The following is a 141,681-nucleotide window of genomic DNA, read 5'->3' as shown; positions in this document are numbered from 1 at the left end:
GAATTTTACCTACTCTTACCTGCTCTCCCCTCCCTCTTTATTTTTCAAGGGGAAGGGGGACTGATCCAATCCCACTATGCTATGTTATTTTATTTTATAGAATTCTGATGCTTGTCATTTGGATGGTTTAGAGATTTTCTGAAAGGTTTAAAAAAGAAAAAAACAAATGCAAGCCCAGTAAATATATAAATACATATATGCATATGTAGAAAATAAATAAATTCCTGTCTGCAGAAAGCGGCTCTCGAAGGGAGAGCTGTATGTCTCCCTAATGCTGTTGCCGCAGCTCCTGTGGAGTTTTGCTGCTCATTGCAAAGTCGCAAGAGGAGGGGAGGAGAGAGGGAGTTTGTGCATGGGGAGGGGGACTCTCTGGGCAAATTGGGATCCTGACGTCATGGCTGACAACATTAACCCCTGCTGGCTTGCAGAGGGAACTTTTTCTCACCCCCCCCCAAGAGAGGTTAGAGCAGGAGAGCAGATAGGAAAGGTGGTGGTGCTCTGGCAAGCGGGGGGATGCACCTGAGCAAGAGCGGCTGAGCTGCAAGAGCTGCTCCGTGCTGCAGCTGTCTGAAATAGTGTGATGAGCAAAGTCTGAGCTTTTCAGCCAGAGACAGCTAAAACCCAGGGAGATTTACTCAGTGTCCCTGCATGCCACAAGGTGGAGTGGCCTGGTGGCATCCTTTCAGGGAGCTCAGGCTCCTAAAGCCTCCAGTGGGGCTGAGGCAAACCCTGCATTTCCCAGGCCAGAGAAGCCAGCTCAGCTTTCCCCGGAGGATGCTGTGTTACAGGCACAATACAATTGGAGGCAAAGGGGGTCTAAACTTCCAGAAATGCTGTTTGGGATCAGCTGGAGCTTGTGGCTTTGCCCACTGAAACGATAACAACATCAAACCTGTCTTCACAGTGACAATCTCCTGTATCAGCTACTGACCATCATTTTAAAAATATAAGATAATTGAGGAGCTCTCGATCAGGCATGCAGTAATGAACTTCCATGGAGGACTTTTTCCTGGGAAAAAGAAGAGGTCTGGCCAGGGTTTTGAATGCAGGGCTGCAGTTGTGGCCTGAGCAGGAAGAGCCTGAGCCCTCATGCTGGGAGGGTCCCATCTCCTGCCCCCTCTGTGGACACCTGGCAGCTCCATGCGGAAACCTCCAGCCAGGTGAGTCCCTTTTTCCCTCCTCTCTAGGGTCTCTTACACATAGGCATGCTATCAAGGCCTTGGGGGCTGAGTGAGCAGAGCAGATGCCACATGGCAGCTGGGCTGGGCCCAGACACCTCCATCTCGTCCCAAAGAGGTCCAGGATGAGGCATATAGGTGCTTTGGGGTGGCCACTGTGCAGCAGTGTCATCCAACCCTTCCTGTCAAGAAACCTGCTCCTCCCTGCCCAGTTCTGGCTAAGCAACCCTGCAGCCGCAGCGCTGGGGCCCCTCGGGCATTCGCATCCCTCTGGCTGCAGAGCCCTGCAACCCCTGACCCAATGGCACCTGGGACGTGTGCCAGCAACAAGGATGGAGCATGTGGGAGCAGAGTGAGGTAGCTTCAGGTGGGTGACCCGCAGACAGCGTAGGCCATAAACCCACAGGCTCATCACAGTGGGGCTGGGGAGTCAGCAGTCTGCAGGTGCGGGCAAGAGAGGGGAGCAAGGACCTGGTGGAATATTTTACTTCAGACCTTTCTCAATTTCTCCCTGCCTCAGGGAGCTTGGAGCAGTGATCTCCCGTCAGGTTTTCTCTTGGGCCAAAACACACAAGTTTCTCACGTGCCATCAAATGTGTCTGTGCACCAGGAAGAGCCATGGGCCAGAATACAGCATGCTGCCCATGGGCTCCTACATGAACCACCTGCTGCAGCCTGCTGGGCTGCAGTCGGACATAGGGGCTCGACTGCAATGCCCAGCTATGGCTGGTGCTGCTTCGTTGCATCCCAGCTCAGAGCAGCCCCGCATGTCTGCCGAGACTGTTGAACCCAGGCTGGGCACCCTCATATGTGCCCCAGCTCTAATATGCTCCCCACGTCCTAAGCAAGAGATGCCTTCACAGAATCATACAGAATGGTTGAGGTTGGAAGGGACCTCTGGAGATCATCTAGTGCAACCTCCCTGCTGAATCAGGGTCACCTAGAACATATTAGACAAGATCATGTCCAAGTGGGTTTTGAATATCTCCAGAGAAGAAGACTCCACAACCTCTCTGGGCAACCTGTTCCAGTGCTCTGTCATTCTCACGGTAAAGATGTTCTTCCTTATATTCAGGTGGTACTTTCTGTATTTCAGTTGGTGCCTGTTGCCTCTTGTCCTATTGTTTGGCACCACTGAAAAGAGTCCGCCCCATCTTCTTGACACTGTCCCTCAAGGTATTTGTAGACATTGGTAAGATCCCCTCTCAGTCTGCTCTTCTCCAGGCTAAACAGGCCCAGCTCTCACAACCTTTCCTCGAACCATCTTTGTAGCCCTATGCTGGACTCCCTCCAGTAGTTCCATGTCTCTCCTGTACAGGGGAAATGCCTTGTATGAATGCCCCTAGCAGCAGGGTACAGATGAGCATGGCCTGGGGCTTGCCTTTGCTAACGGATGTGGGGAGAAAGGCTGAAGCCACAGGATTTCCCTGGGTGCCTGTTGCAGAGCAGGTACCAACACAGTGGCTCTGCCTCCTGGCTTGGAAAGTGCTTTCACATGGTAGTTTCTCTCCCGCATGGCTGCTCTACACTCAGCCAGGGTCGCTGGCACTGTGGCGCGGGGCACAGTCAGGCCTGGTGCAGATTTGCAGGGACCATGCAGCACCTCCCCACATGCTCACATACCACTGGGTAGCCCTGAAATGTTAGCTCCCTGCCCTTGCATTTCGCATGGCTATGGGACCAGCATCCTTCACTGCTACTCCCAGGGCACAGTCTCCTGGCAGCAGTTTGGTTTTGAAATGGTTGTTCTGCATTAAGCTGCCAGGTACCGGAGGGGAGCTCCTGGGGAGAAGTGAGAAGCGTCTGCCTCTACTGTGGCTCTGGGCTGCAGAGGCTCCGTGTAACCTCTCCTAGGCCATCCTGCTCCTCCCTTTTCTGGCCTGTTAGCACTGCTCTCTCTCACCAGTTGTGATTGCATGTTAGTGGCTAAAAAGGTAAGTGGAAAGAAAATGTCAGAGGCATACATGAAGAGGAAAAATTATGCTTACAAAGGGTGACATTTGTGCTTGCAAGTTCATCTAGTCAGGAGCAGAAACCATGTCACATGAATTATCTGACCACTCAGCCACAACATGAAAGTTTGGAAAGCCAATTGCTTAGCAATGAATGTATTCAAAGAAACCATTGTGTATTCTTGAGTAATATACCTGACGCAACGTTCACATATAAATGACCGCTTTAGAATTAGTCACCCATCTCTGCTGAGGCTCATTAAGGTTGATGCACATTTGATATATGAAGATGATAGTGGATGTTTTGTTTCTTGCTCTCTGACGATAGGGATTCTCAAGTGCCTCCCAGAATCCCAAAGGCTAGTTCTCTCTCTCTTGCTTTTAGGCCGCTCTTCTGTTCAGGGGATGCCTGCTCCCCAGCAAGAGCAGGACAGGAGGTTTTTCTAAAGTTCATATTCTCATATTCTGAGCCCCAAAACAGCCCCGCTGATGAAGGCTGCTGGAAACGGCACGCCGTGGTTCTATTCGCTCTGAAAAAGCCACAGAGGATTTTGTTCATGTCCATTTGTTATCGTCCACTATCAAATCGTTTATTTTTACTCTCCTCTTTACTCCATTGCAAACCCCATGCCCCAGCCTCTCTTAGTATTTCATGGCCACACCTGGTCCAAGTCACAGTCAGTGTTGTGCCAAAAGCCTGACGCAGATCATGACTTCTGGTCTACAGCCACCATAGGAAGCACAGTCTTTCCTTTCCTCCATGGCATCCAACAGTTCAGCATTTCTTGATGTTCTCATGAATGCTGCCTTTGCCTTTGGGGTCATTGCCTGGGAGAGAGGAATCAGTACAACTGAGGAAGGCAGTGAATTATATTGTGCCTACTTTTCAGGAAAAACATGGAAAAAGAGGGAGACTGAGCATTGCCAATAGCAAGGCATGCTTTAGATTTCTTCTTCACAGCCACACCCAGCTGTCTGTCTTCACACAGACACACCCAGCAAATGGATTCTGGGTAGATATTTCAGTAGGAAGTATCCTACATTAGGAAATGCTATAATTAGAGCTAGCAGTAAGGAGCATCCAAAGCACAACTTGCACCAGGACTGCTTAGCTGTGAAGTGTCACCTCCAACCCCGAGGAGGTGTCGTGTTGCCTTCTTGCAGGGGGAGAGAACAAAGGCTCTTTCCCTTGCCATCATGGTTATCATGTAAGTGCCACTTTTCTCAAGTACCTACATCCAAGGTGGGAAAGCTTCCCTGGTCCTTCTGTCCCACCAGTAGGAGAAGATAGGGCTGGCATTTCTGTCAAGTCAAAAACTTCCAGCAGAAGGTGATTGTTCTTCTGAAAAAATGACAAGAGAAGAGAAAGCAAAACAAACTAGGCAATAAAACAGAAGTGCTTATGTAATGAAAGCCCTGCAGTAAGGGAGAAAATACTCAGCCTCAGAGCTGGCGTTCCTGTGTGGAAGGTGGAAAACCTCCTGAAAATAAATGAGGTGAAAATAGAGAAGGGCAGAGGTGAAGTAAGCTTTCTCCACCTAGTGTAGCACATGGCTTATGTCTTCCCACTCACGCTGAAACTGCATCAGATCTGACCTCACCAAGCCAGAGACCCTTTGCAATTCCAGCTCTCAGGTTCTCTGCAGGAAAGGTTTTCCTCCAAAGCCATCCCACAGGACAAATGTTCCTCCATGTCATTACCTTCCAATAATAGCCCTAGAAGAGAAGACTGCAAGTTGTCACCCCATGTACTGATGCTGTTGACAGCTAGGACTGTCATTTCAGCAAGTCTGTCTGCATGCTGGGCCTGTGGTGCATGCACAATCATCTGCTCCAGCAGTACCTGAAGCTGCCCCAGAAGGATGGTTATATGGCAGATAGGTGAGTCCAGTCTCCAGGACAGTGTAAGGGCTAATATGCAGCTTTAGCAGAGCTGTTGTACCCAGGGAGGTCTGAGTTTGTTTGCATGCTAATGGATGTAGAGCTTAAACCTTTAATCATCTCGTGTATGCATGTATGGCTGGAAGTCATGTATGGCTGTATGTGGCTACTGACTGCTTTGCAGAGATTGGGGCCAGTTCCTTAGCAGGTGAAAGTCTGCCTGGCCCTGCTGACTGCAACGGCATGTCATTGACTTATCCCACTTTCAAGTCTTGGGGCTGTAAATACAAATTCCTGGTCTGTGGCTAAGGCCTGCTAAGGTTTGAACTTAATGCATAAAAGGCCTCAAGTTTATTTTCTCTTCACATTTCTGCAGCTGTGGTTAGGAACAGCAGCAATGCCCTTTGGGACTGGCATTTCCGATCTTGTATTATGACTGGCAGTGTGAAGGGCCCAAGGCAAGGACAAGGCCCTTCAGCCCCTGCAGACACTTACAAAGTGCCAGAAAATGCCTCCCTACTCATTATTGCTTATGGTAGAGATTTGTTCTGACACAGAGTGTGTCTATTGGGCCTGAGGCTCCCACAAGGCACCCCGGTTTTAAAGAGTGTCACACCTCTAACTCCCATAGCTCTTCCTTCCCACTTACACCAGCAGGCAAGCCCCTTTCAGAGCCAGAGCTGCTAGGTTTAGTCATGGAGATCCAGGAAAAGTGCCTAAAGTGGCAGCAAAATAGTCCGGGTCAAACGATGTGCTCCTGTGCTCCACACTCGGGGGTGGAAGGCTTCACTGGTTCTTTCTCTTTCCCAGGCATGTGGAGCTGTGCCCCTATCTGTCCCCACAGATCCAGAGGATGTCCCCATCCTGCTCAGCGGGAGCAGTGATCCAACACTGTCATGGTGGAGGCCAGAGGAGCCAAGCGATATGTAATCCCTGGCCGTGTGCGCCCTGTGGATAGGTAGGTGTTCTCAGAGCAGGTCCTGCATGTACCACCTGGAGATACCTCCTCCCAAGCTCTGCAGTGTCCATTTCCCAATCAAGGGGCAGAAGCAAAAGAGATTGTTCCTGCACACCACAGGAGACCTGGGCTCAGTTGCCCCTTAAGCCTGAGGCAGCTCAAGGCCGCACCTCCCACAGGTACACTGAAATGAGTCCTCATCTCTAATTTGTCCTGTGACAATGCGCAGGTGATCTCCTCCACAGGGCAGTGCCCCAGTGGGTCTTTTGGTCACTGAGATTTTTCCATTTACTGTTAATTTCAGAGATGTTTCAATATGTTGTTCAAATTTTGGATGAAAAGTTGACATTTGCAGTGATCAGATTTAAAAAGTATTTCAGTAAGGAAGGAGAATTAGGTGCCACATCCATGGCGTGAGGAAGGTTTAGTTTCTGGTTTTGCTCTAAGCTACAGAGACAGGGCTTGTGTGGTTCTTTATGTGTTCCCAGTTACCAACCAAGTGTTTTCCCACAGCGTGCTGGCTGTGTGGGATGGGGCAGCCAGTCCCTGACTTCCCCAATTTTCTCTCATTTTTGACTGGACACGTACACTAACTGGCAGACATTTTTCTGTGATGGGATAAGTGTAGTTCTTCTTGAGTCTGGCTTTTAGTGCAGAAATGCAGACACATGAAATATACTTTCTGAAGGCATACACCACTCCATGAGTGTTCCTGCCTATGCCAGGGTGTGTACAGCCCATTCTCACTAGGATTTGCTGTGTGTTCCAAGTTAATTCAGCATTTATGTGGGATAATATTCATATGTGCTTTTGCATGATGTTCAACCACTGCAGTGATTGCAAGGGGCTTTGGCAGACAGCTCTGAAACAGGTGACCAAGAGCTGAGTGACTTTTGCAACCTGGAAAAGGTGATAATTGTGTCAAAATTTGTTCTCAGGAGTGTGATATTTCTTTCATGAAGTGCAATTTATACGTTAGAGGAAGGAAGACAGCAAGACATATGTCTTGCTCCTGAAGTAGATATGACAGTCCATCAACTTGCTGACAACTAGTAAGCTCTGGACGTTCCTCAGTCTCTGAAGTTATTGTAGCATTCACTCTGTAGATGTGAATGCAAAACTCTAAAATGTCCAAAGCCATAAATTAAAGCCTGCAGACAGCCAGTACTGTGCAGATTGAAAGTGGGGGACCTGTTAAATGAATCCCGGGGGAAGATTCACATTGGTGTTTCCTACTGCTCCCAAGCCTTTGGCTTCCAGCCCCACAGCAGGACTGTGGCCAGAGGAGGCACCTGGCTTCAGTCAAAACTTAGTGCAGGGCTTCACAGGAGCACTATCAGCCACAAAACTGTTGCAAATGAGAGCGTAAGGGGGGAAACGGAAGAAAAGAGGTGTTTTCTTCAAATACACCTACCCTGGATGAGAAAAAAAGATCAAGATGAATTCTGTGTTAATCCCAGCCCATTCCCTTTTACACTGTTGACACGCTGGTGGAAACTGCCTAGATCTAAACTGAGTTATTCTAGATTTGCACCAGTGTAACTGAAAACAAATCACTTGCCCCACAGGTTGGCAGAAGTCCTGCTAGCAGTCTTCTATGGCACTGCACTGTGGGCAGGAAGACAGCAAGTGTGGATACTTAGGGGCTATCTCTGGAGGGAGAGGACACAGAAATTACAGCTTGTTTCATCCCCTATGCTGGCTCAGTGTCACTGGGAGAGTTGTTCATGGGGGATAAAAGCCAGAAGAGGAATGGCATTGTGCCCTGCTGACCACCAGCCCCCACATTGTGACCAGATGCATCCAGGTGCCTTGGGAATACCTGTCCAAATGGGGCCAAATCAGACCCCATAGCTTAGCAGGATTCAAGGCTTACTGGCTGCCTCATCTCTGCCTGCCTCATCCTAGTCTCTCCCAGTCTTCACACCACTCTGCCAAGCCTCTGCCTCAAGCCTCAAGACTTTCTGTGAATCTTGATCCCTTAAAACCCGCTTTGCTGGTGACAGACCTGTCACTGTCCATCACCAGATCTGATTTTCCCTACTGAAGATTTGAGAACCTCCTTCCAAGGGGAGCTGCTGGGCTGCAAAGCAGGGAAAACCTGAGCACCAAGGAGGTGATCAGCCAGGCTCAGGTGGCCTTGGAAGCAGAGGTTTTACAAGAGAGCAAGTCTGGTGAATACAGAAGAGCTGTGGCACCAGCAGTGCTCCAGCAAAGCCAGCAGCCAGCAGCAGCCACTGGAGAGCTCTCTGCCTCTCTGATTGCCTAGTCCCTGAGCCTGCAAGGTCCCTCCCTTGAGGAGCAGTAAGGAAAACACTCTGGATATACATTTTATTTAGGAGGTTGGGAGTGAAATCCATGTGATGCGGTGTTGCCTGGCAACAGGCCGGAGTGCTGAAATAGTGCAGGGTAACTCTTTTCCAAGGCTGCAAGTGGAGAGGATCGTTGTAGGATGCGATAACTGCACATATGTGCAGGGATCAGAGAGAAGGAAGGAGTTAGTGCAGCAGCAAAGAGGGACTTGTCTTGGAGCAAAGGCACAGAAATAACAGCAAGAGAAGGACCAAGAGAGAGATGAAAGTCCAAGTGAGGATGGAGAAGAGGGAAGACCAAGGAAGAGGGAAGGAGTAGAGCAGGAGGGCACCTGGGCAGGTTTCACTGCCAGGACTGTGCAGTCACTGCATGGCTGTCACACCACAGGTAAAGCTGCAGTCTCTCATTGGATAATGTGTTGTATCTTCGATCCAAAGGACATCAGGGAAAAGTTCTTCCTGCCTGCATCCAGCTCCTCTGAGACCCACAGCATCTATACCTGCCGGAGATAATCAACATAGCCCTGCTCTCCTCACAACCCCAGATACCTCACACAAGATTCAAACATGCTGATTTGGGCTAACGTACTTCTATTCTGAACAGTGAACATCCACACGAGAGCTTCACCAGGAGTAATATCACCCTTTAGAGGAACGCCTGAAAGGCTGTAGTCTGACGGGGCCATGGGTAGGCTCAAGGAGTCAGACCTGGGCAACACAGAGGGTGTGAATCTAACCTTCATTTCCTTTACTTTAAAGTACTTGAAGATACAAAAGAAAAGGAAACAATATACCTGGAGACAGACAGTCCCATTTGACATCAAATAGAACTAGGGGAAACAGTGTTGGGATAAGCAATTTAAATGCCTGTGGTCTGGTTGCCCCCCCAGCCCACCCCTGAAAGCCACAGGCCACCCTGCACCTCTGTTCTCTTGTTTGCACCCACGAACAGCATTTTGGGGATCCCTTTCACTTCACCCACACATATGGCAGGGGGACTCGCTCCCTGGCCAGCACTGCAGCTCAGGGAGGAAATGGCATGGAGGGTTTATAGCCCAGCCCAGTGTGAGAGTCACCTCTGCACTTTGTGGGACCTGGCCGGATGGTCGCATGGGCTGAGACTGCTGCAGCACTGCACGGAAAGCCCTGGTGGTGCTGGTGTCTCAGGGAGGCTGGAACTGGCCACACACACCCTTGCCCTTCCCATGCTGCTCCTGTCCCACGTTAGGCAGCACCTGCCAACGCTGCGCTGTGTCCTCTCTCACTGGCAAACCTTTGGTAGGTCATGCCATCCACCACCCCTCATTCCTTGTGGGCTGAATCCCCCATAGGATATATAGGGCCAGTAAATGTCCTGCAGGTATGTCCTGGGATGTGAGGTTTCCATGCCTCCCCCAACAGCATTTGAGTCTGCTCTTGGCACCAAACTGGGCAGAAGCTGGAGACCTCAACCCTCCATGTCAGTCCCTGATGTTCTCACAAGCTGAGTATGCTGCAAAGAGGATGTCAGCCATCCCTTCGGACACCCCGCAGCTTTCACTGTTCGTTTTTAGTGTAACCAGACTCTTGCACTGTGTCCTCAGGAGGAGGCATTCATCCATGTAGCCTCTGGGAACGTAAGACACGGTATCCTGTTCACGCTCGCACAGTGAGGGAGTAGTAAGGCTGGAGTACACCGTGGTTTCCCTGTGCTCAGCTCTACCTTCTTAATAATTAAGATAAACCTTTTAGCTCAGTTCTTTCCATCCTGATGCTTTTCCACCCAGCCTGACTGAAAACAGCATTGTAACAGAACTTACATTTCCATCCTGTAGGAAATCCTAAAACTAGTTGTTGATTTATCCTAATTTGGGAAGAAAAGACAAAATACTTTTGCCAATTGCAGCTATTTCTGAGATGTTCAGAGTAAAGTTTTGTTTTTAACTGTAACTCTTTCTAGTCATTTCTAATAAGACATAATACTAAATTTAAACTGATAAGCACTGCAGCACTTATCAGAACAAAATCTACAGCTAATCTTCTATCGTGAGCATAGAGAAAAAAAAAAATCTTTCTCTGCAGAAGAGATGGTACATTTTGTACCGTAAGTGTTTTTTGAGAAAATGAATCTATTGCTATTTCTTTAAAAATTCAAGTTCAGCATTCTTTTGGGGCCGAAGGTGGTGTTCTCAGGATGACACAATTGAGAGACCAGGATATGCACTGATAACACTGAATTTGCCTGTGTTAGCTGTGTTGCTAAACTTGTCTAACCTTGCCATAGCTTGAACTTCATTTAGAAAAAATTTTTTTACAAAGTGATAACCAGAAAACTTAACAGGGAGGAAGGGATGCAACACGTTCCCTGCATGGAGGGAAGAAGAGCGGTGACTCTCTTCCAAACCTTACATGTGCCGGGAAGCTGCCCTTCTCACTCCACTGCGCTTTCCTCAGGTGGAAAAGTCCCTTTCCTAAGGAAGACATATCTATAACTGAAGCAATAGCTGAATCATCTAATTCTTCACTAGCCAACACCTCCTGCGGCAGCTAGCACCCACCTAAAGTGAGTGCAAAGGCATAACGCTTTAGTAACATGTTACATCGACTTTATGATGGTGCCAGTTGCTGCAGAAGGTGGCAGAAAGAGGAAGCTGGCACTTTTGTAAAGCCATTGACTTAATTTAGGCCATGTCTATGTTGCAAATTGAGGCAGGGGCATAGGGGTGCAAGCCTTGTCAGTGCAGCTCCATTTCTTCTTTTCCAAGGTGCTAGTAATTATTTCTAGTCATGTTCCGAACTGACATTTTCTCTGCTCACAAATCTAGACGGGGATATGTTTCTATGCTAAAAATATTCATGGGGAAAAATAACTTTTCTTAGAAACACTGCAGGTAAGCAGGAGTACAAAGCGACTGGAAGGAGCGCTGTAAAGCATTCGTGGAGTGCTGCTCGAGTGCGAACCTCCTCCGGGAGGAGCGCGTTTTCCTTTGTGAATAGGAAATAGAAATGGCCGAGGAGCACAGCCTGCTCGCAGCGGGCGCGGCGGGTGGCTCTCCCAGGGAGGAGAAGCCAGCCAGCCCCAGCGAGCAGGACCGCTGCCTGGCACTCTCCTGGAGCCTGGATGAACCTGGTGTGGCCAGCAAAGGGGCCTGACACCAACTCTCATGGACCTCTGGAGCTTGCAGTGCTGGCAGGGCTCGTTACTGCACTCCTGCGGGTGGCTGTTTGTCACTGAACTCCCAGTTCCTGGAAATTTCATCTTTTTCTTTTCTTTCTTTGAAGTTTCTGACCCTTATCTGGAAACAGAAGTCTAAAGAAACTAGGCTAAAAAATCTTAGCAGGCAATAAGACAGCAGATGCTATTCAGTCACTTATTTTGCTGAGGCCTGTGTCATGACTTTCCAAAGCCAGTAGCCGGCCAGACTGGACTTGCAGGTATCAGAGATGCTCCCCCTTCCCCAAATTGACTCTGATGACAATTTTTCCTCAAGGGTCAGAAGGGAAAGACACCATGGCGTGTGTTGGAGACCAGGCAGGAGAGCCACTGCTTCTCTGTCCACAGTCTCAACCAGCATCCAGAGGGCAGGCAGCATCTCCTGGCAATGGCACTCAGATTTACCGCCACATTCATCTGCAGGCATCTTTGCCCTGGTAGAAAGCAGTAAAGACCATGAAACTTTCTCTCCTTTGTTTCCTGACTAGCTCTGAAGGACATTCCCTGAGGAATCACGCCTCTTTAAACACACTCTGAAAGAAACGGGTGGCTTGGGGTTGAGCAGTCGAGCTCTACCCACAACTGATGCTGCCGAGGAAGAGGAGAGAATAGCGCAGCAATAGCATGAGCAAAGAGAAGCTGCACTGCCTGGCCAGCTCCTTGAGTCCTCTCCATCTCCTGCACACAGGGGCAACCCCTGGCACCCCACAGCAGCAGCGGGAGCAGGAGGCAAAGAGGCCTTGTGGAGAGCAGAAGAGCTGTTTGCTGTGCTGTTTTGAATTTGCAGTGGAAGCACAGGGGTCGGGGAAGGCTGTTTATCACGCCAAGATGTCCTGATTAAGTCAAGCACCAATTATGACATCTTAAAGGGGATGATGAGGAGGCATAAATCATCTCCCAGCACTGGAAGCTCTGGGGAAAAATAAGCAAAAAATGCCCTGATGAGGGGTCAGCATCAGCTGGGCACATGCACATCCCTGGGTGCCACCCACAGCCCCCGGGAGAGCGGAGCATTCCCGCACATGCGGGGATGACAAGGTCTGTTGCCACGGCAACACGAGGATGCTGTGGCAGCGACAGCTAGGCAGGAGTTTGCAATTGGCAGAACGGGGAAATGTTTGATAGATTAAAAAAATGCCAACTGCACGCACTCTCCCTGCCTCCCTCACTCACTCCACCTTGTGCTGCCAAGTTGAATAACGATGTTATTGTGGTGGGAGAAAAACAGCATAATCTGTGCTCAGGCTGTCAAGGAGAGGGGAGAGAAAGGGTTTAGCCATTTTGCTTCTTGATATCTCCTTGCTCTCTTCCCTGCATCTCCCCCGAGGGGACCCTGCTGACCAGTGCATAGGGAACTGGGTGCAAGTGGGAGCTCCACACCAGTTTGCACTATGTGACTTCCCACAAAACTCACCACCACCCTGGACCCTCAAACACAGGGTGGAGAAGGTGATTCTGAGTTAGCTTTTTAGAAATGATTCAAGATCCTGGGCTTGTTAAGCATTAGCTAACTCTGGTTCATTATTAGAAATTGTGCAGAGAACAGTGAGGAGGTAGAGGGGTTAAAAAGGCAGGTCTACCGTCACAGCCAAAAACCTCACTGCTTCCACGTAGGTGCTCCGACATACTTGAAAAGACACCAGGGTATCCTGAGCAAAATGGCAACCACAGCAGTCACTATTGCCACCATGGAAATGACCCTGGTCCCAAACCAACGTGCTTTGTCCCTGCACCCACAGCAGGTGGGCAAGGGGAGGTGCACTACCCTTGCGCATGTAATGCAGGGTGGTGTGACTGTTTCATAGTCATGGCTGAGCCTGGGCCAAATATTCTACTACTTTTTGCCCAGGTGTCTCAAAGCCAGGGATGCTTCAATCTAACTCCCAAGCAGGTGGTCCAGGTTTCTCCCTGGCTGAAACAGGAGGCTGCAGACTGGCTCTGGTTGTGCTGAAGGTCTGTTGGAAAGGTTCATGGAGGTTTTCCCCCAGCTGCTAAGTGGCACCCCACTATCTGGGTGTGGCTCTGAGACTCTCTGTGAGTTTCTTTACACCACTACTTTTCCTGCTGTCCCTCTTCAAACCACAGAACAGAACAATAGCACAAGAGGTGACAAGAGGAAAAGTCACCTGTGGGTACTAAAAATGCCCAGCCCCCAGGACACAGCCATTCCAGAAAGTTTCACCTTACTCTGTTAGAGCTCAGGCCAGGGCCCTGCATGCATAGACGGGCCCTAACTGCCCTGACCAGCCTCACCTGAGACCTCTACCCACATACTCTCTGACCATTGGACTGGGGCTGCATTTAAGCTCAGGCTTAGGCCCTCAGACCTTGTTTAAGCTGTGCTATATTTGCTCCTAGATTTGTTTCTGTCTCCTAGACAGCAACCAGGCTTGTTTTGTAGCCTTGTCTCTAACTGGATTCCCTGAACCTGACTGATCACCTTGCCTTGTGTGGGATTCCTGTTCTGCTAAGGTACAGTGGAGCTGCACTCTGGTTGATGAGGGTACTGCCTATGTCATGCTCCTCTTTGGCTCCCAGCTTGTCCCTGCTCTTGGAACATCTCTGTTCTTGCTGCTTCTCAACACTCAGAGAGAATGGTCCTCTGAGGACCTCCTGTCCTAGCTTATCTTCAAGGAGGAAGGTAAATACCAAATGTCCCCTTAGAAAGGAAGTATTAGTTGAGTGCCCTACTCTGTAATTTCTGTCCTAATAGCTTCAGGTGGGAGCTGGTTCCTGCTCTTACAGGGTTCACAGACTGCTAAGAAAAGAAGATCCCTACCTTGGGAAAGGGAGCAGGGACTAGAAAAGTGGAGGAAACCTACCAAGGTCACCCAGGAGTTCCATGTCAGAGACTATCAACATCTAGCCACTAAAATACTGAGCCACTCGAGGTGACATTTTAGGCCATAATATTTCGTACTCGGTCATGGATTGACACAGTCATAGAATCAATAAGGTTGGAAGGGACCTCTGGAGATCATCTAGTCCAACCTCCCTCTCAGCAGGGTCACCTAGAGCATGTTAGACAGGATAGTTGCATCCAGGCGGGCCTTGAATATCTCTGGAGAAGGAGACTCCACAACCTCTCTGAGCAGCCTGGTCCAGTGCACCGTCACTCTCACAGGGAAGGCCTCGTTGGGCAGGTAGGCAGTTATATTCCTTTTTCACAAATAGGAAGTCTTTGATTGGGGGGGAAGTGAGGAATGGTTGGTGGAAAAGGCAAAGGTTTAGCATCTCCCGGGCTGCCTTGCATGCCCCTGCTGCACACGAGGGACTGTAGCAGCTTTGCAAGAGAAGTTGGTGCCTGGGGTACCCACCTCAGTGGGGGCTTGCAGGCAGCTGAGGGCTACCCTGGGTTGGTGGGTGGCTGGGGAGATGTCTCAAGGCCTACAGGAGGTGAGGATGTGTTGGCTCTCCCCCGGGGCAGCCTATGCACCCCTTCCCCACTGTGCTTCTGGCAAAAAGACCTCCTTTGCAGGCTTGCAGACAGGCTGAGCACAAACCCTGGTGGGTTTCCTTGAAGACAGGTCCTTTAGTTTTGTGCAAGTGCTCCACTCCAGCAGGAAGCATCCCCTGATGGTGAGAAAAGGGGGTCCTGCTCCTCGGGAGGAGTGGAGAGGAATGCCATTTTCCTGTACCTCCACCACATAAGCAGAGAAAAGAAATCTGCTTGGCAGTTTGTCACTGTGCTGGGACCAATAACGGGTGGCTGAGGGAATCCCTTTACTGGGGAAGCACTGCCAGCCAGCTTCTGACAGACAGCTTCCAAAGAGCCCAGTGAGCAGCGTCCTGCTTCCCCAGAGGAGCCTCTGGAGCTTGCACTTTCCTTTCTGCTCTTTTCTGTCTCCCCCAGCACACTTGCCTCCCTCATGCATTTCTTCTGCTTCACTCCACACAGCTCGGTAGCTTTCTCTGCTCAAAATAATTTCTGCTCAGGGAATTCCACTCTCCTCCCTCCCTCCTTGCCTTCCTGCAGTATTTCTCCCTGGCCTTTGCCCTCTGAGATGTATTTGAGCATCAGTCCAAACATCTCACTGGTGATTTGGAGCAGACTAGATGGCTTTAAGCACAATGAAAAAATCCTCCTGCATTTTCTTGCAGAACCAGGGCATTAGAGAGGAAGGCTTTGCTCTCCAGGCAGCCCAGGTGGATGTTTGCTGAGGAATTATTTTAAGCACTGATTAACTTAGCAAAGTGGTATGATCACCCAGGGCACTTCTAGCCATGCAGGAATAAAAATTTCAGGAATGATAGGAAAAATATCTGAGCAGGAGCAAAATTTCAGGCTAGGAGCATCACTCAGCACTGCTGTCAGCATCAATCATGTCTCCAGCCACAGGGAGATGCCAGCTCCCACAAACAACCATGCCCACCTGTGATCCCATAGGGAGCCTCTGTATCCACCCCACAGACTGCAGTAAAATCATCTGCAATTAGTCACCTGCTGATCATAACCTACGTATTTACTGATTGGTAGGGGTTGGGCTTTTTGTGGGAGGTCTCAAACTTTTGGATTTGAGTTTTGACTTGTTTAATCCTTGCAGTGGAGCTAGTGGCATGAAGGAGGCCAGCATGATGGACCTGTGTAAGGGACCTGGTGTTAGATGGAAAACTTGATGCCGTTGGCATTAGGGGCCCAAGGCATTGCAGAGCTCGGCTTTTTTGTGCCAGTGCTCTAATTAGGTGTTTTTAGCTTCCTCTGGCTTTTCATTTCAGACTTCTGCAGTGAGTTGCATTTCAGTTTCTCCGAGTGTTGAGACAATATTTGCCCAGGTCCCCTTGCAGCAAATGTTAGATTTTTTTTTTCTGGCTATTAGCTTTCTGCCTGGACTTAGTTCATGACCAAGTCTTAAAGGAAAAATGTTTGCCAAAGTGCTATGTGCTAGAAAGTGTGTGTCTATGTGTATGTGCAGTAGCTGCTGGGTATAAACTTGGATAGGTAAGAAAAGGCAGCTGCGTGTATAACCTTTCTTTTGAGATACTATAATGGTCTAGCATAAGCTTCAGATGGGGGTGGAACAGCTATTTTTAGCAAAATGCTTCAGGTGAGTCAAGCTTCCCCCTTTCTGTTGTCTTTGTCTTCAAAGCACTTCTCATCTCTGCTCAGCCTGAAGAAAAAAGGCTAATAAGCCTCTGTTGCTTTTCAGTTCTCCTGGCAGTGAGTCTACTGTCTGGTAGCTGCTGCTTAAAATTTGGGCATGGTGTTCCAGCCTGCACTGCTTTGTATTGCAGTGCTAGATAATAAAATGCAGTTGTATAAAATTATCATGGCTATGAGAATGCTGGCAAACACTGTATGTGGCCTTTTCTTGAAAAAAAGGCTGGGATGTGTTAGCAGCTTTTCAGGGTTTCTCTGGAGAGTGACCTAGGTTAGTTTAATGCCCCTCAGAGGAAGGGGATGCTAAAGCTGTTGCTCCCTTGGAGGTATGGACTGTGATAAGGATGAAGGGTGGCTAGGAGAGCAGCAGCCTTCTGCTTTTGGTTGCAATATGCCCTCATTCTGTTAGGATAACCTGGAGAGGGCTGAGGGAGCAACCTAGATGGTGTTCAGCACAGTTTGAAAAAGTGTTGCCAAACCAGAGCATTAGAGGAGGGCTTTGCTGTCCTGGCAGCCCAGGTGCTACACCAGCAACTACCCAGCTGGTGCCTCCAGTGGCTTGAGGAGGAAAGCTACCTTGGTGAAGGGTGACAAATGCACTGGAAAATGTTGAGAATTGTATCCGTTTTCTTTTTGAGAGGTACTTTCCTCCTTGTGGCTGGCAAAACCAGCTCTCCAGCGAGAGTAGTTCTGTTTAACCCATCTTTTATAGCATTCTGTTAATACAATGACCCTCCCTCACTCTCAGCCAGCTTTCTTGACACATTCCTGAACAAGCATGTGCCTTTTCAAAAGGCAATCTTGCTTCCACTTCTGCCTTTATTGGGCTGTTGTCTTAAACCCATCATGGATAAGCAGCTATGTTTCTGGAAGAGATATCTTGCAGTTTGTGTACAGTTATTAAACGTAAATACTGTCTTTAAGGAGAACAGCATGTTCCTATTTTTGGTAGTTAGCTTGTGGCTATGGGAAATGGTTTATAATACTTTATAATTCCTCATAAGGGTTCAGGAGGGTTGAGCTCTTAGAGTTTGAGGCCCAAAGGTGTTATTTGATAAGATATTCTGCTGTCCAGGGTGCCTTTCAGCTAGTTAATGCTCTTCAGTTGAGGAGCCCAATGACTTCAGCTGGACAAAGGCAGTATGTTCAGAGTAATGAGTCTGCTAGAGGGCATTCTTATTTCCAAATCTTTTGCAAGCAAAAGCCTCTCAAAAAGGGGAATGTGATATTTAATTACTCTTACTGTTAGTGCCTTTTTTTCTCAGATTCAAAGAATAATTTTTTTTCTGGTAGAAATGTCACAAGTCCTGTTCTCCCACCCCATCCCCCACTGCTTGGCTAAACTAACTAGGTGACTATAGAAGGATTTGCATTTGGAGCTCAGTTCCTGAAGGTGGCAAGTACCTAGGCTCCCAACATCGGGGCAAGGTGTGGGAGATTCTTAGCTGGGAGAGCAGGTCTGTAACTCATGGGAGTGTTTGTTTGGCATTTAAATTCTTGCTGGTAGCTGATAAGGATGGCCTGTGTTGGACCTGAAGTCCAAGGGATTACAAATGATCTTGTGGAAGTCCTAGGGTGAATGCCAAGTAGCCTCTGTTGTCAGTGTGGGATATTACAAATGCAGCTCATCCTTACTCTAAGGCTGGGGCGGTGTCTGGAGCTCAAGAGGTCAGTTGAGATTAAAGGAGTAGAGAGAATCTGTGGCTAAAAATCCAGCTAAAAGCAGATGCTCATTTTCAAGGCTGCCACAGAATCTGGATGTGATCTGTAGCAATCCTGCGCCTGGTTGTGTTTTTACTCAGCTGAGCTGATCCTTGGGGGGGGGGGAGGGGGAAGGGGAGCTAAAGCTTATGGGGGCTGCAAAGTGAGGCTGGGTGAAACTGGCTATTGCCTAGAATTGCTGTCCCCTTCCCCATGACTGCTGGGTTGTGATGGAAAGGTTTCTTGGATGTGCAAAGCAGCTGCTACAAGGAGCTTTCCTAGACTGAGCATTGGATCCCTCTGAGTGCTAGACCAGCTACTTTATCTTGTTAGCAGTGAATTTGCATTCATTCCAGGCTCTTTAGTCTGCAGTTCTGCCTTGCCATTGCCTAAATGAAATGGTTATATTTGTGAGGTAATGTGCTACCCTTGTGCCAACATTTGGCTTTGAAAGGTCACTTATACAAAATACAGCTTCAACTCCATCTTGTTATGCTGGCTCTTTTTTCTGTCAAATGACATTGGGTTATTGCATGCTTAATCTCTCTTGTCCAGTTTTTCCTGAGTCATCACCTAGGTTATGTTGACTCTTTCTGGACAGTTCAAACCAGAGGGTCTTGAGGTTTAAAGAATGGACTTTAGACCAGTTTAGGCCTAACTGTGCTGTAATTATTAGTGTAAGGCAAGAAGCTTTTCCAGTTCAACAAGTCCTTGCCCTAGGGATAAGGATCCTGGACTGGCAGAGTCATGGAGATCCCTTTTCAGTGCCACTGCTCTTTGGTGCTCTGCTGCAGAAACATGCAAGGGATAGAGCTGAGTGGTCATCCTTTGGAGGGATGGGGAACTCTTGCAGTGCTGCTTGTAGGAGGTGAACATCTTGGAAAACATGTTCTTTTCTGCCTTGCTAGTGATTCTGGGAATGTCAATAAAACCCACCTTGCAGTAGCTTCCCAATTTGTCTGTGCTCTGCTCAGCTGGGTCAGACACCTTACCATAAACAGAAGTTAAGTTGGGAAAACAAGAACGTAATGGAAATGTGGACTTGACTCAGGGCATACCATTTCAGCTCATCTCAGACTGCAATGGGGAATGAGCTTTCCTCTCAGCTAGGATGGGATTTCTGGGCACAGAGCATGTGAAGTAGAGAGGAAATGGATTAATTGCTCACTTACCTGGAAATTAACTCTTGTGGTGTCTTGTGGCCTTTCAACATCTTTCTAAATACCAGCTTTGAACAGAAGGACCATGTCACTTGGCTCTAGCAACTGTGTTGTGTTTGCAGGCAGGATGTTGCTGTCTCTGCTGTCAATGACCATGTGTGTTCACAGGGACATGTCAGTGAGAGATGAGGGCAGGACCTCAGGTAGTACTTCCAGAATAAAGAAGTGGCTTTGTGGAATTTAACATCAATTTAGAATGGGAGGGCTGAGAAACAGGACCAGAGAAATCTTAGAAAAAATTTCTACATGTTTCTTCGTTCCCTCCTGCTTGACTGAGAGAATACTAATGGTGACAGAAATCTGGTTCTTTAGCTTAAAGAACTTGATTTTCTGTTAAACAGAATACTGAATGAATATGGACTCCTTCTACACATTTCTTTGCTCTTGGAGGGGTTTTGGTGGCAAGATCTAGGCCAGAGGCTGTTAAGGGAGGTGTGAATGGCTTCTTGACTCCTTTTTGCAGCTCACCTGCCTCTTCACAACTTCTTTATGTTCCATATCTGTGGAAACTTGTATTATTCAAACTCAGTCAAACTTCAGTTAGAATAAAAAAAGCACCAAGGGCTAATGAGACATTACTCTGACACTTTCCATGGAAATATATAAAATGAAGGCAACTTATGCACCTCTATCATACCTGGTTTTATTTTTGTATATATAAAATGTGTGTGTGTATATACACACACACACATACATACACACATTTAACATGGGAGAAATAGCCCTCAATCCAGGACAATTTGGTGAAGTAAGTACTGCTATCAAATGAAGAGATCAGCTATGCTTGCTGGAGCCAGCAAGTCTCATATTTAACCCAGCAGTTTTCACACCAAGAGAGTAAGTACACTCTTTATATCTCATTTCTGTGCTAGGTGCCATGCTGCACTGCAACTGTGACAGAGGTGACACATTCCCCATTAACACCTTCACAGACTGCTTAGCACGTGTCTGAGGCTCCCAGAGGCCAGGAGAGAGGGAGGCAGCAAAAGCAACTGCAGAGGTTATAGCCTCTGGACTTGGCTTTCTCTTGTCTATAATTAAGCTCTCCTCCCTGGCTAGTTCTCCATGACCTTGTTTCAGGCTGACAGGTAGTAGAGTAGAGCAAAGACTTCAGCCCACTCTTCCACTTTAAGAGTGGATGGGAGAGATCAAGAAAATGGGAAAGAAGAGGTGCAATGTCACCATCCCAATGGTCTGGGGCAGTCCTTCCTCGGGCTTGATTGTGGTGGGGAGCTCCTCTCCTCTCTCTCTCTCTCTCCAAACTGGCTGGCTTGAACCTTGGTGGCTTTGGTAGACCAAATAAGAGCAAGCAGGGTGGGGAACTAAGCCCTGCAATTGCTTTTGCTACCTCCCTCTCACCAGCCCTCCTGGAGTGCTGTGCCCAGTGTGTGGTAAGGCTGGGGACAGTCTTCTGGGAGCACTTGCCTTTCTGCTCTCTGAAAGCAGTCCCTGAGAAGAGCCATGAGGAGTGTAAGAGGGATTTTCCAGACCTGGCCATGGGCTGAGCAATGGAGCAGTGAAAGGAGATGAGTGAAGGCAGAGGGATGCTGGTCCCCTTCTCCTCCCAGAAGAGATCTGTCCCTTCAGGCAGGGCTGAGGCATGCTGTGCTAAAAGCACAGGCAAAGGGGATCTTAAATGTCATGCTGCTCATTATTTTTTCAAAACCCTGGGGGAAGGTGTAGCATCTGAAATCTTCAATTAATGTTAATCAACACCCCATTCTCCTCATGGAAAGAGCAGAAATGGAAGCTGATGGGGGGAGTGCAAACAGGTCCAGAGTGTGAACTGCCTCTGGTGGCTGGCAAGGCTGTACATGGGGATGCTGGCTGGCACTGGAGCAGGGCTGGGCAGACAGCTCTGTGCAGGATGGGGACCCTCACTCCCTGTGTGGTCCCTGACTCTCCAATCCTTGGGGCAAGGCAGAAAGGAAGGCCTGATCATTATAAGACTTTGGCTCAACTATGAACTCATCTTCTATCCTTGGTACAATACAGAATTGCTTAGTAGTGGTTTCCCATGTGGAGGGTCAAGGCTTCCCTATTCCCTTACCTGCCCCCAGCTGCAAAGTGCCCATAGCGTGAGTAGCTCTACTCTTATAGGCTTGCAGGGAGAGCTCAAAATGCTTTACAAGAGGGGCTTATAGTCTTAGCCTCTTTTCCTTAAATGAGGGGCAAGAGCATGGTGGCACAGTGAACATGCTCAATACCTGCTAGCAAGCCACTGGTGGTCAGGAGTCCAGATCTCATGTTCTTTCTCACTCTGGTCAGTTGCTGTAGAGCCCATTGGAGCAGGGCTGGGGTAATGGCTAGGAAATAAATGTCACAGGTGTGGCAATGCCGGTTGGTAAGTGTGTAGGGGAGGTGCATGGCAGCAGGGTTTGGAAATCCCTGTGAATGGGAGGCTGGCCAGATGCATGTTGTGAAGAACAGCATGTGTTCTGGCTGATAGAGAATTGCCATCTTATTTATAAGATTGGGGGCACAGACGGTGGAGATGGGGGGACATTCTTGCAGTTTCATTTTGTCTTGATGAAAATATGATTAACAGTTGTAATTAACTGATGAAATGGTGGCTAGTTCTCTGCTCCTCCTGATGATTTATGTACAGAGACTGTCTGTGTCCTGTCTGGTTTCTGCTTACAGCAGCACTAAGCAGCATCTCAAACTTTCTCCCTCTAACTTGTGTCTGGGCAGGGGGAGGATCTGTGGCTATAGCTACCAAGACTTGTGTGCTGCTCCTCTGCACCTGCTGGGCTTACTCACCCTGGGCTTGCACACTCAAGGGTTTAACATCTATAGAGGATATAGGTGTATCCTCTCTCAGTGCCTGCTTCCATGTGCTGGTATTTGTGTGATAGAGCAGCTACTGGGCAGCAGAACGTGGAGAGAGAAACACAGCCTCAACAGCAGCTCATTGAAGGACTGGGGTTGAGCTGTCCACGCAGCTCTGGTGCTAGTATAGACCTGCTGGTATGACATGAGCCTGCCCTCAAATTGCTTAGGGCTTGGGAGCCTGGCTTGCTCTCCGGAGTGACCCACCCAGGCTCTGCCTTGTCTGTGCAATTGCTGATGGACAATATATAGAGTTTTGAAGTAAAAATACCCACAGAGATGAACTTACCAATTTAAAAATCTAAGTTGTGCAAATGTGAGACTAATGCTAGGGGGAAAACACAACAAAACACTGCACATATGAAGTATTACTGTGTAGGGTAGTTGTGAGCAACAGGGAAGCAACTTTCTCTGGCTTACTCCAGTAGGAGGGTAGTATTTGTCTCTACCATAAAGACACAGATGGCACTTCTGGTACACATGCCCAAGGCAGATCAAACTGGTGCTCTGTGCCCATCTGAACAGCTATTGTTTTTCTTCAAGCCATCGACAGTTAAAGTATGTTTGAGAATGCGGAGGAGGAAGCAGGTGAGCTATTTTTTGTTTTTCTGACTGCATACATGTGATTTAAAAAGTGACTATCCATTTCTCTAAGGGTACCTGATGAGCATTAAAAATACAATTGCAGGAATAATCAGGTCAGACTTCAAACAAACCTAAGAAAGCAGATCTGCTGTAGAAATAGATACCGCTGTTGTGTCGTATTTTCTCTGAATAGTTCTTCAAAGCTAATCTTCTCTGAGAGCTCAAATCAAGTTTTTTTTTTCAGCCCAGGAATTGAATGAACACCATGATCTTTTCCACAAGCTGTGAGTGACCGAGGCATTCCACTAGGGGGAAAAAAAAGTGAAAAGTGGTTTTGTGGGCCTGTCCTGAGACTCCAGCAGCACAGGACTCGGGAGGGATAGGCTTGCAGCAAACCCATGCCTTTACAGCTTATGGTGGGGTGCAGACCCTGGATTAAGGCTACAGCTGGACTCTGAGGCCAGTGAAGTCCTCCCTCATTGGTGGAGCCAGGTCCTGCCACTTGCTTGCAGTCCCTTGTCTGGGAAGAGGTAGTTTTTAGCCCAGGGAAATGCACAAGCATGTTCCAGTGAGCCCATATTGTGTTTTTAATAGCACAACTGGCAAACACTTAGTGCAACTTTCTGGCTGTGCAGAACTGATGGTGGCAGGGATCAAGCAGACTCACACTGGAGCTCTTCCTTTCATCAAACCAGGGTTGCATGCTGTTGGAGGAGTATATCAATGCGAACTTTGATGTCCCTCCTTAAATTACAATTAAGACTATGATTTCTCAGATGTCTAGCCTGGACACTGATAGTCATGTAGGTAGGAAACTTCTGCAGATCTGCAATTGATGGTAAGGGGTTTATAAAGCTAGCAGATGCACTGGCTTTGATCTTTAGCCTGCTGGTTAGGGGTTTCTCACTAAGAAGCAACAACTTGAAAAAGGAACTATCTATAGTTCATCTTTTTTTCTTTTTTTTTTTAAAAAAAAAAAAAAAGCACGTGCACACAGTATAATAGTCAGTTTGTCTGCAGAGGACACTTCCATGCCTCACTGGAATGCAAATGCTTGCATAAGCTTCAGTTTAATATGGTGAAGTTTATCTGGGAAAACAGAGGTCTCCCATGGTGTGTCCACTTACCATAAATCACCAACTGACCTGAGTGGCTGTAGTACATGTCCATAGGTGGCACTATTGTTGCTGGAGTAACTTGCTCACATGCTAAGAAAAACTGTAGAGCAAAGACATTCTGGGAAGCATGTGTTAGAGCTGCCAGGGGTGCTTTGTTTAAAAGGAAACTCACAGGTCAGTGTCTAACTGGAGGGTTTGGGGTTTGCTGGAGTCTAGGCAGTAACTTTTGAACTAGCCTGTCCTGAGGAACCAGATGTTGGTTAGGTGATGATTTCTGGAAAAATCTACTTACTTGCTGTTTGACTGCTTTTCTGCAGGAATAAATAAACAAGCTATATCTTCATATGCTCACATCACTGCCACTTGCTCTCTGCAAAGCTGCTCTGGGAACCTGCTGTCCTTGGAGGTGAAGGGGCTTCTGTCACACAGACCCTTTGGTCTGAAAGGCAAATGAGCATTTCAGCCGATGTGTGCTCCTCTGAACTTTGACCAGAAGGACTGATGCTTCCCTGATAGCTACTTTTGCTGGCTTGACTTGGGTATTTTGACACCTGCCCATGTCCAATTCTTTTTAGCTATTGTTTCTGGCTCTATTTCCCCCCTCTGTTTCTGAGAAACATCCAAGCCTGCTAGGAAGAGTTTCTTGCAGCCCTTCTGCAGCTGCCTGCTGCAGCTGGCAGAGGGCAGCAGAAGCCATGGAACTAGCAGTGGCAGCCTGGTTCTGGGGCAGGAGAGGCAGCCTGGAGGAGGTTGGAGCTGCTTTCTTTGAGCAGGGACATGCTAGAGATGTGGACAAGGGCTACATCTATTGCGCTGAGCCCAGCCTGTTTGCTGAGCTCCTCTCTATTCATTTCTTCTCCCTCCGTGCTTTCTTTAGGCGTGCTTGCAGTGGATGCTGTAGTTGCCATTGTCAGGCTCTTTACACTTCCTGAGAGGGAATGCACTATCTGCAATAAGCTCACCTATCACATAGGTGCAGAAGCCAGCAGGGTCAGGGCTGGAGTCGGTGATTTATGGTAAGTGGACATGCCATGGGAGACCTCTGTTTTCCCAGGTAAACATTTCCATTATGGGTTAAGTTAGCCTCACAGATGTGCTGTTGCTCTGCAAGATAGCAAGCTGGCTGGAGTGGCCTTTGTAGTGTGCCTGATACTGCACCAGCATGTGATATGGCTGAGATCTAGGGACTCGTGGAGAAGAGGTGTGAGAATTTTTTCCCCTGAAAAACAGACTTTGCAGCCCCAAGCTAGTTTGTGCAGTGATGACAAGGAAAAGGTTTACTTCTCTCTTACAGGCAGCCCTGTGGCTTGTTGACCCCAAGCTGCCTTGGCATGGGGACGGAGTCCTGTTCCCGGGTGTGGAGATGGGATGGTGACCAGCAAGGGCTGTGGGTAGAGCCTGAGCATTGGAAGAAGCAATGCAAAAGGAAAGTAAGCAGGGGGGAAACTTAGAGCTGCTCTTGGATCTGTTGCAATCCCCTCAACACACACACACACACACACACACACACACACACACACACACACACACACACACACTCCCCTTCCTGTGCTGCTCCCTCCCTATGTGTTGGCCAGGCCCCTGAGATGCTACCTCTTGGCCCCAGGGGCTAGCAGACAGAGGCTGGCCTGAGTTGCCTGTGGATGGAGCTTTTTCTTTCCAGAGTAGCTAACTTTAGCCTTACATTGATTTCCATTTGAGTCGGATACTTTTCAAAAGCCCCAGAGGGAGCTTGCACAGCAACTGTATCTGCAGTTTCCAGAGAAAGTATCTTGCCAAGTATCTCTGTGCCTCAACAGCTAAGGCTATTCCTCAGTAACCTCCTTTTTACAAATGCTGCTCTAGACCTTCTGAAACAGGGTCCTCTTATGCCATTTGTTTCCAAATGACAGAGGTCCCCCTTCAAGAAAGAGGCTTAATCAGCACAGCATAACGCTGCCTCAGCTGAGGCTTTTCTTCCTTCCCTCTGCGTTTTAGGAAGGCTTTGTTGCTAGCTGTATCCTCCCACTATCTGAGTAACTTTCGGTGGTGTTCAATCCCATTCTGAAACACAGCTTGCAGGAGGCGTGCCTCCTCCAGGCGCTGTCCCTGCGGCCAGAGTCAGGGCTCGAGGCTGCTCCGCGCAGCACAGCCGTCAGTGCACCCCGCTGCCTGGCTTCCAGGACCCTCAGTGTTTTCTGTAAGGGGCTGAGATCCGATTTACTGCCTCTCTAAAGCAGAGTTCTGTCTCACAAGGTTTAAAGATGGACTGATTGATATTAGTAGCTCTGTTTAAAAGTGCACCTTTAGCATCAAATGTTAAGCCTTCCCTCCCCCCCCCCCTTTAGGGGAAATCTTTTTGCACAAGACTTACAGCTAGTTCAAGTGGATGGTTTCTGGGTGAGAAGCCTTGAAGCTTCTCATGCATTTTCACAAGACAAAGCTTTTTGGTTCTGGTTCTATTTTTCTTATTTTGTACTCATATAAGATCCATGTTCATCCCTTTTGGTGACTATGAAGGGTGTCTATAGACCTTACCTATTATTGCATTTTTTTTCCTGCTTACCTGAAAACATGCTCAGTTATTTTGGCATATCTTATTAACCATGCTGCCCTGTGAGAGGGAAGGTATGTTCTGGAGTAACCAGGCTCTTCATTTCCTCTCACTTAAATGACAAGAAAGCAACTGATAGTGAAAAGAACATTTTGATTTTTTTTTTTAATTTTTGAACCTGTTCAATACAGTTTCGTCAAATATTTAAGACTTCAGACAATGAGGTTTTTATAGACATCTCTTCCTTTCCTTTCCCTGACCACTCCCTACTTTTTTTTATGGGTGTAGTTTTTAGAGGAAATGAATTACCTTCTCTTAGAACAACCTTTTCAAGAGGTCACAATTCCCTGTTAACAACAAAGTAGCGAGTAGATTAAGTGTTTTCCTTACTGAATGTTAAGGGGGTTTTTTTTGTGTGTGTTTTGTTTTTGTTTGTTTGTTTTCAAATTTAGTATTCTCTTCCTTAATTCCATTACAATCTTTCTGGTACAACTCTTTCTCTCTTGTTTTCCTAGCTTTGTCTTTAACCTTTTGCTCTTTATCAAGCTTATCTATCTGTGCTTTGCATGCTTGATGTTATTGAAATGTTCAAGCTGTGAAGCTGAATGTTTAAGAGTTTGGAGAGATGAGAATTAAATCTGCCTGTCTTACCTTAAGCATTTGCATCCTCTATACTGTGCATATGTATTGTGGCAGTCCAATTACCTTACCACTCCATATATCTCTTCTCCAAAGCTCTTTTGCCCCATTCAGTGCAAAGGATACCCCATGCTCTCTTTCAGTGTGGCTCTTCAGTAGGATTTTTTTTCCTTTGTGCACATTGTAGGATCTGCTGCTTTGCCTGTTCAGATGCTACACAGTAGTACTCATCACTATTGTATCAGATTGCTTCACACATGGTAATGAACTTCATTTCACAACACCCCTACTGGAAGGCAGGTTATTTTTATCCTTTTTTAACATTTGTGAGAATTGACAGGCAGAGCTTAAAGCAGAAAAGCAGTGAATGCTTTTGGCTGTTGGTCTGAATATATCTATAGTCAATTTTGGAATATTTAACCCCAGAGGACTGTCTGCAGTGCAGCTCCTTCAGCGTAACAGCAGTGGGTGCCTAGTGTGTCCATAAGGCAGACCTAGGATCTTCCTTCTGCCTTTGGAAACTGAAGAGCACAGAAGTGGCTTCCTACAGAAACTAGGGTTTAAGTAGCTTCTTGGTATTCTGTAAGAGCTCAAAAGCAGAGGAAAAGCCTGGTCACATGTTGTGCTCTCACTAGGTGACTATCCCTCATCTTCCTGCAGCTTTCTATCTGTCCCTCACCTGCATCAAAGGAGATCCCCATACATGAGAGCTGCTGATACTTCACTGCACTAATTCATGCCTGAATAGGTGTCTGGCTCACTGAAAGAGCTGGAGATTCTGTAGTGAAATGAATGGGACTGTGTAATTAAACAATACTGCAGTTTGCTTTTATATCAGTATGTTAGGGCTATTCTGAATTCTGATATCCCTGATCTGATTACCTGACTTGACAGCCTTGTAGATATCACCTCTGGAGATGGTTGACAGTAGTCTGTGCAACAACATTTGTGTGACCACAACACTTACGGACTTGATCCCTTCTCTAGGTGCTTCAGCCACGTATACTTAAGTGCTAATGCTCTTGCTTTTTGAAGGGGATTCAGAAGAGCTGCTTGGGGGCTGAGTGCAGCTCTCCAGAACCGCATGGGAAAGGTTCATTTTTTTTTGTTTCTGCTAATCCTGATGTCAGCCAACACTGATGTTAGTGATGATGGGCAAGGCAAAGATACTGACTTTAACCAGTACCATGGAATTTTCTTTGTGGGGCGATGGTTTGCTTTGGCTCAGGAGCACAGCTACACAGTGCATGTATGAGCAAGAAGTGGCAGAGCAATACACAGGGTAGAAGGTAACAATTCCTGCTGGAGTGAGTGAGTAATCACTGCTCTGCCTTGAATCCAGGCGGTCTGAGAAATGCCCAGTCCAGAGGTGACTATGAATGTCATTTTAGTAGCAACTCTGGGGCAGGCCAGCTGAAAAATCACCTTTGGACATGAATATAATATTCAATACAGTAATCTGCATTAAAAAAGTTTGTGTGGCAGGTCTGACATCTATAACAAAGCTGGAAATGTTGCTTCTCTGTCTGGGCAGAGAGTCCTGCTGCATTGCAACCAGACAGAAGAGCATGTTTTTTGCCTGTCCGAACTAAGGTGCTTGTTCAGACTCCCTGAGTGTGGCCCTGTTCTGGGTTGGATGCTGGTGTCACCTGGCTGGCCTGCCTCTCTGCAAACACTTTTCTGCAGAATGCCACCCCCTGATTTTTCCCTCCCTCTATTCTATGAGTCCTCTATGAGGACTATTTCACTAAAATCTTGTCTTTTTTGTAGCTTTGAATCTTTCTTAAGAAAAAAGCAACACTCTTCATGCTTGGGGAGGAACTGTTTTGCAAGCAATTTTGTGCTGGGCTATGTGCAAGGCTGCAGTGCTGCACCTCATTATCCTACAGTGCTGTGAGACGCTAGAATTCATATGACTCTTTGCAAGTTTCCAGAATGGCCCCTTTTCAAAGTAGACAGAAGTTTCTCTTTTGTTTTGGGGACAAAGCTTCCATAACACAGCTTCCTTCTGCTGTTAGTGTTACAACAAGAAACTTGGAAAGAACTGTATTCGTTTACTGGCTTTCCAAAACACTTTCTCCAATGGCAGTTGCCTAGGCTTTGAGTAAGGAAGCTGAGATAAGAAAGGGACTTCTTGGGGTTAAGCAGGCTTGAACATTCTTCTCCCCATCCTTCCTGGATGTCTTTTCCATTGCTGATGGGTGGTTCTGTTTTCTTCTCCCCTGACTTTAATTTCTTCTCATATGATTTTTCTATTCTCCATGTTACTGGCAGCTCATATTTCTGATCCCCTTAGCAATGAATGTGCTGCTCATTCCTTCTTCTAGATCAGTAATTGTGATATTTAAGACCAGGTCTAGTCTTGATATGTGCATTACCCCATTCTCTACACCTTCAGTCCTGGACACTTTCTAGTTTTCAGTTTATATTAATGTAAGCTGTAATATAATTGTAATAGCACATTGGTCCATGAGAGAAGGTGCCAGCCAATCTGATCAGAATGAGTTTCTTTTCCTGAACAAAACTATATTGGACCTGTGTAGACCCCCTGCTTTTGCATTTAAATAGATGACCTGCCATTAAACAGGAGTAGAAAATGCTGTAGCCATGCTGTCCTTTGTGCAGCTCCCAACACCTCAAATGGCTTCAGCTAGGAAACCCACAGGGTGAAGCCAGGTCTGTGGCTCCTGGCAAACCATGCAAGTCTGTGCTCTCTGCATAAACTGATTGTGGGCTTCTGGAATTTAGCAAAGCTGTTTTTCTCTGTTCCTAATTATCATCTCTCCATCTGCAAATTATCAGGTTTTCATCAAAATCTTGGGGTTTTTGTATTTGGAGAAATTTCTGCTTATAAAAGAAAATATTGTATTGAAAATCTCTGGTTGGAGACCTTTCAGATTTGCTCCAGAACATGTGCCCTCTTAAATACTGCCTCCATGTCTTCCCTGCAGACAAGGGAAGCTGTGTGGGGGTGGCATATCTAATGCTTCCCACTGATCACTTACTCTTTTGTATAAGAAATGTAACAAAGCAGCCTGATTAACTGAGATTGAAGGAATTAAGCCTGTGTTTGTGGAGATAATGATCAATGAGGTCTCTCTTAACACACTTGTTACTCTGGGTTTCCTTTGGTTGGCATATCAACAACTACACACTATAAATTACCTTGATGGATTCCCCCATACATCTGAATTTGAGAGATGAAGCACAGGACTATTTTAGTTAATATTCCAGTGTGTGATTTGCCAGGTTCTTTGCAGGCTTCTGTCTCAACTCATAATTTCTGCGCTTTACTTTCCATTCTGAAGCCTGGCCCTGGTTTTGGTGCCCCCTCTCTATGGAAACAGCACTGCAGGCAGTCCTTGAACTTGCCCCCAGCTTTTCTGTAGCTCTGTTTCTTGACCAAGAGTCCTTTCTGCTGGGATCCTCCATTAAATGGTGTGTGCCCATGATGCTTTGAAGAGGAAGCAAGGGCTGAGGGACAGCTGAGATAGATGCAGTTTAATTATTGACATAGTGCTCCTGGCAAGAGCTGGTAGGTTCCCCTGAGCTGGGGCTACCGGCATGGGTCCTGGAGAGCATTAGCTCAAGAGGTGTTCCCAGGTGTATGTGGGTCCACAGCAGAAATTTTGGTGCTTCCCGTTGCAGCCTTAGTGGTTAAGCGAGAGACTGCCTGCCTTGGACTAGAAAGCACTTGAGGATGTCATTTAGTCAGGCAAATTTCCCAGCTGACTGAGTATTCTTATTCCACTAATTACAAATCAAGAAGGTGATGTGCACAGCAGTTTCCAGACAAGAGGTACTTTCCTGCCTAAGGTTGGGCTGTCCAGGCTGAGAGGAGCAGAATGGATCCTGCTAACTTTGTTCCCACTGGATGCATAGGAGAGGGGAGAGGATAACAAAGTAAAGCAAAGCTTGCATGGGTAAATCCTGCATAGTTCACTGCTTGGATGCAGTAGCTGGTCCTTCTAACAGCCTAGATCTAGATCCAGACCTATCTCTAATGTGTATCACAACTGGGGGTGGGGAGTAATTCAGAGCTGGAACTTTGATTCAGACTGTCCTTTCCCTTGAAGTCCTCTGAATAGTCAAGGACTGGGAGGGGTTGGGTGAAATAAATGATTACCCTGAATGTTTGGTAGGGATTTGACCAAGTCAGTGCAGAACTGTTTAGTTCTGATACTTTCAGCTGGTGTGGGAAGGTGAAGGCTTAGGCAAAGGTGCTGTTGTGAAGTGGTGGGCAGCGGAAGGTGGGAGCAGCATCTATGTTTGGGGCATGGGGCTGAGCAGAAGTGGTTATCTTCTGTGGTCTAGTGCCCTCAGGGCTGCTCTAGGCCATGTGGGCTGGCCTGATCTCCAAGTACTACTACTCTGGAGCAGTTACTGCATCCCACTTCTTGTCTTATTTGTGCTTTGATTCCCTGGCTCAGTTTCCCTTGTGGCTTTGGGCCTGTCTGCTCCCTGAGACTCCACAGCCACTACCAGGCAGCCAACAGCAGCAGCATGACATCTGCCTGTTTCATTGCCCTGCAGCTCTTCCTCCTGTGCATAGCCACTCTGCTCTGCCATGCGCCTCCCATCAGCAAATGCACATCTCGCCTTTGTGCTCTCCCCTCTCCCCCACCTCCCCCCACACACAAAAAGAAAACCCCACCTCCTCCTGAAGCAGGCAGGCTCAGGGAGAACATAGCCTATTAGTGATGCAGTTGTACATGGCTTTGGAGCATCCTATTGCAACTACCAGGGAGGATCAGAGTGCTGCCTGCCCTGAGACCTGCAGCTTCAAGGTCAGTCTTTGGGTTTGGCAGGTTTGTAGAGGGGTCATGGTAAAGGGACATGAAGGGAACTGTGACCGACAGGACCCAGTTCTTGGAGCACACCAGGCTTATTTCAGCCTTGGTCAGCCCTATTTTGGTGGTTTTCAACATAGATGTGCACATGTGGCTGAAGGTGTTTCTGAAAATGGGCTTACAATCAATTGCAATGCAGTTAGGGGATGGAGGGTAACTGGTAAACCAGTCCTTAAGGAGATGTCCAGTCCTGACACTGGATGGTGTAAGTGCAGGAGAAGCTGTTTAAGTGACCAGGAGATGATCTTTGAGCATGCTTTGAACTGCCCCTTTTCTGGCCCTCTATCGTGCTCCAGGACAGGGCTTGCAAATGAGCCATTTCCATGCCATGCCTCCTTTCATTAACTGCTCTGCCCTGTGCTTGCCACATAGCTGCCTCCAGGAGCTGGAGACTGGAGTGCCCCATCTCCTACTTCCACTGCTCACCTCAATGTCATGAAGAGCTCTTATTACCTGACTCTCTGCTGTTTTGTTTCAGCTAATGAGACTCACTAAGTGTTAGGCAGTCTGCTGTCCCGCTGCCTCCCCTTGTCCTTGTGAAGTTTACCAAATGTGGCAAGATATCCTTTCAGGGACCATAGCACAGGTGATGTGGTGGCATTTAGAGCCCTTGTGAAAGTAGCATGTTCACTCCTGATTCAGCTGATGTCCTTAGGACACTTCTGCTCTCCTATTGGCAGGCCCTGGTTGCAACCATACTGTGTAGCTGGCTTTTGTGCTTGGAGAGGATCTTAAATTTGCTGTTTCCATGGAAGTACAGCCAGAAAAGCCCCTATGTTCTCCAAATCTGGTAGGTTCCTGAGTATACCAGAGTTCATGCTTTCCTGGGGATTTATTCCCCTGATAGCCTTCACAGTCATAGCTCAGCAGTGTCTTTGGGACAGGTGGCTGGCTGCTGCTTGGTGTCCAGCTACAAACTGAGCTCAGTGTATTGAGCTGTGATGAAACACCAGGTTTTCCTTTCCACTGACTGAAAACAGCATTTGGAGAAGGAGTGTGGTTTGTGTTTTTTATGAATTTGTTCCACTGGTAGCTTGTAGGTTTTTGGAATTCAAGATAGTGAACTAGCCCTGCTCATAAAGAGCTCTGGTATTTCTCTGTAGTTGGAGTTTGCTACTAGAGATGTGGACTGCCATGCTTTGTCACAGAAACAAGACTCCAGCTGTTTGCTCTGCCAAGATGTGCTGGGACACAGGAGCTCAGCAATGTCCTGTAAAAAGACTTTTAGCTCTTAGAGTTGTTTGAGTGCATACATATGCTGTGTGTATATAATTGGGGGATATTTTGCCATCCCAATAGCCACTCCTAGATTTCCTTGGGCATAGCTAAGCTATAGGTGAAACCCCAAATATATTGGAGTCCATTTCAAACAGTATGGATCATGTGATGCTATGTATAAACAGTGTTGAGCCCCAAATATTCCTTGGGATTATTCGTGCAGATCAGTACCTTTCAGGGAATGAAGAAAGGTGAGGAAAAATGATCTTTTGTACTAATGCATACTAGCCTTGAGGTGTGTTTTGTCATGGATTTGCTCTGCAATTTCAGTGAGCCCCTTGCCTCCTGTGCCTTAGCTACTCTCCTTCAACCCAGATCTGCAATCCCCTGATCATTACCAGGTAACGCATCCTTTCTTGCACACTTTTTCAGGCTTCTGCAGTAGTGAGGGTCACCTCTGTGTATCTGAGTTTGTGAAATTTAGCCCCAAATATTAAGAAGTCTTGAAATGTGCAGGGGAGTTCCTGCAATTGGCAGTATGGCTGCTATGGCAAAGCAGTGTGTATTATGGGCTGCAAAGTAAAAGCGCTCTCCATTTCTACCAAGTGTGTGGTTTAGGGCTGGAGAGTTTCAGCAATGAGCATGCATTTTCATGTGTTTGAGAGAAAAAAGCAATGTGTCCCAAAGCCCCTTCCCAGTGCCACCCCCCACACCCAAAACGTGCAAGTTGGTGTCAACCCGTTGGTTTACAGGTGAAGTGGGTCTCCAAAGGACAGTCCTGAGCAGAGAGTACTTTGAAGGGGAGCCTTGTCCTTGCTCTGTGCTAGGGGAAAGGTTGCTCTGAGGCCCCTTCTGGAAGCAAGGGGTTTTAGGTGTGTCTCTGTCCCCTCCCTGCAGGCTCTGAGGTCCTGTGATGGCCTGGGAGGGTTGGTTTGCCCTCGCTGCAGCCAGGGCGATGCTGCCGCCTGTCTCAGCCCCACAATGCGTGTGCTGGCCCTGCTCCGGCACTGACGGGCATCCCGCCGCCCCTGCGCACGGGGGGCCGGGAGCAGCAGGGCCCCTCGCTCCGGGCCAGGGTGGCGGTGCCTGCACCCTGTCTGACGCCAGGCCGCGGCTCCCTGCCCGAAGGAGGAAGAGTGCCGGACGGCGCGGGCAGCTCCACCTCCGCGGGGAAGCCAGCAGGTTTGGGGGCTGTTTCTCCGGGTTGCTGCTAGACTCCCCTGGAGCAGAGGTGGCCCCCGCGCAGGACGGGTCCGGTGGCCACGGGGCCCCTGGTGACAGAGGGTGAGGAGCCGCTCCGGCTCGGGCCGTGGCCGCGGGCAGGCGGCTGATTTATGGCCGCAGCAAGGTGGGGGTCTCTCCAAGTTACGCTGTAGGCGAGTTGCCATGGAGACGGGCTAATAAAGCACCAGGCAGCAGCCGTCTCCGCCGAGCCCCCGCGAGGCCGCCGGAGCAGCGGGCGGGTGGCACAGGCGGCTGGCGCGCTCCCCCCGCAGGGGTTGAGTTGCGTGCGGGAACGGGCCCCCGCTCTGCCCGTGCCGCGGCGGGCGCCTGCGAGCCAGGACCTCTGCCCGGGCGTGCTGCCCTCCCTCCGCTGCAGCCCCGGTGCCCGGGAGCCCCAGGCCCCGCTGGAGCGGGGGCAGCGCCTCGGGGGCCGCGCGGCACTGGGTGCATCGCCCTCGGCATGCTGCTGCTCCTGCCGCCCGGCCGCTTCGGCAGCGTCACGCTGCTGCCTCCCCAGGGTGCCGCGCGGGGTGGCATCAGCAGGGGCTGGCGTGGGCTGCTCTCCAAAGAGCCAGGCATGTCGGAGCAGTGCGGCATCTCCCGGAGCCATCGCTCCGGCTGGCACCTGTGGAAAGGAATATCCTGTCTAAATCTCTTGCTAGATGAGGAATTATTAAATTTACGGTCCCATCCTGTTCAAGGGTACCTGCAGCATGACCCCAAAATGAAGCTTGCTTGTACTCTGGCTGCCTGAGCAGGGTGGTGGGAGGGAGAGGCATAGCTAATTACTAGCAAGACATTCCTGGGCTGCTGTACTTCCATTTTGAGAGATTACCCTTTGGTTGTAGGGTGACAGCCTTAAAGCTAAGCCTTGGTCATCATTAAGAAGTGTTCTGCCTCAAAGCCATCTCCCCCTGGCATGTGCCAGAGTTCAGGTGGGTGTTCCAGTAAGTAAAGGAGGGGGAGGGAGGAAGCAGGATGGGAGGTTACATATTTTAAGAAATAAAAAGCCTTATGCCAGAGGAATGCATTAAAAGATAATTTCTTACAGGTTTCGTGAGATGTTTTTATGCCTCCTAAACTGATGGATGTATCCAAAGGGACTGTCGCACTTGTGGAGGGTTACCTTTCCCTCCAGAGAAGGTAGAGATCAAGACAATTACAGCTAGCTTTTGCTAGCTATCAGTAACACATCCTCCCCTCTGAAAAGGTTGCTCGAAAGCTGGACTTCCTGAGGTAGATAATGCCTCTATCCCTGGCCAGAGTTTCTCTCCACTGACTGCATCCCCTCTTGTTAGCAGCCAGGCTGTACTACTGCTGAATAGTCCTTGTGCTTTTATTGACTGTGTCATGGTAAAGCACCCAGACACCAGGAATATTTGCCTCCCTTAAAAGTCAGTTGGCTTTTTCTGCTCACTAGGGCAAGGGAAGATCTCTCAGACACTGTCCTCCTGGTGCTGGCATAGTACCCAAGTCTCCCTTGCTGCTCTTGCAGTACTATCTGGCAGAGGGAGCCAGACAACCTTCAGTGTTGTGGCCAAACCGAAAGGGGCAGAGCTCAAGTGAAGCTTCAGAGTCTGCTGGGGCAGCCTCTGCAATCTAGGAGGGAAGATGACTGGGATTTGGCTGGCAGGAATTTTGGCTATTACTCTTTGGCTAGCTAGAAGCAGGCCTTGCTATGAGGCACAAGCACCTGCTTTGCCAGAGGTCTGAGTGCTCTGATGTGACCTGGTGGATCCAGTGCATCTGGAGGGGTGGCACAGAGGAAGGAGGCTGCAGTGTGCACATCCACTTACCTCATCTGCATCTAGGGATCTTGGAGGTTTTGCATCTCTGTGCATGGTCATCTTGATGATATCTGATAGAGTGCTACTTCCCACAAGAAAAGCAGTGGACCAAAGCTGGGGGTTTTAGCAGAGTGAGTGACTGCCCTGGGACTCCCTCTGAGCTCTCCACTATTCCTTTCCTACTGCCCTCATGCTCACTAAGTATATATCAGGAAAGGAAGGACAGGTGCCTTCAAAGAAACTTAGAAACAAGCAGAAATTCAGTGTGAATAAATACGGCCAACTTGCAGTGCTTGTCAGGCCTTTTCTGGCTGACCCTGCTTTGAGTAGGAGGTTGGACTAACTATCTCCTGAGATCCTCTTCCAGCCCCTGGATTTTCCTAAGATCATATGATTTTACTACTGCCATCCTCTGGGTGTTTCAGCTTCTTCGGCTAGGGCTGGATGCAGTGGTGAGGGCTGGAGAAACTCATCTCAACCACTTATGGTTTGTGATAGCCAGAAGGCACCTGTAATGAGACTCGAGCCTTGTAACAACATTGGAGATTCTCCCTTCTCTGATCCAAGAGCTTGTTGGATTTGATTATGGTGGCACTGTGTTGGTCCAAGCTTAGTCCTTGCTGGTAATGTTGGTCTTGATCTGTGTGGTGAGACTCATCAGCTCTTGCCTGTGGCCTCTATCTAGTAGAGGAAAGCAGAACTTCCCTGGTGTTTGAACAGCTGCTAACAGGAAGTAATTCTGGATACGTGGATTAGCAAAGGCCATGCTGGGAACATAAACCATTGAAATTTTGCTTTGAAAGAGATCCTGTTTTCTACTGTCCAGGAACAAGTAATGATGAATATTCCTGTCTCATAACAGCTGGGATGATGTAGATCCACAGGGATAAGGTGGGGCAGTCACTACTTTAACCTTCTCCTAGAAGCAAGAACTGGCTCATGTTTCAGATACCAAAAGGGAGAGAACGAATAGTTGGACTAGATTTAACCTTCTTGTCTCTCTCCTTCAGACCCCCTGAAGTGTGCCTGCATGCTATTTTTAAGTACTCAAAAGCAAGGGTGTTTTAGAGGTATTTTTGAGATGGTCAGAGGTGGTTGGAATTATGGTCCTTTTATCCCAGCTCCTCAGTTATGGAGGAACAATATGTAGTGTGGAGTCACAGCTGCGGCTGAGTCTCACAGTGCATGTTTCGCAAGGAGAGCTCTGCAGGGACAGTATATTTTGTGTGCCTTGCTGTCAGCTTTTGTCTTCCCAGCTCACCACCGCTCTGCCTTGGCAAAACCTTCCCAGCCCAGACAGCTCTAGCCAGCACGGCTTGTATTACCTTTCCTTTGGGATCCCCACACTGCCATGCTGAACGGTCCTTATTTTCGCTGCCTATCCCTTGCTATGTGTTAACCTCTCTTCCTCCTCCCTCCTCCTGCATCTTTCTGTGTGCTGTTTTATTGCAACACAGACCTCGGCAATCGCAAGTTACGGGCCAAACTTTGCAGCCCGGTCTTTGGCCAGACCGTGCAGCCCGCTCCGCAGCGAGGTCTCCTGGCTGGCCCGGGGTGCAGCGCTGCTTTTGGAGCAAGGCAGCCCCCGACTGAGCCCCTGCGTCTCGGGGAGCTTCCCCCTGCAACAGGTAGATGTCGGGAGCCGCCGCGGCCGCGTCGTGCTCGGGCCGGCGGCGGCAGCGCCCCGCGCCCGCAGCCCGCGCTGCGGGGAGGCAGCTCCGCACAAGGCGGGCGGTTAAACCCTCCTCCGGAGCGCGGGGCGGGGGGGAGGAGGAGGAGGGAGGAGGAAGGCGGGGGGAAGCTGCTCCCCTCCCTCACTCCGCGCCGCGGCCGGAGGAGCGCGCAGGCGGCGGCTGGCAGCCCGGCCCGGCGGCGGGCTCGGGGCGCGCAGCCCCCGGTGCGGAGCGGAGCGCGCAGCCCCGCGGCCGCCCCCGCTGGGGCAGCGGTGAGTGAGCGCGGGGCGCGGCGGGCGCGGGTTCGAGTCCCTCCTCCCCCCGGGCGCTCCCCGGCTGCGGCGCGGGGAGGGGGAGCGGCGCGAGTTGCGGGAACGGCCCCGGCGGGGTGGGCAATGGGGGCTGCGAGGGGCCGTGCGGACCCCCGGCGGGCATCAGGCTGCCGGGGGCTGCCGCCCTCGGCTCGGCTATTGTCTGCGGGGCGGGGAACAATAGGGGGGCGTGGGGCCACCGCCGCCCGGGCGCGCGCGGGGGCTCTCCCGCTTGCACCCCCAGCGGGCCCCCACCTGCAGGGGCGGCCGCGCTGCCGAGCCCCTGCGCCGGGGCACAGCGGGCTGCCCCAGTGCCAGGGTCCCCCCGCTGGGAAGGGGGCAGCCCCCAGGGCAGGCGCCCGGGCAGCCCTGGAGGTTACCTGGTCTCGCAGCCTGTGCGATGGTGGCAGGAGGCTAAGGAACAGGAAGAGGTGTAAGAGGCTGTGATGGAAAATACCTGGACAAGAGTGATTGCTGACCCCAGTTCCTAGAGCAGGATTACAAATATAGGAGAAAGGTTTAGAGGGGAGAGCAGTGTAGTAAAGCAAAGTCGTATTTCCCCCCTGAATCCTGCAGCCAGGCCTGATACTGAGTTGGGAGGGAACCCCCCATTTCCTTTCCCTCCCAAAGGGCTTTTCCAGAGCTACAAGCTCTGAAGCTGGGAAGAGAGGAAGGAGAAAAGGGCTCCAGATGCTCCCCCTCCCTGGAGTTACTAGGACTATGATATGGATCTTTTAAAAGAAGTAGGATAATGCAATTAAGCATTAGATAGTCCCTACTGCAATATTTATCCATTGTTCCTTGTTCTGTCTTCTGCCAGAGCAGTTCTTGTCTGGACGATAGAAGTATAATTGAACAAATAGTTCATTTCCATGGCCAGTTGCATTCTTAGTCTCTCCTCTGAATCTGCTGGCTGGCTGCAAATGCAGCAGCATCCTCAGGCAGAAACAGGGACCCTCTGGTGAGACTTCTGTTCTCATGGGCCAGCTGGCAGGAGCAGCTCTGAGTCACTGCTCTCCTCAGTCATCTTTATAGTGGCGAAAGAGCAGGCTTGTTCCCTAACCTCTGGGTCATCTTATTTCCATATGGGGAGTATGAAGAAGAAATATAACAGGTGGTAAGGCAGATCCAGCCCACAACTAGATGCTAGGTGTGGTTCAGGCTAGTTCTCTCTGTTATTCTCCAGGGTAAAGACAAAGTTAAGGGACGAATAATGGATCTTGGACTGTTTTGAGGTGATGCAGCTATTGTGGCAGAGTTTGTTTGCTTGCCTGCCCTTCCAGCTGTCCCTGTGGTGTTTGGGTCCCTTCAACATGCATGCACAGCCATGCATAGAGGCAGGAGAGTGCGAGCCCTACACCCCTGCTTTTTTCCAAGAGAAATTGGAGCAGCTGGAGGGATAGTGACTGCACCTGGGTCCTGCCACATATGCTTCCCTGGAGGCTGCATCCTTTCCCCAGAATCTGTTCTGGGTTCGTAGTGCACAAGGAGCTCGGTGCGTGGGTATGCACAGATGCATTCTCTGCACTGCTGTGAGACCAGCTCAGTGCTGGGAGATTGCTGCCTTTGTTTCTGGAGGGTGGTGGGGTTTTTTGTAAGTCTGCATCATGCAGCTTTCCTCTTTCTGTTCCTTCTCTTTTTTTCCTCTTTTTTCTGTAGGTTGCCACCTGTCCCATTTCCCATTCACCTTCTCCTTCCTCTTTTCCTGCTTAATCCGTTCTTTTTCTCCAGTTTCTTGTTCTCTAAGAGGACCTTATCCTCCTCAGTTTTCTCTCTCTCAGCACTAGAGAAGCCCAGCCCCTCGCATCTCAGTAGGAGTATTCCTGCCAACTGTTTACAAAAAGTAGCACAATACCCAGGCTGAATGCTAACGTAATTACATACCCAGCCGGAGAGTGTAGTAAATAATACTGCCTTTCAAGCTTTTGCCCAGTGGTGAGTCTTTTGCCTTCTCCTTCGCCCCTGGGCTAAATGTATTATACTTGGCTTGCATTTGCTTACGTTCAGGAAACACTAAGTTAGCACAGTCAGTGCACATATACATGGTATCAAAGTGAACATACATATGGTGTCATTCTTCAGTGTATGTACTGTGCATACATGCATTGCACGTCTGAATACGCATCGTACATTACTGTTCTTGTTCTGGCTTTAATAATAGTGCTTTGGAAACACAAGGTCTGGGAAGGAATTACTGTTGAATTGTAGATATTGTTCCGTCAGCAAAGGAAACATAGCTATGGGGGTGAAGGTCAAGAGCATCAAAAAAATGTGCAGGGCTGGCTAGCTGAATTCGCATGGTCAGGGTGCTAGATAGATTTCCAGGGCTTTGCGTATGCCCAAATTGTGATTGCAGACTGTGAGTATTGCCAGCACTGTTGTATTTCCAGTTGTGCTTGTGAGCTTGAGTCTGTCTGCAGTTGCTTTGATTGTGAGTCAGTCTGTCTGCAGTTGCCGTAGCTGTGAATCAGTGTCTGCCTGTAATTATGTGGGTGAATCAGTGTTGGCTTGTTACACTTGTGAGTGCAAACGGTTTCCTGTAGCAGGTGTGGGTGTGAATCACTCTCCACAGTCCCTCTGGATGTGTTTTCAAGTAGAGAGATGCAATACTGGGACTAGTTTTGTTTTGATGAGAGAAACTGTCAAGAAGCTTCTCACTTTGAAAAATTAAGCTTGTTTTGAGTTGGGCACAGAGCTTGTTTAACTCTATCACCAGCCTCCTGCAGAAGAGATCTAGTTTAAGCTTGCTTACAAGGTATCTATGTTGCTTTGGATCTTTAGTTTATTTTGTTTGTACCTTCAGTTTTGAGTGTCCTCTTCTCCTGGCATCTCTTACAGAGCTGCAGACAAGGCATTCGGTAGCGGTCACATGGGCCTTGTACCTTATTTGTGTGGCAGATCATTGGGACGGTTGTTTATGGCTTGTGCAGTGTGTTTTGGGGGAGTAGTCAATGTGCCTCTTGGATAGGAAAGCACAAATGTTTTTGTGATAGTGAGTTGAAAAGAAGACTCTGGTTCTTCTGCCATGTGCCCTGTGCTGTGAGCTGGTGCTGCTTCTGTATGCAGACAGTAAACAGCAAGTTTGATCCTGGTAGATAGAGGTACTGCCGCCTGATTCTCATCCTCCAATTCTCATAAATTCAGTTGTAGCTTGGACCTGCAAAGATGCATCTATGCAGCACAAGGCAGTGCTAAACAGAGAGCCCAGTCTGAGACAGCAGAGCGTCTCGGATGGTGGAAGCAGAGCGCTCCCCTCAGCTCAGGCAGCAAACCAAGCTTTCCCCCTGCACTCGCTGGTACTGGCAGTGTTGCTACGCTAGTGTGGTTGGATCATAGCCAGTGCACACTCCAGCCCGTGTGTCTCTGCACTGTGTCATGCAGTGTACGTGTGCATCCCAGGGAATCTTAGAGCAAAGGGCAGGGAAGAACAAGCAGGATGAGGGCCCTGTGAAACACCCGAAGTGCCTTATTCTGCCGTTCCCAGGCTTCCAGACAAACCAGGTCTGCTCATTGCTCACCTCTTCCCCTAAATAAAAGGATAGCTTTGGTCCAAGTGACAGCCCTTGCTAGCTGAAATTGAGAACTGAAGCAAAACCTTCCCAAAGGGGAGAGAATGCAGCATGTCCATCTTCTGTGTTTATTGCTGCTGCAGCATTGAGCGCTTGCTGACTGCCCATCTCTGCAGAGAGCTTGGAGCTTTACCCAGAAAGGGGGCTGGAAGAGGCATAGCTGTGATCACTGCAAGGCTAGTGTTTCCGCAGAGGATCGTGGTGATGAGCACAGTATCCTATAAAGGTGTTGCAGGTTGGATGATTTTGGAGTCCTTGTGAGATATTGGAGAACCTATCTTAAAGCCTGGGACTTTTTTTTTTGCAGAGGCTCCAGTGCAATGAGGAAGGGCTTTAAGGGGCTGTTTGTGCTGCACAAATGCACCTGACCTACAGGATGAGTATGCAGGTGCTGTGAAGTCACCCAGCGAGCTCTGCTTGGATGTGCCAGCACAAAGGTGGGTGGATGTGCCTCTGGATCTGCCTCCCTTCCCTATGTGGAAGTGCTTGTATCTGGGGCTCTGTCTGAGCTGTATCTGAGGCTGCCTGTATTCCAAGTCTGTTTCCAGCTAGCATCCCAGCATCTAATTTTTCTCTGGACAGCCCTCCCCAGAGATACCTGATTCAGCAATGACGCAGAGCACCTGCGGGCCCAGGGCCTGTGATGTTATGGGAGCTGTAGGTACTTGGCACTCCTACAGCTGAGGCTGCTTCCATTGGTGCTTGGCACCTGGGCACACTGGCCTGATCGTGCTGCATATACACAGCATTGCTGGTGCAGTAACAGGGGCAGATGTGTCCTCTGGGCTGTTGCTTCATGAATGCCACCTGCACGATGGGGCCATAACAGAGTGAATCAGATTGTTCCCTTGGCCACATATTTTTTCAAAGGGGCAATAGCTAGGGAGACACGCAAACGTAACTCCCTCACAAATGCCCACATATGCCCAAGTGTCTCTGTGGACCTCTATCTCTTTGTTCCCTTTCCATTGCTTGCAGTCTCTATTTCTCTGGGCTGATCTCCCAGGTTTTTGCAAGCTGTACCTTTCAGTCTCCACCTCCAGAGCTCTATCTGTCTTTCCCTTGTCAGCAGTGAGCCTGGGCTAATCACTCTTTCCTAGGAAGGCATTTCAGAATATTTAATAGCTTCTGGAATAAGGGTTTCTGGAAAGATCAAGCCCACTATACAAAATGAGGATATACCCAATGTTCATATAGTGAATAGGGGACCTTGCTGGTCTAAAAGGTACAAGCACCTTTACAGTTCCCAAGCCTTCATAGGAACAGGGATTGGAGTGCATTTCTGCCTGGGGGAGGGGAGAAAGAGGCTTTTCCAGTTTTCATTCCAAAGCTGCATCTCAAGCTGGAAAGCTGTATCTCTTGGAAGTGTTGCTTTGCTCTGATGCTTCAGAGATTAGACAGATTGCATGTGCTGGAGAGGAGTGGGTATGTTTATGATGCCTTTAGGTATCTGATTATAAAGAGACTTGCCAAAATCCAGACTGCACTGAATTGTAAACTTCAACTATTGCTGAATTCCAGCTGCAAAGTGTTAGCAGGGCTCCTTAGAAAAATTGCATCTGATTCAGCTGTGGAGTTTACCAGAAACTGCAGAATTAGTGATGAATGCATGTGCTAACTGTGCCGTTAAGAAACGAGCAACGGGCAGATGGAGGAATTGTGGAGCTGCTCAGAATGCATGTTTCTTGCATAGGCATAGAAGGGACCCAGAAGTTATAGGGTGATGCTCTTCAACTTGTGTGAAAGAGGAGTCAGTCTAGGGAACTGTACTAATGTTATCTGGTACAGAAATCTTAATCCTTGCATTCTGCTTTTTTCTTCACAGTTTCCTTTCAGTCAGGGCCTAATAAGATATTTGAGGGTCTTTTCCTTTCTTGGGATGGTTACCATCAATTAACACTCCTAAACTCTTGCACTGTTACATGCAGTTATAAATACACATTCCTTGCATCTTTCTTTCCCTCAGAGGATCAGGGATCCCTGCAGGTCTTTCAGATAAAGATATTGACTGTTTTGGAGCCTTCCTGTATGGACAACTGATGGCCAAATAGCATTTTGCTTAAGCATCTCTTGCCAGGGCAGTGCCAGTTCAGGCTGGAGAGGCCCCAGCATTGCTTTTCCCACAGGCAGACTTCTAGGTGTTTGTTTCCTGCCCGTGCTGGAGAGGTCCTGGCTGAGTGCTGAGGGACTCGTGACTGCCTTGTCCACCTCCAGTGGTGGCTGCTTTGAGGCAGGGCCTCTCTGAGAGTGACTCTTGTGCTGAAATCTGGGGAGCACAGTTACTAGTCTGCTGAAACCAGACCAGACATTAACACACAGCCAGTCCAGAAGCCTTGCCACTACTGAGGCTGTGCAGGCAGTAACTATTAGGCTTAGAGCATTTGAACCAGCTGAGGTTTTGTGTGGCCTTGCTGTTGGCAGAGGGAGCCCCAGAAATGGGGAGAGGGGGTGGTGGGAGCTGTTATGCCGTGGCGATCATACGAGCCTTTGGCTAAGCTGCTCATGCATGGGGAGATTTGAAAGTTTCCCCTGAACCATTTGAAAGATAAACACCTTATCTGCCAACACTTCCTTGTGCCCTCCAGAGTGTGCTCTAGGTGACCTTGCTTGAGCAGCAGGGTTGGACTAGATCTCCAGAGGTCCCTTCCAACCTCAACCATTCTACGAATCTGTGATTTTTGTATCTGGGTGCGAGGGTGTTCTGCGGCTGCACTGGAAGGGTGGCTGGTCCTATGAAGACTGCTCCAGGCAGCAGACTGGCTGCAGCTCTTCCAGCACTGCCAGGCTAGATCCTGCTCACGGTCACAAGACTGCCAGTCTTCACTGCTTTAGCAGTTATTAAAGCCCCTGCATTAATCATAAATGTCAACTGTGATCCTCAGGACTGGGTCTGCTTCTCGGTCCGTCTCCGCCTTTAAGTGTAAGAGAACAGAAGAGCGAGGAAGATTAATGCAGCACAACCTCTTCTCTCTGGTTCCTCTGGTAAAAAATACAAAACAAGAACCACAGGAAGGAGGCACAAAACAGTGCTGGGCTGTGGGCTGTTTTTTTTTTTTTTTTTTTTTTAATGCCATGCAGTTCTTCCTGAGTCTGCAAGAACAGCTTTCTCCTAATGAACCATCCACCCACGTAGTCTCGTGCCCTACCTTGCTGGCATCCTCTGTGCCAGAAAATGGAGCTGTGGCTGGCAAACTAGCCCCTGATGGCAGCCACTTTTTTCCCAGGGCAGGTGTACAGAACTGGTTCTGATGTTTGACATGACTTATACACTTATTTAATTTTACTCAGGCAGCCCTGTTATCCTTGGCTTGCACCTTTCTCAGCAAGACTGTGCAAATGCCAGATCAACCGTTCTCTCTGTAATAATGAATGAAGGCAGCACGAATGAGGTTTGGTGAGACCATGATTGCTGTGAGTTTCTCAGTACAAACAGGCAGGTGAAACCAGGGAAGTGGCAAGCAACTCCTGTGTATGTTACTGTTCCTAGCTCTAACTTGGAATTAGCCTGCTGCCTCGTTTTCTGGTCTTCCTTTTGTGTTAGCTCCTCAGTCCCACTGTTGTCTCAGTCTTAAATCTGTGAAAGAGGATCAAAGACATCCCAGAGGACAGAAGAGCTTCTGCAGAGCCAGGAAGCACCTGCTGCGGAATGGGAGGGTCCTGGTTTGTGTGCGTATCGCCAGTCAAAAACTGCTCTCGGCTCAGATTCTGCCCAAACAAATTTTTGAAATCAACAGTTGAATGGGAAAGTTGATTGCAATGAAACTTTTCAATGGGGAGAAGGAGAGGAAAGACAGCAGTGTTTTTTGCTTTTGACTAGTGCTTGAAATTGCATTAGAAAAAAATATTTTAATTAAATCATATTGTACATTATGCAAGTTAAAGTGAATTGAAAGGATAAAGTTGAAAGGAAATCTGTTGAGGGAGCTGCTAATTGAAGGCGTTTTGAATTTGCCTTGCAAGACATCAACATTTTAGTTCTCCTTGCTCTGATTTGGAATGAGTCTCCCCTAACTGTTGGAGTTTCCCACTGAGCAGATGTTCAGTTCCTAATTTGTGCCTTATCAGCAAATACTTTGGTTTTGAAGACTGTTTCCCTCCTCAGCTGGAGGAGCTAGCAAAGCCTTGGTGAGTCAGGGCTTGCCTCTCCCCGCAGTGTAGATATACACATGCCCAGATGCTTCTGCAGCCGCTGTTAGGAGTTTTCTCCTTTGGTGGTGCGAGGACTGCGCTTCCTTAGGTAACATCCTGATTAAATAAGCCCCCAAATCCCCCAATAAATGCTCACACACATTCAATTAATCCAGGCACTGATATTTGCTGAGGCTTTAAGTGAGTAATAGAGAGGAAAATAAAGGCAACGTACACCTCTGAAATATGTTCTATGCAAAGGCAACACTAGGGTGCAACACAGTTTTTCCTGTGCCTGCCGCTAGTGAATAACTTGCCAGAAAAAAAAGCCTGGGTTGAGTGAGAAAGAGCTTGCGGTGTCTGGATTTTATTTTCTGCCTGCATGGCAGCTGACATATGTCCTCTTAGAGCCGTACTGAGCTGACAGCAGGGATTATGCACCACATCCAGGAGAACTGTAGGGCCAGAGCATTGCAGGGCGACCGTGGGGCAGCTAAATGCAGAATTGCAATGTAACACTCAGGATTTGGGTGATGCAGGAAAGCTGGTCAATGGATGATCAGGTTTAGGAGACTGGGAAGATGCTTCTGGTTCCCTTTGCTGTGGCCAGCATGAGTAATGCATTAAGTGTCTGCTGGCACTGTGGGTTCGGCGTGGATCGCTGTTTAGCCCAGAATGCATCTGAGGCGCAGAGCTGCCCGGCTGGTGAGACGGCTCTGTGTCCCTGCGAGGGCTGTAGTCTGGGTAGCGGCATGTTCAGCACGGTGGCCTCCAGACCCTGCCGAGCTGCTGCTTCCTGCAGGCAGAAGGCTTTATTCTCACTTACCTGTAGTTGGCATGTTTGTACTGCAGCTCCATGTACCTCAGCGCACTGAAGGGAGGGGGATTTTTTTTTTTTTGGCTGCTCCTTTTCAGCCTTCTGCAGTCATCAGCTGAGGGCTTGTGCCCATTAGGTGTGCCTGGCCTCCATGGTTTTGAGCCTCTCTCGGGCTGCGTTGCCCAGGTGTGCCTGATGTGAGGTGTTGTGGGGGAGATGTGTCATGACATGCTGCGTTTGTGCCTGCTGTTGCTCTCCAGCACTGTTCCAAGGTGCATCAATGTAATGAGATACATAAAAGAGAAAAGGCAGTTAAGTGTGCAATAACATCACAATAAAAGTAAAACTGAGCATTATTGAAAAATCTGAACACACTATAAATGCGGTGCAGTCAAACACTCCCACTACCTTGGGCCTCAGCGTGCAAACTTTATTTCTGGCAGTGTCATCACTAGGATGAAGTAGGGGACTAACTGTTTGGAAAAAGACACTTGGTAAATGTGGCTTTCCTGAAGTCTCAAATCCACTGCTGTGTGGGTGTCCCCAAGCCAGCCTGGGTAGGGAGCAGGGCAGAGGGTAATGGCCCTGCGTGGCTGGGGGTCCCTGTGAGGCGAGGGCAGGCTGGGATGATGGCAGTCCCTTTGGAAGTGGATTTTTGTCATTGTTGGAAGGTGCTGAAGACCCTTGGGAGCTGCTGGATGTGATTGAATGTGAGTGTGCATGTGTGTGTACATGCCTGTGCCATGCAAACCTTCCTGGCTCAATTTGTGGCTGTGCCGGGCTGTTCCTGCTGCAGCAGAGTGGCCGGAAGCCCTGTTTGCTGCATCCGCATAAGACTTAGCGAGTTACAGGCTTGCAGCTGGGTGGGAAGGACCAGACTGGTGCCCGTAAGAGGGAGTAAAAGGTGGTTTATGTTGGATGCTTGGCTTTGCCCCTGCATTGCAAGCTCTGGGACCGGTGGTGAGCAGGGGATGTTGCTGCTGTTGGTCACTTTGGAGTCTTTGGGACATTAACACTGGACCTCGGAAATGCTGACTCCTGGCTACCTGAACAACACTGTTTGGGTGACCTGCTAGGGAAAAAGTGGAATAAGTTGGTTGCTCTCCTCCTAGTAAATAAAACCTCTTTTCTCTTCTGCCCCTGGCAGGTGCTGGAGACGCTGCCACCCCGTCGAGGCCATGGCGCTGCAGCTCCCAGGACCAGCACTGCTCTCGCTCGTCAGCCTGGCCCTCCTGCTCCTGGTTGCTGCTCTCCCTGCCGAGGCTGGGTAAGCTGGCAAGAGCCTGCACCCTTCACTGAGGCCGGGAGTCCCCTGCTGAGCCAGGAGAGCCTTGGCGGGAGCCCGCCAGGCTCTGGCTTGGTCTGCTCGCAGCAGTCCAGGGCATAAATGCAGTCTCATCCCCATTCCCTCTGAGACCTGCTGCTATTTTGCCTCAGCTGGCCTTTCCTGGGGATGTGTGAGTCGTAGCTGCATCTCCCTGCTGGTGGGGCTCCTGCATCTGTGGTGGCCACGAAACATGACATGTGGCCCTTCTTCCTGTCCCCGCGCCCCTCGCCTGGGATCGGTGCGCTCCCTTGCCATGGAGCTCACTGATGCACTTTAGCATTATTCGAGGTGCTGTGCAGGCAGGTGCTATATGCCGAGGGAGGCATGCAAATAATACATGACTTCTATTAAAAAAAAAAAAAAAAAAAAGAAAAAGAAAAAAAAGAAAAAAAACTTTGAGCATGCTGAGTGCAGATGCAGAAACTATCTGCTGAGTATACATCTGGTAGCAATCAAGGATTTTAGTGTATGGAAAAGTCTGTGCTGCCCCTCTCCCTTAACCCTGCACCCTTCTGCATGGGCTCACCCATCCAGGTATGTCCTCAGCTGAGTCTTGCCAGCCCCCTTTCCTCTGCTTGCACCTATTTGTGCACGAGCAACCGTTTTGCGTGAGCAGATGCATCCTGCATGTACCTATATGTGGCTCCAGTCTTGTGCCTTCCCTGCCACCCCTGCAGCAGCACAGGCCTGGGGACCGCTGCCCAGGCTTTGTACTAGGGTCCAGTTTCCACCATACCAGTGGCAGGGGTTGAACCACTTGTGGGCGTGCGTCCCGTCCTGGGTGCCATGCTGTCTGCTGGGCAGCCCGCTGCTCCCATCAGCCCTGCCACGGCTCTGCTGGCTTGTCTCTCCCTCTGCTCTGATCTCTTGTCACGCAGGAAAAGCTCTGGTTGCCTCTGGGGTTTGTTTCCTTAATTGAATTTGAGGAGGCTTTTGCTCTGAGGTTAACGCACCGCTGTGGGAGCCAGCTCCCTGAAGAGCATGTGTGCAGGGGGTGGATGGAGAGGTAATGACCTCTGCCTGAGCCTCTTCTAATTAAATTTACTGTAAACCTCTTTGTTATTTGAAATTAAAAGCCTAAAGGCCTTTGACTTCTTCGCTGGGGGTAAACGAGACCTGTTTCCCCCCTCACTAATGGGCAGCTTTAGCTTTATGTTAAGATGAACCCCTCCAGGGTTCGGCTGGACCAAGGAAGTGCCATGAAGCGGTGCAGGTGAAGATGCTGCTGGACCTTTCCTGTTGTAGCCATTTTCTCTCCCTGACTGTACTGCTCTTCCTGGTCCCTTCTGAGCAAATCCCATGGCGCCCATGCTCCATGAAGCTGAAATCTCAATGCGGGCCTAAGTAAAAGAGCTTTGAAATTTGTAAACTTGTTTTCCACACTGCTGCTGAGCCTCCACCAGGAATTCCGTCATAAAAATCTGTCCTCTTGCTCTTTACGTTACAGGAAATTTCTAAAGATGGCTTATAAAACATTAATAGGTGAGCTTTCACGAGCAAGCTAGCTATTCATAAGTTATAGACTGTTGCATACCCATCAGCAGACACTGGTACAGATCACTTTTAACCATGGTGGCGTTGAATGCTGGAACTGTGCAAACTTCACCAGCTCCAGTCAGCATTCGTTGGGATTCTTCAAAATTGTACTTCTCAAGGTTGAGATATTCAGTTTGTTTTGTACTCAATGCCAGAGGGAAAGCCAAAAATCACTGTTTCATTCTGAATGGGTAGTCTCAAATGCTGTGATACCGTTCATAATACTGAAGTGTTTTGATGTTTCAGAGCTGACATACGGCCTCGGAGCTGGAGGTTGGTGTTTTCTTCACCATGCCTTTTGGGAGCTGTGGTTTGAGTACTTCATGCCTTCATTCGACTTTTGTCGGCTGAGCTTCCCAGCCTGACCACTTCTGCTGTGATAGCAGAGGTTGTCTGGCTAAAAATTGGAGAAGCCTAATAAGAAGTGGGATCTGATCCCTGCAGAAATGGACCTCAAGCACTTGAAATGCAGTATTAAGTGTTTGATCACCAATACAGACAGAAATTAATGCTAAATGTGGATTAATTAAATATTTTAATTAGGTTCATCATGCTGAATAGTTTTGACTCAGTCTGACACTAAAAATACCCACATCCTTCCCCTCTTCTGATTTTTTTTTTCTGGTAGAAAATGTATGTATTTTTTTTCTTTTAGAGGTGGATTTTTCTGTTGGGAAAATGTGGATAGAAATCTCTGAACCAGCTCTGCTACTTCTCACCATTACTAACCCTTCGCAGAGTGTTTACAAACAGGCCTGTAATGCCAAGGGTAACTAGTCTGACTAGAGGGGATACTGCGGGATTAAGTGTTGACCTGCTTAACAAATATTCCCCCTTCCTTTTCTCTCCACCCAGTTGCTTCCTGGTTTCAGCTTTTTCCTGCTCGGAAACGTCAAAATATGACATAGCAAAGGCTTTTTTAAATATATGTAATCAGATGAATGTCTCTTGAGAGAGTGTTTCACATGAAATTTTTAAATCGCGGCTCCCACAGCTGTAATTTGTGGCGACTTGGAGGTTCGGAGAGACCTTCGCTTTCTGGCAACGCGCCTCAATCCTCATGAGCTTGTGTAGTCACCCTAAGCTGTGGCAGTGGGGATTTCACTGGGCGAGAAGTCATCACCCCAAGCCAGTGGCTTGTCCAACATACTTAGCAGAGCTGTTGGAGGGAGCGCAGCCCCGCGCCAGGAGCACGGCGCTCCCTGGGGCTACCAGCACCCCCCGAGCAGGCACACCACTGGGGAGCGAGCCGAACGGGTGCCCGGGCTCAGCACGGCGTCAGCCCCCCAGCCCTGCTGCCTCTAACCCAAGAAGGTCCCTGAGCCGCTGCAGGCAAGCCGTCAGCCTCGGCAGCCTTTCATCCTACCTGGCTCGGTTTCTGCAGCTGTCGTGCTGACTGTCTGTGCTGCTTCATTTTTTTTTGCCTTTGTTGAAGTCTCTTCCCTCCCCCCCCCCCATCTTTCTTGTGGTGTCTCTAGATTTTTCTTCTGGTTTTCTCCCTTACTTAATCTTTCCATTTGGTTGGGTACTAACAGCTATTTCTGCTGGGGAAAGCTGTGCTTGGAGCCACAGGACTTTCCAAAAGGCTTTATAACTGTGCAGCATGGGTACTCTGGGCTGTCCAAATTCTCCAGCTTCTTCTTAGAGACACACGGTTTCCACAGGATTTCTAGGATCCTGTCTTGTTGATTGAAAGGAAGATGCAAAATGCAAATGCGTTATTTGAACCTCTTAGGCTTGCAGAATTGCACTGGAGATCTTGTTTGGTGAGATGAGTTTTGTTTGAGAAATTTGTTACTTACTTTGTTCCACCTGGGACAGAAAATACTCTGAGGAAATCATCTTATTTGGGGGCTTCCAGGCTTTTTGCATTCAACCAAGATAGGAACATGAAAACTCATTTGATTTTTATAAACAGGGAAGGTTCACCAAACTACAGAAATGGTTCACAGTAAGTTTTAACAATGGATTCGAGCTTCCAACCTGCTTTACTTATATCCTGTTTTTCTACCTGCCTACCCTGCCCTTGGGAGTACAGTACTTGAGAATTACTTGGTATGGTAGATAACTGGCCTGGTAAATGACTGACATCCTTTATACCATTTTTCCTACAAGGAGAAATGGGCACTGCAAGAACTGAGATTTGCAAAGCCTCTGGCTCCTAAAATTTCCTTTCAAGGTGCTGGCTGAAGGATGCTGAGGCAGGGGAAGAATATCTTTAAAAATAGGCTCAGAGACCTGTGGTGCTGCTCTTGCTTAGCACGTGAGCTCAGGGAGGGGAGCTGTGGGACCCTTCCACCTTCTCACTGGTGGCCGAGGTGGGAATGGGAGTAGATTTGGGGCTCCCTGCAGCAAGTCTCATGCACGTGTCACCCTGCTGTGGGCACACTGCATCCTGTAGTCCAAGGCCACACCGCAGCAGCAGGCCATGGCGTGAACAGCCATCCTTTCATTTTCTGTTAAGTGCTCAGAGCATGTAAACAATAGGTTTCTCTAACTATATTTTTTTTCTCTCTTTTTCCCCCCCTATGTGCCAGACTTTCGCAGAAGCATGTTTCAGACGTTGTTGATGACAGTAAAGATAACATCACCATTTTCACCCGCATCCTGGACAGGCTGTTGGATGGATATGACAACCGCCTGAGGCCTGGACTCGGAGGTCAGTTAAGTGGAGGGGATGATGTTTTCTACTGCATAGCCTTAGAAATTAATATGTATGTAGAAGAGACTTGGAGGCATTTTCAATGAGCCTGATCCTGCAGGGAGAAGTGGCTGTTTCAGTGCCATAGCTGGCTTGTTGCTGACTTCCCCATTTTCAGCCCATACTGTCTCGTGCTTTGATATTTTGTGAGAGGAGAGTTGCGAGTCTCTACAACTGTTGTGGCTTTCTGTGATATTACATTGATAGGCTTGTAGATGGAGCAAATATTTATTTCCACTACTTTTATGGGATTTAGCATTTCATAAATTATGACACTTCCAGTTTGCTCATGTTGGCGTTGCCCTTACTGAAGGGCATCAGTGGGGTTTGCTGCAGAGCTTTTCTCTTAATGTTTTTTATTTCCTATTTAGCAGTTACCTGTGGAATTATTCTCCGCATGTGGGTGTGGGTACCGGCCAGTCAGACTGACTGGTGTGTCCTGAGGTGGCTTTAATGTCCCCATCACTATTGCTACTGCTGCTAAGTTTCTCTGCAAGCGTCCATAGTAAGGTGCTTTAGAAAGGCAAGCAAAACCATACTAGTCACCTTACTTTCCTTATTTCCACTCTTCAGCTGTGCACATAGTATGAGATAAGGAGGTGGAAGCAACAGGGGGATGTGTGGCAAAAATGAACGTGAGTTTGCTTTATGAGATGAGTGAATTAGTGAAGCTTGGACATGCTCAATTATCTTGGTGGATTTTTTTCCCTGGGGCATTGCCCTAAGATGCCCTTCCATCTTCCCAGCTCCTTGCCCACTCATGTGCTTTGGCCCACTGCCTCTCGCCTGTCTAGGTGTCCTTTAACCCCAAGAAGACACCGTGCAAAATCTATGCAAGGAGGGTTTCTCCAGTGAGCATCCCTACCCCTGACAGCCTGCCAAGCTGCAGGGCCTGGGAGGGAGGGGGTTACTGTATCTGCATAGGCCATCCATCAGGTTTATTGCTTGTGTCGCTTCTTTCTTTCCCCCAGAATTAACTGCGGTCCTACTAATAGCTTTGCTTCCTTAAGTCTCCCCAATAGCTGTATTGATCTCACTGAAACGAGTGCTGAAAGGGTACTGAGGGGCATTTATGTTCCTTCTAGGCTCAGTTGCAGACAACCCCTCCTCCCCCCATGCAAAGTATTAACAGGAGGCCTCCCAGGAGCCCCCTTGCTGGGGAAGTTAAAACCTTCCCCAGAACATCTCTGCTCTGGTGCTTTAGATCCTTTAATGGCGTGCTTAACGTAATAAATTGCCTTTGCCTGCACCAGACCTCCTGCGTTCAGTCAAAGACTGCTTTCACCTCTTCTCTCCCCTTGTGGAGGACTCTTGTAGCAGCACCAAGTGGGAGGTTTGGACAGAGGCTGGGGGAACTCTGGGCTAGCACTGAGCTGCCCTCAGTATGCGAGTATGTATGGGGGAGCTTGGGTAGCCAGGCTTCCTCCACCCTTAGCTGGATCTGCTTCCTTCCTGGGCTCTCGTTCCTTAGAGGTCTGTCAGGGACCACAGCCAACACTGCCAAGACAGGCAGCAGAGAGACCTCTCACCTTGCCTCTTGTGGCCTGAGAGGCAGAAATGATCTTACTGCAGACTACAGAGAGACTTAGCAGTTAATCAAATATTTTGCGGCAATGGTCAGAAAAGATGGGCTCCTGTTGTCCCAGGTTAGCTGAGCACTATGAAAGGGAATTGATTTGCTTCTCTTTAAATTAGTAACTGCATTACTGGGTGATTTAGTGACTTGCAAGGTACTTTGGTTTACTGGTGAGATAGCAATGCCCAGTCCCTGCAGACCTGCCATTGCTCTCCCCATATTCCCTCACAAATATCTTCCCCTTGCTTTTCTTTCTCAGATGCAAGGAGAAAGTGTTCGTTGATGTTTGTGGAAAGAGCAGATGCCATGGTGTTACTGTGCCCATGCACAGGCTGATTGGAAGATGGTCTGACCAAAATAGTGGGCAATTGGGAAGCAGAGTGTACAGGGTCACTCCATAGGCTCAGCTTCCCAGTTTTGTAAATGGAAGAAAATGGTGCATGTCCCCTACGTCATGGTGATGTTCAATTGCTGTGTTGAGAATTAAAAATCCTCCCCAAAGAGTCAATAAAGTAGTACAGAGTAGTAATTATTCATTATCATTGGAAACATAAATGGACAGGTGGGCAAATCTCCAAATTTTGGCATCTGAAAAGCTTTTGAATGTAAGCAGTGGCCCATTAATAAAAACTGAAATCTCATTACAGTGCCCATGCACAAGGGGATAAGTCAACCTTTTAAAATAGGCCTTTGCAGCCCTGAGCTCACAACCTGACCACATGGCACGGTGCAGCAGCAACCCTGCTGTTGCAGGGTCACTGCCTGGAGGGACCAGGGCAGGAGGGCTGGCCCAGCACCTGGGAGCATGAGGATGGCTGTGTGGAGGACTCAGCCCAGGACTGCCAGAGCGATGGGTGGATAGCAAAAGCAGTAGGAAGGTAGTGTGCAGTCTGCCTGTGGCTCCTGCAGAGCAGGAGCTGGAGGAGTGAAAGGGAAGGAAGTGAGAGCAAGGCAGCAGTGCCACTGAGTTTTAGCATTGTGTGAAATGTTTGCAAACTCCCTGCACAGATGTAGAGGTCCATTCGGAAAACGTTTGGTCACAATATGAAGCAGTGAGCATGATGCAAGGCCACAGGTCACCTCTCCCTGAGGCACAGTGCCTGTTTGCCTGGGCTGCCCCTCTCCCACGTTTGGCAGAGCCTTTTGCTTGCATGCCTAGAACTGAGCAGTGTTTGTTTAGGCTTTGGGGAAAGAGACTGTGTAAACAACAGAGTGTTGATGTGGTGACTTCTCCCCTCAAGATAGCCTCTTTGTATTTATTTCTTTATCCCCTCTGTTTTTGCCATCTGCTGCCACCCACTCTGATAGCTCCCATGCCAGAGCTCCTCTTTCTACTGGGACGCTGCTGCAGACAGCTGAAGCAAAGCGGTGCTGAGGTTGCTCGCAAGTGCCCAGCGTTGCAGTGCCAGCCCTGGGGTGGCAGCTCTGTGCTGAGCTGCTGCTTCCGTCCGCAGACGTGGCTCTGGCATTCCTCTCAAGTGTGCAGCCCGTGATTGCGTCTTTGCAGTCTCGATGGCATGTGGAGGTGTGGGAGTGCTCTCCGTGCTGGGTTACAGAAAGGAAAGGCTGTTTTTTGGCAGAGAGCTGGAAAGTGTTTGCCAACCCCCTTCTGCAGGACTGGAGAGGATGGAGCTGCATGGCCCACAGCAGCCAGCTTGGCACTGGGAGCGCCACCTAAGCACCAGCAGCTGCCCTTCCTGTGGAGGGCAGGTCCTGACCATGCAAGCCTGTCTGAGCTGGAGCTAGCATGGCAGAAAAATCACATCAGGAAACCTTGTCTCCTCCTTGGATCCCTTGCTGCCCAAGCCCAGGGGCCTTGCTGACTGTTTTTGCCTGATGGGACCCAATGATGAGGGAATGGCCAAATTGTGGGGCTGTGGAAGAACCTCCCATGGAAGAATGAGGCCTGAGTATGTGAAAATGTTGCTATATTGGCTGAGGTGAGCCATTCCTGTAGGGAGCTGTGCAGTGCACGCTTCAGATTCTAGATCATGCACTCATTATAAAGTGCCCTCTCCGTGGTGTCCAGTGCAGAGGGTGCTCTGTGACAGTGGATGGCATAACTCTTTGTCACTAAGGAGAAGTTTTCAGTGGTTGGTATGAAGCTTTCCCTCTGTCATCACCTCTTCAGGTGTCTCTCCTATCTTTGCCAAGTCAGGAAGGGAGCTGGCTAGCTCTAAGGGACAAAGTTGGATCTTCTGCTGTAGTGGAAGGGCCCCATGACCACCTAAATGCATTTTGGGCTTGGAAAGAGGTAGCTGAATAAATACATGAGACTCGGAGTGGGAAGGAGAGGAAGGAACTGTCAGTGGATAACCTGTGTTTCCCTTGGGAAAGCGCAGTGCAGATTTTTTTTTTTTTTTTTTTTTTTTTTTTAAGTCAGAAGAGGAACAGAAATGGACCCTGAGGGAATGGAGACATCTGTCGTAAAGGCCAACCTTGCGAATAAAAAAATGTCTCCTACTGAGAGCATTTCTATGGGCAATCCTGGCCTCTTCTCCTAGTCTGGAACTGTGAGATCATGCAGATCTGCCCTGCCCCATGGCAGTGTGACCTGAAGGGCCTGTGATGAGGGGGGGAATCTATTTATAGATCACAAATCACCTTTGCTGCTGGGGCTCCTTGCAGATCTAGCATGAACCTGAAGATTGCCTGGCTTGCAAGAATCAGGAGATGTGGCTAGAGAATGAGTTAAAACTGGCTGAGAAGGGGAGGGGGCATCGTGTACCCAGAAGGAAAGGATGATCAGGAAGTGGGACATGAGCATTGAGACTTGGAGTGGCCCTCAGAGAATGACTGACACAACCTCCCATATAGTCTTGTGCTGCTTACTATAAAGAGTAACTGGAGGTTTTACAGCCCTTACACAGCTGGTGTGATGCCATGCCATTATCTTGAGAGGAGATGAAGTGCCAGTGACTGGATTGTTGGGGGTTCACTGTTGGTCCTCATGCACTTTTCCCTCTTGAGCCTTATTTCTTAGATGGAGAGACTTTCTTAGAAGTTTGGGTCTATTGTGCTGCAACCTGCACACAACTAGCTTGTACGTGTTTAGGAAGGGGTGCAAGCGAAGATTTGTCAGACTTGTCTTAGCCTTCCATATGGTCTTAATTCTTGTAACACACCATGGAGATGCAAAGCTATTGAGTGTTTTAATGTTGTTTCTTTCCTTTGCCTTCTCCCAGGTAAGTTCACTAATTGCATGCAGAGTCTTTCTATATCTCTTCTTTTCAAAAAAGGATAGGGATTTCTTCCATTTCAGCCTGCTGTCTGTTTCAAGGTGCTCTGAGATGCCATTTGGTATGAGGGTGAGATATTCAGAGAACACCTGGAGCTGTCCTCGACTAAGTCTCTGCACCAGCTTCCCTTCCAAGGCTGCCAAGGGGGAAAAAAGTTTATTGCTAGAAAAAGGAAAGAGAAGGCTGTTAGCAGTTATTTAGAAGATGGACTTTAAATATTCTGAATGAGCTGATTTCTCTTAATTGCAATGTAAAAGTAATTTGTACCGTGTTAAGCAGATAGGCCGCTATTGATTGTTGTGCTCCCTCTGGATGTAGCGTTGCTTACAAGGTAACTCATAGTATTTTCTTGAAGTGTCCTTCTGCATCTCTAGAGTTTTTGAATGGCTAACTCTGCCCCAACTGGTGGAGTCACTGGGCAAGTGTCCTGCACTTTAGTGTCCACTTGATATGCTTCCTTCTGGACAGATGAGGGTTAGGAGCATACTGATGTCTTCAAAGCAGGGGTTTACTGGGTCTAACAAATGCAGACAGATGGTGAGTTAAAGCAATGCAATTGCTAAGCAGAGCATGGCACTTGGCCCTTCAGCCTCTTCCCCTTTAGGGACAGGCATGGCACCCCTTTCTCCTCCTCAGGATGGGCACCAACAGGCTTCTCTGAGGCAGAGGGGAGGCCGTGGTTTGTACTTGAACAGCTGGGGGTTATCTGGAGCATGGAAGCTACCAGGGCTCACGATTGCCTCTTCTTCCTCACCCGCACATGTTGATCTTCATGTCTTGGTGCCAGCATCTTGCTGCCTCATCCCTCTTTGCAGACTTGCCTTGTCTGGGGTGCACTGCAGTGCTGCCAGCTGGTGCTGCCTCTTGTGGACCACAGTTCAGACATTGCAGCAATAGGGCTTAAATCCAGGATGCTCAACACAGGCCTATGGGGCCTTTTATTTGGTCTTGCTATGTCAGCTCTGCCCAGCTAATGACTTTGGTCTATAGCCACTTGTTAATATTTATCCTGCTGATGTATTCCCTTTATTCTTTAAGTGAAGTGCACCTCACTGAAGCTTTTCTTGTCTCTTCTTTCCAAGGTGCAGTGTTTCTTCCATTTTTTTTTCCTAAGCAAGTAAGAAACTCTATATTCCCGCCTTCCCATTTTTATATTTCACTGATTCAGTGCCAGTGTCCAAAGTCTGGGTTTTGGTCTTGGGTTCACAGTGGGTTTCAGTTGAGATGTTCCCCTGTGATGCTTGGTGTTCAGGGTGTCACACCTTGGTTAATCTGTTGTCTTGTTCCATCTCCTGCAGGTAAGGGCTTGTCAGTTATTTTGTGGCCATCAGGGCTGAAGAGTTGAAATAGAATAATACAATTATGGGGCTGTCAAATGTGTTGAAACTGAAAACATTAGTGAGGCCCTCTCTGCCTGGCAAGATCCAAGAGGAAAACATTTGTTTACAGTGGGAGTAGCCTTGGCTATGACAGCAGTAGAAGCTGCTAAGTTCTGAGAGCTGGACCTGTTTAGCCTGGAGAAGAGAAGACTGAGAGGGGAATCTTATAAATGTGTATAAGTATCTGAAGGAAGGGTGTCAAGGGGATGGGGCAGGACTCTTCTCAGTTATCCCATGAGAGGGGAAAAGACAAGAGGCAACGGGCACAAACTTAAACACAGGAAGTTCCGCCTGAAAATGAGGAATTTCTTTACTGTGAGGGTGACAGAGCACTGGAACAGGTTGCCCAGAGAGGTTGTGGAGTCTCCTTCTCTGGAGATTCAAAACCTGCCTGGATGCAATCCTGTCTAACATGTTCTAGGTGATCCTGCTTGAGCAGGGGGGTTGGACTAAATGATCTCCAGAGGTCCCTTCCAACCTTACCCATTCTCTAATTCTGTGATTCTGTAAGTTGTTGAAATTGAAATTTGGGGAATTCTTCTTTCCTAAATTCTGGATAGAATGTCAAAACTTTCTTCTGCTATGGATGGGGTACAAAATCCTGGAGATGCCTGTGGGACAGGTGCTTGCAAGCAGTCTGTATAAGCTGTAGGCAGTGGAGCACATCAGGCCACCTTTGTGGTGTCCATGGTGGGCCAAGGTCTTGAGTAGGTCAGCTGCTCATCCTGCAGCAGAAGCAGCAGGTGCTTTCCACTTCAGTTTGCTGCGGGGATGTGCAAGTGGCCTCACAAAAATGCTGTTTATTCACCTGTGCATTGTGAAGCTACTCATGGTCTGTATCATAAGCATGTCCTGAATGTACTATATGTGCACTAGAAAGAGTGGATGACAAACCCAGTTGTCCCTTGTGTTTTGTTATCACTTCCTAGATTTCATGACTGTGTGTTTTATTCGTTTTTCTGGCTTAATGTTCCACCTTTCCTAACTTCTCATCTTTTCTTTCTGATCTGACTTCATTCCTTATATTGATTACTTCAGGGAGGAATTTGCCTCTTTCTTAGAAAAAAATCTATGTCTTATCTCAGATTTTTGTCTTTTTATTGGATTCCTTGATGAATTTTAATTTGAAGCAGAAGCATTGTCTGAACAGCATTTTTTTTTCCTATTTACTTTTCAGGGCAATAGGGTCTGCTCTGTCATGTCAAAATGCTGAAGTTAAAATGTATGAACGAATAGAAAAAGATTGTCTTCCTCTGGGGTATAGCTCTCTGGTGTCTTCTTTGCCATGGCATCGCACAGACCCTCGTGCTCCCCTCTCTTATATGAAAATCCCGGTTGTGCTTCTGCATAAATCCACATTGTATGGGACAAGGGAGTTTTGTGTGAAAAGTCATGTACACATCAGAAGGCATGTGAGCAGTGCAAGCTTGACAGCTATGCCTAAGGGTGAAAGTCTTCTCTTATTTAAGTTATGAATTTGCTTAGGGCAACAAGCTTGTATGAAAGCTTTGAGGATATCACAAGGACTCCAGAGGGATCAGAAACCTGTTATAGAAGAAATTCATCATTTTTGGTGTGATGCAGCACCTGGGACTCAGGTCCTTCAAATATCCCTTGGGAGCAGTGGTACAACCAAGCAAGCTTGTGTCCTGACAGGTAGGTAGCAGCACCAGCAGGGCTGTGGGCACTGCAGCAGCTCTGAGCCCTGCAACCCCCTCCAGGAGGCAGTTGCACAGCCCAAGCAGGTCACTAAAGATAAAGTTGTCCTTGGACTCTGCTCTTCTGGGACCTTCAGAGGGGCTATGTCCAAGCCTCCAGGGCTGCGGGGATTGGGAAGGGGAAGGTGTTTCTTGTACTCCTTTGGATGCTTTTCTTTAGATAATACCTAAATTACTGTGTGTGTTTCTAGTGAACCACTCTGAGGATCCTGTTCCAAGCCTCTAACCCCTCCTTATATCTCTGCATATAGATAAGAAGTAAGATTTTCCCAAAGGATGAGAAATTGTTCAAGGAGAGTGGAGATTTGGAGGAATTTTTGCATCAGTAATTTGTAGCATCTCAGAGCTTTAATCCTGAAACAGATGCCTGTGCTGGACCAGTGCAAGCATTGTGTGACCCATGTCTGCTCCAAGGGGAATACAATCGGTATGGGCTAGAGACGGGATAACAGCATTTGTTTATAATGAGTTTGGAAAGGGTGAGCTGATGTTTAAGCATGTTGAACATGTGTTAGGTGGTTATAAGAACACTAGTAGATGGTGTCCTAGATGGCTATAAACTGCTTGCAAGTATGTCTTTATCTATTGGACTATGGCAGCTATCCATTTATTAGTTTCCTTTCATTTAGTCTCACGTAAAGGATTTAGGATGTGTCTTTAATACAGACTGTGAAAGACTTTTTTCCCCCCAAGTTTTACTAGATATCACTGAGTTTTATAACAGCTTTAGTTCATTCTGGGAAGCTAGTAGAGAAACAACTGGTCAAATAATAGGAAACAGCAGTTATTTTATCTATTGAGCAAGAACATGAAACCTTTATTAGCAGTTCGTGGACCTGTACAGATGCACTGACCATGTCTGTTAAGGCAAAGTCATTGACTGTGTTGGTGAATTTTAGACTTCTTCCGTCTGGAAGGAGAGATCAAATCACATCTACCTGGGTCCTCGTTGCAGGGAGATTAATGCTACCGATCCAGACCTGTTAGAGGGTTAATGTCGTTTTGTTCAGTTAAAGCTTACTGTTAGATTAAATAAAAACATTGGAATTTTAGTGAGTCTCTGGAAGGTGCCAGAAAGAGGGAACTGCCGCAGAACTCTGCAGGCTGAACCCTACAGGATCTCGTAAAGAAATACTGCTGAAAGTAGGAGTGAAATTACCACCCTGTTGAGGTCAATGGCAAAACTCTCGCAGAGTTTGGGGCCAAGAATTTGCTCTAATGATTTATTTGTTTGTGTATACTAACCTGTTATCAACTTTAAAAAACATACCCTTTGAAGGACACACAGCTAATGTTTACAAAAAAAAAAAGGGGGGGCGGGGGGGTGTTTTTGTGGAATACTGGGAAAAGCAAGCACAGAGCATAGCCCAGAGTTTTTAATGTGCAATTTGCATTGTGAAAAAAGGACCCCCCTGTTCATTTTACCTTCTGAGAGAACATATATTCAAACCAAAATGCTGAGAACACATGAAAAATCCTTGAAAAAGGCTTTTTTGGATTTTTTTTTTTTTTTTTTTGGTTTTGTTTTCCCCTAACCTGCTGGAAACTCCTGTTGATGAAAAAGTTCAGACTGAATTGTTATTGGAGCAAAGTAAATTGTGTCTAAGAATTAAGAGACGCTATTTCAGCCCTGTAAGAGTCATTTCAGATACCTCCTTGTTGGAAGGATCAGTTGCAATTTTGATACAAGAAACCATCAAGGAAAGGATCTGATGACCATAAAAATAAAACCTTGGCAATTTGTGGTGGGAAAAGTGGCGAAGGCTCTGCACAAGGCTTTGTTACCTGAACCCTTGTAGAGGAAGTTGTTAGTATCCATACAGAACGGATCAGATTTTTGCAGTTGTGTACTCCTGTTTACTCATCAAAGGTATGTCTCATGTACAGCTGTGAATGTCACTTCAGCCAATGAAGCCCACTGCTCTGTATTTTAAAAAGTGCAAGCTTTTTTCACATGAGTCATCCTGTTCTCTGCAAAGGGACTGTGCACGTGTGCGAGCATTCATATTTGAAAGATCGTAGCAGTCTCCTTTGAGGAGCTGCGCCTAATCTCAGTATTGAGAATTTGGAGAAACCTTTTCCTAGATAAAGATCCTGTCTTTCAAATGTGGAAGGGTTAAAGAACAAAAGCATGAAACCTTATCTCTTTTTTTCCCTCATCAATCTCCTTGACATTATGAGAGCTTTCTGATCGGTTCTTTTTGTCATGTAATGTTAATACCATTAAGTCTACTTTGGCAAGAAAAGTTACACATAATTAATCTGGAAATCAGAAAAGTTGATGTGATTTTTATGCAAAAGTATTTTTAGCTAAAAAAGGTAATGCTCTGGTGTGGCAGCACTGCAGATAGGACTTCCTCACCTCTGGGTGGACAGGAGCAGAAGAAGGATGTCCTCCTCTGGTTTATTCCTTCCAGTGGTGCTAGAGGTCCCTTGCCAGTACCAGTTACCCCCTGCACTGACCACAGAGCAAAGTGTATGTCCTAAGTGCTGCCAGCCAGAAGTGGGGCTGAATATAACCAGCAAGAAATGGGGGACAAGGTGGAATAAGGTTAGGAGTAGGCAAGTGCCTCTTAATACATGCAAAGCAAGTTGGTTGAGCCAGGTGAAAATATTTTTAAACCTCCACCTCCATCCACTGTTCTTTTTTAAAACCTTACCTCCATTAGAGTTGTTATTATTTTGATGCAAAATGCATTAAAAAGAAAAAAAAGCCCAAACCTTATCCTGACTGATTTGTTCCCAGAAAGATGTTTAATTTTGTATGTATAATTGAAAGGAGCTAAATATAGCTGTATTAATATTAATGAGCCTTCTGTTGGAGTCAATGCAAGAGTTGCTGTTCAAGGCAATTAAGCTTTACCTTTTCACATCTAGGATTTCAGTGTTTAGAGATGACATTAGTTGTGTGATCTGCATCTAAGAGAGAATAAACTAAAAGCATGCCATTATCTGTCCAGTATGATACTCTATATATTTAATGCTGTTTGCTGACAGGCAGTTTGTCTCCAGCAAGGGTGATCTCTCAGAAGTGGGATTGCAGTTTTATTAAATGAAAAATCAGATCCAAGCAGGAAAGTGTAGAGTATTTGTGCACAATGCATGCGCGTTCTTGCATAACTTCTATGTGTGTATGTCAGAGAAAGAAAATGCATTTGCTCCATGGAGCTGTTATTTGTAGCTGTGTAAGCCCCCAAACCAAAATGAATAATTTCAGTAGAGTGAAGTTCTGCAGCCAATTGTAGGAGGACTGTCCCAACAACAGATGCCTGTTCTGTGTCTTTGGAGGAACCAGGTGACTAGAGTATCTTCTTGCTGCGTTCAGAAGGTGGGCATCTCCCATTCTGCATCATTAGCTGCTGAGGACAAAGGGAAGTGATTATGGTGGCCCTTCATGTGCACTGTTCTTCACACCATCTCCCTCCTGGAGTTGAACACGAGAAACATGACTGTCATTAGTTTGTGTGAAGAGGCACATGGGGCAGAGTGCTCTTTGCACCATTTTCCTGGGCCCACCCTTTCATCTGAGGCACTAGTCACAACCTTCATGCCATTAAAGCACTGCAAAGCACAGGGAAAGCAAATCCTGTCCAGAGATCTGAGCTGCTGTAGAGAGCGTATGCATGGGGATTTAGGTCGAGGCTTTAAAGATGAAAACAAGTCAGTTTGTATTAATAACAAAGGCAAAATGATGATGCACTTGATTTCTAAAGCACTCCCTTTCAAGAGAAGGGTATCACTAGGATAACATGACAGGAGTGCTGGCAGTGGTTAAGTTGCCCTGCATTGCTGCTTTTTGGAAGTAGCAGATCCTCACTGTTCCACTTAACAAAGAAGCTGTTAGATACTATAAAATCTCTCCCTGATAAGGACTGTTTGAATCCTGCCTTTCTACTAAATTTGATCATTGTGTCAGATTTTACTTTCTTCCATCTGGACACTAATAACTGTCTTTGAGAAGGAGCACTTGCGTAAGGAGCTGCAATCACTGGTCCTTGGCACCTTCTAGGAGCAAGGATTAACCTGGGCTGCTGTTATCCCTCCCCTAGGGCAGGGGGTCAACGCCAGCGCTGCAAAAAGCAGCTCCCAAACCTTAGAGGGAGCTTGACTCTGCTGGGGTGAGCTTGGGCTTGCTTGTTTTCCTAGGACGGAAGAGTCCCATAAATTTTGAAGCTTTGAGTAGGTCTTTCTCTAACACATTAGATGCTTTGGTTACTGGAAGCCCTTTACTCCCCTGGAGTAAGCATCCAAGGAAGGAGGGAAGAATTTTCAGTGGCTTTCATTTGTTTTTTGCTGTTGAACCTCAACATCATCTTAAACAGGGAAGGATAAGATGAAATCAAATGTCAATCCCTGCAGTGGTAGAGATGGTGGCCATACTCCCAAAGGATGTAAATGAGTTTTGAACTCCAAATGGTCCTTCTGAAGTCAGCCTTGGCTCTGTGGATTTACGCCAGGTGACCCTGACCCCAGCAAACTCATATTTCCTATTATAGATGACAACATCCTTGGAAAAAAGCTGTTGACTTGACAGCAAAGGATTGTTCCCTGGTATACTTGAGGGCTAGCCAACACTGGGCTGAGTCCCACCTAGTCTGTATTCATTGAACAAGGGCAAGCCAAGCTATATATTAAGGAACAAGGAAATTGCACAAGTTAAATTCAAAAAAACTCATTTAGCTAAAGCAGCATAAGCCCCCATGAATATTTATCTGATGTTATGGAGGCATGTTGGACTCCCACCTACTTTATTAAATTGATTTTCAATAAAAATGCCTGTGGAAGACATTTGATTAATGGCTGGTGGGATGCTATAATTAACATGAAGTCTAGAGTCAGCAAGAACTGTCCGCTGAGCTCGCGTGTTCCTGCTGGAGACTGGGCTAGGAAAGTGTTTAAAAACTTTCTCTGAGGTATGGCAGCAATGTTCATTCACTTGGTTTCCCTGGTGAGGTGAACATGAACTGCTCCCTTGTCATTTTTTGGTTGGTGTGTGGTTTTATCAAAGCCGAGAAGAAGGCCTGGCATGGCTTTGGGGCTGGTGTGACTTTTGGTACCAGGATTTTCTGTCTTTTCTGTGCTTTCACACGTGTCTGGAAGGCTACACCTGGGAACTGAGCAAAACACACAGCTTTAATGATGGTGCAGGGTTTGTCTGAGGCTCCCTGGGTCTTTGCATTTAAATGCACCTGGGATGAGCTCCATCAGCCTCTGGATTCACTCGGTTCCCAGCAATTTGCCTGGTTGGATTTATCTCCTAAAGGGAAGGCACTTTGAAGCTCTAGTCTCACAGCTCCATTAAAAAGCTCTAGTGTGATTTCGCGTCAGGCCAGGGCTGTGTCCCTGCAGTGAGCAGCCTGGAAGCTCTTGCAAGAGCTGAGTGCAGCGCAGCCGAGGCTCACGTGAGCCACGGTACCCAGGGCCCTGCTGTGTACGACTGAGCCTGGGGAGCATGGGAGCACCTCGCATGCGGGGGGCAAACCCCGCTGAGCATTTCCCAGCAAGATCAGGGCTGCCTGTGAGTCTAGCTGGCAGGGAACAACCCCAGGCATGTTAGCAGATGTGCCTTTGCGTGCATCTGTCTCCATAAGGTCAGAGAGGTAGTGGAAGGTGAGGAGCACTGCCCCGGGTGTTCTCTTGGCACTGGTGATACCCCCCACCTCGAGCAAAGTCTTTTCCCAGTCCTGGAGCCCTGGCACCCCATCAGTCGCTGCACTTGTGCCTGGAGGAGGCAGCAGCCAGGTTGTGGGGCAACTGCCGGGCTTGTCCAGGTCCCCTCGCATGGGGCCTGGAGCTGATGTATCTGTGCTGGCAGGGAGCGCGCTGAGTCAGACGGTTCTTCTCTCGCTGCAGTCACACTGCCAGGGAGCTGGGCTGAGACTGGACATGGTATGGGGAGTGATAGGAACGTATATGTGAAGGGAAAAGATCAGATGCTGGCCAATATTAATGTGGTAGAAGAAAATAGAGAGGTCTAGTTGAAAACAGAAGCTGAGAAAAGGCAGCTTGGCAGCCAGCATATTTCTGGAGACAGCTTTCTCCTCAGCAGGCTGTGGATTGGTTAGGAAACCTGTCAATAAAGCATGCTTCCATTCACTTTCTCTAATAAAATATATATTTAAGAGAGATATTTCTTGAAAACTTCTGCTAGGAGATGTCTATTTCTGAAGAGATGGGATGGAAAATGACATCCCAAATGGAAGCAGAGAGTTGCTATGGGAACTGGAACGCTTTGAATGCATGTCTCTAAAACAAGAAAACATCCCCAGCAGAGGAAATTAAAAATTGCATCTGGAGGTATCTGCCTTCTGCGCCTCTCTGATGGGAGATCAGAGCATTATGCAGCATATCATAATTCATGTAGTGGGCAGAACTGAAAATCTGGTATTTATTGCCCTGCATTACAGTGATAAACAAAGAGCCTCGCTGTCCGCAGGACAGATGATGCTATTGTCTGAGAAGTGCTGTGGAGTGCAAGATTTAGAGTCAAACTGGAGTTCCCTCTAAAAGGGTTTTTGCTCGCTTGGGATAAAACAACAGCCCAAGCACACAAATAAGCTTGTCTCGCAGCGTTTGGATTACCTGGCTATTCCTAACAGATGCAGGTGTCCTGCCCTGTTTGCTAGTGAAGGGCTTCCCTAGGAGGGACAGGGAAGCCAGAGGAGGGAGGAGTGCGACACAAGGGTCTAGCACGTGTCTGGGGTTTTACCTTGCATTTTAGAGAGTCTCTGTTCATTCCTGCAGCTCCAGGACAGAAATCAAAGGATGAGTTATCCCAGTGCGAGGGAAGGGGAGGATGTCGAAGTCTGGACCAGGCAGGCGCTCTCTAGCATATTCCCTGGGGCAGGGGCACATGGGCAAGGCAGACAGAGATGACTCTAGGAGCTGGGTTGGTCCAGGCTGGTCAGGGCTGCAAAGAGTGTGCGAGAACCTGCCATGCTGCCCAGCGAGTCTCCAGCATCAGACAAAGTGCGAAACTGGCCATTGCAAGGCCATGCGAGTTGGAGGAATTTATTTGTATGATGTGTTGGCACTGCTGAAATCTGAATGAGCAGTGACCATGCAGACCAATGACCTGTGTATCGCAGGGGAAAGAGTTCACTATAGACCTTGGCTCTGTGCACAGCTCAGCAGTCAAAAAGGCAAAGAAAACCCTGGGGTTCATGAGGAAGGGAAAACATCTGTTTGCCATTGCCCATGGAAGGGATGAAGGATGCCAGAAGTGTCACCAGTGGCACAGAGTTTCCAGAGCTGATTAAGTTCCCCTGCTGAAGGAAATGCCAGCCAGGAGCTAAAGGAGGTGATAAGGGAACTACAGTGCTCCCAGCAATGGTTTTCTTGTATCTTCGTCTCAGTACTTGGCATTGGTCTCAGGGGACAGGCTTATGAATTAGACAGGCTCCTGCTCTCAGCTCAACAGCAAGCTGTGTGAGAATTTTTTTTCTAGTTTGAGTGGGTTTTTTTATTTGTTTTTGTTTTGTTCTGTTTTTCACACTACAGTCCACCATGCAGTTTGGCAATCCCCAGCCTGCGGAGCAGCTTGGAACAAGAACCATGCCCAAGATGCATGGGAAGGCAGGGCTGAGGCCGAAAGGCCTATGGGGAAACTGAGGCATGACAGAACTGCCTTGCACATGCAGTGCAGATCAGCACTGATGGTGAGGCTGGAGCCCGGAGCTCAGCCTGCAATCCGCACGCCCTAGTGCTTTTGTTTGTCTCTCTCCCCTATGATGAGACATGCAATGCAGTATGTCTCTCTACCTGACTTGTGTTCCTTGCTTCCTCTCTAGCTTTCCTGTCGTTTCTTATGTATCAGTAATTCTTAGGTTAGAAATACAAGTTCTGTATTGGCTCTTGTTATCTTCCTGGGGATCTGCATTAAGTTCTGATGAATTGCAGAGCATGATAAATGCTTTACAAATGCTGAAGGTTTTACTGGCAGTGATCTGAAGCTTTTTGCAGCTCCTATTCAACCAGGTAAGTGGCCTATCGAGACTTCAGAGGTGATGTTTTGTGCAACAGAAAAACTTGCTGAGAATGAGTTAAGAAAGCTTCAGTGTTTTTAGGAAAGGGATTGTGTAATAACCTGCTGGGACCAGTGTTCCTGCTCCTTGATGGAGGTGCTTCAGAAATGCATGATGTTTATGCAGGTTTTGAGTAAGCATGGTCTAATGATTGAGTCTTTCGCAGCTGAGGTGTATATAATGTGAATGGAAACAGTAAAGTCTGATTTGTTCTGATGTCTTACCTCTATTCTGTATTTGTGACTCCAGTCAAAGTGCTGGGGCATGTTCTTCCTTGAGGGTGTTCTTCACCAAGATCCTGTGATGGGGTCACTAGGAATATCACCACTGACTCTTACTGAAGGAAATAAAATTAACATGGGGTTATAGAAGGAGCCCCAAACTAAAACACAAGATGTTTTGCAAGAAATATGGAAAATTTCAGGTGCAGTTTGCCTAAAGCTAAATTATCAGTCTGGCTTCTTTGCCCACACCTCATTACTTCCGTTGTACATGTAGGCACTCTGCAGGACTGTGCTCAGCAAAAATGTCCTGGCTTCGTTAGCGCCCGCAGCCGTTTGTACAAATTGGTAATGCAGTGTTGTCCGTACACTCTTCCCCAGTCCACTGGGATTGGCAGGGATTCCCTTCCCCAAATGTCTCTAGCTTAACAATCAAGGACAGACTTTAATACTGAATATTTTAAATTGTGTGTGCTAATTTATATTCACACATTTTCTCATTGTATTTATAATATATAATAAACATGTTTATGTAACATCTCTTTTCCATTACCACAAGGTCTCAAAGCCCTGCAGACGCTCAGAAAGCATGCTCATACATACATATTCCTCTTCTGTCTTCATAGCATCTGAGGATGTCCTAAGTCCTTAAAATAGTAACTACAGTAGCTTTGTTCATTCTTCCTTTTCTGTCAGCAGCAAAAATAGCTCAGCTAATTTGTAGTCTCTGTAGACTGTGATTGTGAGAATGAGAGGTGTGTGTAATGCCTACATGACTGCGCATCCTCTCACACTTGCTTCTTTTGCCTCTCTCTTCTGTTCCATCTAAACTTTGTTTATTGATGATCTGCACCATATCCTGATTTTAACCTCTGGGTATGTATTGAATGTCACTCATTTCCCTTAACACGGTAATAAGAACATATGCATGTCTGCACAGAGCAAAGAGGGAAAGCTAAGTTAAACTACTTGAGCTATATAAGTCTTGTGGTAGCTTTTTTGCCTGTGCTCCTGAAGGAGTGAGGCTTATCATGTCTGTCTTTCTGCCTTTGCTCTTCTCAAAGATTTTAAGTTCCTGCAAGATCTGTGAAATTATGCAGCTGAGTAAGAAAAGACCCAAAGTAGAGCGAGGTTGCTGTATGGTTCAGTTTTACATATCAGAACCACCACGTAAGAGGTACCAATTTACAGGAAAGTCAGCTTTGCTGGCTCTGCTGTGATGGAGCAACAGCTCTCCTAGGCTGTGTTCCACAGACTAGAGCCTCTGTCTTGCCAGCATCCCCCACTTTTGGTAAACCTTGATAAAAACCCTTTCTCACGTATGGGAGGGTGTGAAATCCCCATAGCACATTCTATAGAAGCATATGGACCTGCAAACAGGACCTGGTAAGTCTGGACTCCCCTGACGCTTACTTGTGAAGACAAAGGGGCGGTGTAGTGCACTTCGTGTGGCTGTACAGAGAGTTCAGACCAGGAATCCAAGCTACCCTACGGTATTATTTGTGTGAAACACCTAGGATGGAGGCACTGTTTCTCACGCAAAATGGATAAGCAGGTGCCCTGCGCCCCTATTAATGCTGTACTGGAACTCTGGCTCACTGCTCATATGAATGTAAGTCATCATTTGACTCATCTACATTTGTCAGTAGTTAAGCTTTGATCCAAACTCTGCAGCAAGCATAACTTTGGCATGGAGAGATCTGTGACCTGGGTCAGAGCCATGAACCCATGTATAGTGCATTTGAAGTCTGCTTAGTGATTTCCTATCCAAGAGCAGAGCAGAGCAGATCTTTCCTTACTTAACTCGAGGAACTTGTTCCCCAGGTGGCAGAAGGGACCACCTGGGAATTAGACATCCATCCAGGAGCTATATTGTCCTGTAAATCCAAGCACTAGTTAGGTTACTTCTTGGTCCTACATCTAGTTCTGGTGGAGGACACTGGATAGAACTCAGTTAGAAAACTTTGTATGCTGCATTCTGTATATGACAGGGAATAAATCTCTTCATTGCATCAGCTCTCCCGTGGCCCTGCTAAGCAAGAGAGCCAGGGCAGCAGGCTTTCTCTTTGACGGATTTGACAGATACTATTTCACTTCATCTGGGCTGAAAAATTAATGGCACGTAATTGTAGAACATGCTGATATCTCTCATAGCGTGTAACTGATTTCATTGTCGGTCATCTCTTGAGACACCTCCTGAAATTCTTTTTAACTTCTTGCTCCTCTTCTGCTGAAATCTCCAAATTGTGAGGAGAAAGGAGAGAGAGCACAGCTTAAAGTTGTAACACATGCATATCTGTGTTTACAGACTTGATCATTCTCTCCAGTCTGGCTGGAGGACATACAATTCTAGACACTGACGTGCCATCACACCAGAGAGAAGGTAGTGATTAATCATTGCAGCTCACAGTGCAGCTTCTTGGGAGCTGGCTGTACTGTAATAATGTTGGCAGTCCAAGGGGATTCTTCCAACAGCCGTGGGTGATAAGCTAACCTCTGTGAGAAGATGTCTGGGCACGCCAGGGTTGGAGGGACAGGCCTGATTTTTTTTTCCCCTAAGAGCAGCAGATAGCCTTGTTTCCTGTGTAAATGTGATGCCTTTTTGATCGTAAGTCCTCAGAAGTCACTGGAAGCATTAACTGGGGGAAGGGGTCAGATCCATTATACAAGCTGATTTATTTCAGCTCTATTAGTGACGTAGGTGACTTCTTCTAGAAACTAGCAAATAGCCACCAAGCAATACTGCATCAGACAAATAGTTCATGATACATAGGCAGAGTTACCAAAGGCCTCATTTGTGATCCCCTGGAGGCTTTTATTCTCCCTTACTTTTGCTGAGACAAGACATTTATTTCAAACGCTTATATTGTTTCCTTCCTTGCTGCGTGATCAATTCTGCAGGGTACAAATTTCCCAGTGTACAGCCCTCAGCTGACCCCACTTTGCAGTGTATGTGCATCCTGTCATCTTTAACCCTAGTGTCCTGCTTGCCCTTAACAGTTGGGAGCTGGGAAGCTAAGGCCAGCTCTCATCCTTGGGACCCTGGTCACCCTCCACTCCCTCTGCACTCAGCAGAGAGAGTGGGATATGACCAGAGAGAAACTGAGTTCTGGAGCCCTGGAGTCTTCTCCCTCCACAGGCAACATGGGGGCCTGAGGTGCCTCTGTTGTGTCTCTCAGTCCTTCTACCCATGTAATGCTTGCTGAAGGCCTGTTGGTGTCACGCAGGTCAGAGAATTGAGCCTCACTGCCATTTGCTCTGTGTGGCCAATGATGAACTGGGCCAGCTGCCACACACTGGCTATGTGAACTGCCTGAAGGCATGGAGCTCTGCAGGTTAGCTGGGTGGTGTGCAACCAGAAGCCTTCGCTGTGTGCTGTTTCAACTGGTTCCATTCTACATAACATCTCCTACAATGGTGAGCTGGTGAGTAGACCTGCCCTGCCTACCTCTCTGTATCCTTCTGCTCCTCTGGTCCTTTCATGGTATGGCCTTTCATGGCAGACCACCATGTGGCACCACAGACAAAGGCATGCTGCCACTTCTATGGCATGATTAGTCACAAAGTACTGCCATGTCTGTGTTTTTTGTGCAGGCACTTATAACTGGTTCCCAGGCAGGGGACTTTGAAGGCTGCTGGCTTGACCAAAACAATCCATGTATACTCTAGATTATTTTTCTGGCATACCTGTTCACACTGCAGTCCATTTGGGGGAAATAAATGCAGGCTGAACTTGTCAAAGCTGGGTGACTCTCTGTGATGTGAGACTGTTTTTTGCTTCTAAACAAGTAGTTTCACATTCAGGGATGTTGAGGCTCTAAAGCAGCCTATTGATATCTGAAAATGCTTTCTTTGCCTCTAACTTCAGGGCTGGGAGTTTGAAGATGTTGACTGTGACCTTTGTGTGTGTTGGTTTCTCATCTGGGGTATAGGGACGTGTGCCCTCTTGGGAAAGTGGTTGGAGGGATTGCAACGGAAGGACCTGTTAAACAATTATTTGTTTTAATTAGTGGGCTGCGTTCATGGATCTCTGTCCTGCCACTGTCTGTGTGAGGTCACTGACTGGCAAGCAATGGTTGCAGATCAGGACGGACACGCAGCTGTGCCTGTCTGAAGTGGCTTGTGATGTTGTTCCGTCCTTGAGCCTACAGACTGCCCTGCAATGTGGTATTGCATCCAGAGTGTCTTCCTGCTCTGCTGCTTGTGTGGGTTAGGAAGCAGTTCAATTACCCTGCGTTTCCCTGCTAAATGCAGAAGGCAAGTAGGGTGAATTGAAACCCATGATCCCCTGCTAACATACACTAAGGAAATGGCCCACAGATTCCCATGAATTGTGGTGCTGAATTAATTCCCAGACAGATTTCCTCGCAGGGTCCTGTGACTGATCTGAATGCTTTTCCCCTTGTCCCTGCCTGCTTGCTAAGCTACGTCCTTCTCTCGCAGCATGAGCTAGAAAGGAGCTCTGGAACATGCTGTGGTTGTTACACATGGGCACGCAGGGCAAGAGCAGAAAAGATTCCCCAAATTAAAACTGATTGAGGGGAGGGAAGGTTCAGCCTTGAGAGCTGAGCTCTCTGAGCTTCAGCTCTGCTTTCACTTTTGTAGATGCTGGCTTGATGTTAGAGGAAATACCATTTGTTTGCTTTTATTTTTCCTCTCTGTTTCTCACCCTTTCTCTCCAAGATGTGTGCACTACCTCTGTTAGCAGGATGCTTGGTGAAAAAGTTACTCCCTGGTGCAGTTGGGATGCTCCTGGAGTTATCAGTAGTTCATGCCAGTTCGTGGGCTTAGATGGCTGGAGCTACATGAGTCCTTGTCCTCTAGGGTCAGCTTTATCCTCTAGTCTGGACAAACCTGGGAGGCATTAGCAGCATTGTAATAGTATTTGCTGAAATGATTCCTTCTGTGCTGCTATTCCTTAGCTCTCTGGCAAAAAATACAAGAAAAAACATACATGGGAGAGTCTCACTGGCCCCTCCGTGGGAGGACAGCAGTGAAGGCAACATACCGGATTTATTGTGTGCAGCAATGGTGTAGGAAATGGCGTATCTCCCTTCCTGAAGCTCTCGTACAGGGCAAGGGAGGGTCTGGGGGAAGGCAAGGCTCCCGTCGCCTCTGTGCACCCATCCTCTCTGACTGTGCTGCCCATCCTCTCCCCACACTGCAGTGGCAGGCCCAGGGCCAAAATGACTTTGAGTGCCCTATGCCAAATCATCTGGAGACAGGTCCTCCCTTCTCCAATGCCTTTGGTAGTGGTGGATTGCTTTCTTATTATTGAAAGGAGATTTGCAGATCTGGCCTTTGGACGGTGGTTGGTCTGTGTGACTTGACTGGCCGGGCTGTTGGTCACAGCTTCCTGGTGCCGTGGTAAACTACTGCCTGAAAGGAAAGGAAAGGTGAAAGGAAAAGTAGGAGATGGCAAAAGCAGCAGCACTGGTGAAATGGAATTGACTTGTCAGAGCGAGAGAGGAGGGATCTGAGGGTGGAGTTTCTTGGCTGGGGTCTGTAGTGCCTCCTGTGAAGGAAGAGCACTGCCTCATGTTTCCCGTGTGCTGTGTAGTGCCATCTCGGCTCCAGGAAAGCTCTGACACGCTCGTCGGAGATTGCTCTCCTGAGGCTGCAGCAAAGGTCGCAGAAGGAAGAGATGTTTCTATTCTTCTTTTGTTCCAGAGGCTAAAATTGGAAGGAAATTAAATCCACACAGTGAGGGGCTGAGAAAATGAAGAACGAGACACTCAGAAAGCTTCTTTGTGCAGCCGCAAAAATTACCTTCTGCTGCTTATTAATTAGCATGGCAAGGGCTTGGAAGAAAGCAGGAGCTGGAAGTTGGTAATACAAACTCCTCTTCCTGTGTTTCTCCTCCTGGGGATGCTGAGTTAGTTGTAAAGCACCATCCTGTGCCATGTGCTTGCTCTGGGTTATATGACACAGCAACAGCCCAATGGCTGTTTGCAGGGGTGCTGTGTCAGGCTGTTACCCACGTGGCATGGCTCTCCTCCAGCACCACTAGTAAGAGAGCCCAGGTCAGGGTCCTTCCTGGGGGATGCTCATGTGCTTAGGGGAAGATCAGACAGATACTTGGAAGAGGGTCACTGGGAGCAGAAGGATCTCATTAAGCTGAGAAACTCTTGAGCTGAGACTAATCCCAGCCTGGAGAATGCTAAGGGGTGAAATCAGCCTGTTCTGCATTTTAGGTTGTGGCTGTGATTGGAGACATGATATTGGGCAAGTTGAAGCCCTTCTGTGAACCAGTAAAACTGTGCTTATCTCCAGAGACTAGCCCTGACACAGACTTTGGGTTCGTACTGAAGTGCAACAGAACCTGAACAGCACTGTCCTGCTTTCTAGTTTCTTCTGGGCCTTTATCTCGGGAACTCCAGTACAGTCAGGCTTGTCACCCTCTGTGAGACAACCACAGTCTCACCTGGCTCTTCCCTCCATAAGTTGCTTCAGCTCACGCTGGCCATCTCACACAGTACCCAGGCTTGAGGACAGCCTTGGCCTGATGCCTTTCTCATGGGTTTGCCTCCACCCAGTTCTGCCTGAGCCCCTCAAGAGCATGGCCTCAGCCGCTCTTTGGTGCAGGGTGGGGGCCTCTGCCAGCCCTGCCAGGACCCAGGGGTGCTAGCATGGGGACAAGGCAGGCCAAGATCTCATAGGTCCCAGCTCAGGAGAGGGCTGAGTGGGACCACCGCTGCTCAAAGCACACACTCAGAGAGATTTCTGTCCCCCAGCGTATCGAACTTATCTGTGAGATAAGACTAGGTAGCCTCTCCAACGTCAGCATGGTTGCCAGGAATCCCCTGGTTTTGCCCCTTTTAATAGCATGCATCATTTGGGAACCTCCAGTGCTTAGATGCAGACACATCATTTCTGCTCAGTTACGGCATAGCCTCTGGGAACCCCATCTGGGAAACGTGACTGTGCTCAGTACATCCACAAACCTCAAGAGCTGAAACACAACCGGCTGCGTAGATTATATTATGGCTAAGATTCTTAAATAAACAGCACTTGATGAGTGCAGCGGGATGTTTAATAAGAGCCTTCTCATCCTCCCGTGCCCCCCGCCTCCTGTAATCACTTGCAGAGGCAGCCCTGCAATCGGCAGCCAGAGTGAGGAGAGAGGCAGGGTAATTTGTATTCCAGCTCTGCTACTGCTCCTAGTGCTTCCAAGAAGCAAGTAAAAATAGCACTCAGTCATTTTGTAAATAATAGCTATTTCCTAGCTGGCCCAGGGAGTCATGAGCACTTAAAACGGAGATTGCAGGAACCGGAGGGATGTCTGCCTCTCTGTTGTGCAAAGGGCTGCAGGCAGCCAGCACCCAGGAGGAAGGGGCACTGGGACGTGGAGGAGCCGCTCGCAGCAGCGGAGGCAAGGGGAGAGAGAGCAAGTCTGCAGCCTTCTCTGTGAGGCATATCCCCAGATGCTGTGAGATGGAAACCCCAAAGCAGCCTGGCAGCTGCTGCTGCTTTACACCTTCTGCGAGTGAAACAGAGGCAACTGGTCTGCTTGCACTGGAGTCAGGGCAGCAGGATTTGGCCCTCCACACAGCACTAATAGGGACATTTATTGCCTGTACAAGCAGCCAGATCTGGCGTAGCAAATTCTTGGAGAGGAAGGGTAGCTTTTAAAGAGCAGGCAGGTGTAGAGAGTGCCATGGTAACACTGGGGAATGGATGTTACAGCCTTTATTTTACATTTGCATTGCAGATCTACCCAGCTGTGGGGAATTTCTGCACACAGGAGTGAAGCAGCATTGCCTGGCTAGCATGAACAGGCTGGCAAAGAGCTCTGTGTGCCATGTGGGAGAAGGGGCAACGTTGTTTAACCCACAGCACTTTGCCCCTGCTCACAGGCTTGCTATAGATGATGTTAGAGGCTTGAGTACACTGAGGCTTGAGAACGTAATAATAAGTGGGATGGGACTCACCCTTGCACAAACGGTCTAGGATCATAACACAATATTTAGGTGTTTAAATTCTGTCTGTGTTTAAATGTTGATCCTGAAAATCCCTTGCTCTTACAGGTTCACGGTCTTTTCTCTTTCCTGGTTCCCAGCAGCTGGGGGCATGGTGAGTCTCCACAGCCCAGCTGGAGGTGCTTTTGCAATATTCCAAGAGCAATATCGGATCCTCCAACAGACATCTGTGAACCAACATAGGTTGTTGCTCTAGAGCTGGGCTCCGGTCCTTGCTCTGCATTAGCCTCCTACCTTAAGCAAGTCTCTCCTATCTCATTTCCCACCTGTAAAACAGGACTAGAAGCATCCACTTGCCCCCCAGGAAGCTGGTTCAGTTCACTTACGCATGTAAAAATCTGAGATACAGGGAAGAAAGGTGCTTGGGATGAAGAAGTGCTATTTAATGTACTATAACAGGTCTATGGAAAATGCCTAACCCTCCACATACAAACCTCAGCTATTAATTCTTTGGTGAGAACTGGGCAAGATGGCCAAGGTGCAGCACACAGATGTTCAGATCTGCAGATGAGGAAGGGGATAAGGACTTCTCTACCATATCTCCTGGGCTTATGCAGGAAAGGCTCCTCTGCTGGTTTTCTTGTGTTGCAAAAATAGGTGCAGCTTCTTCATGTTTGGGTGAAGTGTGGGTACATATGACGGCAAGAAGCGGGGAAGTTGCTTGAATAGCCCATGACTTCTCTGATGAGGAACATTTCACTGTCACAGAGCTGATGGGCTCCTGTGGTGCCAAGAACAACGTGGAAGCTTGGGCTCATGTAATGCTGCTACAGGATCACATGGGAAGCCTATTTCTAAGGCTGTAGCTTACTCTGTTCTGCTTGTTTTACTGGTTAATGCATTTCCCTGCTCTACTGGAATCTCTGCTTGCACAGCAATGATTTAAATTCAGAAATCCCTCCAGATCCTGCCCTGCCTTGGAAGCACGAAGTAACTGGGAAAGTTCAGTCTCACTTTTGGCATTAAGGGTGCAAAAAGTCTGTCTGCTTAAGTGCTGTGCCCTGAAGTAGGAGTAGAAAAAATGGCCTGGGAGAGGACCTGAGCCAGCCTTCTAGTGCTCATTCACAGCTGGAGCTGCCCTTCTATGCATGAAGGATCCTGCTGATTTCAGTGGGTCAGTGTGGCCTGGCCTGAGTGGCACATATGTCCACTGGAGAGCGGCAGCCTGGAGTCTGGAAATGAGAGACTTTCCAGATCTGTGTTATTCTCCTCAGGCCAGTGCTGTTAGGATGAAGAGATGAGAAATAGGATGGGATTTATTCTATGATCCGGGAAGAGCAAATCTGACTTCTGTTTCCTTTGCTTCCAAGAAGGACAGTAGCTAGAGGAGGATGTTCCTACTGAGCTTGTTCTCTGTGGCTGGTTGGGCATAGGAAATGCTGTTTTGTGGTCTCGCATGCTGATAGACAAGCACGGGGTACCATGACAGATTAAAGGGGATTTTGATAGAGATGTCTTAGGGAAACAGACTGTATAACTGGTATGGCCCTGTACTCTGCCAACTACTCTCTATTAAAACCTTTCCTAAGAGTTAGGGGCAACTAAAGATATTTTGAAAGTAGCTTTGGTAGCCAGACTGATGTTCCAGCCACTGAGGACCTTGCAGGTGGGCTATACTAGATTTAACTCTATCATCTAAATCCTGTGATAGCACAAAACATAGCTCAGCCCCAACCAAGAATTTTGCGCAGTGCTTTACCTAGTGCATTTGAATGATGTTGCCCAGACCGAATTAAATGGGTGCCTTCCTCTGGTCCCTGCATTACGTTGGTGGATAGCAACAGCTGCATATTGTGATAGTTGATTCTGTTTCTGTTATTATTTGCTTTGCCATCACTGGCACAGTGAAAGTATTGGTCACCCCAAGTACTATTAATACATGTTATTTGTGTGAACAGATGGAAAGGACAAGAAATACCTTTTGGTCCTGAGATTGCAAAGTTGGAAATGAAGTGTTTCTAAGTGGTCTTGGTCTCTTCTTTGCTGGGCTCCTGAAAGGCTCCCACTGGCAGGGGACCTCATTCCTTTTCTATGCTGTGCAGGAGCACATTCATGAGCAAATCATTGAGAGCAGTGCATTGGCCTTCATCAGAGCAATGTGGCAGGCACTGGATGTGTGACTCCATCCTGAACTGCAGGTCTCCACGAGCAATTTAACATAACAGGGATTTAACATAACAGGAGAAGCTATGCCAAGTTTTTTTAACACAGGACCTTGATAAATGCTATAGTTTTGATCAGATTTGCCAGTAGGTTGTGGGGAGGAACAGGTCTCTGGAGCTCCGTGACTGGTAGTTTAAAATACGCTGAACATATGGACAGAAGACAGGATGAGATCAGATGCACCTAGGATTAAATCATAACCAGCTAACTTTCCCTCAGTTTTTTCCGTTCTGTTTCATAAGAATACAGTGACAATATCATTCCCTGGTGCCATCGCTTTTCTAAGAAGTGTCAGCAAAAAACAACCCCCCTTTTTTAAAAATTAAACTTGTGTACTCTCCATTTTCTTGGGTTTATGCCAAATGCTAGCTAACAAATAAAAAGAGCAGCATCCTATACAAGGGTGTGCAAAATTAGTTCTGCCTTTTCACCTGGTCATCACTTCCTGAATCACTTGGATCCTGCAGGTCACATTGTATAGCACAGGTCCTTTTATGGACCCCTCTATCCCTCTTTCCAGCTCAGTTCCTCTTGGATTCACAAGGTAATTTATTCTGCCTGTCTGACTTCACTGGTCATGGGTGACTGTGTATCCTGATCTGGTATCTATTGCTGTGTATTATTTATGTTGGACAATCTAAACAGTCAAAAAAGGAGAGGAGAGGGGAGTGGAGAGAGAGTTCCTTTTTTCCTCTAACACTTAATTGAAGAACCTCACTTCACTAGAATTGCCTTCTATGCTGTATATCTCATTTGGGGACTTGCTTGGAGGGACACAGAGAGAATACTGTGAGTTTGTCTTACAGAAGTATCTCATTTTGTTTAAAAAGTTGCCTCACTGACTGCTGTGTGTTTCAGAAAGTGTACTGCCTACATATTTCTCTTTAACCTTCTTTTTATCGCATCAAGACAAGATCAAGGGTTACTTATATAGCACAATAATATCAGCCACAGGCTGTGTCAGTAGCTCTCCAACCATAATAACTGAAGACATGTATATGTATGTTTTAGCCATTAAGGAGAAAACTCTGCCAGAATGCATTATCTTTTTTTTCCTTTCTTTTCTTTTTTTTTTTTTTTTTTTTTTTTTTTTTTTTTTTTGGAATACCAAACTTTGTTGAAGCATAAGATTAAGCTTCATGATATTAAAAAATAACTGTCAGAGAACACAAGAATTTCCATAACTGAATTGAGCAATGAATTGAGCTGTCCAGGCTAATAATATAGCTGCTGCAGAGGCCAAAATGGGATGCTACTGATAAAACACAAACTCTTTTTGAAGCTTTAAACAGGTTCTTTCATTGGGAATGCAGCTGAGACAATTAACAATGTACAAAAGGAGCACAATCATATGATCTATCCCTAAAGTAATGCAGATTTATAGTAATGTAGTGCTAAACTCAAGGCACCTCATTCAAGTCTTTTAGTATATTCTAGTGGACAGAGTACTATCTGCCAGGTGACCACAGCAAGCCACCCCATCCTCCTGTGCCTCAATTTCCTTGCAAAACAGGACCATGACAGAGACCTCTTTGAGGAGGCATGCTGAGATGATAATGATGGAAATCATAATGAGAACTGCATGTGCTGTTCAGCATGGATAGTGTCAGCTGATAGCCACATTCTGGAAAGCACTTCAGTTTATCTTTACCTGGACTCATAGAATTAAAATTGCCCATGAGTTTTAGTGGCTGGAGCAAGAATCGAGGTCTCCTGATTTTGTTGAGGCAGAGTCTGGAAGGAGACTGCTTTTCAGCATCTGCAAGGAGAACATAGTCTGGCTGTAGATGACTATAGGAGGCATATAAATACTACCTCCACAAGAGCTGCTGTCCTTCAGTTGAGACTCTTAGGAAAGCAGCAAACATGATAGGAGTAAAAGGCAAACAGAATATTGATTCTTCTATGTACAGATAAGTCTGAAGCTGTAACAAAAACTGAGTTTTCTAAAACTGGTGGAACATTTCTAGGATATTTATCAGGCTGGGAGACACAAAAGGGTATCAGATTAAAGAGAATTTCATAATTTGGGGACTTACCTCTGTACTGAAGATATGGGGATCTGTACAACAGTATGTATTGCGTAACTGCATATAATTTGTAAATACACATAGTCTAACTACGTTAGGACATATTCATCTGTGGTTTAAGTGTGGAAAGCAGTATAGCTATATCAAAGATGAATTTGCCCAACTATGAATGATAAAATCAGCTATGGTTTAGGGTACACTACTGAGCAAAATACCAGCTTGTTGAGGGCTTCACCAGGGAGGCACCTGACATGAAAAAAACAACACACAGAAAAATGCTAAAGCTTTTCCTGTACAAAAGCATTCTTTTCTCTAATTTTTTTTTCCTCTTTTTATGTCCCAGACAGCGTAACTGAAGTCAAGACAGACATTTACGTGACGAGTTTCGGCCCTGTCTCGGACACAGATATGGTAGGTGCTATTGGCCAGGCAGGTGTGCCTCCAAGGGAGTGGGTGGTGTGTCTGGCAATGGTGGCAGCAGTGTCCCACTCTCAGCCCTGACCAGTCTGGGCAAAAACAGGACGTTCCTAAAGGCAGGAACATGACCAAGCATCCTTCCTGTATGGGCAGGAACGTGCCTAGTCATCTTCTCTTGGTGGAGGCAATAGAAGCGAACTGTTTCTTGGATGTATTTTAACTTTTGGAAACCAAATGATAATGCAAAACGCAAAATTAGAGAGTCAACACCTCTGCATCATTTGAGCAGTCTGGAGGCTTTAGAATCTTTTTGTTTCCTGTAAGAGCAACCTGAGGCAATGAAATGGGAAGCAGGCCCAGGAGACCAAAACCAGTATGTAGCTCCCTCATGTGCCTTGAGAAGCACCTTCATTGTAGCCAATCTTCCTCAGTCAGACTGCATGGAAGTACAAAGATGCTTCATGGGAAGTGTCCAAATGTGGCCTGTTTTGATGACAGTGCCAAGAGAGAGCAGTTCCCACTCACAAATTGTCCTAAGCCCTTGAACCAGAAAGGAGGCAAAAGAGAGGAAAGAAAAAGACTGAACTGATCGGAATATTTTGACATGTTCAGGGAAAATTATTAATGAAAAGGCCTGAGGTCTGAATCTAGGCTTGTATTCCCACAACAGTTTGTCTTCTAATTAAAATAGGACTGTGGAGCATAATTAATAGTGAGCTTTCTCAAAAGCATTTCTTGCAGTTTGTATTCCACATGCAGACTTACACAAGAGAGTTGACTGGTTGTGGTGGCTTTACATTTCAAGGCTGCCACATGAGGCCAGTCACGCATTAGGGACTGAGGCTCTCCTGCTTGCCTAGTTCTGGAGGTTACGTGGTGCTGCAGTACCCTCGGGTACCCAAGGAGAATTTGGAGCTGGAAGGAGCCCATCTGAGGCAGGGAGCAGGCGCTGCTCTTGCAGGCAGGAGCAATGTCCTGAGGCCTCCTCCAGCCCCTCGGAGGCTGGAACAGTTTCATTTACTGTGCTCACTTGGCCATGAATGTCTCTCTGATCACCCTACTGACAGTCCTAAGCTAGCGAACGAAGGAGCTGGAAGAGAAATAAATGCATTTCATGCCAGCGCTTGCCCCATCACACAATCCCATATTGCTTTGGAAAGACCACTGCCTCCAGGGTTAAAAGTTAACTTACTGTCCCTGTAGCCATGAGCGTTAATCTCATCTGAGTTCTCTCTCTAGCTCACTTTCTTTCATACCACAGCAGAGAGACATAATATATTCAGCAATCTCAGCCCTTGGGGAGTATCTGATAATTACTTCCAAGGTGGAGCATATTTGATTAAGGGAGTGTGTATAATGAACTGTGAAGAAGAAATATGAGGTATTGAAAAGAGGAAGATATTCTCTGCAATGTGATTTGACAAAATGAATTTAAAATTAGGAAGACAGTTGAGGAATAATAAATTATTTCCCGCCTCTTGTGCTTTAGTTCCATGTATTTTACAAATGCATAGCAAATGTGTTTTAGCATGCACTTCTGGTGTTAAATGCAGTCAGAAATGTGTGTGAGAGAGAAACCTTATCTCCTTGGGAAGCAAGGGGAGAGCCCGCTGTTCTGGTGTGGTTCCTTTTATCTCAGGAAGTGGGAAAGTCCCTCCTTTTACTCTTGCATCTGCCTGATGATCTTGCTCCTGTCCCTCCCACAGCCATTACTCATTGCCATGGAAAGCCTTTCTTGTGCAACTTGATGCAGACAGAGGCTGTAATTACGATGATGGAGGAGAAGCAGGTAAAGTTGCTGCAAATAACAGAGGAGAGTAGCTGGTTACTAACTGTGGAGAAGAACATGTGGACCTTTTCCCCAAGATGCTCAAAGGGACTTCTAATCTCCCTTTCCATTTGGCTTATAAAATTGAGCCTTATTGGACCTGACATATGCCCAAAACTTGAGTAGTAAGTAGTAGTAAGCTTTTCAGCTGTGCCTTAGTTGCTGAGTGGGGAAAAGTCAAGGGAATTTTATGCTTTGGAGGGCAAACTCAGAAGGAGGACTGAGTCTTGATGGCTTTGGTTACTTCCATAGAGGGAAGAAGAACATGACCTAGAGCTAGGCATGTTCCTTGGAAGCTGGGACTTGGAATTGATGCTCTCCTGGAAAGAAGGCTGGAGAAGAGGGTTAGGATCACAACATGATTTCTCTTTCCTTCAGGAGTGATTCTTTAACATAAAAGAAGAAAAACAGGACATAGAAAGGTGTTATAAAATGTTTTCTGTTTGTTTTGTTGGTTGATTTTTAATAAGAGCAGAAAGCTGTGAATAAGATAGCTCTTCTCCTGATAAAGGCTTTTCCCAAAGCTGCCTCCTGTGGCTGCACACAGGCTCAGTCTTTTGTTTTGGTTTCTTTACTGAGCTTAAAACCCCAAAGGGAGGTTGATCTTCCATGAGGGAGCAGAGTATCTTGTACAGGGGCGATAAGATCTTCTCTTTCCTTTCCCCAAGCCATAATCCAGAAACCTCACATTTGGGCAGGAACGCCTGTGTGGCTGGGGAGCAGGGATGAATTTCTTTACATAGATGCTTTCATTTAGGTAGCATCTGCTGCAAAATCTTGCAGAAATTTCTGTGACCTATAGGAAACCGATGTGCTGCAGCTCTTAAATGCTGCTGAGAAGAGCTGCAGGAAAGAAATCATTCACATAGATAAGTTTAGTTACTCCTGCAGCCTCCGGATACCCATAAATAACAACTATGAATCCACAGCAGCATTGCAACAAGAACCAGAACAGATTTTCCAAAGCCCCCATCTCTCTCTGCCAGCCTCGTGAGCTAATGAGCCCTGCTTCGTTAGCGAGCTGAGGTATGTGTAGCTCAGGCGAGCGGCTCCAGGCTGCCTTCCTGCCCAGGCAGTGGTGAAGTAGATGCTAACTAGCTCATGCAGTTCCCACAAGTGGTGCCAGTCCTGAGTGGGCATGGGCTGGTTTGAGTTAGTGGGAATGGTGGTCCCATATGCCAATATTAATTTAGTTTTTGCCCTGATATGGCTGTGATGCCTTCATCGCGGCTTTCCTGCAGACAGAGGTTGGCGAAAGAATAGAGGAATAAGCAGCTCAGTGGGACATTGTAACCCAACAGCACTCAGCTCTTAATCGTGGAAGAATCTACAGAGCCTGTGGTGTTGGTGCTCCAGTATCCTGCCCCTGCCTCAAGGCCAGGGCTGCGCTGCTGCCATGGCACAGAAGGAAGAGCTGGGGGTCAATAGGTGAACGGGTGTCCCAACAGTAGGAGAGGGGCAAAGGTGGGGAGCAATGTGCTGAAGAACAGCCGTTTTGCCCACGCTTGGCCCATGGTGTTATATTGTTCCCATAGGTTCCAGTGTGCTTTTTGCTCCTTTTTAAACTCTTCTGCTAAGATGGCAAAAATCAAATTTGCCAAGACTACTGGCAGTTGGCCCTGGCTATGAGATTGTAAAGAGGTGACCTCTGATCACCCCAGCTGGAGTTTGGGCTCGTAAATAGGTTTTTTTTTTTGCTTATGCTCACTAAAAAATGAAAGTCACAATGTTTTAATGACAAGTTCATGAAGGCCTTGATTCAGTGCTTTGCTTGAAAGGCACTGATGCAGAGGTGACTGAGGGAAGCACATCATTAGAACAGTGTCCTGAAGTTCTGTTTTAGGTGTAAGGGTAGAGTTATCAGTATCCTTCCCAATTTTCATCTTGGATAACTTGATTTTTGCCTATTCAAATTCTTGTGCAGTTGCATAGCATGGTTCCTTCTCCCTACGAGGTCTGTATAAAGACGCTGGTGCAGCACAGAGAAGCAGGCTACCCCAGAAATGGCTGCTTTCCACTGTAGGCTGTATTGCAGCATGTCTGCAGTCTGTCAGAAACACTGAGATGCAAATGTTGTGTTAAAGTCATTATACAAAAGACTGCAAATGTCTTTTATCCTCCACAATTTTCTCTGTTGTTGTTAATCCCGAGTTATTGTTGCATCATGCTTCGCTGCCAACCAGAGAGTGCTGAATACAGTATACTCAACAACTGAAGACATTTATCATTTCTTCAACCACCTTGCTTGCAATGAAGAACTAAGTAAAACAAGAGTTATCTTTCTCTCCTCTCTCTGCAAAGGAATACACCATTGATGTCTTTTTCCGGCAGTCCTGGAGAGATGAGAGGCTGAAGTTTGATGGGCCCATGAAGATACTTCCCCTGAACAATCTGCTGGCCAGTAAGATCTGGACTCCTGATACCTTCTTCCACAATGGCAAGAAGTCTGTAGCCCATAACATGACAACACCCAACAAGCTACTGCGCCTGGTGGACAATGGCACCCTCTTGTACACCATGAGGTAAGGGTGTTTCTCCTGGGCTAGGGTCTTCCAGGTCCCTGCACACACGCACCAGTCAGATGTTCCTATATGCCTGAAAGCTATCCATCCATGTAAATAATGTTTGCCACTTTTGGTTGATATACTAATTTACCTTCCAAGGTAAGCAGACTTATAAATGAAGCAACAAGCTACTTCTAGATGCAAGAGAAAGATATTGAGGGTTTTTTAGGGGGGTGTAAATCTTTGTTTTTGAAATTATTTTCTCTGCATCCATCTCTGAGCAGATCCTAACTAATAACACACTTCATTGAGGATTCTGTGTACTAAGTTGCTGCACAGTCACCTACTTTTAAGGACCAGACAGAATTTCCACTCTTCATAGGAGAGTTGGCTGTGAATCTGCATCATGTCAGCAAGTTTCACAAGCTACCATTGATAAACAACACTGCATTTGTGCAGCAGTTCTCTGATGTAAGTTAGTCCTGCCAGCACCCTGGGGGCCTAGGTCTCTGAACATCAGTGATCTCACGTTACAGATAAGGGCACTGAGGCATACAGGGTACATGAAGGGGGAAATCCATTTTAGCTGAAAGGCTCAATACTGCTTCTGGCTGTCTGGCCTGCATGTGGGTGACTAAAACTCTCCACCATCTGTATCATCCTCTAATGGTAAAATTTTATAGGAGCTGTTAGCGTGAGGCAGCAAAAACAGTTTTTTATGTCGTTTCACTTGTTTGTTATTCAACAAAAAACCATTAGCTTCAGCAAATGTTACCTGGCTGGGAAAGTATTGGATTTGCTCTTGATCTTAGGGCTGGGCAGTAACGCTGGAAGGGGTTGGGGTGGCAGCATCACAAGACTGTTAGGAATGAAAAACCCTGTGACTTCACTTCCTTCACGAGGTTCAATCAATTCAGTAAAACCCTTCAGTGTAGCCCCTTGCTAAGGAATGGATGGAGGAAGGAGAGTCTGGGCCTGTGTCTGCTGTTGCCCCCCTTAAATACAAGATGACCTGGGGAGTAACTTTTCCATAGCTACCTCTAAGGCTTTGCAAGTGGCTAAGATCCCACACAGAGATCCCCAAAGCTGCAGATGTGATTAGTCCTCACTAGACAGAAAAGTACAACCCACTGCACTGGACAGTGTGTCAGGGACAATACAGGGCTCCACGAGGTTTCCTATCTAAGATATCCAGAACGGACATATCTGATGGTTGCTCTTCTCCATGCTGTTAAGGGAAATGCCTGCCCTGGGCAACACAATTTTTTGGCAGCTTTTGTCGGTGGGGGTCCAGAAGGAAGAAGATGCAAGGAGATGGGCTGCATGATCCATGGCTGTGTATCAGACTGAAACTCAGAGACCAGGGTCCCATCTCACTTTGCCACTGGTTTGGCACACAGTCCTGCTGATTAGGGAGGTTAGAGGGAAGTTTGGACCTCTGTCAGATTTTCCCTGGGCTGATAGGACCATGTGCTGCTCCTTTTCCAGGCTGTGCCTTGCAGGTTCAGTCCAGACTGGTATGTTGCCATGCAGTTTGACTCCTGATATACCTCCCAATCCTTCACCTTTTACTGGGCAATACCCTTGAGGGATCAGCTCTGCTGATGAGCAATTAGAGGCACACCTCTTGCTATCTATCTTGCTGTGAAAGCCAACTTCTCTTAGTCAAGGCTTGCATTTATAGATGAAGTTGCTCAGGTGAAACAGCAACTATGGCATAGGCGTCCAGCAAAATTACACCTGTGTAACAATATTTATAGCTCTTGGAGAGAGCCTCTTTATCACTGACCTGAGCTTCAAGAAGTTACAAGCCAGCTGTAGCTGACTGTCCAAGGATTTCTTTTTGTCACAACACAACCTTCTTGTGGATTGGTGCAACATCACACTACAAACTTCTGATCACTGACTCAGGCCTTGGCACCTGGATGATGAGATGACCTTTATGACTGCAGCAGAAAATTGTATTTCTCTATTCCATTCTCTCCAGCTGCTTAGTAATGGACAGGATTACTGTTCCTTCTGCCTCTTCCCTGCTACTCTGCATGCCTTAGAGGGTCAGAGGAAGAACACAGTTTTATTATGTAGTCCTGCCTCTGCAGTCTTGTTTTTGGAGCTCCTGCAAGATCTGAGCAGTTCACGGAAGTCCAGGTAGGGCCTCGATGCTCTGGTGTCAGAGCTGAGTGCAATGAACTGGTAATTGCTGGCAGATTTACTTAAGGTACAGACAAAAACTCAGCTGCTACACAATCTCTGGATGAAATCTCTGGCTCAAATTGTGTGAAGCACACAGATAATCTTCTGGTTCTTCCTGGCCTTGAAACACATGAGAACAGTGAAAGCTTGATTCTGTACTAATGGGATTCAGCTTTGTGAATTTAGGCTTTAAAGAGCTCTTCTGCTCTTCAAAGCAACTGTCAGAGTGGCATGTTAAGGCATCGCGGTTATTGTCAGAGCGGTTCCCAGACAATATGTGCTCAAGGTATGCACTCAAAGGATGTTTTTTCCAACTACCAAGCTGACACATTCAACTGCATACCCAAAGACTTTGCCTTAAGAACCTGTGTTGCTAAAAACAAAGTGAAGACCTTAGCAGCAGTGCGTGAGGACTTGAAAAGGACAGTCGGTGAACCCTTTACTGAGGTGGAGCCAGAACAGCAGAGAAGGCTCAGCACAAAGGTGCCCAGGCTCTGCCCAGAATAACAGCATCACCTGGGCAGCCCCACTGGTGCAGTTTCGCCCCTGGCAGTAAGTCCCGTACCTGCTGCAGCGTGCTCAGGAGTTTGTCGTTTCCAGGCTCCTCTTTAAAAATCCCAGGGCCTCGTAGGGTCTCTGCTACCAAAGGATCTGGGTTGCCTTTACTACCTGGTAAATTGCATTGTCAGCATGCAAAACCCATCCACAGGATGGAGGGGACAGTAAACTTGAGGTGCAACCGTAATTCAGCTTCTGTAAGAATACCAGCTCAAACATCCCTGCACCAGCTCCCCAGTAATGTGGGTGGGCAGCTAGTTTGGCTTGAGCCCACACTGGGGTTGGTTCTAGACAACAGTGTAAATGGACCTGAGCAGACCAAAGCCAGCAAGCTAACCACATGAACATTTGAATATATGAGATCTGCACAGCCAATTTGAAGCTTTTTTCTGCCGTACAGTTTCCAGAGTGGGTCTAGAGGCAGAAATGACCTATTTTCTAGGTTTGGTTTTGTGCAGGCAAACTCTTACAGAGAAGCCATCCCAAGAGGCAGAAATCTTCAGCGATCACCTTATCTCCCTGCATTTTTGCCATCATGGGCTGAAATCTGCTGAGACGGGGAAGATATAATGAGAACTCAGTGCTGTCAGATCCAGTGCAGGGATCCTAGAAACAATTTGGCTTCAAACTTAAACCTGAGCAATTAAACCTAACCTAGATCTGTACACAGCCTAAACCATAAATACTACCTATTTGGCCTGACTGTGGTTATTAACAAACCTCCTAAAGGATAAATCAGGACAAGGCTCATGCAATATCCCTGGCATAAACAAAGTCAGTTCTGCTGCGCAGGGCACTGTCATGTTTTTGTACCACATATACACCAAGAGATTATTTCATTTGTGTCCCAGAAATTGGACTGAGACTCTAGCTCATCCTGCAGCACAGCGCAGGTAACGACAGGGGCTCTAATGACACATCAAAGGCTTTGCTAAGCTCCTGGTAACCATGAGAACGAAGCTGAAGAGGTTTGTTGTACAGTCAGCCCTGGGAGAGGTATGTTTAGCCTGATTCACGCTTCTTGCCATTGTGTTGAGCAGTTCAAAGGACTTCCTATGACTTTAAAGAGAAAAGCATGGGTTCTTTCCTGGATGTTCCACTTCTGGTGCAATTGTGCCAGCAAAGCAATGAAAGAGCACAAAGACCTTGCAGTCTGATATCAAGACAGTTCTGAATTAGTTAATGCTAGTGACCGGGACAGATGAGCTCAAGGATAGAACAGCTGGATTATGCGATTGCTGGCAGCATGGCCATTTTTCACATGCTGTTTAGACTTTAAAATGACATTTCATGGCTCAGATGTCTGGACTGGAACAGCACATCAGAGCAATGAAGCAAACCTCTGAGGCTACGTGGCCATAAGCTCCCTTGTATAGGGTCAGGGGTAAAGAAGAACATTTCTGCAACACGCTCTTTTACCCATATGCTGCAGAAGCTGTGGTAATTGCCTGGGAAGTGAGACACATTCCCCTTAGTTTGACATTTTGACATTTCGTTAGGCAAAGTATTTGGTGCTGAGGACTTCTTCACCAGAAACAGGCCAGGACAGGATAGGCTGTCTGGAGATAAAGCAGAAGCGGGGTGATGTGTACGCTCCTGAGCAGTGATTGCTTCCACAACCCACATAAAAATCTCTGCTAATTACTGCTCTGAAAGCTGGGTGTGTGCGAGAAGGACCGGAGGAGAAGGACCTGGGGAGGGGCAGTAGATTGCCAAGGAGTGTCAGGGGCTGTGGGCTGCAGAGGAGTGAGCAGCAGCGCACAGCAGCAGAGCCCTGGGAAAGACATCTCGGAGAGCCAGCGCACCCTGCGCCCGTAGGGCTGCGGCAAAGGGAGCACAGGCAAGGGAGAACATCCAAGAGAGGGAACGCCTGTATGCCTTTCCCCTTCAGCAAGAAAACACGCTCTGTTCACAAGTTATCTGTAGATGTGCTGACTTCTGTCCGGCCAAAATTGCTGAACAGACACATCATGCTGGAGTGGTTCGGCTGTTCCTTTTATTTAATTTCAGGAGACTCAAAAACTCCTTCAGCTGTGAGCGGAGAAGGTGGCAGATTAGGTTACTTCTTCAGTGGTTTGTTGATGGATTTATTGTGTATTTTGTCATTTACTGGTTCAGCTAACAAAACATACTTTAGTTTTAAAATTGAGACTGCAACTTTGCCACACAACCCCAGAGTCCTCCAGCATCACTGTAAAGTTGTCCCTTTTCCTAAACAGCACTCACTCTTGTCGGCTGTGGCCCAGAGCACGCGGGAGGGCATGACCAGGGCCGGCTTGTGCCCAGCTGATTTCTGCTGCTGTTCTGGCCCTAGTGAGGGCAGAGCCAGGCTAAAGGCATCGATGGCATTTCTGGCAGCACTAAATGGTACTCTAGCACTGGCCCTGCAGCCTGGTGCCTTGGAGCTGTCCGTGTTCAGCCTTTTTCAGTGGCCGTTAATTACAGACAAAATTTGCGACTAGTCCAGTGAATGAAAATGACCTTTCTGATTTTGGGGAATTCAGAACATGTCAGAAGAAAAGCACTGATCTGGAGGAGAGGCCCTTTGGAAAGGCTGACTTTGGGGACACCCAGCTAAGGTCCTTTTGAAACAAGAAGGCAATCATTGAAGCTGAGGAAGGAAAAGGAAGGTTAAAAGGAAAAGGCTTGCATGACCTGAGGGAGGCAGGGGGAATGCTGAATTTTGTGTGCAAAGGCACCAAAGTTATCTTTATGCCAATGACAGTGAAAAATACTAGAAGCAAAAAAAATCCATTGCACTTGGAAAGGAAGCAGAAAGAATTGAACAGTGAGATCGTGAGGACATACTCAAAGTGCTTACAAACGATAAAGTTCCTCAAGTAAGTTTCTAGCTGACGGAAAAAACATCACAAAAGGAACAGAACAGAAGGAGCAAAGCTGCCTAGTCTGCTGCTTGCTGCCAGGTTTTTCTACCTGCTTCTTGAAATCCTTATCTTCAGCCAGATTACAAGAGAGGGGCATCAAATGGAAGGAGCAGTTGGTTGGTGCATTTGAGTCCCCAGGAGAAAACAATTTCAGTAGTGTGATTGTAGGCTTGTGGAAATCACTGTCAGTCTTCCCATTGGCTTCAGTGGGTTTTGGATGAGATCCTGAAGTGGTCAGCTCTGCTTCTCTGTCAGGCAAAACAGGTACAATCGGTCCAGTGGTGAAGAGTAGCACAAGTCAGAGGGAGTAATTTGTTTCTGAAGAAGTTACATTAGACCACGTGCTGGGTCTCTGGCAGGCTGAGGAAGCTGAGCTGGGGCAGACCGTAATGCAGGCAGGAATTCATTGTCAGCTCTTGGTTGGTAGAAAAATTCCCAGAGGACAGGGTGGTTACTAGCCATACGCTAGTAATCGTTTAGAAAGGATCTGTCAGACTCAGAGAAGGGAAGGCCCTTGGTCTCTAGAGCATGCAATAGCCTGGGTGCAGCCTTGAATCGCAGAAACCGTAAGCCACTGGGTACTCAGAGTGGAGAGCAAGGAACAGATTGCTCTGAATGCACCTGGATCTTGTACTCCTCTATAAGCAGCCGCTGATCTCTATCAGAGGTGGAGACTACCTGTGTAGACCTGTTAAACCTGCTCTAATTACTCTGGCCAGGGTATGAAGAACTGCTTCAGTCGTGGTAGGTTGGTTGAGAGCCCTTGGGACCCAAACGTGAGTGGTGATTCAACAGCCAGCCCCTTGGGGCTCCAGTGTAGCTAGTCCCTGGGGGAACTATAGGACCATGTCTTGCTGCTGCTGAATAGTTAAGAGCTGTTTTCCAGAACTGAGCCAGTCCTGGTTGAAGAGTTATTTTTTTTTTTCTAGCTCTTCCCTGTGTGGGGTAGCTCCCGATGCGTGGCGATGCCTGTTCTCCCTGTGGGGTGGATGTACCCAGGGGAGACAGGGCAGCGGCATCTGGCTCTGAAAGGAACAGAAATGAACGTTTACTTCTGTTGCAGCGAGAGACAGTGAGGTAACACCGAAGCACAGTGGGGAAGGGTTCAGAAGGTTTATGGGAAATTGTACTTTCTCTTTCCTTTGCCAAGCTTGTACAAGAATAGGTCTTAGATTGCCCCACAGTGTAATCTGCTGCGCTATACCCCTGTGACCACTGCAATTGTTCCACTCCCTGACATTGCAAAGGGCAAATTCACTGAGGCACAATCTGGATTTTAAACTCCTGCTGTGGGTGCTCCTGGTCATGCAGGAGTGTTTGGCCCCACTGAAGTTATGGCAGCTTCTGTCTTTGCCTCTCTGCTTCTTGATGCAATGTCTCTGCAACTCCCTTTCGGGGAGGTCTGGTCAGGGATGCCAGCTCTCAGATCTTTTACAAGAAGCACATACGTCTTCAAGTCTTACAGATTTGATAGAGTGAAAGGGAGACATGGAGGACTAGAGAAAGGAGTTTCTCTGGTGGTGTATCCTGGGTTGTGCACTATGCTGGGATCCACCAAAAAGCAGCTAAGGGAAGTGCAGGGGCAGGAATGCTCTGAAGCTCTTACCAGGAGCTTTTCTTAGCCCTGCGGGAAGATAAGGATTCTTAGGGGTTAAAGCTACCATGATCTTCAGGGTTGAGTGTAGGTTGAGTGTGGGTCAGTATCCAGCTCTGAAATCGCAAGATTCGCATCCTCACCTGCCACAGCAAACTCCCTAGCTGGCAGAGAGTTTCCACCGCAGTCTCTTCAGTGCACTCACAGCCAGTAGCAAGCGGTTGTGCGGCTGTTTTTCTCATGCCTTGCACAGAGCGTGGGTCCTGCTTGTCACAGCACCATCTGCCGCCCTGCAACAACCATCACTGCAGCGCCTGTCCTCGCAGGGCCCGAGCTGGGCAGGTTGGCTGTGCACGAGAGAGCCATCAGGTGCCCAGGCTGTGTGGCTGCTGAGGCCCCCGGAGCTCCCGAACCACATCATTTCTATTTTGTTTTCCCAAAAAGATACTTAGAGTGATTTGGGAAGTGCTTGTTTTTGTCCAACAAAACTCTTCAATACCAGCTTTAAAAAACAACTTCTTTTCCAAAATCTTTTAAGGTTATTTCACATGAAAGAAACCCAAATTTTATTTTTTATTTGTTTTGTATTCACCTAAGCCTGAGTTTTTCTCTGTAAAGAATAACTTTCCTGAAGCTTTTCAGTTTGTTAAAATGTTATTTGCTAGTTAAAGGAAAATATCTCAAGAGAAGCTTTCCCCTATTCCTTTTGACCTGACTTTTCCACAAGCCACCTTCAGCCTTAGTTCTATTCACTTGCCCTTTGCATCTGTCTGTTGCTCCTGCCATGTTTTATTTGTTATTTTGCCGAGCCATCAGAAGTGGTTTCCTTTACTGACCAAACAAATCCTTTAGAGGAGATGATATTTGACATGTCTTGTTCTCCTTCAAAAGCTGCTGGTTTTACATTATTCCAAGAAAGAGCATGAGTTTAGACCTACTCTTTATTAGAACATTTGCAAGAGATCCTTTTACGTCTGGCTGTATGTTCTCTAGCTCGCTCTTATAATTGTGCCTCCCTCAAGAAACCACTTCATGACAAGGTATCCCACAGAGAAAGATTTGATGGATGTGTAACATGCACAAGGTGTCCTACCCCCCCCCCCAGGACACATGGTTGTGCATTTTCCTGCGTACATCCTCTGCAGTGCCATGGGTGAAAGGGAAGAGCCGTGAAGGTTAAGCTGCTCCTCTCCCCCTAACCCCCATGCTCAGAGGTGCACCTTGCACCTTGGTACAACAGCTGTGACTTCATAACTCTGTTTTGCTCCAGTGACTAACTTTTTTTCAACAAGCCCAGCAACAGTGCAGTTTCCTGACTAAATAATCTATCAGCCCTCAGCTCCTTCCAACCATCTGGAAGAAAAGGCCATGTTCTGTGTCACTGGAAGTCCTTTCCCTTTGCTTTCCAGCATGGTCCATGAATTGTCCCCTGGCACAGGTTGCACCAAGCATTAATGAGCTCTTTGTGCACAGTGCATAAGCAAACAGAAATCCTGGGCTTTGGCAGATTTTCCGATTGCACTGAGTGAATAAAGATGAACTCTGTCAATAGGGTTGAGTTTATAAAATGGGAAAGGTGGCCAGATCTGCATGCCTGCTGTTCTCTCTACAGCTGATGGCGTGTTGCCCAGAGACCTACAGTTAGTGACCACATTGAAGCTTTTGTCACCTCTGACAGATGCAGGGCAAAGATGCCGTGACAGAAGGGCCAGGTGGGAGCTTCCATGGCCATGTGTTTTTGATCATGCCTGTTCTTTGTGTTGTAGGCTAACGATTCACGCAGAGTGCCCCATGCACCTGGAAGACTTCCCAATGGACGTGCATGCTTGCCCGCTGAAATTTGGGAGCTGTAAGTACCCTGATCAGCCCCTGTGAGGAGGTGTGTACAGAGCTAAAGAACAGTCCTTTGTGTGGCTAGTGTGTTCGGGTATTTTATTAACAGTGTTATTAATTATGGCATTATTGCTAGTGATAACATGACCAAAGTATTTCACACATGCATTTTCTGACATCATCAGGAACGAAGAGAGAGCGTACCTATGGGTGGTTCAGACTTGCAGGATGAGTTATGCACCTGTGATTTTCTGTAAATTTGCTAGATAAGTAAGTGAGAAGAGCAGTTTCTCATTGCCTTCCCTGCGTTCAGTAGGTGATGCTGCCTCTTCAGCACTGCCTTAGCAGGACCTGCCTTGGTGGAGAACTCAGAGATGCTTTCCATTCATCACCAGGTGATTCTTGGGGCATGGGACTCAAATCTGGGAAGACAGCAGTGACGTCTGCTGCCAGTGTCATGTCCAGCTTCCTTGCACCACTCCTGCCAATCTGCTGGGAGTCTGAAAGCTCTGGTTTCTCCAGCTACAGACTCCTGTGGATCTGGCAAGCTCCAGTCTGTAAGGCAGGCCACATGCAAGCAAAAGGTCCTGGACCTAAAAACAAGGGTTCTGGTTTAGGGAGGATTTGCAGGCTTATGCCAAACTGAAAAAAGCTTCCAGCTTTCCAGATTTGCTGCTACTGTCTGGGCTTCTCCATATCTTGCCTGGGAACAAGGTTCCCTCCTCTCCCTTGTGCGCAAATTACATTTTTTTTTCTTTTGTTTTTGATCCAAAGGGAGTGAGAACCAAATTCCAAACCACTGAAGTTCACCATAATTTGGAAATAATTTCCCGGTTCAGCTCTGCAGGTCCTACAAACTAAGTGCTGCTGTCAACCTACACCTGTGTTAAATGGAAGAGTTGTCTGCTTCCAGCTAAATAAGCTGAATGAGCCCCCACCAATGATCTCCCTTCAAATTCTGAGAAAACAGACAAAGCACAGCCTTTCTAAACTGATACTTCCTATCCTATAACCATTTAGGATTTGCAGTTAACTAAGGAGAAAACTGGAAAGTTTGATTGACACCAAAAGAGATCATGTTTATCATGTGCATCTGCTCTCTGCCTCATGACACGAGGCATCCATGAAACTGGATTATTCAAAACTGCTAAAAGGAAGTAATTTCTTATGCAGCATCTAATTAAATATGGAACTTATTGCCACAGGACATCACCAAGGCCAGTAAATTAGCAAGCCTTAGAGAAGGATGAATTATTAATGTTAATTGACCTTGTGAGAAGGATTGTTAAACCTCATACCTCAGGCCTAAACTCTGGGATTATTATAAGACTTTCATGAAGGCAGATTACTGCACATCTACTTGCTTATAATGTTTCTTGGTGAAGAAAAGAGATTAATACATGTATTTCTACTGGAACATCCCTTGCGGTTCTTCTGTTTTTCTATTATTATTATTATTATTATTTTACTGATTCAGCCTCTGAATGATGGAATTTTTGAGAAAAGCATCTCAAAGAACTGCTCTTGATTAATATTTGTATGGGTATTTCTAAAGAGTCCATCAGAATAGCATCTGAGCGCACTTCTGGTATAATAGAGTAGGATTAAAACTGTACATACTGAAAAGCTCTCTACAACTAGGAGCTGCTCATTTGCAAGAAGTTTGTGGTGGGTTAAATTTGTACATAGAACGGCAGTGCTGTTGTGCCTCTACTTCACTGCATGTGTTCTTTAAAAGATAGCTGAATTTGCCTCAGTGACCACTTTCTAGCGATCCCAGGAAGCTGAATGTCTCCTCAGTGACCTCCTGGCCCTGAGCCACGGTGGTAGCCACACAGAGAGGGAAGGCAGAGAGCTCACTGGAGAAATGGAGGGCTAGGCGCATAAAACAGCTTCAGCTGCCCACCTACAGGCCTTGTGCTCACACTGTTCCTTGGACCGGAGTGCAGTGGACATGATAGCTTTATCGACCTCTGTACTCCCTAGGAGGCGGATGTACACAGCAGAGAACCACTCTTTCTGAGCCAGTTGTAGACGTTTGTATGGCAACTGTCTGACACTGGGGTAGCAGAAGATGTTACTGGAATTATCTCTACTAAATGTCAAGGAACTGTCCCTGTTCGGACTGTACTAGACTGCACTGCAAGCTTTGACATTAAGCAGAACCAAGTAGCTTTGGATTCAAGTTCCTATGCCTTGGCTACGTGACACCAGAGGCCCTCTATCCCAGAGGACCAGATTAATAGACTACAGTATCTTCAGGCATGATGGCAAAGTGGCCAGCAGTGAAACCGTGGGCACATTTCCTCTGTTGACTGAGGCTGGCCATGGGTGAATCTCGACTCACATGGCAGAGAATGCTACCCATCAGTGGAAGTGCATTGGCAGAGCTGTACGAAGCAAAGCCTGAAGGAAAACAGATTTCTGCAGGAACATCTAAAGAGCTGGAAGGAGAGGCTGGAAAACAGTGTTGCACATCAAGCTAGAGCTGCTGGCCTTATCAAAAGTGCTTAGATAGCACTGTGGCATGCTCAGAAACATTGGCTGATCATCAAAATCACTCACTCTGCTTCTTACAGTACCTACTTAGCTTTTGACAGGTTTGCTAAACCTACAGAGCAGAGATAACAATGATTGTTTTAAAAATTTCAGAGAAATCTGTTTATCCTCAGAAACAATCTTCCACAAAGCAGGATCTGAGAGATTCCCTGAGCTGAACTGACCTGTTGCTGAACCAAACAGATAGTATCTTAGTGTCTTAATAGGAGAAGCTAATGGAATCAGCTCTGATGAATCAAAAGCTTCTTCAGCCTTGAATGGTGAACTTTGTTCCTGCATAAAAGGTTGCACAGAGTGGACATAAGGCTTGGATTTGTTGGGGAGACCATAGCATTTCTGAAAATTTCTGAAAAGCATAGGGTATAGGGCTGACAGTACAGAGTGTGCAGGTGGTATTGGGAAAGGGAGCAGATAAAGGGACAAGCAGGGGTCTGGCCACAAATGCTTGTGCATGTGGTTATAAATGTGTATTTTAGAGGCATTTGTGTATGGCAAGCTGGGGAAGTGGGGTAGAGGGGGGAACTTGCAAGTCCCTAGAGGGGTGCCTCGGCTCTGGGCCCAGCGCCACCTCGCAGTGGCTCAGCAGCTCGTGTGCTGTCTCTGTGGCAATGTGCAGGCAGGCTTATCTCAGCACTGCATTCCCTCACTGCCTGGCAGAGTGGCCTGCAGGCTGGCAAGTGGGGGCATGCAAAAAGGGGGCAAAGCAGCACAGGGAGCAGGCACCTATTGGTGCTGAATGCAGGCTACCTCCCTGGGGAAGAAAGTTCAAGAGCAGGAGAAAGATAGTTTCTTTGCGAGGATTAGAGTGATGCTTCTGGTTTTAATTCAGTGAGCACAACTTTCCAGAGAACAAAGGGAGCCTGAGCCTGTGGTCTCCAGAAAACAGGTTGCTAACCCTCAGGCCTCTTCTTTGGGCAAACTCAGGGATCTCAGCTACCTGGGCTGGCGTTCTGCATGTGACATTGCACCTGAACCCTAAAGGAGGATGTCAGAGCTGAGGGAGGCCTATCACCACGGGTGTTCAAGTGCATACAAAAAGCAGCATGGAGGGAGCTGAAGTTGGAGGAAGAGTCCCACTGGCCCAGGGGAGCAGGAGAGCTTCAAGACAGCCAAGCTTCTGCTGGGAGGAGCTAACTATGAGGAGCATCCTTTACCCCTACTCTGATGTTCCTCTTGCCAGCAGCTGCTACCATGGGTCTCCAGGGCTCTGGCCGGGCAGGGCTGTGGCTGTCTTGCTCCCTCACAGCTTGCTGGCCTGGGCAGCTTCCTGTTTTACCTCTGCTTGGAGCCAGCCCTTGCAGTGTTAACCTGTCCAGGCGTTGCTCTGTACGACATAGCTCTGCCCCTCTCTGCCTTCCAGTTCCCTTCCAGAAACTCTAGCTCTCTCTTACTCATTTGATTAACATTTTCTAAACTGGCTTTGTCTCTAGCCATGCTTGGCAGTGCTCATCTATGTGGCTCTGAGGAATACAGAGTAGGGATTAATTTGGCTGCAGGCTAATTTTGGTATATTTTAGATCATTCAGAAGCATGAACCTCATGAACCTCTTTCTTCTTTCTGCTCTGCAGATGCCTACACGAAGACAGAGGTAATCTACACCTGGACACTCGGGAAGGATAAATCAGTAGAAGTAGCAAAGGGGGGATCACGACTGAACCAGTACGACCTGCTGGGCCATGTTGTTGGCACAGAGATGGTTCGATCCAGCACAGGTACAGTGGTCCTTGTAGGACCAGGAAGGGATGCCTGGACTGAGTGCTCTGTCAGGTGTGGTGAACCCAAGGGCTTTTAATACCACAATTTGTAGAGGCAGTGCCTGTAGGCAATGAAACACTGCCGTACTTCCCAAGCCACATGCTCTTGGAGAATGTAGTTGGGGATGTCTGGGGTAATCACCAAGAAGCAGTAAAGTGCTTAGGTTTCTGTAGCTTCCACTGGGGAGAGCCTTATTGCCTATACCCTGTGGAAAATTGTGGTTTCAGTCATCAAAAAATGATTTGTGGTGTGGAAAATTTGCCCCATCTTGCCCAGTTGGTCCTTAGTACCATGGATTCATTTGTCTTGGATCTCTTTTCAGTCCCTCAGGAGAGTATTGCAGCAGGGGAGGTGAATGTAACATGATGTTCAATATGATTTTCACTGCATCTTCTTGGACAAATATTGTCATAACTATTAGAAGATTCTCCCAAACAAATGTTTCCTCTGATTAATGACCATTATTAATCATCTTTCTCTCCCATCTGCTGCTCCTCCCTTTTCCTCTGAATCCAGGTAGCTTCTGTTATCTTGTGTATTTCTCTCTCTTGTTTTGTTTGTTTGGTTGGTTTTTTACTTTCTCTCCCCCCCCCCCTCCTCGGCTTCTGTATGCACCAGTAACTACTTTTGCAGTAGTTTGCTCATTTGAGGATATTTCCTCTCTGGTTCACTTGATTTTAATAGTGTCTGTCTGTAACAACTCCTATCATCTCCCTTGGGGAAATGTGAGGAGTCTAGGGAACTAACCATCATAATATCAGGCCCATCTCTGACTTAAGTTGTAGCAAAATGTACAGATGAATAACCTGAAATGGCAAGAAAGCTGCTAAAGGCTCCTATGCATAATGACTTAGCAGAGCCATGCTCACAACAAAAAGGCAGAATAATAACAAAATATCCAAAGCTTCAGTGCCTCATTTTGAGTGGAGGGATAGGGCAATGAAGGAAAACAGAGACAGCTGGTCCTGTGGTTTGCAGCTCAAACTTTTAATACAGAACCTGTCCTGATTTTTGAGATGGTAAAGTGAGGAAAGGTGGAATATTTGCAGGATTGTCATAGAAAACAAAATCCTTTGCCCTGAAAGCCTATTCACACAATGTTAAGGTCTCTCTAGTTTTAAGGGCCTTACCCACAATGGCTCAGGTGGCCACCTGGGCTGGGGAGAACAGGGAGGGGAAGCTGTGTCAGGAGCAAATCCAAGGTGCGTCTCATACCGGGGTGGAAAAGGGAAAGCTATGCCTCTGTTCATTGGCATTGACCTGCCTGTGTTCCGCCCCCACTGGCAGCAAATTAAAGAAGTCCTCAGAAAAGCGCTTTGAAAGAACTAGTGCGCTGCCCTCCCAGCTGGTGGAAGCCACCGTGGGCTTAAGCCCAGGCTAGCACCTGGCCCAGCACAACCCTTGTGCGCGTGGCGTGTGCAGTTTAGCCGGTGACGTGCTGCAGCATGTATCCCTCTCCTGTACGGCTGTGAGGGCAGCTAGCAGTGCCATGAGGTCATGGCACACCTCGCCAGCGCTAATGTGACACACAAGCTGCACTTTCATCTCACATGGACCCAGAGGGTTTGAGAGTTTGCCCAAGACAGACCTTAGCACTGCGGAGATAGGCTGGTGTTCAGCTGGCCCCATTCTGGGAAATAAACACTGTCCTGCTGCTGTGACCCACTGTCTTGCAGGGGAATATGTGGTCATGACTACGCACTTCCACCTCAAGAGAAAGATCGGGTACTTTGTGATCCAGACGTACCTGCCCTGCATCATGACGGTCATCCTGTCACAGGTGTCCTTCTGGCTTAACAGGGAGTCTGTTCCTGCCCGGACCGTTTTTGGTGAGTCTGTGAGTACGGTCGTATCCTGTCAGGTAGGGGAATAGAGGCAACACAAACCACAATAAAATGTTGTTTCACCTCAAACTGTAGCACTGAGCAATTTGGTGTATGAAGTGGGCTCTGCTTCCTGGTCCGATCCATGCCTCCACCACGGCACCTGGGCACTCGCCGGCAGGTGCCGGCACGCAAGGGCAGCCAGCAGGGTGCACCCTGCGGTGAGGAGGGGCAAGGAGCTGATGTGTTGCACCTTGCAGCGACTTCGCTGGCTTGCGCTCCTGGGGGCTGTTCATCCTTCCATGAATGTAGCTGGCAGCAAAGCCAAATGTTCAAGAGCCCTGACCTCTGGCTAGACACATCCTGCTTGGAGCAGGGCTGGAAAGTGGAAGAGCTGTGAGGAGAACAGAAAGGCTGAGGAAAGAGACTGGCTCCAGGGAGCGGCTATGAGATGAGGAATGGACACCAGAGCTGGTAGTCTCTAGGCCTTGGCTGGCATCAGCGAACCTGCCAGCCACTTCCCAAAATAGCTCCCCATGTCCTCCTCATGCTCCTGCTTTCCCTAAACTGCTGCAGAAACACACCTGTACATGTTCCTGCTACAAGCCCAGCCATAAATATTAATAATAATCAAGATGTCAGTCTTCTGATTGTATGCATTTCGCCATGTCTGCTTATCTCTCTTGGCTTTTGAGCTAGGAAGAGGGCAGGTGTGTGGGGAAGCATTTAAGGATCTCCCTTTGAAACCACAGATATGCCTCTGGTCAGACCTCTTCATAACAGATTCCTGGGTTGAGGCAGTACAACTGCATCTTGAATATATTGTTGTTGTTTTCTTTGGCTGGTTTTAGATCCCACTCTGAGGTAAAATGTTAGGCTGGCATTGCACATATATTAACAGCTGTAGTAGATGTTTGATAACAGAATTCCTCTGCACTCACCTGCCAAGGCCCTGAGTTCAGGATCTTTGCCTGCAACACTCCTCTGCCGCAGGAGCAGGTGGAGCCTGCGCACAAGATTGGTATAGGTAAAAAGGAGAGTGCACACCAGCACATCCGAAATGCCAAGGCCGATGGAGCCAGTTTATTCTCCTCTCCTATCCACGGCAGATTCATATTCACAGCAGATGACTGCAAGTTCTGGCTGTGGCCTTGTTTCTCCATCCCAATACTGTGCTCTGCTGAAGCCAGGCAGGAACGTGTTTCCTGGAAGCAGTAGTGCTGTGGAGATACCACTTAACAGAGAATATATTGGGCAAAAGTTATCAGGCAGAAAGGAGATATATGTGGCCACCTGGTGATGTTTCTAAATAAGGCCAAAAAGTGTAAAAGATCCTAAAACGTTTTATCTGCGGCAAGAGTCATAACAGAAGTAGTCTCTCAAAACCCAACAAAGCTGATGTCCTTCCTGCTTGACCCCATAACGCAGCTCCTCTACGCAGGCCTGGGCCTTGTCCCTAGGACACAGGGAGGGTCACAGGTTGTTTTGCAGCCTCCTAAATTGACTAAAATGGAATCATGACAATTTCCATGTTTACTGGTGCTGTGCAGCTTAGGTAGTGAACAAGCTTTAAATTTTGCGGTGCGCCGTGGTTTTGCCATGCCGGCATTGGGCTGCCCTCCCTTCACCAGTCAGGGGAATCTGACAGCGATTCCCAGGGCCAAGTGCAGCTGCAGAGTAGAGTGGCCCATATGGCCAAAAGCGGTTTGCCCCTGAGAACTGCATTGAACAGCGTTAACAGTGAAGAATAGGTGGGTACAGCTCCCTTAGCACCTATGTTTTGTTGTTTTCATCCAGCAGAAGGAAAAAAAGTTGCTCAGAGAGAAGTTATATGGGAAATAGGACTAGGTCAGTCTTATGGAGACTCATCCATGAACTTTCTCCGCTCATGTCTCCATGCATCCTTTGCAATATCACCCCACGCAGCTCGCACCCCAGCCCTGCTGTCTGTCCAGGCCCCACAGGCTCCTGTGGCTACATCAGTTCTGGATGTCCATGCACTCCTGATGCCTGGAGCAAGCCTTTCGTCAAGCATATTTGACTGCCTCTTGTTTTATCCTGGTATTTTTAGTTAGGCAGGTTTCCTCAAGCAGCAGCTAAGCTCAGGGTCAGCAGGAAAGAGCTGACTGAAAAATTAAAACCTACCTTTCGTAGGATATTGTGAAAAATGTCTAGGCTCTCAAATTGCCTTGCTTTGGAGTTCTCATTTTTTTTAATGGCAATTGCTTATTCCATCTTTTTTCTCCACAGAAAGTATTATAAACAGTGTTGCTGAAACTGTTCAATTACCGGGAGTGTGGTTTGAAGGAAGTGAAAATAAGTCAATATTTTTATAATATTTTTAATGCATTTTTAATTGAAAAGTATATTATTAGAGAAAATGGACAGCGATGGTTGTTTGCTTTAACAAAAAAGCTTTAAAAGGCATTTTTCGACAAGTCATTTTTTAGAGAATCGTTGTGACACTCATTCTGGCAGCTTGAGCCACTCACTCGCACCTGGTCATGCTGGCAGGACCGAGGTCCTGCCATCCATCTATGTAGTTCACAAAACATGATTTTCAAAATGTTCTGAGAACTATGTTGTGTGACGGCCTAGTTTCTGCTCCTCTGTGAAGATCACAAACTCCTCTTCAGCCATTATTTTATTAGTGTTATTTTACCATAGTAGAAAGCAGAAGCTTCTCCATGACAGACTCCATGGGAGGGAGCTGGATCGATCTAGCTTTAGGGAACTTTCACTACTAGCAGACAAGGCATTAAACTCCCCTGAGTAAACGCATGTGTCGACTTGGGAGCCACAACTCCTTTACAGTGAGCTGAGATATAGTAGATGAGAGTTTAGGGCTGGTTCATCTCATCCTAATGTAGGTGTTAGTCATTGGTCATATAAATAGGAGTTATTCAAAATGCTGCCAGACAAGGCCCTGATTTGAGCCAGGGCTGGGCTAGTTCCCATCTGGTGTGGGAATCACAAACTATTTTGTGATTCTATGAACTGCATCATGGACTCGTGTTGAGTAGGGCTCCCTTAATGACAGTAGGAACATTGATCACGTAACTTAGGGGACAGCATCCCTAGTTAGATGACAGAAATGCCAACCAAGTGGTCTGAGGAGAAACTGAGACACAAAGATGTGAGGTGACCTGCCAAAGGCTATCTTGCATGTCAGTGACAGAGAAGGGAACAGAATTCAATTTTTTATCCTGGCCTGTGTCCTGCCCTCTTAACCTTGGCAATTATTGTCTCATGTGTCGCTGCCATGGACATATCATCTCTGATATAGGTGAGGGCCATATGCATTGAAGCCCCTGTGACAGAGGCCGGACCATACTCCTTGCGTGTATGGTGGCATCTCCTGCTCTGGGGGGCGGGGCACAGCTGTGGGCCAGGCCAGTGTGACCCATGACAAATTTGCTTGCTGGTTCTGCCTTGGTAATAGGATAGACATGCTGAGGGGTATGATGTGTGTGAGATTTGTCAGCATCCCTGTTTCCTACTCTTTCCACAGGTGTCACCACTGTCCTCACCATGACCACCCTAAGCATCAGCGCAAGAAACTCCTTACCTAAGGTGGCGTACGCGACGGCCATGGACTGGTTCATAGCCGTCTGTTACGCCTTTGTGTTTTCTGCGCTGATCGAATTTGCCACAGTCAACTACTTCACCAAGCGCAGCTGGGCTTGGGATGGCAAGAAGGTGCTGGAGGCCCAAGAGATGAAGGTGAGCACCATGGCCAAGGCCAGGGAGGGAGGGGGCAGTGAAGAAACGCCACACGAGAGAGCTGTGCTGGGACCAGGAGTGGGTAGCATGCAGCCCTGCAGCACTCCAAGAGGCTGGATGCTACTCACTGGGGTCCTCAGCTCAGGTCTCAACTGCAGCGGTTCTTGAGGGCCAAGGGAGGGAGGGCTTGGATGGCAGGTTGCTGCAGTTAGTTGGAGGAAAGAAAAACAGTCCTGACTGCTCATTTTTTCCTCTGTCCCTCTGCATGACCATTAGCCAGTGGAAATGTGCATGCAGCTCTGGCTATTTTGGTTTGCTCCATCAGTGGTCTTCTCTCTCCTTTCTTCTTCCTCTAACCTGTAAATGCTCCACTCCACATTGCTAGCACGCTGCATGAACCCAGATATGCCACGGGATGCCAGGCTTGCTGATGAAAAAGGTCCCGCTCTGCTGTGCCCCTGGGGACAGGCAGCCTCCACCGTTGGTCTCCCCAGGCATGGGGCAGCAAGGGGTGGGGGGAGGCACTGATGCAGTGTTACCCACAGCTGCCAGCAGCTGCTGCTTTGTGCACTCAGGCAAAGAGGGTGGGTAGGAAGCGAGCAATCGGAAGCAGCAACTGGCAATAAATTAGTGCCTGGCATCACCTACATTTTCCCTTCTGGCTTCGGATCAGCCTTTCTGGCAGCTTCCTTCCTGACAGCCACTACTACCCCATGCTCATGCCCCCTCCCGCCGAGCTGATTTAATCTAGGCTGTATGGAGAAATCACTTACTGTAGCATGCTGCTCCTTGTTTATATTTATTGAATCAAATTGAAAAGTTTTGTCCTTGTTCTTGGTTCTGGAACCTTTATATTTCTCCCTTGCATATTAATGCGCTGTTTAAAATTGTTGTGGGGCTGTATGCAAATATCTGGCAGAATTGCAGTAACTTTTGGGAGGACAACGCCCAGTCACCTCGCTGGAATGGAGGTCACAGCAGGCGAGCGGAGGCCTAGTGGAGAACCACAGCCATGATTGTGTGTTGAATGCCTCTGTCTTGTTTCTTGGACTCTCTCTACCAATTTGCTTTTGCAGTTGTGATCTGAGCACCAGGTTCACGGCAGAAGGACTCCAGAGGAGGCCGGCTGATGGTCTTCCACCTCCATCGAGAACAATAGCACTAACCTGGCCCCTAGAGAGATCAGAGGACTGTTTTCCAGGTCATTGGCATGAGCGAAGGATCAGAGCTGGTCCTTCAAAGCAACTATGTCCTTTTCAGGGATTGGCAAATCAGTACAAATTCAGGATTCACATAGTTTTGGACAGTTATGTGAACAGAACCCAGCTGAAAAAATATCAGAGGCTCAAGTTTCAGTTTATCATCAAGCCCCCCTACACACACACACACACCTTCATTTAGTTCTTGTCCAAGTACTGCAAAACTGAAATTACTGAAACAATAGGGTAAGACCATGCAGAAAGCTGGCACTCATGGTAATTGAACAAGACAAAGTGGGAACAGAAATGGAAATGGGAGCACTCCATGTGAGAGTATGCTGGAATTGGAGTCAGGCTGGAGAACCAGCCAGGACTCCAAATTTCTGGATACTTTTTCAAGCCAATGCCGATCTTTATCAGGCCCAAACTTAGAAGACTAACCCACCTTTGATGTCTCTGCAGCTTGGGAATTCTGATTCTTCCCCATCCTCTCCATCACCTGTTTTATATTCGCTGCTAATATTCCTGCCCGGAAGCACCCACTCAAGGAGAAATCCTCAAAGAGTGATGGGCTTTCAGGGAGTTTGCAAATACGATGCATCGCCATATTTGCTCTTCATCTTTATTCCATTGAATATTTCCAGGCAGAGCATTTGCTACACAATGAAGGTATTTCACTGGCTGTGTTTCAGCCTCTAATTAGCTCTTCTTGAAACCACTGACAAGCCAGGTGGTTGAAGCCACAAAAAAAGAGGAGGCAGAAGAATAACTATTGGCATTTTTAAGTATACATGCCAGCAGTAAAACTACTAGTGACAAGCCCAGGTTGAGCTGCGGTCTTTGGAGAGCTATCCTCCTAGCCAAAAAAAGAGCACTCCTTATCGACACGATGGCAAGGATACTTACTTCAGATTTGATTGCTTGCTTGCGTGAACAAGAAAAAAATCAGCAGGTGTCCTCTTACCTCAAATGTAGACAGCAGCAATGCTTCCTATCACATTTAAAAGAAATGGCTGCCCTGGAAAAACTGCTGGTCACTGAAAGGCGTTCCTGCAGTGTTTGTTCTATCAGGGCTTGCTCCATCCTTTCCTTCTCTTCATCCTTCTCTCCATTTAGACAGGGGATTCTGCGGGGCAGAGCTGTTTTCAGGGTAGGTTTTCATCAGGGTGGATCACAGATCTCTGCATCATAATTGATAGTCCTGGCTACAGGCAGTTGATCTATTGGGATTTGTCTGGGAGTTACTGTATCCTTTTTCTGCAGTTCTTTAATGAAAGCCAGGCAGACCTCACCATAGATGTTACTAGGAAGTTCTTGTAGCCCTCACTCTAAGGTTTGTCTAATGCTTCTTGGAGAATTTCTAAGTCTTTCTTGCCTGCCATCACTAAGTGTGGATAAAAAATTTTCCTCTCTTTTTGTGAGGCAGAGTGGTTGTGACCAACTTAGAGGTACAGACCAAACTTAAAAGAAGTATCTAGGTGCAATGCAGAAAATTTGTTAGTAAAGATGATTTTAAAAAACATCACTGGGCAGCAGGTGGGAGATGGTAGTAGTGAGTGAGAGGCCAAAATAAAACAAAGATGACTGATTTAAGTAGCCAACAAATCTCCGTATGTCCAGTATCCTCAAAGGATCCCATTAAAAGGATCCTCTCAGCTGACATCTGAAGGGACCGTTCAGCTAAGGAAGCCACTGGGAAGCTGCCAGCTTACCTCTCAGGAGAGCTTCACTCCCAGATGCAGAGCTTTTGGACAGAGGGACTGTGTCCAAACAGAGAGAGGCCCTGTTGAATCCCATCCATCCCATGCATAGGGATGGCCATCTATGGAGCCAATAAGGTAATATCCCAGATGGTTTACAGCTGTGATCCAGAGAGATGGCCCTTAGCAGTGTCTTTCCCACTGGAAACTCATGAAATTTGCAGGGTTGACATTTACCATGGAAATTTCCCTGCAAAAAAATCACGTCTATTCGTCTGGATGAAGCATCTTTGGAAGATGCCAACCTAAACCCATTTTCTGCAGTGTCATGGTTGTACATAAAACGTGAGTTAGCTCTGTATCTGTGCTTGTATGACATTGCCATAAAATTTTGGGAGATGTAAGATCCAACCCCCTCAAAAAGTAGAAATAGCTGCAAACAAACATATGAGAACAAGGAAGAACACACTTTGGATGGAGGAATAGTCATGGATCTTTACCTTTCCCATCTTCAAGACAACAGTTCTGTAGAACATGGTGAGAAAGTTAGGTCCAGGCTTTTTATATACTTTTCGTATGTGTTTTCACCAAGTGAAAGTCACCAAAAAGCATCCTCCAGACCTCTCAGCTGATAAAATCATCTTAGTTTGCTTTCTTGTGTTTTGGAAATGATAGACATGCTCATCATTTACACTGTGTACCTTTTCTGCTGACTGTGTTAAGCCAAGCTTTCTGTGCCACCTACTTGTTAGTAATTCTGAAGTTTGCCTCCTGATCCAGGTGACTTGGGAATCATTCTTTTTTCTCATTTGTTTCTTTCCTTTTATGACATTATTGTTTCACTCCCCTCCAGGGAGGGGAAGAGGAACCAGAAACAACCATTACAGGCCATCATTTTCAGCCATTTTTAAGTGTTACAGACTCAGAATGATTCAGACCCATCTCTTTTTCTGTTTGTTGAGACTTTCCCTTGCCGAGAGTGCTCTACAGGCCTATGTCTCCTTGTCCTACTGTACTTGATATTACCTGTGCCTCCTCATAGCACTGTAAGTGATCTATATTCTTAGCATCCTCACGAGACCCCTTGTATCATTCTTTGCACCATTTCATCCTCTTTATTTCAGCCCTTGCTATATGGTACTTTGGGCTTATGGACTCCTTTCAGCCTCTGAATCGTCATTTGGAGATCCAGGAAGTATGAGATCATCGGGCTGAGTCTCACATAGTCAGTAAGAAGAAAAGATGGGAGGGATGAGGGATGCCAAAGGTCATAGTAGCAGTGACAGTAATCTGGCATCAGTGTAGCCAGCTTGTTAATGCAAGATTGCATTGTTCTGAGCCCTTGGCTCTGCTCCAGGTACATGCATCTCTGTGTAAAACACTTTGATAGGACTGAGCCTGCTGCAGAGGGGAACTTTGGTTGGCATGAGGAAGAAATGACATGTTTGTCGCAACAGCAACTGCACTTATTGAGTTTTGAATTATAGGACAAAAGTTTGTCAGAGAATAGAGCTGCTTAGAGGACATCAAGGTGACTTTAAAGAATGGCAAGTGGCAGATACCTTGCATTTCTCAGTACAACCCAGGACCCCTAGAAGTTAGCGATGGTGACCTTCAGAATTCACGTCAGAGGGAAAGTGCTTCCAACCCTCTTTTCTGACCAAGGAGCAGGCGCAGAGAGAGAAATCTCCAATAGATCATAAGCCAAACCAGTAGCTCCAATAGCTTTAGATGGTTGAGCTTTAGCTGCTTGACAATAGAGCTTGAAGACAAAAAGATTTAACAAAAATACTGTTGTACTGGGTGTGTTGTGGAAGGACTTCTGTCAGACCTACATCATCCAGGGAACATATATATCTCTAGACCAGCTTTAACAGCTTTCCCCCTTGGAGAGCAGCACAGGAAGAAGCTTTGCACAGTAGCTTGGTCTCCCTGGGCCCAAAGTGGGCCATAAACACAGGATGTGCTATTCAACATAACCATGTTTAAATGGAACAAGTTTATGAAAGCAAATGTGAGATTTCCTCCTGATTTTCTACTCTTTCCTTCTGTTTCAGTAGGAAATGGAGCTCCTCCCAGGTAAACTTGCTGAGGGAAGGCTGAGGGCTACTTCATAGCTGATGGAAATAAACATATTTTCCCTTGATTGTCGAAATCTTGCCTGAAACATTTAATTTATAAAGCACAACCCAATAAAAATCAGGCTGAACCATTTCTTCTGATATTTCAGGAGCATGTTTCCTTGAACATGTGCCTTGGTGGGTTGGGGGTCCTCTGGATGCTTTCCAAAAGCTACCCAGGCTCCCAGCTCTGAATAGAGCAGAAAACATCCATAGGCAGCTGGAAAGAGTCTTTGGCTGTAGCCTCCCATACCTGTACACCGCTTCCAGAGAAGCCCGAGCTGCTGCACAGTCTCTGAATTACACTAATAGGTGCAATAACTTGCTGTAGCCACATACAGCATTTACATTTGCCTGACTTTCACCCATTTCTATCTTCTGTTTTTAAATGCCTTTGGCCCAGCAGGACAGATTCATATTCTAAGCTCTGGGGCAGAAAAGCTAGTCAGGTCGAAAATGTCGTGTCAGTTGTAGCCATCTTATTCTTGTAATGTGGCTGATTAATACTAAAGTTATTGTAGTACACTTCGAATTACATTCTGCAAACAGCAAACAATCTGTTTTTCATTTCATTACCGATTATTAATTATTTTATTACCTCCTGTAGCTACGTTAATAAGTAATCATACTTAAGCATACTTAAATAGTTTAGAAGGTGAAACATTTTTAGTCCTTTATTTGCTTCTTGTTAGCTATTTGGCAGGAAAAGTTCACCTTCTGCGTAGGGGATACAAGTTAACACGGCTCTAATGATTGCAGAAATCAGTCACTCAGTTAATCATTAAAGATCATGACAACCCTTCCTGCCTTGCCCGTAAAAGACTGTGAATATGGTCTGATCAACGGTTTAGTCTGATCTGGAGTTTAAAGACATTTCAACCTCCTCCTAACAGCAGGTTAATTTCTGTAATTACTGGAATTATAATGAGACTGCAGGCCTAGCAATGAGGCTATTGGACAGGGTTTTAAAGATTGCACACAAGTTGTTTTTAGTGCCCCACTGAAAATCATTGTGGAAAATTCATTTCCTAAGGCAACCAGAAATATCCATGGTGATTGCAGACACATTTGAAATCGAAGTGCAGCATGAAAATTAAAGCCCTGAAGTAACTTTGCCGGGCAGGCTGGATGAATTGGGCTCTCGAGCTCCCAGAGTTACCCAGAGATGCTTCCTGCAACTAATTCCCGGGTGAGGGTGTGGGATGGCCAGATCCTGCTGGCTGCCCACTCTCCCCTTCTCCAGGCTGAAGCATCACTTTGCACGTGGTTCCCTCTGCACATGCCCTGGGATTTACTTCATCTTGCAAACTTCGACCAGGCCCCAGCCAGCAGCATGGCTCACTCAGAGGTTGCCCTGAGCTGCCACTGCTGTCAGAGTGCCAGGCTCCTGCAGCACCCAGTAATGATTAGGCTGGGTCAGACATCTCCAGCGAGCTGGCAGTGCTCTTACCCTGTACATTCATATACGTGCAAAACCATGTAAAACAGCCCTGGGAGATGCCTGGCTGAATCTTGTCTTGTGCTTCAGTTGCTTTTGAATAGAAAATAGATCTAAAGTTAACCTTTTCCTGAGTTTAGGTTTTAGTTTCCCACCATGAATCATCGCCAAGTTTAGCTTTGGCTCTTGGTAAGGTAATTGCAGTGGACACAGCTTGGGTGCAGGGATGTGCAAGGTGCCTGTTGTCTGCATATAGATATTATTTGATGGGCTTCTCTCAGTAGACCTGTACTGCTGTATACTACAGTATAGCAGCTGGTCTCAAGTTCCTGACAACATCAGAAAGATCGCCAAAGTGGAAGCAACATCTATTATGACTTCCTAGTTCCTGTCTTCCTGTCCACTCATCTTCATTAACACCTGCATCATCTGTCTTAAGCATCCTCTGTCTTCCATCCATACATCATGTCTAATGCATAACTAGTACATCTTTTCCATTTGCTGTACAACCTCTTCTCCCTTTACCATGGACAGTATGGTTGTCCCCAGAGCCCTGTGGGAAGTGTGCATTACCTCCCTTTATTTGAAGCAACCGTTAAATACAAAGGATGAAGGCCTTCCCTCTTTCCTAAAATGCCATGTTGAACAATCCTGAAGTCCAGAGCTAGTGGAAGTGTCCTCAGTCTGTTCTGTATCTTACCTAGCTAGGTCACGAGATGCTCAAAAGAAACCCAGTGGCATTTTGGTTGTTGTGATGTTGTACTGTGTATGACTATATGAGGTACTTAGGGCACTGAGGGTGAGATATTGCCTCATAATATCATGGCCCAAAAATACTGTGATGTTGTTACCCACATTCTTAAGGCTATTGTCTTTCTCCTGCAAAAAAAAAATATATATATATATGTATATATAATCCTCTGTGATGTCTCTCCCTCTCATGCAACCCAGACTGGCTAAGCAGAAAATCAAGTTCTTCCTCCAGGCTGACCACGCTATGTCTCATTCTTCTTTAAAGCCTATATGCCTGCATCACCTCCCCATGTCTGAATCTTACATGCAACAGAACACTTTGTCCAGTTGAGGGAGAGACCAGGAAGCGTGTATATCTCAAGCCTACTTTCACTTACACTGGCCTGGCAATATACTAGCAGATGATATGCATACACTCTGCCAGTCAAGGAATCACCCATTCTGGGCAGCTACTGCTCAAATACAGCAATACACACCTTTTTATACCGCTGGTCTGATCTAAGGGGTAACAATGAGGCTTCAAATCAGGCTGATTGGCTTCAGTTACTTCACCTGTGGCTAGCTTCTACTTGCTGGGCCAGGACCTCTTTATGCTACATGCTGCCTACCAGGCTTGCATAGATTAGCTGGTGTAATTAAGGATACCACCACATCCCTCTGCTCCTGCAGCCGACATGTGGCAGCAATGTCACAGGTTTTGGCTATCTTCTCACCTCATCTTCCTTCCCTTCCACAATGGCTTCTTGAGCTTTTGCTTCTTGCACTCTTCTCCACCTTTTCATCCAGGCGGTCAGGTAAACTCAGAAGATTAAATGTTTTCAGCGCAGTTCTGCAGTTACCTCATCTCTTATGTTTTTTCTTCCACCTTCCATAGAAAAAAGAGCCAGTGGCATTAGCAAAGAAAACCAATAACACCTACAACATCGTTGGCACCACATATGCCCTCAACATTGCTAAAGACCCTGGTCTGCCTACCATCTCCAAGAGCGCTGCTGCCACTGCTACTGCCACCAACGTACCCCCCAAGATGCCCCGCATAGAGGAGAAGCTCCTGGAGAGTAAGAAGACATACAACAGCGTCAGCAAGGTAGACAAGATGTCTCGCATCGTCTTTCCAGTCCTCTTTGCCATTTTCAACTTAGTCTACTGGGCCACATATGTAAACCGGGAGTCAGCAATCAAGGGAATGATCCCCAAACAATAAAACCGTTCACAGAAACCTTCCATCAGTGAGCACCATCCAGGCAGGAATTCTCCAGGGCTTTCTTCTCTCCTGTTTTGTTTTATTATTATTGTTCATTTGATACTATTATTACTATTAGATTGTTCTTTTTTAATGTAAACAAAACTGTGATTTTAATTTGATCTCGTATACATTTAGTTTCGTTTTATTTTGTCTCTGATGATGAAAGGAAAACAAGGATCATAACAAGTTGTGCCTCTAACGTCATGAGTCTGATGTCCCCCATCCGTCCAGGTCACCCTTTGCTTCCATCTCTCCTCCTCCACCTCGTACCATACAACCTGCCTGCATGCCACCCATTCCCATTCCACGCTACACTCTGCTGAGACCTGCTGGTGTGACTTGCCTCCCTCGTCCTCTTCTGCAATGGACTGCCCTAGTATGGTGGCTGCTTCTGGTGACTCAAGCTCAAGGATGTGGAGGCCTCCAAAGTCGGCATGTTGGCTGGGTTGGTCTTCAGCATCTGGCACTTTAGGCCAGGTTTTACTCCTGGGGCAGCAGTGGTTGCAGGTGAGCTGGGCTGTGTTCAGGGAGCTGGGCTGCACATGCCAGCATGTAGCTGAGTGCGCACTGCAGGCAATTCAGCAACTCTCAGGTGTTGTGGAGTCCTTAAAAGGGTGGAGCATAGTGGCAGTGTCTTGTAGGCATCTACAGGGCTTCCTCCTCTCTGTCTTCACCAAACCTAGCTCCAGGTTTCCTCCATCTTGTTGTTCCAAACAAGAACAGGTAAGGAAGGTTGTGTCTGTCTGCCATTCTGGACTCTTGGGGCAATTATGTCAGAAGATATAGTGATTTCTACCAGAGATGTATTTTTTTCAGGATCAGTCAGTGACAGAAGTCAAGATGGGAGCTTTCCAATGCCTAGGAGAGAACATAAACTGTGAGGGTGCATGCATTGAATGTCAGGGCGGGAAGACATAGAGCTCATGTTCTTATGGGTAGTTGTTTGCTTTCTTTTGGCTGTATCTGCTTGTCCTTCTTGGCATCTCTTCTCTGTTGTAATCCCCTCTTTAACCTTCACATTCATCTTCCTTTCTTTGGCAGCTCAGCAGTCCTTGGTACTAATCTCACTGGTTGCAGGTGGGCAGTGAAGTACCTGACCTCTGAGATTAGCCACAATGGCAGGGAGGAGTGCAGCCCCAGCGATGTTCAGCTCACAGAGCGTTTTTCTCTGGATCCCTGGAGCAGCAGTGATGTTAGTGCAGGCTAGGAAAGACAGGTTTTTTCCAGCCTAGGGGCAGGGGCAACATAGGGGCCACTCTGCTGCTAGTAAGAGATGAGAGAGGGATGGGCAGTCCCCAAAGACTTGCCTGCGCCTAGTGAACCTGATGCAGATGAGCATTCTCTGTGCTGTGTCATGACAGGAGAAGGGGCTCTTTTAACCAGGAGGGTGATTCTGCTGTCCCTAAGAGCTATGTAAGGCAGGTGCCACCCCATAAAGCCACTGAGATGAGACCCAGGTCTAAACCCACAAACTCTTCCCAGAAAAGCCCTCCAGTGCCTTGGAGAGAGGCTTTTTCTCCCTTCACAGCCACCACATCGCTGGGACTTGAACTAGCCGTGCCCCTTCCAGGTGCAGCACTGGGATGGGGAGATCCAGGCTGTCTGGCCTCCTTCCTCCCTCCCTCACTGGTGCCTGGACCCAGGGACACGGTGTCCTGCTATAGTGAATTACGTGCTGCATCTGATGAGCACTTCACCCCATTTTCCCATTGCCTCCCCTCACATCAGCACCCCAAACCGCCCATGACATTTCTGCAGTGCCTTTCACTGGTGGCTCCTGCAGGGGCTCACCAACCCCCTGTGCATGGCAGGGGAGACCGGGGAGCTCTGCCTTGCGCGCTGCAGCACAGGCAACAGAGGTCCAAAAAGCAGAGGGAGGATGTGTGGTCCCCAACAGCAAGCCTGCAAGCAGCCACTTGGGGTCACACTGTTGCTTTTTCACCCTGGGGTGCCAGGACCCCCCAGGCACTGGCCTCTGCTGCTGCTGCAGCCACCCTTGCTGCTGTCCATCGAAACCAGCACGGCTCCCCAGTGCCGAGGCCGTGCATATGTTGAGTCCGTGCACCAGCACCCCGTTCCCCTCCAGCAGCAAAGGCTGCCACCGTCTGGCTTCGAGGGCTCTCCAGGCAGTAACCGCTGCACTTACTGGGCACGAGGCAGTTCGTTTTGGAAACTACTGGGATGTCATTTTCTTAAATAACCTAGATGAAGTGTATCTCATAAAACATTCATGTCACTATAATACTCAGGCCTAAGTGAATGAAATAGAAACCCTATAAAAGCAAAACAAACACAATAAAATGGTAACAAAGAGTACATTGTGTTTACTAACAGAATTATATCAGATGCAGGTTTAAAGATGCGATCCTTACACAGGCCTCGGGGCAGAGGCAGTCTCCTCTGCTAGCCTGGCCATTCCTCAAAATCCCCTCTGACTTGAGGCCAAGTCCTGCCATGCGTCGCCTCGCCACGTGTATGCCTGCCGCCACGAGCGGTACCTGCTGCTGGTGTCTTTTGATGCCTGCTCGACGGAGCTCCCCCGAATTAGCAGGTCTACCCAGCTGCTCCCCAGCAGCCCAGGCAAGCCCCGCTCCCAGCACTGCTCTGCTGCCCAGCCAGGGACAGAGCAGGGCTGGTGCTAGGTGCCTCTTGGTGGAGATGCTGGGAGAGCCCTGGGGCTGGGTCTTTCTGCAAGGTGTCAGGACATATTCCCAGGACAGCTTTCGAGCGGTCTCCCTAACTATATGTGATCTTTGCTGTTTCACTCAGAGCTATCAGAGTGAATTTCCTGTCTCTTACATTCATCCTTTTCTCCTGGTGTTTTCAAGCTCCAGGACAGTTGTTCCTTTCCATAGCACACCACCTACCTGGCTTACTGGTGATACGCATCTGCTGTCTCTTCTTTGCTCTCCCTGACTCTGACGATGTTGCTCTCTGCCTGATAAAAGGCTCACTTCCTGGATCTGTGCTAGCACTATTTGAAAGCCAAGTCTATTCCAACCAAAGCCTGGCACAGGCTCTGAGCCTTTTTGCCAGCTGGAAGCAGAAATACTGGCATCCTTTGGTTAGAAGCAACAAACCAAAGAGTATTTGTAGTGTGGCTTCCAAACAGGGAAGCATTTTGGGAAGATAGTTATAAATAAATGGTTTAACATCTCCTGCCAGTAGAAAGAAATCACAGAGAAGATAATGTTCTTTTTTTCTTTTTTTTTCTTTTTCTTTTTTTTTTTAATCTGACAGAGGCTCAGATTGTGACATTTCCTTCCCAGACAACACTAGGCTGTTGATGGGCTTTTTTTTCTAAGGGAACTCTAGGTCAGAGCTAACCTAGCATAAGTTACTGCTGCTTATGCCTTGTTATAGTATTTAAGGGCTCAATTTTTGTTATTGGTACTACATATGAATAGATCTAGGTGTTGAGAAGAGTTGATAGTCTAAGGCAGAGAGAGCCAGCTGTGCAAAGAGTGGGCATTTCATTTCCCCGTGAACCTTGATACTCCAGTGTTTGTTTTTCTTCTGACAAGGCCCAAAGCCTCCCTGACTTTGTGAGATTCTCCTGGAAAAGAATTAGAAGTCTTTGAGGGTGATCAGAATGATCTATTCAGTCTGCACTCCTATCTTTTAACTTCTACTGCCTGAGACAGCACAGTCCAAAAGCAAAGTTGCATTGTAATTCTCTGGAACAGAAGACAGTGCTGAATGGAAAAGTTGGACTGTTTCCTTCTGAAAATGTCAAATGGCTATACTGGCGTTGGCAACCTGCCTCTTCTCTCCTTTGAAACAGGCGACTGGCAAGAGCAGTGGCATGGAGGGCTTTATTTTTGGGAGCTCTGTGCTCCCGGGGAGGTGGACGACAGTTCAGCTGAAACTTTCCTAGCAGGCAGGGAAGACAGCATGTGGTGGCTGCAAGAAACGTGTTGGTGTTGTGGTATTTCTTAGGGGTGATAGGAGAGAAGCAGTGCCTTAGTGCCACCCCTTCTTCTAAAGCATTCGTTAAGTTATCCCTCCCTACCCCCACGCAACATCTCTGAAAAGGCTTCTTGAGTATCACAGAGCAGGGCTTCATCATCCCAGGCAGAGTTTTCCAGTTCTCCTCCACACACCACATTCAACATGAGCAAAGCCAGCTTTGCCACTACCAAGCTTTTTAAAGAAATATCATGGCCAGAACATCTCACTCCAGTCATGATCCCCAGCAGCTTTGTGGCACTGGTGAGAGTCCCCTTCTGTTTGCTGTAGGATCTTCCTCCGTGAGAGCAGACCCCACACCCGCTGTTCACAGACATAAGTCAGGCATGCAGACAAAGGCTCGAACCGGTCTGTTCCTGCAAGCAGCACATCCTATGAATGCATGAGACATTCATTTCTCATCTACTGTCTTGACTGCGTTGTCTACACCTGAGATTCTTTTTGGCTGTCCCCTGAGGAGGATTATAAGGCTGCATCAGATATCAGGAAGCTGTTTCTCTTGCTCCAGATCATCTTAAGTGGGAAGACCCTCCATTCTGCTAAGAACCTCTTCTGAATTCTTCAGAAACCTGGAGCTTTGCCCCCTAGAGCAGCCCAGGCCAAGGTGAGAGAGCTGAGGAGAGGAAGGACTGATAAAGGCACTTTCCAGGGGATATGCACCTCCTTTCTGAACAGGTAGAAAGCCAGAACTATGCAAAGGGTGGCAGAGCTGTAAAAACAGCGTCTTTGCAATACTAGGTGTGCATAAGGCAGCTGATGGAATAGACTAGTTTAATCAATTAATATGCAGCACTGTTTAAGGAAGGAATGTGTTCAAAGGAGAGTGGCTGCTTAAGACGGCAGTGGCATTTGGCCAGCTTGCTGGGTGATGTCATTAGCGGGAGAGGTGAGGGGAGAGGGTGGCTCTCAGAGGCCTGGCTCAGAGCAGGGCTGGCAGGTGCTTGCTAGCCGTCCGCCTCTGTGTGTGGGGCCCCATGGGGAGTGGGGGAGAGGCCACTGTGGGCTGTGGGACCAGACTGCCAAGGCACACAGCAGCAAATTCTGCAAATTTTATGTGTGCCTGCGGCCACACTTTATCCCCTTCCCCAAATATCTGTGTGTATTTTGCAGGCTGGAGAGGAGGGAAGCAGCAGCAGTCCTTTGTGGTCGCTGGGGGTGGGGAGAGCTCAGCCAAGGCGAGAGACTTATTCATGCAAATGTAAATGCTCTATTAATGCCAACGTAGGAGAAAACAACTGAAACAGCAACAATTCACCAGTCCTCTCTCCATATCAAGCTCAACTGCTCCTGAAGGCATTTTTGGCAAGAGGCCATTGCACAGATGAGTTTGATGGCTTCAAGGGATAAATATTTACTATTTGACCTTGTCATTGTTCAGTCAGCCAAGGGTTTTTTTAATATATGTGTGTGTGTGTGTGTGTGTGTGTGTGTGTGTTTATGCTCACAAAACCTTTTATATCTGAAAAGTCAAGCTGTTTTCTCTTAAGAAGAGAAAATGGTCACTTTTAATTGTTCTACTTGCCTTTCATTCTCCTTGCTAAATCTTCTGGAAAGAGGTGTCTCCTTCTCAGCTGCTGCTCTCCCTCTGAGCTGGCCTTCAAACTGCTTTGGGGGCCATTGGCAGCGAAGGAGCAAGGGAGAAGAGGTATGGTGGTACCTGACGGTGGCTTGCTACCCAGGACTAAAGTCACTGCTGGCAGTGCTACCAAGCAGTTCTTAGGAAATGTAGTGGCACATATCATAGCTTCTCCTGACACTGCCCGTTTGTCCCCACCCTGGACACTAGGATGTTCCCTGGGAGGCAGTATGACTTTTGAATGCCATGAATGCCATAAGCAGCTAGCCCTTGTGTGCAGCTGAGCATTGCAAAGGACTTTTTGCCCGCAATGGCAGGCTGAGTCTCCACCCTCTGTCCTTTATAGGAGGGAATGGAGCACCTCACTAGATCTGTTTCAGCTTCCATGTTGCTGGAGAAGCACCACAGCTAGGGCCAGGGCTCACACTTGGGCTCTTCTGCGCACAGAGAGCAGCAAAAGGGAAATGCTGGCACCATTTCTTTGGCCACAGTTCCTCCTGGTATGGCTCATCCAGATGTGACGTGATGGTGGTAGCTATGCTTACAAGCCGGTGCGTTTCCTCTGTACATGGCTTCACGGCCAGTCAGTCACTGGAGTGCCTGGGCAGCACCTGGATCCTGTGGAGAGGGGCTGCTCCCAACCCAGCAGCACACTTTTCCTCCCATGTACACCGGGAGCAGCATGTAATACTACAATTGCTGACTGCAAAGTTGTCCAGGAATGGGCAACACCCAGATCAGGCAGACAGCAAGACAGGAGCAGCCCAAGCAGCTGTGTGGCAGCAGCCTGCCGACCCCCCGGCACCCCAAAGCAATCGCTCTCGCACTGCGGCTGGGCCAGCTCTGAACCGCATCTCTGATCTGTGGGTTCGTGGGCTGTTTCTGCTGGTCTAGCTGCAAGGGCTGGTGATTTCTAAAATCTGCTCTGCTCCAAGAACAGTATGCTTTGTCCCCACAGCCTCTTTCAAACCCTAGGTCTTCTCTCCTTCGTCCTTTTCTGTTCCTCAGTTTAACTCCTATTTGTTCCTGCACCCATTCTCTCCCTCTCCATTTAGCATGCATTTGTTACATCCAGATTCACCCACTTATTTGTTCATTGTTTCTCTTCTTCAATAACAGCCCACACCACCCCTTGAAAGACCCTGACCTCACTCCAGATAGCGGTCTGTGACACCACTTCTTGAGGCCCTCAAGACGAGTGAACCTTGAAACCCCCAGGGTTTGAGGAAGGAGAGAGGTAGGATGGGAGGTTGCTATGGAAAAGGATGGGGGACCTTGAAGGACCTCTTCCAGCATTGTTCTGGATGAGTTGATGGTACCTTTACAGCTGCATGGACCCAAGGACCTCTGGCTGCTCCATGAGGAGGCAGAAGGGGTTTTGCAGGCTGTGTGGAGGATCAGGATAAGTGCAGGAAACAACTCTCTTGGCCCAGTGGTGCCTCTGTGCCACTGAATGGCACACTGATGCCAGCTGTGCACAGCTGTGCACTGGTCATCCCTCTAATCTGTGCCAGCTCTTGGTTACAGAAATAAATCAGATACAAACTGATGCACTAATTATGAGAAGGGTCAATAAAAGCATAGGCTTTTGCTGACATCTCCTGGACCTGATCTCATTTCAGTGCAAGCAGTGCCAAAGCTAGATGTCTGCACCTGCACAGCCACGCTGAGTAGTCTATGATGTGAGCCACGGTCAGTCAGCAGTATGCAGTCCCCTACCAATGGCACCCAGCTCTGCTCCCATAGCCTCCGCTTTGTCTTCCCCCATCTTAGGGGAAATGGTTGGACAGTGGCACTGCACCTGCACTCATAGCTTCTGTGTTCCCACATTTTCTGCTGGAGGAAGGCTGTTGTATTTGACAGCAATCACCTCCTGTGCCTCACGGTGTCCCACACATGAGAGCAAAGAACATCACCAGCCACAAGTGAGTGAGGCGGACTCTCTTCGAGCTCTGCATGTGCCTCTGCCCACCATAAGAGTCTGTGCTGCTTCACAAAGCAGAGATCTTTAGGCTTAGATTGGTTGTGACATTTGACCTGTAAGCTTTATCACCACAACCTGGGTTATGCTGTTTTTTTATTCAGGTGGCTCTAGGCCAAAATACATTTTTTCCGAACGCACTTTTCTGTGCCCCACTGTCCCAGCCCCAACCCGTGCAGATCTCTTCTGTGCACAGCTTTAAGTATCCCATCTGCCTAGAGAGGGAATCCTGGTCCCAGCTTTGCTGAAGTGAGCCAGGATGCTCCCACTGTCTTCAAAGGCTCTTGGCTCTTTGTTGCTTCTTGAAGGTCCTGTCAACTTGAAGAGTCCATTGGCTCATTCTATGCTGCTGGCAGCACTCTGTTTCCTCTTAAGTGTCTGTCAGTTCCTCCTCTCTGTTTGCAGGGGACCCAGCAACTGTAAAGGCAATCTTTCAGGCAACTGATGGTTATATATTGCATAATTTGGTTTTGTAACCACTGAAAAGTAGTAATAGAGTTCTGAAACCTGAGTCATTGCCACATCCCCTTAGCCAGGTTCTGAGTTGAAGGATTCCTCTCTGCAGGCACAAGAGAGAGTCTGAACCCTCCAAATCTCATCCAGGCCATCTCATAGAGTGGCCCACATATTCTTACAGCAATTAGACTCTCCCAGTTGACTGGCTCTAGGATATCTGCAGGCAAATATCTAATCTGAAGATGATGGCGCCAGCCATTTCTTTAGCTGCAGCCGTGGTGTCCCATGCTGGGAAAGTTGCTTGAACAAACCCTAGGGCAGGCCATCGTGGAGAACACACTGCAACAAAATGCCACAGAACATGCTCATTCCACTGCCTCAGGCTGAATCTCCGCCCGTGTTATCTGTTTTCTTCTCCATCTTGTGGGATTCTCTTCACTCCGCTATGAGAAAGATCTAGCCGGCAGCAGTTTAATGCATGACAATCCTGTTACTACACCTGTAAATAATTAACAACTAGAGAAAACTGCATTTTCTAATTTTTGTTGACTTTATCTTATCTATTGACTAGCTGTTAGCCACTTTCTTAAGGATTTCTCATGGAAACTGTGACCTTTCTCTCTATTTCTCTTTTTTTCCTCCCTCTCTCTCTCTGAGGTTAGTGTTTCAAATGCTTTTTGGTGCAATGTTCAATGCCTGTTTGTATTTTTGAATCGTATTTTTCAACTTCTGCTGGAAAAAAATGCCCATTCTAATTGGCAGGATTTTAAGTCCTGCAATTTTTTTCAGCTTTTAGCATTTTCAGTAAGTTAAAGCAAGAAAAAAGTCTCAAAAATTACAGTGAAGTTTTGAAGAGAGATTAGAAAACATCAGAACCAAGAATTATATGAATGAGCTGAACAAGCTGAGTGGACAAGGAGGACTTTTCTGACCACCTGTTAACCTCCTGGTCTAACACATAAGGCGGGATTAGACTTCTTCACTGAACTAAATCACTCCGCTTTTCCACTCTACCCACTCTCTTGAACTCTGATCAAAACAAATAAAAATTCATATTTTAAAAAAACTCTGCGCCATTATTTTTTCCAGGGTCTTATATTCAAAGCCAAAGGACATTGTTACACAGAGCGATGGGGATCCAGGAGAACCAGTCCTCTGGGCTTCAGGCTACCTGTGCAACTGGAGTTTGTCCCACTGATGAGCAAACAAGCTACCTGTGGAAAAGAAAAAATATTCCAGGAGAAAATAAGAGAGCTTGAAACTATTCCATTACTTACATCATATCATGTTTAAAATGCTTTCCCCCCCCCCCAAAAAAAAAAATGACAGGGGAGGGGAGGGCACAAGGCAGCTGGTCTAGGGAGTTTGGGACCAGCTCTGAGATAGGAAGGTGTTGGTTGGACAGGTGGTCATGGAAGCTTATCTTAAAGGACAGCAAGCCTGATGGGTCCACTCTTCCTCAGCATGTGGCCCATGGTTAGACTTTGCTCTTCAGTGTTTATTCACATACATGAACTTTCTGCTTTCTGAGCTTTCTGCTATTCTAGGGGCAATGAGAACAGGCTTTGACTGAAGGTGCTGGGTTGTCCAAGCCCTATGCCTATTGTGCTAGGTACAAAGGGGAAGGTGCCTGGTTCTTCTTACGTTCACATTTGCTTTTAGAAAGACCTGCTTTTCATGCAATGATCAGACTTTGGGATCTGGAGACTGGCAACTGGGACCACTTTATAGAAATTCTTCTCCATGGATCTTACCCCTACTCTCAGGCCATCTCGCAGGTCAGACCACCAAATGCACTTTTCCAGCTGAATCACACTCAGCCTTAAAGAGATGTTGGGTGGGGAGAAGGGTGTTTGGGCCCATAGCCCAAATGTCTTTGACTATGTGGTAAATCAAACTAAGGAAAGGCTGTGGGCAGTTATACCCACCCTGCTGTATTGTCCAGCTGTTACAGTGACCTCTAGCATCACTTTGGTCCACTAAAATTAACACCTTCCTAAACAGCTTCCAGGCATGATCTAGGCCCAGAGGTCATAGTGGTAGGTAGTTTTGACTGTGGCTATCCTGGTTTGGCAGATTTAATGGCATGTAACTGGCCATGCTGTGTTGCTCAGCCAGTAGCAATGTATGTCCAGGTAATTGCGGTGTCTGCTAGCATAGAAGTTCGAGGGGCTGGGGCTTCTTTTGGACCCTTCAGTTGCATCTCCCTGTTAGCACTGATATGAAGAACTTTTTTTTCCTACTTGGATAGAAGGATCTGGAGTGGAGTAAATCTCTGCAAATGCAAAAGCAGAAGAAAAATCATTTGTAAGAAATGATGCAGTTCTTCCTATTTCAGAAAGTTTGAAACTGCCCATGTCCCACTCTATGATGTATTTCTATACTTTTTGGCTATTATTTCCTATAAATGTTTATGATTTACCTAAATTCCACCTTTTCAATAGGGATTTTTTTTTTTTTTTCAATTACCTTTGGGAAATAGCAGGAGAAAGAAATAATTCCAGGGCATCAGCAGTTGTTTTTCACTCCGGAAGAAGGAGTAAAACTCCCTCCCTCCTTCCTGGGATTCCATGAACACCATCTGGATGCTGCACTAGGGACTGGCTGGCAGGACAATATCTCCAAACATATTGCAACCTTGAACAGAAAAGTTACACATTTGAATTTGCTGTATTCAGCTGAATCCTCATTCTTACTCAGAGATTCGGATGACAGAAGAGGCTTGGGAGTGCTGGGGCTCACAGCTGCTGTGGCAGATGGATAGTTATTGCAGGTCTTAGAGTTACAGGCTGCATACTTACGTCTTTTTGAGAAAGAAGCAGGGTTTGTGACCTCAGCAAGAGCACCCAAGAGAGGAACCTACCATGTTTTATACGATAAAAGTCAGAACCAGAAGTTTTCACTCCTTTCCCCCTATTCCAAAGCCTTCCTCCATCAAAACCATGCAGGACTGAGCCTATCCTGAGAAGCTCTTCCTGACTCAGAATACAAAAATAAATAGCAAGGTATAAAGCTTCCCTGCGTTATCACTACTCTGTTTGAACCTGGAACAAGGGCCCTGAAGAGGAACGGAGTGTAATTGCAGTGTCCACAGGAAAGAAATGCTAATGAAAACAGGCAGAGCCAGGAGAACTCATGAAGAGGAAGCATAGCACAGCTAGCATGTATTACCCTGGCACTTAGCACTCAGCCTGACAGGTATCTCAGGAAAGCAATAACCAGGTTTTATTAATAAGTGCTTATACTGCAGCAGTGCTCCGAGGGGGAATCACTGGTGCACAGCTCTCAGGGTGCACGGGGTTTGGGAGCAGGTGGATGTGCCCCTGTGCCGGGTGCCATGTGGGCTCGGGGCTAGCACAGCCCCACAAGCCAAAGCAGGAGCTCAGGGACCTGGGGCACTGGTATTGTCTGCTGCCCCTGCCCCAGGCCAGGCCTCTTTGGTGCCCTTGGGCATGTGTCCACATGGGTGACAAAGCTAAGATTCCATGCTGTAAGGGACAGGGTGGAGAGGAGAGGTCACTCCAGAGCATTTAAGTGAAATATCACAGCCTCAGCCCCCAAAAGTTTGCAGGCTAAGTTGATGGGAACACTCAGAGCTGGACAGGTAGGCAGTGGAAAAAGAGACAAGAAATAATGGGTGCGTCACAGGTTAAAACTGAGTTTATTCCCTTCAGCTGGCAACCAGAAAACTCCTAAAAAGAGGTGACAAAGTCCTAGAGGAAAGGCTGTGCTGAGGGCCTTTCTGTCACTGCAGAAACCACTCGTTCAAACCCACCCATCGTGCGGCAGGTGAGTGACCTGGGCTGAGACTGCAAGCACAGGCTCATGCCCAGGACAGTAAGATCTGAAACCACTGCAGCAAGCCCAACTGCCGCTCTGGTCCCCACTCCCTGCAAGCCAAGCGGTCTTGTGCTGCATCAGCCCTGCCCACGAGGCTCGGCCCGGGCCCACCTCTGCACTAGCTGCCCATGAACAAATGATGCTTTTTCTGCCAAGCCTGATTTCTCCTGACTTAGCTTATCCATCAGCAGCATGAAGATGACTCAAGGCTTTGCAGGCACCCAGCTCCATGGAGAATAGCCTCACTCAATGGATTTGGGGCTTGTTGGGTTCCCTTCTCCCTTAATTTCCTCAGGATTTCACATGCTAGCAAGAGCACAGGGAGATCCCAGGCTTCTCCACCAGGAGCATGTGTTCACTGAGACTGGAGGTGACAGAAAAGTGGCTGTGACTTTTCTTCTGTCCCTCCCCTTCATCCCTTTTCACATCTGGAGTACAGGTGTGCATTAACAGCAGCCAGAGCCACCAGGAGAAGGGGTTGCCTCCTGGTGCAGGTTCTTCCAGCTCCCAGGGATCCCAAAGACATGATCTCAAGTGAGGATCAAGTGACTAGTGTGAAGCCACGAGGTGGGTTTCAGCCACAGGAAAGCTCCCCTACCCCCAATCCTTTGGCTCCAAGAACGTGACAGCAGAGCCAGTGCGTGTGGTGAACAACCCTAAGTGCATTTCTTTGGAAGGGGAGGCATGTAAAAGCTAGCTGAGTATTAGGTGTTCTCTAAAAGCACTTTGGGATCCCTGATAAATAGCAATCTAGGAATTGACAGCAGCAGTTTCAGTAGAGGCAGTATTGCGGCCATGATAGTCAAAGAACATAAGTGAGGCAAAGCTAGCTGGAAGAGGCAATATTTTTTTATTACACTGATAGTACAGCTGGAGAAAAGAAGCTAAGCTCTCAAGCCTGCACACTCTTCTTTGGATCTGATGCTACAAACTCCAGGTTGAGGCTTGGGAAGGACTGGCCTAGGCTAGCTTCATTAACAAAGAAATCAGAGACAAGGTTCCTAGCTTGCACGCAGCAAGGCAAGTTGCTTGTAAGGGGAAAGGTACTTCTTAGTCTTTTATGAAAAAGGGGAGAGAATGGGAGACAAAATAACATTCCTGACTTTATTTACAGAAAGAATGGAAAGCATGCAGTGGTTAGGATTTAAAAAGCAATAAAAATGTGTATCATATGGGCAGAAACCCCACTGAAAATAGCTGTGCAATTTTTCAGCACATGCAGGTTGTACTTTTGCACAGAAGCCTGAGACCAGTAAATCTCCAGTTCTAACCCAGCCCTGTTACACACAAGCCCAAGCCAGTGCTGAAAATGACCTTAACTCACTGGCCCACCCCCTGCATTTGAGGGAGGATGTCTGGGCTCCTCTTAATTTCTCTTTGCTGTTGTGAATCCATTAGACACCTGCACCAGGCTGTAATCCCCAGTATGACTGCAAAGCTATAGCCTTTGCCTTCACACTGCCTTATTAAACCCAGCTTAAATTATGAGGGGCAGTGAGATAGGGCTGATAAGGGTTTATTAAACCTGAATGACCATCTATAGGAATAGAGCACTGAGCCCTCTGTCTCCTCTGAAAAACAACTGCTGCTAGAAAACCCTCATTTTCAAGCGTGAACCCTCAAGCCACAGATGGCCTCAGTCAAGGATCTTATTCCTCTGCCTGGGCTGCTGGGAGGACAGGATTGGGGTCACCTGGCCACACTTATAAAGGGCCTCCTCCAGGCAACCCCTGGTTTGTAGGGTGCTGGTTTTGGGGGAAGGTTGCAGCCCTGCGGACTGCCCTGGGGTGGGTGCTCCCTGCAGGGGTGTTTAGAATAAACTCAGCCTTTTTGGTATGTTTTTCTAAAGAACTAGTGATTGGGATTTGGGTGACGTTTCTTTTCCCTTTGCTAAGTTTGCAGTGTAATTGTGCTGCTTGTTTGGGCTTTTAGCAGTCCTGTTAACTGGGGAGCTCGATTGCATGATTTTGTTGGGACCTGGCTAATAGTGACATCACTAAAACCCACTTCATCCTGCTGACCAGAGAGTGGGCTTTGTTGTCATGGTAACCTTTGATTTGGAGACTTGTGGGAAGGAGACAGGTAAGTGCTTGAAATTGCTGTATTTCAGCATGGTTTCAAATGCCTGGGAAGTCTAAGGACAATTTTCAGTAAACAAAATCTGAAGTCTTCTTGAAATACTTTGTAAACAAGATTCATTTACTGCCTGGAGAAAGCAGAATGGAATTTCATTGGAGAAAATACTTAAGAAACTAAGGTTTTGTGAAGCACTCTGTGAAATAAGGGGAGTTAATTGCAATCAGGCTGTGTTACTGCTGCCTTGTTCCCCAAATAGGGCCCTGGCGAGACGAGCCCCTTTCCCCGTGGGGCAGAGCTGGCAACCTCCGTGGCTGGCCCAGGGGAGGGGGCTGCTGGAGTGCCAGGCTCGGGATGGAAATGGGGCAAATGGGTCTGGTAAGAGCAACCTTCAGTACCTTCCAAATGTATCCCCCACAACATGCTGTGCTGTGCCTAGTCTGGGTTGAAGGACCCATCTCTTCCCAGAATTTGAGTCTCTGTATATTCCATTAGCCAAAACGCTCCAGAGGGCTCACTCAGGGCTGGATATCTGCACGCTAATTTGGGGAGCTGAGTAGTCTGATCATGCACAGACATGGCTTCTGTGAAAGTCGAGCCTGGGTGGTACTTGCCCAGTAAAGGGATATGAGTTTGAACTGGGATTGTCAGGAGACATTTCCAACTGGAAATCCTTGGGTTTCTGAATGGAGATTCCAAGTTTGGAGAAACCAGTAGAAAGTTATGTAATACTGTCCTCACTTTAAAGTGAAAGCTGGATGAAAGCCAAAGGCATGCTACAAAATGTAAATGCTACCAGCCAGCAAAAGCTGGTGAGAACAGAGGCTGGCATGGGGACAGGGACAGAGCAGGGGTCTGCTGGTGCCCCTTTTGGGACCCACTCTGGCCCCATGGGTATTGGAAGTGGCTCCTGCCACTGTGCTGGCCCCAACAAGGAGAGAACAGGTTACCACAGCAGCATGAAGCATGGTGCTGGTGAGGGAGCTTGTGGGGCGCAAGCCTGGTGCAGGCAGTGAGTCAGGTCTTTGATTCTCCTGCCTGCAGGGAGCATATCACTAGTGAATATAAAAGCAGTGCCTGAAATAGAAACGTTTTGGAAATAGCAAAAAAAAAAAAAAAAAGGGGGGGGGGGAAAGCATTTCAGAAGGACTCCAACCCTTCTCCATGTGATTTGCTCAACCCTTCAGAGTGTGTGCTGCTTTTTTTTGGTGGCAAAAGCTATTCAGGGAATTTGACCTGAATTTTCACATCACTTTGGATGCCTGGAAATTGCATTTATTTAAAGCAAATAAATCATTTGCTGAAAAGTTGTTTCACCATGCTCAGAGCATGGGGAAGGCAGGTATTCCTAAAATTAACCCAGCTTTGGTGAAACATTTCCTGGACTTACGGTCTGCAGGTACAGAAGAACATTTACACCAGGAGAGCCTAAAGGGGCTTGTCTAAATGATGCTCTGTCTCTGAGAGCAGCCAAACAGCAGATGCCTGAGAAAGACATAGTGTAAGACTATAGGAAGCATCTTGCAGTACTTCCCCAGGGTACTTTCTCCACCTCCAACAATCTGTGGCTCAGACTTGCCAGTAAAAGCCACATCCTTATATTTAATACCTCTAAGTGGATTTTTTTGTTGTTGTTCTGTGATCTTGTCCAGCTGCTCCTTGAACTCATACAAACTTTGTGTCCATAACATCCTGCAGAAAGGAGTTACCCAACTAAATTACTGCGTGAGGAACTACTTCCTTTAGCCTTCTGAGCTATGTTTTTCCCCATCACTGGATGTCCTCTGGTACTTGCATTAGAGGAGGTGAGCCCTTGATCTCTGTGCATTCTCTCCCTGTTTCTCGTGCATTTATACACTTGGGCTTAAAGCACTCTATTTCCATCTGACTTCCTCCTAGCTGGAAGTTGCTGCCTGGGGGCTAGCTGGGCTCAGGGAGGTAGGGGGTCTGCATGGCCATGGCCATGGGATGCAATCTGGCATGGACAGACCAGTCCAAGCAAGGTGGGTGGAGGAGCAGCGCTTCCTTTCCTCCCAACTCTGAGTAAAGCCATGCCTGAGCGAAGGCCAAGGGCTGGGGAGCTGCAGCATGGCATGTGGGTGGCCAGTGCCCACAGAGGCAGGGTTAATGCAATCAATACCTGTTAGGTGTTATTGAACTGGAGGTTTGGTGCTTGACTCGACTTCATATTCGGGCTTCCTGGAGTCCCTTTGGCTGTGGTTTTCTCCAAACAGAGTATCCAAGTTGTGAGTGGACGGTGCAGTGCTCCCACTGGAGCGCAGAAGAGTACTGGTTTTTTGTGTCCTGGGGCAGCATTTCCAGAAACGGATTTGCATCAGCATGGGCAACCCTGAATTTTGGTGGAAGTCAGCAGTAGCCTTTCCTCTGAGGTCTTGCCTCTCCTTGCTATCTCACAGTACAGAGAAACACGGCCTGTTCCATGTTAGTGCTCTCCATCTCCTAGAAGGAGCTATGGAAGAAGAGCAGAGCCTGTTTTGCGAGGTGGTGCTTTTTCCAGAAGCCAATTGAATGAGCACTGTCATGCTGCAGCTCTTTCTGCTGTTTGCAGTATCGGAGGTAAATGAGGCTTACGTAAGTGAGGGGCTGGCCAGAGCTACATGGGGCAGCGGTGGCGCATGGGGATGCCATCCCCGAGCCTCTCTCCACAGCTCCACAGTGGACCTCTGCCCTGATCTCTGCTCTCTTGCTATTCTGGTTTGGGCTGCTAATGATGCTGTCAGTGGCTCTGATGAGGCACTTCTGTCCTCCTTGGCACCCCCCAGCTATGCCAGTCCTCTTTTCGCCCCCGCTCCATGCAGCGGGGCACTTCAATCTCAAGCTGAAGGGCTTTTACAGTTTTGCTCCCGGCTGCTGACTGCCAGTCATGCCTGACAATAGCAGGGAGCTTTAATGATGTAGATAAATATTTCTTGAGAGCACAGAGCTTGCTTTATTAGTTATCAGGACAGCTTTTCAGGGACAAAACATGGATTTAGAGCTAATCCCTGGCTCTTGCTGTGTTGCAAGTACTCTCTAAAACCTTTGTGGACACCAGGGCCATTTTTGAGTTTCAAAGTTAAGCAATCCCTCTCCCCTTCTCTTTGTAAATGCCAGGGGGAAGACGGGAGAATCAAAGCTCCAGATGTGAGTATATTCTGGCTTTTAAGGTGTTTCCCTGCCTTGAACCTGTTTATATGGCACATCTCCAAATCTTCCTACTTTATTTCCTTTGTTAAGGGCTAGAGCTAGTCAGAAGCTTAAAATAATCACAGCCCCTCTGAAGCATGAATATTTTGCAAATAAAAGCAATGGTGAATTTTAGCATAAATATTTATCTGATTTTTTTTTTTTGCAATATTTCATTTATTTGCTTACTGTGATTATCCTGATTGAAAATCATCCCATCAACCAATCAAGGACAGGAAAGGACTAGCTGGGGCTTTGCTGGCTGATCCCACAGCACAAAGATCACCTTGCAGATAAATGAACCAAATGATTGATCTGTAGATAGCAGGCTGAAAATCACTTATCAAAAGTACCAGGCAAAGAGTTAAAAAAAAATTGCTAGAACTGAATTAAACTGATGCCACCCACCTCCATGGAGTTAATGCCCCCTTAGAAATATGTGTTGTTTCCAAGAAAACCTTGGCTTTGAATTATGTTCTTCTGACCACCCCCAAACTTCTTGAAATATCCTCCAAACTAAGTAATAAGATGCTTGGAAAGAGGGGAGTGCAAAAGGCAACCAATAAAATAATCTGCAAGGCGAGAAAAAAAGATTAAAAAAAAAAAAAAAAAAGCAGTGGACAAAAGGCTTTGCTCTGCCAGCAGTCACACCATTCAGGTAGCCACAATAGCACTCCCTTCCTATTCTTTGTACCCCAGCCCTGTACATTTGTGGTTATTATCTTGCCTGGACCAGATTGGTGTTGACAAACAAAAATCTAGGTAGCTGTGGTTTTCTTTGTGTCCGTGGTCAAAGGGAAGGCGTTGTCTGCCCTTCAGTGTCTGATTTTCATTGTCCTCGAGCTGCTTTATTCCCTCTGCACCGTAGCATGGAACAAAGACCTGAATTGCGGTAGAAGGTGAATGAAGTCTTTGGAAAAACTATTAGGACAGTTAGGCACTGAGGTACAGCAAGGGGGAAGAGTGGAGGGGTCACCATTTTGAGGGTTTGAGAGCTCAAGTTTGGGCAAGATTTGAGTTGGCTGAGGAGCAGCAACCAGAGAGGAAGCAAAAGAGGGAAATACGGGGGAAAACAAGCCCAGAGTGCTGGCAACTGCTGCCCTCACCTGTCTTGCAACCAGCCAGCTAGCCAAGGTGGCCTGGCAGCAGTCAAAATCCAAGTTGCAGCCCTGGGACTGCCACACAGGTGCTGTACTCAGCTCCTCCATCCCCCATGCCATGTTGAGGGATCTGAGCTGGGGGAAAGCAATTCCCAGCTCTGCCAAGGGGGGAGAGAGGACTGAGAGCCTGGAAAAGCAGGGTGAGAGCAGGACAATTGTGACTTAGAGACAGCCTACTGAAATGTGGAAGTCCTCTAGGAACGGAGGAACAGCCCTTATACCTGCCCCCTTTCCTTAGCACCTCTGGGCTGCTGTGGGAGGTGGCACCCTGGGCTATCTTTGGTCTGACTCTCCGTGGCCTCTTCTAAAATGTCCTGTCATTGGGCATCTTTCCCACGTGTTTGGACAGGAAATTTCCGGCAATAAGAACCTGGTGTTCCTCAGTGCTTAAGGCAAGTGGTAAAGATGAGGGTTGTTTCTTCCATTATGCAGGCACCAAGATATCTCCTGCAGGTTCCTTGCAAGTCAGCCTCAGAGCTGCAAATGGCCCTAGACCATGATGTTTTTCAATGCATGATGTTTCTCCTCGTGATGGGAGGAAGGTCTAACAAACTCATGTGTATTTAGATGGAGAGCAATACAGAGGCAAATCATTCGAAAAAAAAGTGCAGTGCAGATGAAAAGCCTGAAAAGTGAAGAATCCTATTGCAGCATTGCTCTAAATTTAATCTTCATTAGATGTGATGGCAGGTGGAACTGCATCCCTTCTGTGTTATTCTCCCCAGTGCACAACCCTTTATCCTCTAGCCCAGGCTTGGAGAAGAGACTTTATTCCCCCCCAAATCACACTTTGTGGCAATTGAAAATGAGATCATGATTCTCTTGTTGGCAGAGCTGGGTGAAACAATGGTGATTTTAAAAAAAAAAAAAAATTAACTGAGCTCACTTGGCAGATTTACATTCCCTAGCAAAGGGAGAAAGAAGCTGCAGCTGAAATCTCAGGTTGGCTTCCCGAGATACTACTGTGACATTTTAATGATCTAATTCCCCTGCAGAGGTGGCATTTTCACTTGTTTCCCTGACCTATCACTGCACATTTGGTGTGAAACAAACTATGCCGCTATCAGCCCTGACAACTCAGGCCCAGAGAAAAAATAAGGCTGTGATAATGTAATGAATGGACTCATCGCCCTTTAATTCTTACGAGGAGGGAGCTGGTTGTCTTCTCTGTGCACTTTGGGGCCATAGGCTCTTCAGGAGCAAGCCGGTGTGATGCTGTTCACCCTTGCAACTCCCCCCGGCGGGGGGCTGTAACTCAAGGTGCCTCTATGTGATGTTTCACATCCCATTTATACTCTGCTCCTGCAAGGCTAAAGGTGATATTTGTGCTAGTGAGCCCCTTTTCTTGCTCTGTTGCACAGTTCTGTCCTGTTTGGAGAAGTTGTGCCAAGCTGATGTGCTGTTAGCAGTAGGCAAAGTTTGTGTAGCCCCTTTCTTTGTGGCCTGGCACCTCCGAAACCTCTCCAGTGATATCGGAGGTGACCAGCTGAAGATCTGGCTTACGGGATGTCCTACCTGTTAGCGAAGCGCTGATCCTCATTCTCCTGAGGAAAAAAAACTAGTTTATGCTAACAGTGTAAAATATATGCAATGAATAAAATAATTACAGCAAAACAGTTTATGCAAAGCACTGATGTGGGAGAAGTTTCATACCTCAAAAAGGCCTTTTGTCAGAAATAGAAACAATTTCTCTGAGAAAATAAAAGTCAAATGTGTCTAGCACAGATATACTGCTGTACTAGTGCTCCTTCTGGCTGTTTCTGAGACCCTCTTTTCTCTAACAGTGGTAGAGTCTGTTTTGGTCCTTTTCTGAGCAGGACAGAAAGCACCATCAACCCTTTAGGGAGTGACCTTGCTGGGGACACCAGCAGCTACCCACCAGGGTAGTTGGTTCTACAGCAAAATCTGCTTAGGGCTAAATTTAGTGTTGGAGAGATTTTCCTGGGGCAGGCTGGTCACAAGGCAGGAGCAGGAGACTGCTCTGGGAGGCAGTACACAGGAAACAGAGATGCTGGGGATGGGAGACAGGGCTGACCCGCAAGGGAGCAGAGTGCCTGGGAACGCTGGCTGGGAAATGATGTGCGCAGAAACATCCGCCTCCGTGTTAAGACTGGGTCAAGGCAAAGAGTTCTGCATATGTTCTGCTAAACAAGCATGTAAATGCTGGGGTCCAGCATGATTTTTTTCCCCACCTACTAGAAGCAGATAAGAATGCAGCAAAGCCCCAGTTACACAGGATGCTGGTGATCTAGGGCCAAAGGGGCAGCGTGATTGTGGCGACAGGGAGAATCTGGGTGGAGAAACCAGGTCATGGAAATCAATGCAAATGATTTTGATCGCAGAGTTTCAAGCCCATTTGCTCTGTAGGAAGCATGACTGTCAGCAGGGATAGGCAGTGAAAGGGGTGGGATCTCACAGCTTGCTAGATGAAATGGAGGTGGTAGATGCGTTCAGCTTTTTTGTTTTTTTCCTAGCTTCAGAGAGGATGTTAACTCTAGTAGAGTAACTCCAAGAAGCACTTAGTATCTGTTTAACGGACCAAAGAGGGATCATTTCAAGCCCCTACCCCTAAATTTCTGTTGCTGTAAGTGACTACATGATGAACAGCAATGTCATGAGCCCTGTTGGCACTGCCTTGGCACAGCATGGGGTTAGCAAGAGCCGTTACAAGGAGACACAGGTCGTAGAGGGTCAGCACTGGCCAGGCAGCCTGGGCCTTAACAAAACGCCTTGTCCTCATTTGTAAGAAGACTTGGCACAGCTGAACTGATCCCCCCCGGAGCAACCCAGCCGCCCAGCAAATTGCAAGACGACGGGATGGTGGTTTGCTGCCAGCCATGCTCCATGTGGCAGGGCATGGCAGGCACCAGAGCACCTCTGCAAGACAAAGCAGGTAGCGCAGAGGGGGAAATCACTGCCTACAAGCAGGTCCTGTGCTATGATAACAGGGTACAGCTATGGCAGGAGCTGAGGAAAGCTCTCCCAGGGGAGGACATGCTTTGGGAAAAGCTCTAGGTGTGTCCATAATGATCATTTCCAAGCATTTTTAAAAAAGGAATCCCTTTGGAGCAAGGATTCTGTTTTCATTCAGCACTGCACATGACGGGTTGTGTGCCTCAGCTCACTTCTGAGCGCTGGGATATTGTTATAGGTTAATTATCACTAGTGATTAATCACCACCATTCACAGAAAGGTTTTTCCCTATTGGTCAGGAGTCCACTGAGCATTAACAACTTCTTTTCCTTTTTCCTTGGAACCTCTCTGGCCCTGGAGCTGAGCAGAGAAGGAATACCTGAGCCGCTGTGCATACTTGGAGGCCATGCAGAGTCTGGTCTGCCCCGGCTGAGGGCTATTTTTTTGATGTTAATGTTCACTGCAAACTAAAATTCCTCCATGCTCATGAAAAGCTTTGTGTGGGGTCTCCTAGGCCAAGCCTTGTTGACTTTGTCCTTCTCTTAATGAGTTTCTCATTCAGTTACGCAGCTGGGACAAAGCCACTGGCATGTCCTGTGGTAACACATTGGTCCTCAAAGATGTAGCTGAAATGGCTAATAGTTGTAGTCATTACTTTCACTATATTAAAATACACACACACACGGTAGGGAGGACACCTCTTGCCCTTAAACCTCCCCTTGTGCTGTGCAAGTGCTGCTGGCGCTCTTCCCTATCAGACTTGGCTCTTCCAGCAGCAGCTCTTCTCGGTGCTTCGCCTCCTTTTAGGAGGATCCAGCCACCAGATCCTAAAACGGGCCAGGCATTTGGGACCCTGCCACGAGGGAATTTGGCTGGCTGGAGTTCAGGTTTATAAGAAACTCGGCTGCCTTTTCATCTTTCCCCAAAATAACAATCTCAAATATAAATTATGTGAACTAGGCGCTTCCTGGAGTCTGCAGCTGCTCAGCAAAATTGACTTTTTTTGTCAGCGCTTTGGCTCCTCGTACAAACCTGCCAGCTGAGCACCGGACCCAGTTGGAACCCCTCTTTTATATTTAGTAAAAGTTCAGCCAACTTGGAGCATTTCAGACACAGCGAATTATTTTCTGACAAAACGTTGGTTTATTGGGAAATTTCCGGCTGGCTTTAATTGGGACAGCTGTTAAGGTGGCAGTTTTCACAAGAACTGAAAGTCTCTTTCAGATAAGTACAGCTCTTAAAACGGCTGTTGCTTTGATAGCTGCTCATTGCCTTTCTCATCTGATTATTGAGCTTAGTATGTCCCTGCAAGCTTAAAAAAAAATCCATTTTGACTGTCTGATCTTTCCCTTCTCTTTACTAAATATTATCTTCTGCCCCGCCTCTTCCTTTGAGGAGAATCTGTCACTTCAAATTTAACCCTAAATTTGAGCTTTGCAAAAATTAACATGTACAGCGTTTCAAATTAAGAGAGAATTTTCTGGGGTTTTTTTTTGCCCAAGCTTCCAAGGGTCCAAAAACACTGTTGAAAAGTCTAAGCAAACATTTGCATTGTTATTTTAACATGAGAGTTCCTGCCAAGAAAATTAATGGGACTTATCTATACAAAGGGAACAAACTCATCTAATTCTGTTGGTGGTATTGGGAAATGCGCAGCTTGCTAGCTTTCTGTAATGACTTTTTTTTTTTAATTAATTATTTTTCCACTTTAATCCTCCATACATTTTCACCATCAAAGTAAGGAGCAGGAAGTTGGATAAAGCGTGCGAAAGCTCCTCCATAGCTTGCCCAGTGCTGGAGTCTGTAAGTTTGAGATCATGGGCCAGATGATGCTCCAGGCAGGTGGGAAGGTGCGAGGCACTCGGTCTCCTCCGCGACGCTGTGTCTCCCACTGGCGTCCCAAGAGCTCAGCGCTGGTGGGTGAGCCCACGGTCCCCAGCCTCTTAGGGCACCTCGGGTTACTCCCACAGGTCCCACCTCTAGCTCCCGCCTGCTGTCGCTCCCCGGTGGAGCATCTCCACCTATCTGCCTTTGGCCTTTTTGCTATTTAGGGATCTTAATTTCCATGGGAGCTTTACCACCACTGGTCACTATTTCTTGTGCAAAGCAGCCCCAGGCCAGGTACTGGTTTGCTGTGAGCGGTCTGCTGAGCAGCACAAACAAAACCGGCCAAGTGTTGCTTGAAACTTCAGCTCTGACCATTCACTCTGAGAGAACGAGCACTGAGCTGTGGCTACGGCGAGACCCAGCTCTCCAGGGAATACGCATTGCAGACATGGAAATTGTACCAGGACAGAGTGAAGAATGGACTAAATTTGGTTTAGATTGAATCATAACATCTTTTTTTTTTTTCAGGCTTCACAGTGAAAAGGGAAAAATGAAAAAAATTCATCTTGTAATTCCAGTATTTTGTTCAAACCAAAACAGTGGTTCTTTTTCTATCATTTTTGTCTAAGGAAGGTCAGGTTTTAAATGAACGATAGTTTGCTGAAGTAGAGAAAACTTGAAGCATTTAATTTAGAAAACAGATCGATGAAACATTTTGGCATTTTTAAGCAAAACATTTCATTTCAAAACAAGTTGAAAAAAGGGGTTTTGATTGCTCCTGCTCTTTCTTGAATTGTGGTTTTGTTTGTTTTTCCTCTAGCTTAAACTAATTGCCAAATACTTCCTAAATTTGCAAATTACTGGAATCCCTCAGGCCTCCACTGTACACCAGAGCTGTGGTTTGTTGGAAATGAGAATTGTTTGGCTACTAATAACACATGTGCAAGGAGCAAATGGGAGACCGCTCGCTTTTGGGGTTAACACCCCGTGATGTCAACGGCAGCCCCAGGGCAGCCCGCGAATCCCCCTGCTGCCGCAAGGCCCTTTCCCGTGGAAAAGGAGGCAGGAAGCCTCCCTGGGGTCCCTGGCCTTGCCCCGTGCTGCGGGCGAGCTCACGGGACGCGTACAGCACCTTGCACCTGGCTGTTGACGCTGGTCCTGCCCCTCGGCGGCAGAGGGAAGGAATTTCAATCAAAAGGAGCGCGGTTTATATTTAGAACCAGAGGATGTTCCTTCATCAGATTATGGCAGTTTTAAGTAGGTCAGGCTGGAGACCTAAGATATTCGAGTCCCCTTCAAAGGCATCCGTCCGTCACTTATTATTCCAGGCATTCGCCTCTCGCGCTGCCTGCCTGTCGCAGCCGGGGCGCTCTGTCGCTCTTTCTGGACCGCGCTGGCTCGTGTCGTGCTTCCCAGCACCAGCTCCTTCCACTCCCTTCGCCCCGTCCCCCCGCCCCCGTGAGCTGAGGATGGGACGGGGCAGCCATGTCCCCGCGAGGCGGTGTGCGCAGGGCTGTCGCACTGGGGCTGCAGGACAGGCTGGGCGCAGGGGCACCCCCTCCCAGCACCATGTCCCCCCCTTGTCTTTTCAGTGTTTTTAACCCAGACCGAAGTTTCTTTAGGCAAAAGCAGCAATAGCAATAAAACGCCCAAAATGCAAAAGAATTCACCGACGTCTTCATTTAACACTTTGATGAATGGAAAGATAGCTGCCTGTATACTCTGGGTAGCATTGCAATCTGCCTTGATGAGTCCAAGACCTCCTGCCAGCCCCCCAGTGGTGTCCGTCCCCAGGCAGCGGCAGTCAGGCCTCCTTTCCAGCCTCCTCCCCTCTAATGAGTCCTAACGATGAATGCTCTGAGCACTCTCAGGATGGTCCACGCAGGTTCCCTGGCTTCCTGGCCAGCAAATGTGCAGCAAGGAGGCAAGCAGCTTGCCGGGATCTCGTACAAGACCCTTAAATGCAGCTCTCTACATTTCAGGCAGAGATTAATGAAGTCATCTTCATTGCCTGGAAAGACTCAACTTCCCTCTGATGAGGCACAGGCAAATCTCCCAGGGGAGAAGGTTTTGCAGGGAGAAGACCCAAGGGCCCTGTTCTCCAGCCTGGGGGCCCCCAACCAGTGTGCATGGAGTTGTTTTTCTGACCTGATTAGGGTTATTCAAGCACTTGCGATTACGGATGTTGCTGAGTTGTGGCCCGGAATTCCAGCCGCAGGATTTCGCTGCCTACGGAAGGCGCCTGCTGGCAGGTCGGGAGGGGGAGCAGGTCCCCGTGCTGCCCCGGCAGGTCCCTCTGTGCCGGCCCATCCACGGTCAGGGACACTCCAGGCTCTTCTGGCAGCTGCAACAGTACCTGCCATACCCACTTGTTTTTATCTATCCATTTCCTTTCCTCTCTCTGAGCCTATTACATTTTCTCAACTCTCAATGGGATTTTTTTAATTTTTTTTTAAAACTCAAGGCCTCCTTCAAGCTGATCACAAGGGAACGCTGAGTGCTTGTTTTTTAACATTCCGACAGGTGCTATTTTGCTATTTGCTTGTGATGATTCAGGACATTTGCATCTCTTTGTCCTTAATTAAAAAGCACTTCACCCTTGCTGCAGGGGTATGGCAGATTTCTCTCAAGCTATTCATTTTGGGGGATTTTTAATCAACAGATCTACTCTATCAGTGCGGGTGCATTTCTGGTGTGGGGGGGTGAAACTTAGCCGGCAGTGTGCAGAGCTGTGTGGGTGTAATTATGGCTTTTCTGTGTGTGTGTGAATTTGACTGCTGTTGAAAGGCATTCTCTAAGAGCCACCTAGAAGACAGGATTCCCCTGTCCAGCAAGCTCATGGGCAATGATGAGGTGACAATTTGCTGCAAAGATGCAGGTGCAGCCGGGTTTGGGCCGAGCGGGTGAGCGGGTTGGGGCAGCGATGCATGGCACCCAGGCGCCTGGCTTTACCCACCCTGGGCCCCAGTCCTGACCCCTAGGACAGCCGCCGCCCAGGGCCATGTTGAGGGGAACCCAGCATGTCCCGCTCCCCCAGCACCCCCATGCCACGGCTGAGCAGGAGGAAAAGGGGAATAGGGAAGGGGACGGGCAACAGAGAGGAAATGGAGCAGCCCCAGGCAGGGCATTAGCAGCAAGGGCTGTGGTGCCTCGGGCAGAGAGCACAGATGATGGGGTGCAAATGCTGGGCCTGGATGCAGGCAGAGACCATCTGCCCACACAGGCTCCTTCCACCTCCCCAGCCCACGCCGTGCCCTTGCGGCTGTCCCCACGCTGCCAGGTCGTGCCCTGCTCCCAAGCCAGGACAGGCGCCAGGGAGCTGCTTCATGACCTGCCCCGGGAAAAGCGTCCAGCCCTGTGCGCTGCTGCTCCCCAGCAAGGGGGCACATCAGGGAGGGTCCGCAGGCAGACCCGAGCAGTGTGCATGTGATTCCCGTAAGCACTTTTTCAAGTTCCAGCCTCAAATCTTCTATCTCCTCCCACAAAATATCAGGCTAAAAAACAAGCCCTACAAAGCTCCGGCTGCTGTTCTTGCTGTTTATCTGCTCAGCTCTTCCAGGCCCCAGCATACAGGCTCGTGGGAACCTTTGAAGATTATTTCTCTTCGGTTTCCTAAAGAGACTTCAGTCTCCACTTAAATCTTTTTATTTCACCTCCTTTCAGCACATTGGCCCGATTTCTCTGAGACTTAACAGCGACGAACAAGATGATTAAGATTGGAGCTTAGCGAGTATTAAGAGACGATCTCCCATTCCTGACGTGCTGGCAATTGCCAGATCCTAGTGGCAGCATCTCTCTTTCGGAGAGGCTCTGTGTGCGCGTGTGTGGGCATTTCTGCTTCGATTAATTTTGGAGCGCAGAAGCTAGAGGGCACCGAGTGTGAAAGCCGCGGTGGCTCGCGGTGTCGCCTCCTCTGCACATCAGCCGCGGCTGATTGCTTTCGGCAGCCAGAGGGGCTGGGACACAGGGCGAGGAGCGCGGTGGATGCTGCGTCCTGTGCTGTGGGCTGCGGTGGCCCAGCAGGGTCCTGATTTCCACCTGACAAGCTGTGAGGACTTTTTGGTGGGAAATAAAACCCCAACGAGTGAGGGTGTGTGAACGGGGCCTGTCATACCCGGCAGTCCCAGCAGCCCGGGCTGAGCTCACGTGCTGTGCAGGGCTGATCTAGGTCAGTGTTTCATAGGAGGTCCTGAAGCAGAGGACAAGTGCAACCCTGGCACTTCTTATAGTGCTTTGGAGGGCATGGTGTGGAGGAGCATCATGGATGCTCACGAGGGTGCAGAGGTGAAACCAGGTGTAAATGGCAGCGTCAGCTGGGAAGAGCAACTGGCTGCTGGATGGAGCCTGGAAACGGAGCACAGCCCTGCTCTGCTGTGGATTCAAATGCACCCTGGTGGTACAACCAAGGCCAGCTTTCGGGGCTGCTGGGGGATGGTTGTCCTGTGGTATCCCACCTGAGCCAAGAGGAGATGGAAGAAGAATCCGCAGCTTGCCGATAGCTGGGAGTGGGTGATGAAGCATGGAGGAATGCTCTTGTCTCCCTGAACGGATGACACTTCTGGCAGCTGTGGAAGGGGGGTTGTCAGGCTGGTGCAGGCAAGGAGGAGGAGCTGGCGTGTGTTGGGGGAGCTGGCATACGGACATGTGCCAAGCCCATTCTCAGCTGGGGTGAACGCTCTTGCCCTGCACAGGGTGGAGGGCAGCCTGCCTCCCTGGTGAGCTCTCCCTAACACAGCTCTGCTTGGGCGGCGCCTTGGACCACAGTGAACCAGTCCCAATCGCTGCCTCCCTACATCATGGCAAAAACAGCCTGTTTGAAATACAGCCCTTGAGTTCAGGCTCTTGGGAAAGAAAAAACATTCCCCCTTCTACAGGAAACACCAGAGCTTCACAGGGGAGGAAAATGAAACAAAGGGGCCCTGCAAAAGCCTCACAGCTTCCAAAAAGGAAAACAGTGTGAGAGTATGGGTTCGCTATCGGTGTCTGTCCCGAGGGAGAGGCACCAGAGCCAATCCCATGCAATAGGTCAGGAGACTAATTTTCAGGAAGGTTTCCAAATTATATCTAACCTTACATGCACCAGAAGTGATTCATCTTCAGGAGGGGCAGGGCTGCAGATGAACCCTCCCCAAGGCAGGGAGGCACATCCGTCCCACTCACCAGGCAGCCAAGCAGCAGCTTTGGGGCACGCAGCCTGAGTGTCCTTCCAGCCATCCAGCACCTGCTGCACTAAGGATGGCTTTCTGCATCAGCCCCAGGAGGAGAACTTCTGCCACGTGTTCCTCCTTCTGCCTGTCACCCTCAGCAACCTCAGGCTAGTGAAATGTCAAACCCCACCAGGCTCACCACAGGAGAGCACCCTGCTACTCCATAAACATTCACAAGCCAGCATAGAGAGAAGTCATCAAAATCTCTACACCTCTGGACAGAAATGTATCAGGGTAATAATAACAGGAGATAACTGTGCCTCCCTCCCTCCCTATCCTAAATCCTGCCAGTGCAGGCAAGAGATGAGGGCGCCCTCAGCTACACTCTCAGAGCTGTGGGACTGAAAGGGCCGGGCAGGGTTAGTGTTGCTGACATCTCTCCATGGGATTTGGTTGTGAGCACCATCATTTTTGTTGTGTGCAGGCTCTGATCTGAGTCCCTGTCTGTCCTTTGGAAAGCCCCAAAGCTGGGCTTTTTCCCAGCTGTTGAAGAACCTTGGTAGTAATCAGTGTCAAATATAAATTACAGCCCAATGCCAGCTCTCTTTTTCTCCTTAACCTTCCTGCTTCCTTTCCCCTTATCCTGACAGTTATGGTGCAGGTTAACAAGAAGCTAGTGTGTCTCAATTCAGAGGCAGATGCATTTCTGCAGTAAAGGAGAGCAATTGCTCCTGCTCCTGCAGTTTGTACA

The 141,681-nt window shown here is 47.6% G+C and overlaps 1 protein-coding gene across 3 annotated transcripts; it reads left to right on the top strand.

Annotated features, from left to right (window-relative positions):
* Nucleotides 1-38,187: 38,187 nt before the first annotated feature.
* Nucleotides 38,188-115,974, top strand: GABRA3 (gamma-aminobutyric acid type A receptor subunit alpha3). 3 transcript variants are annotated; one of them, XM_062584529.1, is made up of 10 exons: nt 38,188-38,224; nt 47,925-48,044; nt 52,178-52,299; nt 81,014-81,081; nt 85,217-85,437; nt 94,416-94,498; nt 98,611-98,754; nt 100,474-100,626; nt 104,132-104,343; nt 112,428-115,974. In XM_062584529.1, the coding sequence occupies exons 2-10, from the start codon at nt 47,956-47,958 to the stop codon at nt 112,755-112,757; spliced, it is 1,422 nt and encodes a 473-aa protein (XP_062440513.1). In that variant the 5' UTR covers nt 38,188-38,224; nt 47,925-47,955; the 3' UTR covers nt 112,758-115,974. The 3 variants fall into 3 exon arrangements, with proteins under 3 accessions (XP_062440513.1, XP_062440515.1, XP_062440514.1); XM_062584531.1 differs by lacking the exon at nt 38,188-38,224 and adding an exon at nt 42,163-42,269; XM_062584530.1 differs by lacking the exons at nt 38,188-38,224; nt 47,925-48,044; nt 52,178-52,299 and adding an exon at nt 82,794-82,876 and having other exon boundaries at nt 81,041-81,081.
* The last annotated feature ends 25,707 nt before the right edge of the window (nt 115,975-141,681 follow it).

Source organism: Rhea pennata, chromosome 11 (assembly GCF_028389875.1).
Source record: "Rhea pennata isolate bPtePen1 chromosome 11, bPtePen1.pri, whole genome shotgun sequence".
Taxonomy (NCBI): Eukaryota; Metazoa; Chordata; class Aves; order Rheiformes; family Rheidae; genus Rhea; species Rhea pennata.
The sequence above is the reverse complement of the archived record's forward strand: the minus strand, read 5'-3'. Positions and strand labels throughout refer to the sequence as shown.

What these genes read in the sequence shown, in the direction of transcription:
- GABRA3 (XM_062584529.1), top strand. Translation starts at nt 47,956, where the DNA reads ATGGCGCTGCAGCTCCCAGGACCAGCACTGCTCTCGCTCGTCAGCCTG. An exon ending in CTGTCTCGGACACAGATATG is followed by an intron (nt 81,082 to 85,216) that starts GTAGGTGCTATT and finishes CTCTCTGCAAAG; the next exon opens with GAATACACCATTGATGTCTT. An exon ending in ACCCTCTTGTACACCATGAG is followed by an intron (nt 85,438 to 94,415) that starts GTAAGGGTGTTT and finishes TTTGTGTTGTAG; the next exon opens with GCTAACGATTCACGCAGAGT.